The sequence below is a fragment of the Zophobas morio genome, unplaced genomic scaffold, assembly GCF_036711695.1.
Source record: "Zophobas morio isolate AGI-343-1 ecotype UQ-CSIRO unplaced genomic scaffold, CSIRO_AGI_Zmor_V1 ptg000277l, whole genome shotgun sequence".
Lineage (NCBI taxonomy): Eukaryota > Metazoa > Arthropoda > Insecta > Coleoptera > Tenebrionidae > Zophobas > Zophobas morio.
In genome coordinates this window covers 374,268-513,526 of record NW_026972381.1, presented here as the reverse complement: position 1 = coordinate 513,526, position 139,259 = coordinate 374,268, and the positions used below count along the sequence as shown (strand labels likewise).

General features: G+C 34.7%; 13 protein-coding genes and 3 long non-coding RNA genes across 28 annotated transcripts; 8 read left to right on the top strand and 8 right to left on the bottom strand.

Moving 5' to 3' along the window:
- The first annotated feature begins 2,637 nt into the window (after window positions 1-2,637).
- LOC135119639 (polyubiquitin-B) lies at window positions 2,638-4,317 on the top strand. The gene is made up of 2 exons (XM_064044030.1): window positions 2,638-2,662; window positions 2,963-4,317. Exon 2 carries the CDS (start codon window positions 2,981-2,983, stop codon window positions 4,262-4,264), a length of 1,284 nt encoding a protein of 427 aa, XP_063900100.1. The 5' UTR covers window positions 2,638-2,662; window positions 2,963-2,980; the 3' UTR covers window positions 4,265-4,317.
- Window positions 4,318-7,667: 3,350 nt separating this feature from the next.
- LOC135119659 (cyclin-dependent kinase 9-like) lies at window positions 7,668-11,183 on the bottom strand. The gene is made up of 10 exons (XM_064044068.1): window positions 10,241-11,183; window positions 10,035-10,115; window positions 9,721-9,802; window positions 9,337-9,427; window positions 9,164-9,212; window positions 8,678-8,795; window positions 8,158-8,404; window positions 7,937-8,088; window positions 7,807-7,883; window positions 7,668-7,740 (listed from the first exon to the last, which is right to left on the bottom strand). Exons 5-8 carry the CDS (start codon window positions 9,197-9,199, stop codon window positions 7,938-7,940), a joined length of 552 nt encoding a protein of 183 aa, XP_063900138.1. The 5' UTR covers window positions 9,200-9,212; window positions 9,337-9,427; window positions 9,721-9,802; window positions 10,035-10,115; window positions 10,241-11,183; the 3' UTR covers window positions 7,668-7,740; window positions 7,807-7,883; window position 7,937.
- An 8,952-nt stretch (window positions 11,184-20,135) lies between these two features.
- Window positions 20,136-26,341, top strand: LOC135119670 (uncharacterized). Its single transcript, XM_064044073.1, has 21 exons — window positions 20,136-20,324; window positions 20,420-20,506; window positions 20,567-20,718; window positions 20,782-20,869; window positions 21,233-21,377; window positions 22,555-22,686; window positions 22,763-22,849; window positions 22,909-23,005; window positions 23,104-23,182; window positions 23,244-23,321; window positions 23,385-23,541; window positions 23,610-23,679; window positions 24,260-24,500; window positions 24,562-24,637; window positions 24,689-24,732; window positions 24,781-24,845; window positions 24,905-24,980; window positions 25,031-25,072; window positions 25,392-25,643; window positions 25,712-25,866; window positions 25,924-26,341. The coding sequence occupies exons 1-21, from the start codon at window positions 20,172-20,174 to the stop codon at window positions 26,225-26,227; spliced, it is 2,580 nt and encodes an 859-aa protein (XP_063900143.1). The 5' UTR covers window positions 20,136-20,171; the 3' UTR covers window positions 26,228-26,341.
- On the bottom strand, window positions 26,289-27,940 carry LOC135119671 (glyoxal reductase-like). The gene is made up of 10 exons (XM_064044075.1): window positions 27,855-27,940; window positions 27,710-27,787; window positions 27,549-27,656; window positions 27,397-27,498; window positions 27,251-27,337; window positions 27,099-27,190; window positions 26,755-26,853; window positions 26,608-26,701; window positions 26,457-26,549; window positions 26,289-26,404 (listed from the first exon to the last, which is right to left on the bottom strand). Exons 1-10 carry the CDS (start codon window positions 27,901-27,903, stop codon window positions 26,352-26,354), a joined length of 855 nt encoding a protein of 284 aa, XP_063900145.1. The 5' UTR covers window positions 27,904-27,940; the 3' UTR covers window positions 26,289-26,351.
- An 8,717-nt stretch (window positions 27,941-36,657) lies between these two features.
- LOC135119672 (uncharacterized) lies at window positions 36,658-42,397 on the top strand. Its single transcript, XM_064044076.1, has 10 exons — window positions 36,658-36,704; window positions 36,759-36,807; window positions 36,870-36,964; window positions 37,026-37,083; window positions 37,144-37,250; window positions 37,302-37,387; window positions 37,820-37,928; window positions 38,033-38,100; window positions 41,553-41,635; window positions 42,103-42,397. Exons 3-10 carry the CDS (start codon window positions 36,898-36,900, stop codon window positions 42,227-42,229), a joined length of 705 nt encoding a protein of 234 aa, XP_063900146.1. The 5' UTR covers window positions 36,658-36,704; window positions 36,759-36,807; window positions 36,870-36,897; the 3' UTR covers window positions 42,230-42,397.
- A 19,221-nt stretch (window positions 42,398-61,618) lies between these two features.
- LOC135119667 (uncharacterized) lies at window positions 61,619-63,224 on the bottom strand. Its single transcript, XR_010278320.1, has 3 exons — window positions 63,134-63,224; window positions 62,902-63,018; window positions 61,619-62,852 (listed from the first exon to the last, which is right to left on the bottom strand). It is a non-coding gene; the product is annotated as an uncharacterized LOC135119667 (long non-coding RNA).
- A 3,948-nt stretch (window positions 63,225-67,172) lies between these two features.
- LOC135119635 (cytosolic Fe-S cluster assembly factor NUBP1 homolog) lies at window positions 67,173-70,716 on the bottom strand. 2 transcript variants are annotated; one of them, XM_064044028.1, is made up of 12 exons: window positions 70,627-70,716; window positions 70,469-70,573; window positions 70,337-70,403; window positions 70,169-70,235; window positions 69,705-69,773; window positions 69,464-69,587; window positions 69,102-69,253; window positions 68,993-69,040; window positions 68,875-68,937; window positions 68,184-68,373; window positions 68,043-68,132; window positions 67,173-67,636 (listed from the first exon to the last, which is right to left on the bottom strand). In XM_064044028.1, the coding sequence occupies exons 1-11, from the start codon at window positions 70,661-70,663 to the stop codon at window positions 68,074-68,076; spliced, it is 981 nt and encodes a 326-aa protein (XP_063900098.1). In that variant the 5' UTR covers window positions 70,664-70,716; the 3' UTR covers window positions 67,173-67,636; window positions 68,043-68,073. The 2 variants fall into 2 exon arrangements, with proteins under 2 accessions (XP_063900098.1, XP_063900099.1); XM_064044029.1 differs by having other exon boundaries at window positions 68,184-68,370.
- Window positions 70,717-77,267: 6,551 nt separating this feature from the next.
- On the top strand, window positions 77,268-78,856 carry LOC135119643 (uncharacterized). Its single transcript, XM_064044034.1, has 8 exons — window positions 77,268-77,465; window positions 77,558-77,610; window positions 77,666-77,749; window positions 77,799-77,868; window positions 78,124-78,271; window positions 78,339-78,409; window positions 78,516-78,605; window positions 78,704-78,856. Exons 1-8 carry the CDS (start codon window positions 77,268-77,270, stop codon window positions 78,854-78,856), a joined length of 867 nt encoding a protein of 288 aa, XP_063900104.1.
- A 178-nt stretch (window positions 78,857-79,034) lies between these two features.
- Window positions 79,035-79,559, bottom strand: LOC135119660 (uncharacterized). The gene is made up of 3 exons (XR_010278314.1): window positions 79,504-79,559; window positions 79,366-79,441; window positions 79,035-79,088 (listed from the first exon to the last, which is right to left on the bottom strand). It is a non-coding gene; the product is annotated as an uncharacterized LOC135119660 (long non-coding RNA).
- Window positions 79,560-85,556: 5,997 nt separating this feature from the next.
- On the top strand, window positions 85,557-86,474 carry LOC135119676 (actobindin homolog). Its single transcript, XM_064044078.1, has 8 exons — window positions 85,557-85,636; window positions 85,686-85,724; window positions 85,787-85,810; window positions 85,860-85,927; window positions 85,997-86,042; window positions 86,104-86,171; window positions 86,267-86,343; window positions 86,404-86,474. The coding sequence occupies exons 1-8, from the start codon at window positions 85,619-85,621 to the stop codon at window positions 86,406-86,408; spliced, it is 345 nt and encodes a 114-aa protein (XP_063900148.1). The 5' UTR covers window positions 85,557-85,618; the 3' UTR covers window positions 86,409-86,474.
- A 679-nt stretch (window positions 86,475-87,153) lies between these two features.
- LOC135119656 (N-lysine methyltransferase KMT5A-B-like) lies at window positions 87,154-89,795 on the top strand. Of its 8 annotated transcripts, XM_064044057.1 has the most exons (11): window positions 87,154-87,242; window positions 87,376-87,408; window positions 87,481-87,593; window positions 87,690-88,144; window positions 88,204-88,336; window positions 88,383-88,442; window positions 88,497-88,578; window positions 88,950-89,058; window positions 89,300-89,358; window positions 89,536-89,596; window positions 89,649-89,795. In XM_064044057.1, exons 3-11 carry the CDS (start codon window positions 87,504-87,506, stop codon window positions 89,788-89,790), a joined length of 1,191 nt encoding a protein of 396 aa, XP_063900127.1. In that variant the 5' UTR covers window positions 87,154-87,242; window positions 87,376-87,408; window positions 87,481-87,503; the 3' UTR covers window positions 89,791-89,795. The 8 variants fall into 8 exon arrangements, with proteins under 8 accessions (XP_063900127.1, XP_063900126.1, XP_063900129.1 ...); XM_064044056.1 differs by lacking the exon at window positions 87,376-87,408; XM_064044059.1 differs by lacking the exon at window positions 87,154-87,242 and having other exon boundaries at window positions 87,330-87,593; window positions 89,519-89,596; window positions 89,649-89,769.
- Window positions 89,796-97,657: 7,862 nt separating this feature from the next.
- LOC135119653 (formin-1-like) lies at window positions 97,658-101,640 on the top strand. Of its 4 annotated transcripts, XM_064044051.1 has the most exons (22): window positions 97,658-97,745; window positions 97,812-97,867; window positions 97,925-98,125; window positions 98,186-98,289; window positions 98,366-98,508; window positions 98,587-98,630; window positions 98,685-98,784; window positions 98,843-98,923; window positions 98,984-99,154; window positions 99,316-99,376; window positions 99,478-99,592; window positions 99,659-99,746; window positions 99,803-99,864; window positions 99,921-100,015; window positions 100,067-100,196; window positions 100,305-100,442; window positions 100,494-100,602; window positions 100,659-100,898; window positions 100,959-101,053; window positions 101,107-101,210; window positions 101,378-101,456; window positions 101,512-101,640. In XM_064044051.1, the coding sequence occupies exons 5-22, from the start codon at window positions 98,427-98,429 to the stop codon at window positions 101,539-101,541; spliced, it is 1,824 nt and encodes a 607-aa protein (XP_063900121.1). In that variant the 5' UTR covers window positions 97,658-97,745; window positions 97,812-97,867; window positions 97,925-98,125; window positions 98,186-98,289; window positions 98,366-98,426; the 3' UTR covers window positions 101,542-101,640. The 4 variants fall into 4 exon arrangements, with proteins under 4 accessions (XP_063900121.1, XP_063900122.1, XP_063900119.1 ...); XM_064044052.1 differs by lacking the exon at window positions 101,512-101,640 and having other exon boundaries at window positions 100,659-100,757; window positions 100,809-100,898; window positions 101,107-101,449; XM_064044049.1 differs by lacking the exon at window positions 101,512-101,640 and having other exon boundaries at window positions 101,107-101,449.
- Window positions 100,304-100,844, bottom strand: LOC135119654 (uncharacterized). Its single transcript, XR_010278313.1, has 2 exons — window positions 100,795-100,844; window positions 100,304-100,738 (listed from the first exon to the last, which is right to left on the bottom strand). It is a non-coding gene; the product is annotated as an uncharacterized LOC135119654 (long non-coding RNA).
- Window positions 101,641-119,134: 17,494 nt separating the features above from the next.
- Window positions 119,135-122,851, top strand: LOC135119650 (uncharacterized). Its single transcript, XM_064044044.1, has 20 exons — window positions 119,135-119,214; window positions 119,267-119,377; window positions 119,427-119,561; window positions 119,701-119,769; window positions 119,880-119,937; window positions 119,996-120,070; window positions 120,132-120,226; window positions 120,282-120,349; window positions 120,412-120,525; window positions 120,587-120,666; window positions 120,819-121,043; window positions 121,100-121,224; window positions 121,279-121,323; window positions 121,378-121,590; window positions 121,644-121,731; window positions 121,787-121,922; window positions 121,983-122,113; window positions 122,162-122,271; window positions 122,325-122,675; window positions 122,745-122,851. Exons 1-19 carry the CDS (start codon window positions 119,154-119,156, stop codon window positions 122,456-122,458), a joined length of 2,073 nt encoding a protein of 690 aa, XP_063900114.1. The 5' UTR covers window positions 119,135-119,153; the 3' UTR covers window positions 122,459-122,675; window positions 122,745-122,851.
- On the bottom strand, window positions 122,810-123,928 carry LOC135119642 (G patch domain and ankyrin repeat-containing protein 1 homolog). The gene is made up of 6 exons (XM_064044033.1): window positions 123,818-123,928; window positions 123,425-123,764; window positions 123,247-123,373; window positions 123,096-123,189; window positions 122,973-123,041; window positions 122,810-122,922 (listed from the first exon to the last, which is right to left on the bottom strand). Exons 2-6 carry the CDS (start codon window positions 123,760-123,762, stop codon window positions 122,810-122,812), a joined length of 741 nt encoding a protein of 246 aa, XP_063900103.1. The 5' UTR covers window positions 123,763-123,764; window positions 123,818-123,928.
- An 8,853-nt stretch (window positions 123,929-132,781) lies between these two features.
- Window positions 132,782-135,279, bottom strand: LOC135119655 (endonuclease G, mitochondrial-like). 2 transcript variants are annotated; one of them, XM_064044054.1, is made up of 10 exons: window positions 134,592-135,265; window positions 134,174-134,329; window positions 134,039-134,118; window positions 133,842-133,958; window positions 133,682-133,785; window positions 133,495-133,593; window positions 133,376-133,442; window positions 133,194-133,313; window positions 132,975-133,040; window positions 132,782-132,926 (listed from the first exon to the last, which is right to left on the bottom strand). In XM_064044054.1, the coding sequence occupies exons 1-10, from the start codon at window positions 134,846-134,848 to the stop codon at window positions 132,862-132,864; spliced, it is 1,131 nt and encodes a 376-aa protein (XP_063900124.1). In that variant the 5' UTR covers window positions 134,849-135,265; the 3' UTR covers window positions 132,782-132,861. The 2 variants fall into 2 exon arrangements, with proteins under 2 accessions (XP_063900124.1, XP_063900125.1); XM_064044055.1 differs by lacking the exon at window positions 133,682-133,785 and having other exon boundaries at window positions 133,924-133,958; window positions 134,592-135,279.
- Window positions 135,280-139,259: the final 3,980 nt, after the last annotated feature.

Genomic DNA, 139,259 nt, shown 5'->3' with positions numbered 1-139,259 from the left:
GGAGAAGGGGGTTCCTTTAAAAATAGACTTTACACTTAGGGAAACAGCACTTTTATATGAAACATAGTGAAAAGTATACTAATCTCAAAGATCCAAAAGAGGGTTGTGAAATTTTAAACTTGCTATGGGTAAGTGGCCTTTTTGTTGTTAATTAATAGCGGAGGGAGGGATTTAATTTTTCGGGCATAAGTGCAGCCATGAGTCGTTACGAAATGCACATAGCTCTGATTAAACAGTTTTACATGCTACATACCTTTTTAAGGGCAAATTAGCAATATGCACAGTAAGTTAAGCAGAAGATTCGAGATGCACAAGGTTAATCCTTGTGCACAAACCATTGATCATAACATTTTTCAAGATTGCACTGCTTTAAAGAAATTTTATACACAGTTATTATCAGAAAAAAAAAAAAATTGATAATTTCGTTAAAACTGTTACCTCATTTTCTAAACTTAGCAGCATGGAATTAAGGTTAAAAAATTAGCAGATATATTGCCTATAAGTCGTTACTTCCAGTATTTAATTTTCAACAAGACAATTAACGCTGTGTTGATGTGAGACGTCTTTTGCTGGATCCCGGCTCTACTATTAAAAGATCTTAACTAACAGCGAGTTTTAAGCGTTGAACTCACATTTCAAGAATACAAAGTATAGTAAAATGACGGTTCTGGTTTAAAAATATTATAATAACAACTTTCCTTAACTTATATAAAGCCAGATTTCGGCAATGCTTGACCAAAAACTGAGTTAAAAACTAGGCTAAGCTTTTTTAATTTTGTTTCCTTATAATTACGGCTATTATATGAAAAGTAGTTAATTTTAGTTTGTTTAAGAGTTTGGACTTCCAAACCATAAATACTTAATTGGTTTTTTAAGGGAGCCTACGTTTTATGTGTAGTGGAAATATTAGATATTGAATTTAAATATTTACAACAAATACTATTTTAGTTTACTTGTTTCATCCAAAAATACTTTTACTTGTTTGTTTGGGCCATATTCTTTTAAATATATAACTTATAATGCTTGTATAAAAATTGGCCCACTTGGTGTGTCGTCACGTATCAAGACTTATCAATGTTGTTAGCTTTCCAAATTCTTTTAGCGAACCGATACTAATAAAACACTAACTCATCTATATATAACAGTAATTTCTGGGGATATTTATAATAGTAATACACATATAAATACCGAACGGAACAGGGTTGCTGGCATAAGAAGAAAAAATAAATAATAATATTTGAAAAAAAGGTAGAGACTTTGGAGCTCTCTTAGCTTTAATTTCTATAATACTCACTTATTAAAAGTTTCACTTTAACAGAAAAGTTGTTACAATAAAGTCTTATACCCAAGATATAAAGAATCCAAGTACTGTTATAATAGTTCTACTTTTCCGTAAGCACATAAATATATAAAATTAAATAGGTCCAAGAATGAAAACAATTCATAACTTTATCCTTATAGAAATCTTAAATTCTTAGGTGTTAATAAATAACATAAAACTAATAGCTCTTGAAGATTCGAAAACAATGAGAGTAAGATTTGATAAATCCATTCGAACTTAATGCAAATAAAATAAAAATTGATAATTGCCTTAATTATACAAAAAAAGTACTTACTATTAAATAACTTAGGTAATAAAAATAAATTAACGACAATACTAATCTTCGAAATGTTTATAGAGTTTAACTTAATTCACCCAAACTTTGACTTTTAAAAATAAACGCAAACTAATAGTAATTAGTAATAAATAAAATAATAAAATATTGTTATCATATGTAATCACCCTCAAAGCTTTGTTACACGTTAAATTTAGGCCCTTCAAGAATTTTTTAAAAAGGGGTATAAAATGAATAAAACCGACTCTAAAAATAATGTAATAGGAAAACACTTCCAAAACTGTATTAACTGAGGTTTGAAACTTTTTTTTTTCTAAAAAGTTCATCTAAAGTTAACCCCAAAACTTTTTTATTGACACCCAAATAACTATGTACGCCTTTTTTTATTTGCATAACTTAAATTTTAATAGCCTAACATATAAGTTTTTTTAAGCATTTATCTTTAACAGAAACTAAATTAGCATTCGTAAAATACTTGTATACTTATATAGGAACATGTATGCAGCATCCTACTAACAAATTCACTTTTAAACCTGTTACCAAGAAGAGAACACAGTATAAACGATAAATCTTTAAAAAAAAACAACAATAATATATTAAAACGCTAAATATTAAAATTAATTAACCAATTCATTTATACTTCAAAGTGGCATAATAAAAAGATAAAACATCGAAACTGACGTAAGAAAAGCATTATTATTTACTTGTCATACGTAACCTTTCGGTCTAACAAATAAAAACTATTATCCAAAATCACATTATAAAATCATAATTATATAATTTAAGGTTTAATATTTCTTTTAACAACCGTACTTAAAACAGGTAATATAAACTCTTTAACATAGCAATCCAGTGGTATGCCTTTTTTAACTAATTTAAAACTTCATTTGATAATAAAAAGTTTTGTAATCATATTGCACATTATTTAGCGTAGCCTACCAAATAAATATATTTTGGCTACCAAATAGAAAAAAATTTATTATAAAAGTTTTTTTTTTACTACTGGGCTCGCCCGTTTGAGGCGCTTACTTAGTTCTCTTCTTTTGGTAGGTTTCTCCGTTTTGCTGGTCCTTAGTGGTGTTGGTTTATTTGGTAGTTAATAAAAACTTGATATGTCTGCTTTGCAACTTATGTACTGTTCGTAACGTCTTGAGTAATACGCAAGTAATGAAAAGTTTGTTTATGCTTTGAAGTCGAACTTTTCATAAAATTTTTTAACATAATGTTATAAAGTACCGTTTATCTTTTAAAATTTTCTAGTCAAAAATAGAGTAGTGTAACTGTTCTCACTTTTTTTTAAATCTAGTAAATGTTATAAAGTATTATTCTGTTACTTTTTTTAATAGGAATTAAACTACTGAAAAATGCAAATATTTGTCAAGACACTTACAGGCAAGACTATCACTCTTGAAGTGGAGCCTTCAGATACAATAGACAATGTTAAGACTAAGATTCAAGATAAGGAGGGAATTCCTCCTGACCAGCAACGTTTAATCTTTGCTGGGAAGCAACTGGAAGATGGCCGCACGTTGTCTGACTATAACATACAAAAGGAATCTACTTTGCACTTAGTTCTTCGTTTACGTGGTGGAATGCAAATTTTTGTTAAAACACTTACCGGCAAGACCATTACTCTTGAGGTAGAACCTTCAGATACAATAGATAATGTTAAGACTAAGATTCAAGATAAGGAGGGGATCCCTCCTGACCAGCAACGTTTAATCTTTGCTGGGAAGCAACTGGAAGATGGCCGCACGTTGTCTGACTATAACATACAAAAGGAATCTACTTTGCACTTAGTTCTTCGTTTACGTGGTGGAATGCAAATTTTTGTTAAAACACTTACCGGCAAGACCATTACTCTTGAGGTAGAACCTTCAGATACAATAGACAATGTTAAGACTAAGATTCAAGATAAGGAGGGAATTCCTCCTGACCAGCAACGTTTAATCTTTGCTGGGAAGCAACTGGAAGATGGCCGCACGTTGTCTGACTATAACATACAAAAGGAATCTACTTTGCACTTAGTTCTTCGTTTACGTGGTGGAATGCAAATTTTTGTTAAAACACTTACCGGCAAGACCATTACTCTTGAGGTAGAACCTTCAGATACAATAGACAATGTTAAGACTAAGATTCAAGATAAAGAGGGAATTCCTCCTGACCAGCAGCGATTGATTTTTGCAGGCAAACAACTGGAAGATGGCCGCACGTTATCTGACTATAATATTCAGAAAGAATCTACGCTCCATTTGGTTCTTCGTTTACGTGGAGGATCGTATATTGGCAAGAATATTATTTTTGAAGTAGAACCTTCAGATACCGTTGAAAATCTTGAGACCAAAAGTCAAGACAAGCAGGGAATTACTCCGGACCTGCAACGTTTAATCTTTGCTGGAAGGCATTTGAAAAATGACTGCGAAGTGCCGGATCACCATCCTCAAAAGAAGTCTACTGGGCATTTAGATTTTCGATTAGGGGGTAATATTCATATTGAGGCTAATACCGGTAATTTTCTAATTCCGAAAGTGCAGTCGGCGGGTACTTTTGAGAGCTTAAGGGCTTATTTCCTTACGGTCGGCAAGCAACTAGTAGCTGGTTTGCGCTTATATAATCTTAGTCGTTGTATAGACGCCCACTTAGCTTAGTTGAGGAAGGTGCTTGTATTACCTCGATTTGTTATGACGATTATAAAATAATAAAACTTAAACTATTAAAAAAACTACCTAATTCATAATACTACTAGATGTTTTTTAAGTATACTCGACGCTTTTTTATTTTCCTGTATAGGTTTTTAAACATTTATCTTTATTCTGAGGAGTTAAAAGCCTGAATTTGCTTTTATTAGGGGAGCATACATTTTTCGTGCGCCTAATTGATATCTTCTGTTGGTGTATTTTTTTTACTTTTAGAACATATGGGGACCTAAAGTGTAAAAGCACTAAAAGAGGATTTTTTATATTTATAAAAAAGAATTAAAAAAAGTTATAGTACAACTATACGTCATTTTTTAAAAAACCTTAATAGCGCAACTACAAAAATTAAGTTTGAGAAAGCAAACACGCTTCTTTCCATTCCGCGGCGCAGCCCACATATTCTCTCTTAGTGGTTACTTGTACGTTTTACCCCCGTAAATAAAATTTGACTTAGACCAGCGGAATTACTTATTTATCTGTTATGCCTTCGCAAGCTTATTCAACATTTTGGTAGTGTGCAGTTAGAGAGGGTATTGGTATCAATTTATGCCAATATTATATAAAGTCGTTCAAATAAGATTATTTTGTAAATGTATATAAGCCCCTCTCAAGGGTCAGGACAGCCTTTTTGGTTTGGCCTCAGGGCGAGCGTGTGAGCCGCTGTTTCACCCTTAAGGCATCTTGTTTTATAACCTTTTATTGATCACTAAGGTTTAATTGATACCACGTGTGAGGTCAAACACAATAAAGCTTGGTTATAAACTTCTGGAGCAGTTTGTAAAAGGTAATATGTAAATCTGAAAACACGAACTGGACGTATATATAGAAATAATATATATAAAAATTAACAAGAAACTTACATCAACCTAAATTAAGGGTGTTAGTCTGTCTAACGTTTTAAACCCTCTAATTTTTTTAGGTGGTACTAAACTTTTAATGCTCATGTATATTCTTTCTATAAGATATTGATCAGTACTTGGTTGACGGATCATCGGTGTTTGCTTATTGAAAAGTCTTTGAGATGGAAAAATTTAAAAAAAACATTGGGAAGAGTGGTGTCTTTGCAAACAAAGTATGGCGATAGTTATTTCTCTCATTTCAGTGTGTCTTATGCCTTACAAGACTGCTTTGCTAATTTTATATATTTCGAGGGCTTGCATATTGTTGCCGACCACATATGTTTAATTAAATATAAATTTAGTTGGTTGTAGTGAGTAAAAGAATATAACAATAAAAACAAAAAATGGGAATGAGAGCTAATTGATTTAAATTAAAATTTTTTGTATTCATATTTCCCCTTTTATCCCGTAACATTCTTAATATACTGATGGGTTTAGAATGTTCGTACTTTATAACCTTTCAGGATGGTATGTGTCTCCTTTTCATTTGCAGGTTTTTAAGTTATAATAAAGCGCTATCTTTGCGTATTTTTTTGTTCTGTTTTTCCTCTCTATTCTGCGGCCTTCGCTCCTCTCCTTGTTGCAATCTTCTTCTTAACTCTATTTTTACGGTCTTAGCTTCCTTATTTCAGTTTTCTTCCCTGCGATCTACTTCTACTTTTGTTGCTAGGTTTAACGGTAGTTCCATTTGCCTCTAAATTTTTAACATTTTATAATTTTGATATAACCACAGATTTTTTTTATCTTTATACAACATTATTACCGGTTTAGTTAGCAGTTGTGAGTATATAAAATACCTAAGCAAGTGAGGAGTACGCCATTTGACATCGTATACATCCCACGCATAAGCGCACTTAGCACTCATTGAGCAGGTAACGCCCTTGAGTAACTTCTTAACCTTTGTCTAAAGTATACCCCAAGTATATTTACCCAAAATGCCTTGATTACTCTGCGTGGGGACAATGCAGTGTGTTTTTCTCTTGATAGTTAGGTTATACATATAAGATACAACAAATAGAGAATAAAAAATTACTGTCCCATTATCGGTGCCAGCTATCAAATTTTTATAAGTATTGCTGCAGAGACTGCTATATATACTCCCATCGTTTCATTGACGCGTAGACCGTTGTGGGGTTAACATAGTGCAATGTACGCAATGAGAGGATTACTAGACCAAGGGCGTAAACATATGCAACTTATGATGAGCGAGTTGCTAGGCGTTGGCAAAGTTTCTATATTATTTTATTACATTTTCTTGTTATATACTTGAGTTAAGGAGACCTCGGGAGAGTAACAGATTGCAAAACAAATTTTTAACTTCTTAGCCCTCCAACTTACTTATATCTATATGGTATAGATATTAAAATTTTCGGCCTACAGCATAATAAATATTAATTTTCTGTGGTCGTAGTTGAGAGTACTACTCATGCAGCTCAAGGGCTACGGTATTGTCTCCACTTTCATAACATAATTATTAATAATTTTAGAAATTATATTACGTTACCAATTAATTACAATATACTGATTTCTGAAACTTTAAATATACAAGATAAAAACAATCATAAAACTTTGACGAGTTAATTATTAGTTGTTTTGTACACTAATAATGGTCAATCAATTTTGGATAGTTAAGCGCTGTTTTAAGTCTTTTTTTTCATTTCATAAAAGATAATTAATAAAACAAAAATGAGATCTTTTATTAGCTGTAATACAATATAATCTAAAAAGATATTGAGCTAAAAATTATACTGAACACATGTAATTTACAAAATTATGGGTTGATGAGAAAAGGCCGTCTACTACTACTTATGGGGATGCTCGGATGGGCGATGCCTAGGCTGATGGTGAGCGTGCTGAGACTGCTGTCGGTGAACGTAGTAATTATGATAGAAATTCTTCTTTATATTATGTTGGCGAAAATGCTGTGAGGCTTGAGATGTATTTGGAACAAAAGGAGGCTGCGAATGATCAATTTGAAAAGAGCCTCTCTGCCGGTATGTTTTAGTAAGTTGGCCCTGCGCACCGGCATCGAAATGAGACAGCGGCTGCTTATGAAAAGGTTGGTGAGACGTTTGGGACGTTTTACTGTGGCCAGTCTTATAGTAAAACTGACGATGTCCCTGCTGCTGGCTGTTGCGGGTGTGAGTGTGTATATTGCTGTGGGGATGAGACTGGTGATGATGGCCTTGATAAGTACCAGCACGTGGAGCAAACTGCTGGTGTGGTTTGGGCGAATGACCAGCATGAGCTGTCTGCCCTGTCCGTGCCGCCATAAGTAAGGCTTTTTGATGATTGCGGTTACGAATAATCATTTCATGGCTAGAACTGTATTTGGGCATCCTTAATATACATAATTACTAGATATCAAACGAAAGTTACTATTAAAAAAAAGGAAATAACTGCGCAGGAAGAAGAGGCTCTGGATCAGTCCAGAAAAAGTCGTGATCTAGAGCATCAAAGGCACTTAAGCGTTTTGCAGGATCTAAGCAGAGCAGTTTATCAATGAGGTCCACCGCCTCCTCGCTCAGACTTTATAAAAGTACAAGGCGAGTTATACTCCTAGCAAGCCAAGAAAACATAAATACATTTTGTTACTCTTTAAATCTTTCACGCACAGTTCGTTGCTCGTCGGGAAATTTAAAAATATGAAACTGGGGGAGTTTCGACACCCCCTATACGATATATTAATTTATGTATACATATATAATTACTATTATTTATGTACTTTAATAAATCGTTAAAAACTCTTGACAGATACTCACCGGCCAATTTTCTTCACTGATGGTTCCACAAAGTTTACTAATTCTACGCAGTTGGTCCAACTCATCCGAACCTTTTAGTAGTTCTTCCTTCAAAAACAATTCTCCCAGAATGCAGCTTAAATAGCCCCATGATATGATTACCAGTTTAGCTGAACAAATAGAAGAATCACAAAAGAGTACAAACCCAGAGCCCCACATGTCAATCTTGGTATCATAATGCTTCTGGCCTAACAGAAGTTCCGGAGGCCGATACCATAAAGTTACTACTCGGTTAGTCAAGCCTTTGACCAAGCGGTAAAGTATATGAAAGTCGCAGAATAAGACGAATAATAGCGGAAAACCTTGCTCTTGTTGTTTAGAGTCAAACTTTCGAGCTAATCCAAAATCGGCAATTTTTAAAATACCGTTATTATTAATTAGTATATTCGAGGCTATTAATATTGGTAAAGTAAGTTAGACCGTGTTTTACGATATCACTATATTGACTTTTTTATGACCTAAAAAAACCAGAAGTGGAAGATATCAAAAGTTCTTTATTAGATTATTAATTATAGATTTGTAACTTATTAATTATATATTATATGTAACTATAATATATTTATATAAAAAAGAAGAAATAGGTTGCTATCAGACACTCATACATAAATATTACACGTAATATTTTTTTATATAAATTTTTAACCAAACACGTTAAGGATATTTACATTTTAAGTCTCTGTGTAGTATGTTATGCCTGTGAAGGTGGTGAAGTCCTTCTAATAACTGCTTAAAATAACCCTTTGTTTGCGCGACGGAAAACATGATATCATCTCTCTTCAGAAGCTGAAAAAAAATACTGGTAACAATTTATAAAAAAACTGTGCCAGAATTTTGTTAAATTTAAAAATAAATTACAGTAGTATTTGTTATATAAATTGCAAGTAAACTAAGATTCCCCGATATGTATTTAATAAACGCTTTTTTAAAGTAAAGAATTCTCTCAAAAATATAAAACTAGAGCTTCTCATTAGTAAAGCGAGAGTACACTAATCCATAAAATATTAAGATTAAATAATAAATAAATTTTGAGGAGGAAAACTCTTAAATAAAGAAAGTTTTTTATATAAAATATATAGCTCATTTAAATTTAAAGGTATTGTATAAAAACCCAACAACATAGCAATTAATGAAGACATAAAAAAAGTATTAACTCCCGCCAAATCGTGGTCCATCCACTCAAAAACCATATAAATAGATCCTCTGTTACGATTAAAATCAGACGCTCCAAAAAAAGCATAATTAGCACACAAATAAGTATAATTGTTAATATTATAATAATATTAATATTAATATTAATAACAGTAATAACACAAGTATCAAGTACCTTCACTTTGGCAAACACTTTCAAGATGGAGTATGTTTTCATGATTTATAAACCTCATTATTTTAATTTCACGCAGAGCCGTAATCGGGAACTTAAATATTTATATATTACTATTGACAAAAGATTGAAAACACTAAAAATATTGAACACAATACACTCGAATATAATATTTCTATAAAACTAACAAAAAAACATACTAATTTGTTAAAAAAAAAGTGTAGATAGTAAAACAGTGTAGGAGACAATAATTAAATAAATGTTAGCTTAAGCTCGATTTAAAAAGTTAAAAAAAAAAGCATAAAATATATATCACAAACAGATCGTCTTGCAAAAAAAAGCCTTTGAGCAAAATAAAACGGAACAGAGTCAAGTAATAAAAATTACTCCTTCCACTTCGTTTTCCATTAGAACTTTTTTTAAGGCGAATTCCCGTTTAGTTACAGGATCTCTCCCTTTGTAAACTTCTCTATTAGCATATAACAGAAACTTTGTAAGTTGTTTATATTAAAAAAAATTGTTTATATATTCTCTATTATAGAATATAACGGAAAAGTAAGTTTTGAGGATAACTAAGCAATAGTTAATCATATAGTCTACACTAATTATTAAAAACAATCAGTATAAAAAACTTTTTAATAGCTAATTATGTTTATATAAGCACGCATCATATAAAAACACATCATAAACTATGTAATTACCCAAAAGTCCCTTTTCCTACAGGTTTATCATCTCTTTGGTAATAATTTACCTGCTTACAAATGTGACCGCGTACTTCCGGCCTTTTGGTAGTTAAAATAAGTACTAAAATTACTAAAATATAGTGTGCAAAGTAACACAATTATTTAAAAAAATAAAGAAAAGGTAAAACAATAGTAGTGTACTTAATAGAAGAGACGCAAAAAACCTCAATACAGGTACAGTGGGGTTGCGAGGATGTCTTACAAGTTTTATTTCAGTATAATCAAGCTTAGGTTGAGTCTTTACTTGTGGCCGCATGCGTTGCTGTTCATGACTTTCAGAGCGTTGCAAAGGTTGTCTTCTGACTGAAAGTGGTCTAGTCTGACCAGATAACTTTTTAATTCCAGTAGGATCGGGAAAAATAGACTGCTTCGGTAAATGAGATTTGATCCTGTTTACATAGTGCCCACTTGAAAACGTTCTCTCGTAAACGTGATGTGGTAAAGTAGAAGTAGTTGACGGTAGTACAGAGAGATGAGCAAGTGAAGCAAGGTGCGTTCCAGTTTCTAGTTGAATAGTATCTTTCAACTGATCCACCCCTTTTAATTTATCCTTACAGGGTTCATATTTTCCAGTATTCTTCTCCTTACAAGCAGTTAATTCAACAGGTTTCGAATTAAGTGATAAAGGGAGAATTGAACAAGTTGTAGAAGAATCAAGAACTAAATCAACTTGCTCTACAGGACCTTCAAGAAACTCTTCCTGAATTTTTTCAGCTTTTTCAACTTTTACACACTCGTTATTTGTGGTGTAACTAGAGAAACAGTTAGTTTCACCAAAAGTACCTTTCAGCAATAATTCTGGTGGACTTGAGTTTATGGCGATCTCACCCCTTCCAAAGCTAGATTTTTCAGAATTTTTGGTGTTCTCAAATACACAAAACCCAGAATCAATTTTTTCAGTAATAGAAACTTTTTTATTTTCGTGGTGTATGTCCTCTTCATTAAGGTCTGAAAGTTTTCTTTTAAAGTTATCAACCTCACCAGATGTGTCTTCACTAATAATTTTATTATCATTCGTTTCATCGTCATTATTATTAACATCTGTCGCTAATTCTGAAATGGAACTAAGTTTATTTTTCGTTAAACAAGAATTTGTATCTATAGGATAACTTATCTCTTTCATATTCAAAAAAGACAAAATTAAAGTTTATGCTATTCTCCACGGCTCACAGAGGGTGGAGTTATAAAAACGCATCTCTTTAAAGGTCAAAAATTATTCAAAATAGCTATTAAAACGGTGGACGTCATAACGATATGGAAGAAAGAGACTTGAGTATAAGCCTTAACATAAGAGCATGCTGAAGTTTCTGAACCACCAGTTTAACACGTGAACTTGAGTAGCACACACTTATAATGGACTTAAAATCCACTATTACTGATTGACAACGTTAAAGTAACTTTAAAACATATAAAATTAACTATATCTGGACATTTTCAAGTGTTAATCTTTTGTCACTACTAAATTAATTCAGTATGCAAACCTCTCCAGGAATTTACATTGTTTAAAACTTCGGGTGAGCATTTTAGTTTTTTAACAACGAAGTTAATATAAGACACATTTAATATCTCATTAAAATTTTTAAAGCTCAGTAGGTTACTTACAAAATATTTTAGTTAGGTTCATTTTTAATCTTATTAATATTACTTCAATAACTTCTCATCATGCGCTCATGCTCAAGGAGAATATGGAATGAGTAGTAGGAATAAATAAATTTATATATGCCTTTAATTATTTAAAAGTTTATTTAGCAAATGTTATATATATGTTCTATACTTATGCTTTTAAAAATAATTGTAATTTTTTTTTAAGCTCATGCGTGTTGTACTTATATATAAACTTAAATTTTTTTTAATATATTATAACTTTGTTAAGCAGTAAACTTCAGAAGTAGTTCAATCAAACTTTTGTTCTCTCACAATGCTTCAAAAATTAATTTACCACTTTCTAGCAATTTTTTGACAATTTACGTTAACAACTTATAAATTATCGAAAAGCCACATTTTTTTTACTCTTTAAAAAGCATCCAGTTTAATGATAAAAAAATAAATTGTTCGCCTTATAAATGCTGAAAGAAAGTTTTTATTGCCAGTTACAGTATTAAAAGAAGGAAAAATACGATGGGCCTGGTTTTCTAGATAACTATCTTTAAACAACATAAATTATACCACCGTAACTTCCAAAGATTTTTTTTTTATTTTTAGGTTTAAACAACGAGCAAAGTTGGACAAATTTATTAAAGGGTAATGTAATGGATAACAAATAGCTTTTAAAGCAAAAAAGAAAAATGCATTTAGCTTTTATAAGTTTCTCCATGGAAGCTATCAAATCTCAATATTTTTTAAAAATATTATTAACTTAACGTATAAGATATGACTGATTAATAGACCGTAAAAAGAAGATTTGCTTTGTTACGGACTACTTGATCCTTCTAATTTTTCGGCGAAACCATTAATAAATCATAAAACGCCTTACTAACTATAATAAATATGAGTATTTTTGAAAAACTGATACTAGAGTTAATTTATGACTAATCTATGACCATACATTGTCATACTAATTTTATTTTTTCAAAGTTGAAGGAAGTGTTAGCAAATGTTTATCCTATAGCGTAGAGCTTACGATTAATCAATAGCGCTGTATGTGGGTTGTTAAAATTTTTTGGATACTTTAACTAAACGACTTAGAAATAAAAAAAGGTAAAACACGTGAGCATGAAGAAGAAGCAACGGAATAGATAGCATTTTTTTGAGCTTCACGAGAAAAATATATACTAATATTGCGCCTGACTCAGCACACCACTACTCATCACTATAAAAGTTATATGGTAGCAATTATTGTTTTGTCTCAAACTCTATCCTAAAGACCAAATATACCTTCGGATCGCACATACTGCGAGTGGTCAGATGGAAATCAGCTGGCGACAAAGCTTTCATCTCCCATGGTGCGAAAAAAAAAGGACGCGCACTTTAGATATTAAATTTTATATATTGGCTTTAGATAAACTTCTTAAATCGAATAATTATATATATGGTAACTTTAATGACTACTCGTGAAGGTCCATGGTCCTAAAATCCTTTGTAATTTATATGCTGTAACTCAATTATGGTTTTCACAAAATATTTGAGGTTTAGTTTTTCAAAAATAAAGTTAAAGTTAAAAGTTAAAATTAAAATTGTCTCTCTATTGGTAGAAATAGTTGCCCATCCTTTTAGCATTGGACTTGTGAGCATATCGTTAACAAATTTTTAAAGACTTCTAATTATAAACTGTCTTGTTCAGTTAGTTGTGTTTCAACCACTGTGGATGCTGCCTAGACGTAATACCAAAATACTAGTGAAAGGTAACGTTGCGTGCGATAGTTGGCGAGCCGGTCTGCTCATTACCGGCAGCAACTTTTTTGTCGCGCTTGCAGCGCAGCTACATCAAGGGGTAATTAAATACCCATACAGGAGTCTATTAATGGAAGGCACCTTGACGACGTGTAAACATTTGCACTTCTTTGTAAAAAGCAACATCCATGCGATGGCGCCCAGAGAAAACGGAACGTGTTGCAACCAGCGGGCGTAATAGAGAGTGCCCGGGGCGGACACAAACGGGAAACGTAGGATCACTCTGAAATGACTAGAAGACGTAAAAGGTGCGAGGGGCGCCCAACGTTTTACAGCTACTTAAGAGCGTAAGTGTCTCGGAAGCTTTTTTAGAAATTTCTAGGAAGACGTCATGAGCAGTTCTTTACTAATAAAAATGTGTTGTCCACTCGACAAGGCGCAGAGGACTGCTGTGTTTGTAAACCCAACTTGGAATTTTTCAGTACATCCCGCGCAGTAGTTTTCAAAGTAATTTGTTAGTTGTAAAGTTCTGTAATTAAAATATTGTGATAACAATAAAAGCCTTTTAATTTTTTTTTTTCTTAAAAGATGTGGTAGATTCTTGTGAAAAATTTTATATTAGTAAATGTTTTTCAAAACTCTAAAAAAAAAAGGGAGGCTAAATTTATAAGTTTATTCTTAATTATTATTTTACTTGAAATAAATTTATATAGAAGTCTATAGTCTTTCTTGTACTTAATTTTTATAGTTCTTTACTATTTTTACAAGGAATGACAAAAATAGACTATATTAAAAGACCTATTATTAAAATTCAGACCTTATTCTTAGCTATTATATAATTTCATGTATATTTTTTAAGGTAGCATTTTTATTTGTATATTAAGTATCTAAAACTTTTTTTAAATAATAGTATTTAAATGTAAACGCGGGGCATATACCAAAATATTGAATTGAGTGAAAAAATAAACATCTATTCGTCTGCGTGTGCCCATTAGCATTTTGAAAAGTTATTCGCTCAACACCTAACTAGTTGACGATAGCTATAAATGGTGTACATAACGTAAAACACAAAAAAGTAGAGAGATAAAACTTATCCTAAAGAAATCTTAAAAGTAATCGACCTGTAAACAGGAACAGTTAGTATTTGATATAAGGTCTATTCTAGTGTTTTATGATAAAACAACGCCCTTTTACATAATAGATTATATGTGCCGAATATACATCAAAAATTTAATAAAATAGTAAACTTTTAACTCTTTAATGAAGAATAATGGTCTACTATATTTCATAAAAAATGTAAAATACGGTAAAAGGAAGGCAAATGTGCCTGCTCAGTTTCTAGTTTAGTGCCCTCATTTATCATAATTATATACTTGTACGTTACTTTCGGCAACTTAAAATATTACCCAGATTGCTCTAGGTTTATATACTATTTTTGTTAGAGGCTTCCAACAACTCATACAATCAAGCTGTCAACAATTTTGCATCTCCGCCGCTTGCGAACTTTTGGAACATCAGTTAAAGGCGCACTAAGATCTGTGACCACGTGCATGTCTCTTCCAATTAATTTCCATATACATCGCGCTACCGTGTCTTTTTCATACCTTTTCCCTCCCCACCTCTCCATTCCTAAGAATATTATTTTTAACATGGAAAAACTGCTCCTCTCTGGTCTTGGTAGATACCTGTAAGCCTTTTCCTTAAGTAGACTTATTGTGGTTTATTACATTATACCTTATTTTCTAAACAGAGACTGTTACTAATGCCCACCTTTGGGCAATATTGAGAACTTTTAAAGTAATACAGTAAAAGTTAAAAACTGAGCTACCTTTCATTAAGGGACATGGAAGTCTAAAATTTTATCTTTCTAGAGTGTTAACATTAACGCTCCTTTCGGCTTTAGTCCCTGTAGATCAAAGCAGTTGATTTTCCAACTTTACAACCTTTGCAGCTTTATAGACTGGGGTCTTTAAAAACTATAAACAAACTACAAAGCAAAAAGCAAGACCGATAATTAATTATTAATAAACATAGATATATGGTATAAAAAAATATCGTCCTGGAATAATTTTGCTTTTCTTAATCTGATAGCATCTTAGATTATGTAGTGCGAAATAACAATAATATGACTTATGACTTAGCAAAACTTTTGGGGGAGCTTGAAATTTTAACAAGCTCTATTATCGGTCTGTTTTGTATACTGAAAAATATCGAAGTGGGGATGGTTATGCCCACGGGGCTATACTATACGAGTTTAAACAGTTATAGGCATTAACAACAGATAGTTAGTTCATTGTCATAAGAAGGTTTTTATCTAGCAAGTTTAAATAAGATGCCGTAATAGGTGATAATTTAAACAGCTACTAATCAGTCTAACCAAAAATGTCATGCAATTAGATGGATAGCCTGTTTCTCGTTTCCAAAAAAAATATAACTTTATTTTTTCAAGGATTTTTCATATAATATTCGACAACCTTTTCGCCTTTAGGGAGTATTAAATTATTGTACGCCTTGTTTAGTCTCATAATCTATATTATTAAAAACTTTGCAAAGTTCCTCACTAAATTTGCAAAATGAAACGGTTATTAAAATAGCTAATTTACAGCTAACCAGAAACCAACTTAAGTTCCGCAAATTTAGTTTCTAAACTTATCATATTTTCCATCACTTTGACCGTTAACTTTCCTAAATTTGTAACTACAAAAAGTTGCGTAGTTTCGTAAATTTTTGGAGTTCAAACTACCTGCATGTGGCTTTTCGACCCTTCTTTTCTTAGATGAAACACTTTGTATGATATTATTTTCTTCCTTACTTTCTTATGATAAAAATTTAAATAGGTACTAATTTCTTTCTTTAAAAAAAAAAAATTAGCGTTTTAATTTTTTACCTTCAATGCTGGTATTTTCATGTATTTCTATACTTTCTATTAATTTTTTTATGGGTAATTGTTGCGGTCCCCCTCCATTAATGTTGGAAAATTCTTCCGTACTCTTTAAACTCTCCACGCTACATGCGATGTTTTCCTGCTCTTCTAACTTCAAAGTACGTACAACTATATTATTTTCGGGAGTCCTGTAGTTTTTTGAGAGGTCGCGAGTGTTCTCGAAATAGTCAGTGGCCAACATAGCTAAGAATAGCACCTTGTTTATGTCGAAAGTGATTAAATTTTGAACTGGGTCAAGTCAAATATAGCCTTATTTCCCCAATTGTTGGCTAGATTCATAAAAAAAATTGTTTACGATATCTATATAATAAAAGTAACGCTTCAACGTATATTTGGTACCTTATAACATTTGCTTTTGCGCGATTTTTAAACTAGTTATCATGAAACCTATTAGCCCTTTATATCTATACATACGAGATTCTTTACAAACGAGATAACAATGACATAAATGACTAATTCAATATTTAAATCAGTATCAAGTTTATTAGTGAAATGTTTAGAAGTGTAAGAGACCCGCTTATCTATTTAATTTATATGTAAAATTTGTTACTTTATTGTGACTTTACACTATAGGCGACACATTAAAAAATGTATACATGCTTACATTAAATAAAATAACATTTCTGAAAAAACTGTGTTGAAGACCAAGTAATAGTAAAACTAATTTTTCTTACTATTTGACCTTAGTGCTTAATCAATACTATTGTGTAAAAATAAGGAAAATGCTCTGAAGGTGCGTATGTTGGTGTATTTAAAGGGTGGTTTCACATTTTTCTTATTATCAAGTTAACTTACTTTTTAATAAATTTCAAGGGTAAATATCAGTTTTTTCGAGCCAAAACGATGCTGCAAAGGAAGATGGTTTATCATGGTTATATGTGCATTGTGTCACTAAAATGGACATGTTAGGCTATATTAATATGCAGAGCAAATCAAACCAATGTCAATATTTTATCTTTAAATTTTTGTGGTGTTTTTGTGAATTTCTAAGTAAAACCTAATAGCAAGTTTGTATATTGAGATTAATGATTTTTATGACTCATACAGCATATTTGTGAACGGCAAAACAAACATCATCCTATTGCAGTCATTTGGGTTACCAAGTCCAGTTTGTTCGAACCGTCCAACGCATGCAACTCGCAGAAAAGGCCTTTATGCCAGACTCCAGTGAAATCTCTCTCAAGGTCTAAAAAAGCTGTTTAACGTTAACATTCAATCTTAAAAGTTTTGCCTTTAAGCTTTTTACCTTAAACTACCATCACAACAATTATGCCTTTTACTTGGTCGTTTATTGATTTTTTAAACACAATTTGACCTGAACCTTTAACTAAAATGCCGGTAATCCACTCTGCGTTCCTGTAGAGAGCGGGCTGATTGAGCGGTACTTGCATTGTAAGTCACTGCTTCTCGAATACAGCACAAGAGTGACTTTTTATATCTCATTGGTAATTTTACGAGGGTGAGCGGTTCCTTGTCAACTTCATCTACTGTGCTTGACTGATCGGTTTCTTAGTGTGGTCATAGGGTCGGCTTGCCTTGCCGACAGTTCCAGTAATAACTTTCTCATTACACATTGCTGGCAACATTGTGCAACAGCAGTACTTGCTTGCTTGGCGAAGCACCAAATTGAGGACCTTTCCTTGTTTTCCGCTTCAGACATGAATTGCACTTTCGCCTTCGAGCGACTGTTGATGCTCGATCTGTTCTTTTCGAGGAGTCTAAAAGATAGGTTCCTATTCAGATACCTTTGAAGCATTGCGTAGAGCAGACAAGTTTATTATCTGGTTGAAATTCGCTATCAAGATCTGTAACTGTCGCGGTAGAGCGGGCAGAAGTTAGCGCATCTTTAAAGGTTGCTGGCAACAGGCCACAGGAGGGGTAGATTAGGGCAACGCTTCGCTCCAAAATTTGCTTAAAATTTTAACCAGCTAGCCCAGATAGGTTATGTTTACCGTCCTTTTTCTCGAGTAATCTCATTATATTGTCCTTAACTGAGGTGTGTTAAGGAAAATATGAAGCTTATACAGAAATTGGCGACGTCGTCGAAGAGTCAAATATCGGTCGGCTTCGTGCCAACCGAGCTGAGGCTAATTCTTAGACTCTTGACAGGTGTAGTAGGTTTCCCTGTGTATATAAAGCAACGTTCCCCTTGCGCTTGCAAGGACGGTCAACGCGATCCGTAATGTAACTGTAGAGTAAGTGTCTTGGTCAATTTTAGTTTAACTACGCTTGACAGCGGGACGTTTCGATTCCAGCAGCTGTCTTTAATACAGTGCACGTAATTCTCATTTTACGGCAAAAAGTGCAGATAGCATGTGGGACAAAACAAGTAATGGGCACCAGGTCAATTATTGCATAGAAAAGTTGTCCCAAAATTTGTTTTAAAGGCGTACGCGTAACCATCTCAAGGCCAAAAAGTGTGAATTGCACACCCGCTTATTACGTTATACTTTTACTTTCGGGAGGCTCTCTTTATTAAAGTGAGAGCTTGCATGCATGCGTACTAATCAGTAGGCAGCTAAAACAATTTTTAGGATATAACGAATGTTTATATTAAGTTGAGTATGCATCACTAAAAACCTTCCTCGAATTATCCCTTACGGTTTTTAAGATAAATTAGATGGTATCAGAATTTTGTTTATAGGGAAGTTGTTTATGTACTTACCAGACCAGAAAAATGAGAGGTGGCACCAAATGGAATCGAACCCGCGGCCTTGAGCTTGCACAACAATGTTCTAAACACTGAGCTATGAGGACAACACACATCTTTAGATAAATTTCGTATACAACTTATGTTAGATACTATCTTATATTTAGTTAAGGAGAATCTAGAGACTTAACTGCTAATAAAACTCCTATTAATATCAAGTAATCCATAATTTTTTTTTTGTAGTAGCGGTACGGCTCAATTAACTGTTCAGCACACTATCTTACAAACTTCTGCATTTTAGACTGTAGCGAGTAGGTTTAATGGAAATTAGAAAGCTTCCTACAGTAATGATAGCTATAACTCTTTCGCTAGAGATTAGCTGTTTCCACCTTAAACTTTGTTCCTTGCCCTAATGTGCTTTATAATATACAGGAATTGGCCCCGACCTTGCGATTAAATGCAGTTAAGTATTTTACTTACATTACATACTCCATACAACTGCGATCCAGGTTTATAAAAGAAGGGTGCACTTACCGAGGGAGAGTGCTTCATTGCGCCGATAAGTGAAGTCACCTAGTCAGGAATGTGGTTGGTGCTGTGATGGTCGATCAAAGAAATCATATACTGTGCTTCCCTTGAAAGAATATTAAATTAAAGTGCGGTATTCTTAAAAGAGAACCCTAAGGAAATATAATTTTTAATAAATAGATATTAAAAAAATTTATTTATTCTTATGTATCTTTCCTTCCGTTACTTTTGAGCTTCTTGTGACTGTTTAGATATTCTCAACAATCTCAGTTTTTTTATAAGCTCTGTGCTTACATCCTTATATTCGTGGGTACCCTCTCGCTTTTATTATAAAAAGCGCTATTTACAACGCTTGCATCCAGTCACTTCAATTATATATAGGTAAATTTTAATATTGGGTTAAAAAAATACCATAAAGTAAACACAGAGATCATTGATAGCAAATTAGCTTTAAGATGTCCGCTATCATAAGAGAAAAATTTTCTCGCACAGGCCATCCTAATTAGGAAAGCGGAACTACGACGCAAGAAAAATCTGGTTGCTATTTACGTATAATTGTATTTGATTACTTTTGTAACCGCCTTTAGACTTGGAAGAAGTTGATTTCTGCTTTAGACAGACTTACTACTGAAAACATCAGTTCATGTGGCAGAAGGCAAAGGATTTGGTTTCCTCCTCTGTAAACTCTTTGCTGGCTAACCAGCCGGTTTCCCAGTTATACTATCAAAACTATATTGAAAGTTTTACACCTACAGAAGAGACAGTAACCTACATTGAAGCTAAATCGCATGACGGGGTACCCTACTTTATAATTTAATGTTAAAAAATAAGAAAAATTATTTTTTGGTAACTTTTAAATGAACTTACGTGCTTTACTTAACCGGTCGTAAGCCGTCCATTTCTTATTATTGCGCTCTCGAGAGCAAAAAAGAGAGAAGAGTTATATTGAAAAAAGACCATCATTGTAAAGTGTGTAAAGTAAACATATTATATTAACCATGTTTTTTATGTGAAAAAAAAAAGGATTTTTTTAAAAAGGTGTCCTTAACTAACTTGACACGTTTCTCTTGTGAAAATTGTGGTGAATCCCTTTGCAAAGAGCATATTGAAAAACAGCTAATTCCCAACTTTGAGGAAGAAGGTTTAAAAACTGTATGTCCTCGTTGTTATGCGAACTTGGAATTGACTAGGCATTTTAACTATTTTTATTTCACACTTTGAATTTTATAAAAAACGCTATTAACACCTTCCAGGTATATTCATCGCCTTACTTTGAGAGCAATAAGGGTCTCAGATTATTTTAACGATGAACTGGGAGAGTTTATACCTTTTGAAATTAAGGTTCTCTCGATTACTTTTTTGTTTTCTATTTTTTATTGGCAAGGACTTCGTCTTTGCTATTTAAGAACTAAACTAGTATTAAAATATAGAGCTTTTTAATTCAACTTTATATTTAGTTGTTATGCACGCCTAATTTTAATTGTTTAGTTCACGTGTTACCTAATATACGAAAAAAGTGTAAATCCGACTTACATATGCTTTGTTATCTACATTTTGAATAATTTTAGCTATCTATTATATTGTAATTCTAGCGATTGCCAAACTATTTTAATAGCCCCTTCAACAATATAAGTTATGTTTTTACAATTTTTAAAAGATTTCTTACTTTTTGAAATGTCTTCCATTTTTTTTTTGGAATTATAGGACACCTACATTGCTAAAGTCAAGCGAGGGCTTGATTATGGGTTAAGGGTAGGCTCCTACCTTCCCATAGGGACCTTCTGGAAGAACACCGTCAAGGCCGCCAACGTTATCTTTCGCCATCGCGAAAAACTATGTAATTGGCTAGGTAATCAAAACTGGCGTTGATTAGGTTTATATTTACTGAACCGTAAGCGTCTTTCGTTTAAGGAATTTATTACTTTTCTCACTGTCTTTTAATAGGATGTTCATTATTTTTGGTAGAAATTTCACTTAAAAAAATGATGAACGTATAAAGAATGTAACAGAAAACCAAAATATTCCAATCTAATGTCTTAAAAATTTATTCCAAAATTTCTTTAGTTTTTTTTCTCTACCAAAAAACAAAAAAGTAAAACGATTAAAAATAAGGATATTTGGTGTATCGTGTACGTGGTTTTTCATCACACTTGGCCGAATGGAGGAAGCCCCGATTGCGGGACGTATTTTAATGAGCACTTATTACTCAACCTTTTTCGAGGAAGGAAATTCAGATTTAAGCGGTTTAAGATCTTTTATAAGATCGGCTGTAGATTTCTAGTGCCGAAAAAAAAAAGATATATATTGGACTTCATCTTTAATGTTTCCATCCCCTTTTAATCAGGCACCCTTTTTTTTAAGGTGGCGGGAAACTATCAAACAGAAGATTACGCTCTTTGGAATAATCTGTTTTGTCTGTTAATAGAGCCAAATATATTAAAAAATGCCTTTTTCCCACTATATATAATTAGCTCTAGGCGGGTTGTACTTTTTTTTATAAAGTGCGTTAAAGTAGATTAGTCGAGTTGTAACTTTCCACATATTTTTCCACCAAAACGTGGCCGTTCGAATAGCAAAATACTAAACACAAGTTAGAGTATATATATTTAACAAAATGATTTTAAGTTAAGTAACTAAGAAATCTAGTTGCTAGATGTTGCAATGGAGGTGCTGCCTAAAAGATTTGGTTTTTTACATAAAAAAGGTTATTTTGATTATAAAGCATGTAACCTGCATGAAGTCTATCTTTTTTTAAAGGTTGCTGTATAGTTGAGATTGTTACTAGTAAATTTTTTTATCTGATCCCTCTTGAGTAAGAGTTGTGTGCATTAACTTCTTTCCTGAAGCTGAAACCAAAGAAAATTTTACGCTAATATAAGAAGAGGCTGCAAGCAGAAAGAAACTTTTACCTATTTACGTTATAAGTAGAATCTTTAGCATTTATAAATATATAGTAAAAGCTTAATATAATATACAAACTTATACCTATAAACTTGCGTATAATTCTCGAACAACTATATATGAAGGAATAAGTGAAGAATTATTGTTTACGGCAAAAGCATTATATAAGGCTCAGTTGTTTACCAAAAAGAGCTTTTCCACTCGTGAAATTGCAATAGCGCTCTTTTATTTAAGTGCCGAGAAGCGCTGGAAGAAGGGTATGTAATATGGTTTGATTGTAAAAGTTATTTCTTATTATAATCTCCGATATGACCACTTTATGTATATATACAGGATGTCTACCAGAGTGTGATTATTCTTCCATATTTACAAAGAACAGTAGTTCAGCATCTACCGAAGGACCGCCCCGACCCGCGGAGAGTTAATGATGAATAGTTGTATTCTACAAGTAAATCTTAAAAGAGAGTTAATTTCTCAAGATGCTTTAATAACTCCCAGCGATGAAGAAGTAGACCACCTTCTTTACTACCTGAGCAAAATCTTGTTGTTTGCAGAAGACGAGTTCCAGCTACAACGGTCGCTACTTTTTCTTTTTATTAAAAAATTGTTTACGTGAGGCAACGTGTAGTATAATAATTAGTTATAAAAGTAGCGGTAATAGTTATCTAAAGCAGATTACTTAAGCAAAAACGACTTTCATTACTCTACTCTGAATGCTCAAGCAAACTTTTTAAACCAGCGTTCTATCTTGCGGTCCCTTTCGCAATATAAGCGCCCTTTCTCTATTTATTGAAGTGTTATTTGTTGATAAAAGGTTAATAAAACACAAAAAAAGTTACTACTTGTTTTACGTGGAACAACGGATATTTCAGACTTCGTAACAAATTTAAATGTACTTTCATCATAAATATAAATCTACCGTCTTTTTTTTACGGCTGTTATTTTCTACGTATAGTTCCACCAGCAAACATTCAAGGCTGCCAGGGAACCAAACTTTTTCTGGGAGAACTGCTCTTTTTCCGATTCTGCTTCTATCGCTGTAAGCCTTAATAAGCTGGATCAAGCAGTCACACGATTCGCATTGGCTAATCCTTGGGAAACTGACATCTCAGGTAAGTATTTCTACCTGATACTCAAACTTCACTAAAGCGACTACTAAAATCTGCTCTTTACGTAAAAGGAGTATTAAATAAGTTCAATAAGAAATCTAACTGGATTACTAGAACAGCTCTTCAAGAACTTAGTAACAAGTGCACATTTATATGTTTACCTATTTCAATTTTGTGCTAGTTTAATAAGGATGTTAAATTAATTAAAGTAAGAATTAAAACATGGAACACACAAATATATTCGTTGGAAAAAAAAAAACGCTTTTAATAAGTATATTAAAATACTAAATATCCATACCTGTTTACTATAGTGAGAGTCAGGATGCATAAAGGTAGCAAAAAAAAATTAAAAAAAATACCACACAAATATGTTGGTTAAAGTAAAAAATTATCAAAAATGTTTTACTGCCAAAAAATAACAATTTTTTGGTTCAAAAATAATTAATTTGGGGTGCTTATTACATTTTACATTACGAAAGCTATATTGTATATGGCATCCGCTAACTAAAAACATGGCCTTCGTCTATTAGTAGCTACCAGTAAGAGATATTTCTTTTCTCTCTTTTTATTTTGTCTAGGACTTTTTCTGTGAGAAACAGTTTAATAAATAATGCATAAAAAAAAATTTTTTAGCGTGGGGTAATTTTTATCATACTTGCATCAGTCACTTATCATCTGGTATTAACACTGAGGCCTAACATAATTACAAAAAAAATTGTAGGTTTGCACAAAATGGCATTGACCACATAAATGACACGACAATTGAACTTTGCAGCGAACTGCTGTTCTCTACACTCGACCATATTTCCCGTCTTGCCGGAGTACAAGTCTCCGAGGGATCTCGGACGCCCGAGAGACAGGTGGTTCGTGGAAAGGCACACGCAGGTATGCTCATGGCCGCCTACTGGGTGTTCACGGAGGTTTATCTCTCACTGAAGACTTTTAGCGAGAGGGGTTATAAGGTCCTCTCCTCCCGTACTTTCATTATTTTTCTACTGCTCCATGAGAGTCTCCTTCTAATAGGTCATAACGACCGGTCACTCTCTAGGCGCAGGAGTGGCTACATTACTTACTCTGTTATGTAAGCCTTACATTGAAGGTTAAATTTCCGCTAACTCTTTGTGTACCTCATGATAACTTTTTGAGTAAGACATTGATTGCTATGCGTTTGGCTCGGCTCCAATAGTTGATAAGGTTGTGTTTAAAAAAATACATTTTTTTTTTAGATTTTTAATTTTCCAGGAGTTGCACCAATATACTAAAAACTGCGTAAAATCGGTAGTGAATGGGAATGATTTTATTCCGAGGTGGTTATTCTTTTGTGTGTCCTTTATGTGGTCGCACTTTTACTTTGTTCTATATGCAGACTATCGTATAGGTCTATGCTCGCTTTGCTCGAAGAATTAAGGGAGCACAAGGATTCTTTTGTTCCTATATTGAAGGTTGCCGGTTATCTTTGTAAACTTTGCTTTTTATCTTATTAAAACTCCAGGAAGACATTGCCGCTATTAGCAAGCATATATCAGAAGTTTGGGTTAAAAATTTTCAGTGATTATTTATAAACAAGTATTAAAGTAAGTAGTTTAATTTTTTAGTAACACAATATTTAGTGACCAGCGCTATTCAACTGTGCGGTGACACTTTATTAAATGAACAAGCACTTTTTTTCGTAGCAGAGCTATAGCACACAAGCGTGATACACTTTTTTGCGCGTTATTTTTTATTTGGTAGATAAAAATATTGAAGCCAAAAGTTTTTATTTAAAATATTATTGACATAAAAATTATCAAATAATAACAGTTTATATGATTAAGTTTTAATGGTATCTAAAGCATACTTTATCTTGACGGTAGGCCCCCCGACAGCGGTTACCCGGAAAAAAGTTAAGCGAAACGGTAGCAAGCGATGCAGATAGTGGAAAGACCGAAACAAATAATACACCTTCCGACAATAAGCTCTCCAAGATTTTCAACTCCTTTTCATTTTCCGGAAGCGGCCAACAAGTTGAGGAAGAGGATGCTAGTGGCGAGGACGAAGAAGGCGCCGAAGGAAATTACGAAGTGGATCTTTATTTGCCAGGAGAAAAAGTCTTATATATCTATAAAGTAAGTGTTTTTTTTTTTTGACTTTTCCCCCTTGGCCGTACGCTAATCGCCTCATTTCTAATAAAAAGGTTAAAGGTCGCGAGCAGTGCAGATACTTGGATCCTCTTGCGGCGCCTCACGTGAACGACATCACGCTTCTCTATCCGAGCATGTTTGTCCACCATAAAGCTAAGGTGTACTACCAGTCCCTTCTCAACTACGAGCGCGCTCTCCTAACACGCAGGCAAGGGGCCTTCACTCGGGCTTCGCTTCTTTTGCGTGCTAACCTTCCTACGCGCAGGTACCAGCAGGAGCACCCCCGCACAGAAAAACCGGGAAAAGAAGGTCGATCAATCGAGCTTCTCGAGCTTGACCACATGCCACTTTGGGAAAAGTTCAACGCACGCGATTTTTGTGCGCTGTGTGATTGTGATTTCACGTGGAACTCGACCAGTCATTCGCTTCGCCAGCAGTATTTGGACAGACACAACTGCCGCCGGTGCGGCTGCCTTGTCTGTGAGGGCTGCAGTAAGCACCGCCTGCCGCTGCCAGAGTTGGGCATCTTCGAGCCGACTCGGGTTTGCGACTCGTGCGTTTTCCGGTAAAGTGGCAAAGTTCTGCAATTGTTTACACTCATAAAAAATGAATATATGGAAATAAAAAAAACTTTTATTCTAAAAGTTTAATTAAAAAGGCCTATCTCGGCCATTTTCAATGAGAAGTGCTTTTCTACTTGACTTTTTCTGGATTCCAGCAGAAGTGGCGGTTTTGGTTCATTGAGTCTACCAAAAATTTATTTAAGTGCTGTGCGAATTGTCTTGGGCAAGAACTTACTCAACGTCTCCATATCCTCCTGTTCCAGCTGGAAATCAAAAATATTAATATTATCTCTGATCCGCTCAGGCGTCTTTGACTTTGGAACAGTCGCTGGAAATTAATATCAACTTTTTTAAATAAAATAGAATTAACTTAGTAACAATAATACGAAGGTTATGTTGGAATGCCCAGCGGATTAAAACTTGAGACGCTTTTTTTTTGTGTTTCTCGGCGATATTCAAAACTTTGGGATCGTTAAGGAGCTGAAAAAATTAATTCTCAGAAATATAGAAAACATTAATTAAGTAAAAAGAACTTTTCCTGTTCCCAGAGGAGAATAGGACTCAAAAACGATATCGTTATCTTTGCAAAACTTGATTAACTCGGAAGGATAGCAGAGGGGATGGCACTCTACCTTTTTTTAATAGCAGGTAAATTTATAGAAAAATAACCGGAAAAAACTCATTTAAGAAAACAACAAAAAAAGCTAATTGGTGAGTCGTTTTCATAAAAAAAAGTCAACAAGAAGCAAGCAAAAAACTTTCTAAGTTAATAAATAAGAATAAAGCGAGTCACTTTTAAATTAATTATGGGCTAGAATATAATAATAATGACTTAATTACAATAACAAAATACAATAACCGAGTATTATTAGCATACCTGGTTGACTGCCGGCTTTACTTTGCAGTCTTCAAGAAGCTCTTTAAGATGCTTTATTTCATAATTAGACACTCCGATAGCTTTTACTCTTCCTGATCAAAATATATACGCCAGTCATATTATAACTTCTGTTTAAATGTTTGAAACTTAACCAGATTGATAGAGTTCTTCTAAAGCTTTCCAGGACTCCTTTCGTAGGGACGCATTTTGCTCATCATTAGGAGAGAGCCGCTCTACGCCTTTTATTTTTAGATAAAAAAATTAATAAAGAAGTATGACAAATTATTTCAAGTGAAACCTGGCCAGTGTATTAGATAAAGATCCAAATAGCTTATCTGCAAATTGGATAAACTCTGGTTATAAGCGGAAAGAGCTTCCTTGTAACCGTGATCTTTACAGTCTTAAGAAAATAATAGAGACATTTATTGACAGTAATGGTAATAGAGATACCTAGCTTTGATGTAATAAAGAGTTCCTCTCTCTTTATGCTATTGGATTTGAAAAACTCCTGGAGGACTTCACCAATTTCTTTTTCGTTATTGTATACTGCGGCGGTATCTATTTAGTAATTATAAACGGTTTCGAAGTTTTCCTTAACGAAGAAAAGAAACCTATATGGTGGTAGCCGAGAGAAAGTGCCGCTTTCACGGCTTCCTTAACTTCTTTTCCAGGATTCAAGTAAGTTCCCACTAAGTGAAATAAGGGTAAACGCTTGAATGTGCTTGCATATACTTATTAAAAAAAAACTTAACTTACAGCCTATCATGGGCATTTTAGCTTTTGTATTCAAAGTAATAGTTTCCATCTTAATTAATGAACAACTTTCAAGACAGCTATGGATCGTCAAGAATTTATTAAGCACAATAGTTAAGCTATTATAATATTTTGAAAGCTAGTTTAAGAATATTAACCTTTTCAATCTAAATTAGGTAAGATAATAAGTTAAAAATTTTAGTAACTTGCCATTTATAGCACTAGGTTTTTTTTGATTTTAAAACGTAGTTTGTAGCCATTATATAGCAATAGCATGTATAATTAGTAATCCTTTCGCATAGAAAATGTGCTATTTAACTAGAAAAAGAAAACTTTAATCAATTTCCTCTAGACGTGTCTTTTTAGAAAATGATATATACCTGTCATTACAATGTATTTAAAGTTTAAATATCCTATACTTGGATGTAACTACTGGACTTTAACTTAGTTAAAATTGTTAAGTGCACTACTATAAACGCTAAAAGGCGAATTTATCTGTTTATCACAACTTGTGTGGACCCTGTTCCCTAATTAAATAAAAGTTTGAGATCTCTGTTTACTTGTTTTGGCAAGAGTTCTGGGTAGAGGGGCCAATGGTTTTGTAATAGTAAATCGCATTAACTGTATATGGATTTCTTCAGAATATATTAATTTAAATAGAACTCGGAGGGCTTACAAGAGCATTTATAGTTATATTTAAGCAACCCTGCTCTGCAATGAATTGTATTAAGTCGTTCCCAGCACCAAATTTATTCTAGCTCAGCTCTTTCTTAAATCTTGCTTAACCAGACAAGTTTTAAGAAATTCGACTAGGTTATGCTCCTAAGTTAATTTGTACTCTAGTATAATAGCGTACGCTAGTATTATTTACTGATGTATAGTTACAAGACGAACGCAAGTCTGGTCATGCTCTATAAGAGAGTATATATACTTGTATAATGCTTCTCCTACCTCACTTTTTATTATTCGGGTGTGGGTGTTAGACAATTCAATTAGTTCTTTTTCTTTGCTACGTCCACATCATTGGTGTAGGCACTATAGTTAATTTGTAATAAACTTTGCAGATGGAGGGTATATTTAACAAAGTAACGAAGAGAGCTCGAACTAAACGGGAAACTGCTGTGAAATTGCTAGCGTACGTTATTATACTTAATTTAAACTTTTTTTTCCATTATTTGAATTAGTTGCTATAAGAGTGAAGGATGCCTTGTAGAAGGTAGGTTAAAAGATTAATAACCTTTCAACAGTTTAGGTAAATTTAGGTTACTGGTAAAATCATATCGAGTCTTTGACCTGCCCGTAAGCAGACCCTTATTTTTGAACCAAAAGAAGTTCTTACGGCATTAAGATCTGGGGTAATTTTGGGGCTTGCTCCCTAAACTGCTTGCAAAAAAAGTTTCTTTTTGTAGATTTTAGGATTAATCTATTAGAATTTATGTGGGCGAGGTTAAAGCGCGAAGACCCAAAACAAGAGTCGCGTCGAAGGGACTCGAAACCACGCTTTAAGGCTGCGCGTCAATTTTCTTAACCGCTAAGCTACGGCGACAATTCTCTATTCCGGTGTGATGGTTTTACGTATTTAACCTCTTACAATCTTGTAGCGAATGAATTGTATGGTATGGGCTAAACCACTGGGATTCAGATTGTATATTTTTGAATAAATATAAAGCTTATTTGTTTTGTTAAGTATTAACCCCCTCCCCCCACCCTTTTTTTTTTAAACAAATTTTGCTGGGCTTTTTAGTACGCTTAAAAGAGTTGCTTGCTTTCTGGCTAGTGGACAATAGTATGTATAGTAGAGCAGAGAAAAAGCTTAAATTAATCATAAATCATTCTTTAAGGCACGCAGCAACCTATACCTTTTCCAATGATAAGCTGTTATCTACTACAGAAACTAAGTATTTATTTACTTTATCTGGTTTAAAATTGCATGTTCCATTGTGATAAATTACCTTACTGGTCTATGTGGAAATACTCCGGTTAATATTCTAAACACCTTGACATGTATGAAAAGTGTACCAGACTCATGCTTAAGTCTTTTTACTTCAGGAATGTAATGTATTTGTAATCAATTAAAATTGTGAAAACTTGAGCTGTAGAATTACAGCTTAATAATTCTTACTAGCTAAGGAAGTTCGTTAACTTATAAGCTCTTCTAGTGATTTTTTGTTATCTTGCTAAAATGCTTGGGGGGGGGGGAGGGAGAAATGTTAGCATAAAATGCCGGTTGGATACTTAGAGAAAATAAAGGTAATAAATGGGTGCAGTTGGTATAATAGTAGTTTTAATTTTTTTTTTTGCTTTATTATAGTAATTTTTTTCAAAAAAGTAGTATTATACCATCCAGCTATCTTTGTAGGCTCCACTAGCAGTTTTTTAACAGGGTTTAAGCTTAGGGCTATCTTGCACATAATAATAGCCTTGTTGAGACAGATAAAGGAACCTTAAGAACAATGCTTTACTCTGCTATCGTTTTAAAAATAGATAAATTTCTTTCATAAATTAAAATTTTTTTTTTTAGTTGGCAAAAACCTTGCGGTATCAAAGTAATGAACGTTTCTGTATGATAACCCTCGACTTATTCAACCCTTGAAGGGCAAAACTCCGGGGCTTAAATGAGATTTGTTCTTTTCTGCAAAATAGTATCCTATCTTGAAACTCTAATTTAAAGTCCAATATATGATTTCAAAATTTAATTCTATATATCCCAATTAATATTACAAAATAAAACAGTAAACAAATGTTTACTTACCTATCTAACCAAAAATAATCTTCTTACATCCAGTATGAACAATTTTTTTTTCCAATAAAAAGATCGCGGAACACATGCTCAACTTAACGTACACTGGTAACTAAATTTACCACTCTTTTATGTTTGTTGGTTGATGCCTAATTCCGTTAAAACATGGAATTTAAATTTATTAGAGCTTGTATCAGAGACCGAGTCTGCCGTTAAGATTTAATTCCATAGACCTACTTTTGCAAACTGAAGCTAGGCGACAAGTGGTAAACATAGTAACCAGTAAACAATAATGGGCTAATTTAAGTTGTCCTGCTGGTAAATTGCAGTTTACTAACAACATTACTAACAAGGTAATTACCAAAAGAATGTACTGATCGAAGTTTTTTTGATAAATAAGGGAAACAAGACTTTGTAGACAACCTTTTTAAAGTATGAATGGAATGGTTATTATAAGCCAAACAGATAAAGATATCAGTACCAACGTAGATAATGTTGACCAATATCCGCGCTTAAAAAGTCAATATAAAGTTTTTGTGTATAGTTTATGGTTAAAAAATTTTATGATTGCATTTAATAGCATTTCGAAAGCGTATGGACAAACCTGACAGGAATTTTGCTGGACAGTCTCCAGGTGGTCTTGTATCTGTGCTGGCCTATCCCTAGGGTGGTTTTGGTTTCCCTGCACTTTTCGCTTTCTTCATTCCTTCTGGACAGCGGACGTAGGTCTCAACCTCTCTCGAGAAGGTTAATTGAGATTTAAGTGGTTTAAGCTTTTTTGGAGGATTAGAGCCGAAAAAAAATAGGTTAGACTTTGAGTGAGCTTTGGGTAAAAATGTCGAAAGGAAGTGTTTAAAAAATTGTCAAAGAGGTTTCTTCAAATAAAACTATGAGACTTTTTCCTGGGAGCGGTTGAGGAGGAAAGGAGGAGGGGGTGAAATGAAATGAGATGAAGGGCTGTCGAAAAGGACATTGATATCATTTCCTCCTCTGTTAGGCACAAGCAGCTTTTAAACCACGTGCAAGTAGAATCTAGATGATCCCAAGTTTAGAAGTCCGTGTGTTTCTCTCTGTTGATCAAAGATTACCAGTAAAAGTTATCGGCTGAGGAAGTCACACAATAGAAAGAATAGCTTCAAATATTACCAATATGCCACAATCATACCAAGGCTAAGGGATGTCTAAGATTGCACTTTTTGTGGTGCCCTTTAAACATTCTTTGATACAACTTTTATAGGATAATCCTGTATTTAATAACCTGGGGCGGTATAAATCTTTTGTAATCATTGGCAGATACAAATTTGGGTAGTAGTATGAAAATTTTTCTGTTTAAAGTAAAGAATTGTTATAAACTTACAAAGACTTCAAATGTGATGAGAAAATGTATACCAGCAAGTATTTTTAAAAATTTGAAAGCTCACCTGTAGTATATATAATGATCAACACCCTTTAGTAGTCATCATTTACAATGATTAGCAAAAATGACCAATGAAACTCAAAAGGAGGGTTTGAGACATTTTTTAAGAAACCATATAATTTACCAAGCATTAAAATAAATAATATAACTTAACTGTTTAATGTTGATTAAATTAATATTAAAGCTTAACCTTATACTTTGAAAATTTTATATTTTTTTAAGCTATTTCCCTCTTTAATATTAAATAAACACTTTTTCGAAGTAAATGGGTGGTTCTTCAATTCGAAAGCATATTTGCTTCAAATAGAGTGTTTATTCTTTAAAACTCCACATTTAATGGACCTTTTCTTTTTCGTCTTCGTAATTGTGTACCACTATCTACACATACTCATGTAGTTGGCGTTTTAACCTTTTGTTCGTACACTCTCTTTTTATTAAAGATAGAATGATAATCTAGTCAGGTTAATTTTGCTTCCAATTTAACTTATTGTGTACAGAAGTTAGGTTTTTTTTCGAAAGATTTACAATAATATGACCTCTTTAGGCTAAATGGTTAACCTCATTTATAGCGCTTAAATATTGTAAGCACCTACAGAAGGATTAAGAACACTGCTATTCTGCTAAGCGAGGAATTTGTAGCAAAACCTTAATGACCTATCATTTAAGACCGTCGCTGGAGTGTGATAAACAAACAATGCTTCCACTTTAAGTCTCTTTTTTTCATCAACTTTACCCGTATTCTGTTAAAATTCATTATTTTTTTTTTATTGCAGTAAAAACGCTAATCGTAAATTAGCTTTATAAGCCATGAAGTACTTCTAATGGTTCAAACTGTCCGATTTAGCGCAATTTTTTTTTAAACGAAGATGCTCTAACAGCATCATTTCAATGCAAACATATAGTAAAGGGTAAAAGAAACTACTAACAGGGCGCACTTATTAACTAATTTGTTCACAGTTCTAATCCTACTAATATTGTAATATTTCAACCTTATTATTCAGGGATCTCTTTAGCATAATCTAAATTGGCGGACGGAAGCACCCAAAATGGTAGGGTAGATACTCATTAATTTTGTTCAGACTTTCTTATTGCTTATCTAAGGTAACTTTAGAAGTATACCAGGTGACAAGGATTTGCTGTGTCGCACCTTCGGACCCGAGAATTTTTTTATTAAAGCTTTAATCAAAATAGTTCGTCAAATCTTAGTAAAGAAAATTTAAAATAAGTATACATTAGTTACATGGTCATATAACCCTATTTATCTAAGTAATAATTAGTTTATATCCATTTTCGCCCCCTGGGAGGTAAAAGCTCATTAAACTGCATAAAGTCTGTCTGATTAATTGCAGTATTCTGCGATCGGGCGGTATTTAATAGCGAAGTTTTTGCCATAAAGGGAGAGCTGGACTTGCCAACTAATAACTCCAAAGCTACCATTACACCAGGACTGCGGTACGAAAAAAACTTTACTGTGGTAGTCAAATAGTTGAAAGATCCTTTAATAAGCTGGGAAAAAAGTACAAACAATTGCTACATGGTCTCGCATTCAAGGCTATTCACTCAGTAAAATATCTAAATATTCTTACAAGGTAATAAAAAACTGCTTTTACAAACTTTAAGGCCTATTTTTATATTTACATAAATAACAATGTGTAGTTTAACAAAAGTTTAGAGATTAATTTGTAGTAAAAATAAAACTTACTTGTTTAAGGTAGTAAGAATTCTTTTAAATTTCTTTTTTGATTCCTCTACTACACTACTGTTCAGGCTTGCAAGATTTTTAGCTTAGCGAACTAACTGATTAAATAACGCGTACTTGATATTTTTAAATAGAATAATTCTACATCGATAGAACCGTTCTACACTAAAACTAGTATAACCTATCGCCCAAATCTCTATCACTCAGTCGAAGTTTTTAAATTCAAGCCAATAAAATTTTACAGTAATTTTTTTTTTCATATATAAAGTTTTATCGGTAAAAGAGGTTATATGTTTCCTGTTTCAATTTATAATAAACGTTTAAAAAAAATTTGCATAAATGAAACGGAGGTTTAAAATATTTCATAATCTTTTAAAGCATAACTAAAGTCATGCCTCCTCGATGGAAGATGAAGTGTGATTCAATCAGCACCAAATTTGTAAATAATTACATTCCGCGAAATCGCTAGTCATTGGTTTTCATTGACCTCTCTATTTTTTAGTATTATCAATGTAATGAATGAATCATTTTCTTTGCAAGCGCGAGGCCTCTTCAAAAGCCCGGTGCAACAAACGCATGATAAAAGATAAAACTTTTACATGAGTGAGTAGTTGATGGACATCAAAGAAATCATGACTTATGCTTTATAATTAAAGGAGTTCAAGAAGTGAAAAAGCAAGAGTTGACGAATTAAAAATTCTTTTTTAATTCAAAAAATATAGTGAACAGCTCACATGAGAACCTCAAGGGAGAATAAAAAACAGTCGTTTAAACTACTAAAAATGTATTCACTTAAGAAAGCCAAAACTCAGGGGATATGCAACGCGACAAGGCATGAAAAGGAAAGCATACTGTTATAAAATGACAGGCATTTTCGCTGTTAGCTTTTTCAAAAGAAAACTGTCTTAAATTATAATTATTCATAAAAACGTTTAATTTTTTCTTAAAAGAGAAAAATTATTAAATGAAAAATATAGACTCAGCCTCTACCTCTTAATACCTAACCTTAACCATATTAACCATAACTCTAACTCTAACCTTAGTTAGAGTAGCTCTTAAAAAGGTATACCAACGCATCGTTATGGCTCTGCCAACCAAAGAAAGGGGAAAAAAGAACAGGAGTTATTTACTTACGACAATTAAGCCGTTTATATACCTATATAAAAGGTTAAAAGAATTTGGAATGGTGTATATTTGTTTAGGTTAAATTAGGATTTTTATATTAAACATGTTTAATTCAGTTTCGCTCCGTTTAGATTTGTCAGAGTTGATAATAATCATATTTGTTTACAATAAATACTAGATTTACATAGCCTCCGCAAAAATGTTTAAAATTATTTTTATTTTGAAAACATTGCTTTACCTGTAACTATAGTTTCTGTGTGGTTTACTTGTATTAGTGCATGCGTGGGTTGTTTGCCGAAATACACTGTAAAAGAAACTCAGACGTTTTTCTAATGTTATTTGAAGTACTTTTTATAATTTTCTTTGGACAAGAACTGGACATATTATGTAATCATAAAAAAAACTACCTCCTTTGAAGACATAAAAACGGACCCCTCATTGCTGCAAAGAACAAAGACGTCTGTCTAGCCCGTTCACTCCTTCGAACATCATACTCAACTTTAATAAACTTGTCTCCTTGATCCAAGGTGTTATTGTTGGGACTCTCTTCGAGAAAAAAATCGTCCTGCTATGTTGCATAACATATTAAAAGTTATAACGTCGCTACAAGAAATTAAAAATTCAAGGGGTTAGAAGCTATAACCAACTTTATTCTAAATACCTCTCAGAAAAGTCTCTTAAGTACGTTGAAGTATCAATAATTTCGTGTATCGCAACGGAACTTTATATACGGATTTTACGAAGGTATCTGATCGTCTTTGCACCTTCAAATTTCGTTCTTGATTAGCGAAAATATCCTTGGAGAATTCTTTCCCAGGAGTCAAACTTTAGAATTTCACCTCTGACAACTAGATATTAACGTCCACTCCCCTAACTGTCCCTATTAATTATTATCTTGACCTTCAAAACCAATAAAACTAAGATCAGAATACTACTGCATTATTCATGCTGCATTATGCAGGCAATAATTATCCCCCCTCCTCTTGGACTATGATGCGCCATGTACAGGTCAGTTGGGCCGCAGTGAAATTCGTACTTTTGGTTTTGAGTTTGCAAGTCAATGCATTAAAATCGCTAAGCTACGGCGACGGCTAAATGCAGGCGTTACTTGAATTACCTTTTAGACTCCTCTACCTCCTCGGAACATTACAAACTATGTATATGTTTTTTTATCTCGGCGAGAAGTGGAAGCTCGTCTTATTAAGGGGGCAGGATATATTTTAAGGTGTCGAATCTTAATAGCAAAGGTGTTACATATTTTAGATTGGGCCAAAAATTTCAAATCTCTAAGCAGTTATTTGAAGTTTATATTTTTATTATTGCGATAATTTTTAAACAGTTAGTAATTTTTTGGGTATCTTTAGAGTAAAATATAAAGGTTATATTAATAAGCACCATTTTTTTTTTCTAATCATTCAGTGCACGTATTATATAACAAATATATATAAATTAAACACCTTGACTTTTCATTTTTTTGTTAAAAATTCATTTATACTAGTGGTCATTTTACAAGCTTGGTGTTTTTCAAGAACTATATCTCATAGATAAACAAAGAGTATAACATAGGTTTATCGTAAATACAAAAACTCTGAATTGATTTATTCGATAGTCTGCACATCCAAAGTTAACTAAAAAAAAAATAGAATAAAGCAACTGTATACACTGTAAACCCCCCCCCTTTCTCGGGTCCTCAATTGTCAATCTATCTCTGGTCGTAGTGGCTTTAGTGATTATTTTCCTATTTAGATATGAGGAGCGTCATTTCTTTCCCCAGCAAGGCTTTAAATTTAGTTTTATTAAATAGGATTAGTTATTGTAGAATTTTTGCTTTGTTAACTGTTTTTATTATAGTAGCTACCCTTCTTCAACAAAGTAAGGCTTTATTTTTAGTCTAACTCTCTAACGATGAGCTTTGAAACTTATTAGGAAGAAGTAATTTTTGTGAAATTCATTTTTCAAAATCTGGAGATGCAAAGTAATGTAACATAATATACAAAATGGACAACTTTAAATTTCTTTTCTTCTTTTCCTTCTCAGACTTCTAGATGTTTGGCTCCAAAAAAAAATGCTTGAAATGGAGAAGACTTTAAGAATTTTTGCTTACGATTTAGAGGGTTACACTCTAAAGAATGGTTCGTTTTAACACAAGAAGGCGTTTGCTTTGTTAGCTTAATATATAAAAAAAACTGTAAGGCCATCCCTTGTATATAAAAAGTTCACAGTGCGGAGTGGACTCGGGTCATAATAAAGGGTCGACTTTTCGCTATATAAATACATATATCCTTTACCTTACTAAAGATTTTTTTTGTAGTTACGGTGTTGAAAAGTATTTTATCTCGCAAATTAATAAAAGTCTATTAAGAACGGTGGATCCTAATAAAAGTGTAATATTTTTTATTCCCGTTAAGTTGTGTGCAGGTATTAATCATTTTAATTACTTTTACTGCACTGTAATATTTATTTTACCAGCAAAATGGAATTTACCACCTCTTCCTCAACCTAAAAAGATAAAGAATATTTTAGGAAGGAAGCTGTCTGCCCAGTATTTTTATAAAGTGAATTTAATTGTATAAATTATACTAATTTAAGTGGGTGTTGAAAACTATTTAGCATATCTGGTTACTTCGATTATATTTGTACTTAAATTATTTAAAAAGAACTTTTTAACCTAGAAAGAATTTATATACTAGTAATCCATGTTCACATATAGGCTACTTTATAATCTTGTATGTTGAATTTGTGAGAATAAGCTTTATGTCATCTATTAGTACTTTCGTCAAGAGCTAATTTGTCACAGTCAGCACGCGCTCGTATTTATAAGCAATTTCTTTTCACGTACGTCAGTGTTTTGAAGTTTAAATATATAATTTCGCTGGCCAAGCAGTGCAGTGATAATGGAGTGAAATAGCAATTGAGTATAGCATTTGAGTTGTTTTCTTTCCGGTTCTCAACTTCAGTAAAGTTTTAATCTCGTTTTACTTTTGCAGAGTGTCGAGTTTGTAAGCAAACGTTATCCATATTTCAATGGCTCCCTTTCTCGCTTTAGTGGTGCTGATCATTTTTGGTTTTCTTCGCACGACGGGGGAGTCGCAAGAGGTACGCAAAGGGCAGGCCGGTGGGTTTTTTGTTATATTCTGTATGGAAAACTAGTGAGAATAGCGCAGTACTTTTCCTATATATTAAATTACTTTATAAAACAGCTTCCCTCATCAAAGGAAACTTTACTTCAAAAACTATAGCTTTGGTAAACACTGCAGATCCCAGCATGGTATGACTACGCAGAGAAAATTAACGTTTTTACCACGCAATTTATAAACATTGGCTCGGTAGTACCGTAAACTTCCTTCCTTCCTCCACAATACTATAACTTGTTGCTTGCTTATTTTTTTAGACCCTTCTATTTATAAAAATATCTTATAATACGCTTTTAATTTTAAAAAAATTAACATTTAAAGATCAATGGAAGTGCGGGGATAAATATAAACTTGTCCAAATTTTGAAACCCGAAAGGTTAAGGGAAGGAGGAAGGGAGGAAGTTTGTTTATACAACTGAGCTTGTTCGTTTTTTGACTGCCATGGGCAGTTAGTGTGATATTGTTATACCATGTTTTCGTTTAAACGAACAATTTTGATTATATTTTTATATTCATTAGTATGCATGCTTACATTTATGTCTACTTATTTAAAAATAATATTCAAAAACATATGTTATATAAGAATTAAGTAGTGTAGTGAATACTCGTTTAGTTAAAACAAATTATTTAGTAATATTTTTAATACGCGAAGTGGCTTATCCATCTCTCCTTTGTGACCTATAATGTTCGTGGCTACTAGTAAAATATATTTTAGGGGCAATTAAGGGACGAATATTTATTTTAATGATGAGTTCTTGCCTTATTCTACTTAGAAATGAGCAAATTTTCGCATAAAAAGATACATCTTAAGGCCATTACAGCAGTATATTGGTGTAATGTGATATGAGTTTTGATGCTGTTAGAATTATTTAACCTTTTTTTTTTAATGGAAAAGTTTTTATACGAATGAAAAAAAAATCGTCAGTTATATACAAAATATTACTTTTGGCACTTTACGGAAAGTAAAAAGCTTTCTTTTACGCCTTAAACTGCAGTCTTTTTGAAATAAGCTTCTGTTTATGTTAAATAAGTTTGTTGAAGATCATTAAGGAAATTATTAGAAATAGGCGTTTGGCCTTACTGTTATTAATATGTGGAGTCTCCTATTAAAAAGTCAATCAATGAACTTGTGTAAGTTCTCGCTATTAACATGTGGCTTCATAAAAACCTTTCTCCTTAAAAGCATCAAGTTGTTCAGAGCCATAAGTAATAAAAAAAAATAGTTGACTTAATAAGTTTTTATATAATTTAGAAGCATCGCGAAATGTATGCTGACTCGGAGCAAGCAACATTTTTTTAAAAAAGTATATTTTTGGCTTTAGTAAACTATAAAACTTTTATATATTTTAATCAAAGATTAGGTATCTTATTCATATCAATGTATACATTAAATATGAAAAAATATATAGTTAATAACTTAAATATCGATAAATAAGTAAATTGAGGACTTATACTATATGCAGCTAAAGCTTCCAAACTTTTTAACTAAAATTTACTATACCAAATAGCACCTTATTACATATACATTTGCCTCGCGATTTAATGATCTATACTATGCACTTCACTCCTACTGGGCAGCTTGGCTGATATAGGCCTTAATCAAGATGTATGTCAAGTTACTTTATGTTATTATTAATTTATCATAGTATTCTACGATATGAAAAACGCTTAGAAAAATAGTTATAGGCATAAAGTTTAAATTGAAATGAAATGAAGCAACTTTAGTCAAATAACAGTTTTTTATAGAGTAAAAATTTGACCTTAGAACAAAGTAACTAATTTCAAACACTAAGTTCGTAGGAGAAGGATCAGTTATAAAAAGATAAGAGATAACAGATTAACGATTAACAGTTAAATTGCGGAAATTATAAATGTGCGGGAGCAGCGTTCTATTATATAGAATTTTTTAAACCCCGTTTGGTTCAGAAAGTCTTGTCTTGTATGCCGTGTAGAAGGTATGGAAAAAATAATCTGTGCAAATTATCATAATCGGATAGTTAAAGAACAGAACTTAAAACTTAAAGCTAGGAGTTAAACTTGAGTCTGAAAATACTAGCTACAGTGAATTACAATGATAACGTAATTCCATTTTCTTGGAACAGACTTCTTTGTAAATATATGATTCTTAAAAATATGGTTAGTAATTTGAGAGGTAATCGTAGTAATCGAATAAGGATTTCGGCGTTTTAATGTAGTACCTCAGTCAAGTTACGAAGCTAAAAACCTAAATAATTTGCAAAAAAATTAACATGACAGACAAGTTTTGAAAGCTGATTCCTAACATCATGCCTTCCTCAAAGGGCTTCACCTCGAAGTCACATCCTTAATTTTTTTTTTTAATAATGATATACCTTTTAAAAGATTCTAAATGCCCAATGAGTAGTATTATATCTCTAACGCAATTTATCACCTCTTTTCACCATGTTCCTCAATCATGCAGTAGTTCAACGAGTGTTCCCAACAAAACTGGGTAAAGGAGGTCAGAATAATCCAGTTTGTTAGAAGAGTAATCTAGAGAGTATATCCCCCCATATAATTATCTTCTCCACTGCAATATTATTGATGGCGGTTTTAAAAGCCTTGTGCTTTCAATGGTTTTCAGGTGGATTGATGGGCGGTGCATATTTTAGTAAATGGTTTATGAAAAAACGTTCTAAACTTTCATGGAAGAAAGTAAATATAGTTTGATGCTCCTGGGTTAGACATGGGTGTATCTCGTAGGTCCCTTGTACGTGCAATCTAACTCCTTGGTTAAGCTTAAAATTCTTATGTTTTTGCAATTGACTAATATCGTGGAATTCTTTTTTAAGTTTGTGATCCTTATATCAAAATTAGCATTACGTCTGTAGCTATTAGACTCAACTTAGCCTCAGTTGAAGCTTTTCTTTACTCTTTTTAAACTTTGGGGTTATAAGAGCTACTTAAGGGTTATTAGCACGAGGTAGAAGACTCGGGTCAAAACTGTGTTAAACTACACATCTCTAAAGCCATAATTAAATTGTTCTCAGGGCCACTCGTTAAGCTCTGAGTGCTTCGTTAAAAAGTGGAAGTTGTGGACGTAATGATAATGCAGATGGTTCATACGTACTTGCCACGTGGCAAGTATAATTTCTTTGCCGTTGGCATGAAATCACATTTATTTGCGAAAGGAAATAGTAGGGGCCCCTGTTAAGGTCATCAAGGCAAGGTAGATAATACCACAACGAAGAGCACACCGTATATAAATAAACATAGGTCGAGTTTCGAGTTTCTCTTTCTCTATATACTCAGGTTTTTTTAACATATTTATAGGGAAGCTACCTACCCTTATGTTATCGGTCTTATTAAACTAAATCAGTTATCAAAAAAAACGTTACAATTTATTTTGACTCTGCTTCACGACTTTATGCCACTTCTCAGCAGCCGATACTGCATTATTAGCTTAAGGGAAAGACAACCTTTAGTGGAGGGCTCGTAGTAAAAAATAACAGTCTTGTGCCGTTCATTACCTTTAAAACCTTTAAGTCCTCTCAATATCGTATATATAAATGTATAACTTTTATAATTATTATTAAAACTGAGTTATCGTTACAATACTTATTTTTAGGGTTTTATTCCTTGCTGGCACATTTCCACTGTTCCTAATGTTGACTTTGGTAGACCCCCGTCGCACTCCGCTAAGAAAGAAATGTAAATTTACTTTTTTCCATTGTTATTGCGTTTATGGTTAAAAGGAAAATAAGGCGCGCTTTATCATACCTTATTAAGGGGGTTGTACACACATTAATAAGTTATAAAGCGACTGCTTCTACATTGGGTTTTAAACAACTTAATTTATTGTTTAAAATTGCGTTACTTGTTTCTTTCATATTTTAAAACTCTTATAAGAGTACAAAAGGCTATCACATAAGTTCTACATGTTTACAGATAAAATGCTTTACATTATACGACAATTTTTCCTAAAAATTTACTCCTAACTATTAAGTTTATTTTTGGCCAACTTAACTCGCTTTTCCTCTATCTTCATTTCTTATATCTTAAAAATAGGTTTTACTTTCATTTATATTTAATCCTTATCTTCATTTCTTATATCTTAAAAATAGGTTTTACTTTCATTTATATTTAATCCTTCTCTTTTCTTTTAACTTGAAAAAAAGCTTTTTCAAGTTGCATAGAAGAAACATTGTTTTCTTTGCTGGAAATCTGGCCTCTAATCCAGTAAGGTTGAGTACATATCACCATATCGAGTCAGGAGTTAACAACTTCTTATTTTGCGTAGCATAGTATTCTTACTGTTTCTTTATTGCTATTGCACTTAGTATTTACCAGGTAGTAGCTATTAACGAGTTAGTAGGTTTATGGGGTGCAACGTCATAGAGTGTTTTGTTTTATTAGTAAGTCCACTATTTAAAAGAGAATGCGCGCAGGCGTGAGGCCGTTCCATTTAAAAGTTTTAAGGCTCCTTTAGAATATTTGAATAGGAAGATGTAGATTAAAATGCTTTGATCACACCATTTTTGGTGTCCCCGGCGTATTTGCGATAAAAGAAAATTTTAAGGAGTATATTAGAGTAATTAAACAAAAGTTTCTATAATAAAAACCTCTTATCTCGTTGGCTAAGGTGAAAAAAAAATTCTACTCTTTAAATTCTACTCTTCATTTTTCCTTCGATAGGGCCTCAATATAAAGCCGTACGCGGCCATTACAATGGTGTAGCCAGTAACAATTGTATTTATCACGATGTTAAACTTACCAAAGGGGCACTTATAGCTTAGTGAATTTATACTCTGTAGCTGTTACAAGTACCAAGTTTATGATTAATGTTTGGAGTGCATATAATAATAAATTAATAAGCCCATGTAACTAAAAGCGCTGTAAAATTGCCGACATATTAAATGTTATTATCACATGCTTTCATGGTTTTCCAAGAAGTTCAAATTTTATATTTTCAAAAAATTGATAATTAAGATCTTTTTCAACCGTTTAAATTTTTAAACTCTCATTTCATAATTTTTTTTCAAGTTTTTATATATATTGCCACACTAGTTCTTTTGTTAGCTAGTGCATGAGAAAAGTAGTAGTTACCTTAATGGCTTCATCCGTTTGTTTTCAAATCCATATGGCCGCAAGAGTCCGCTACTGTTTTCAAATTATATAAAGTTTTTGACCAAGTATTAAAAATTTTATACAGTGCATTTAAGTAACAAAATAATATTAACCATCCACAGGTAAAGTTTACCTTTAATTATTAATTTACTACAAGTAATTGCCTTGTGGAAAAAAAGAAGAATGCGCTATTTTAAATTCGGTATTTAAGTTAGTAATTAGCAAACGAATATAACGAACCCCATTGTTCACTTTAAAAAACCTTTCTAAAGAAATAATATCACACTTATTAAAACTATCAAACCCCCTTCTCTATAAGTTTAGTTATAATTCCAAAAAAAGTTAGACAATAATAACAACTAGCTTAGGCTAACCATTATAAAATTACAAAACGAAATAAGTTTTTATAGTTTGTAAATTATGTTAGCAAAGATATATTCAGAAAATATGAGGCTTTTCGGCGTGGCAATACATTCCAAAATTTACATTTTTACGGGGTTGGTAACTACTTCTGGCTCTACATAAAAAATATTAGGCAACGCTCTTAAAAAAACTTTGTTTCACATATATACATTCGTTAAGTTTTAAAGTAAATTGCGCTACCCATCAATACTTGTCTTCCTTCTATAAACCTAGAAACAAAATGTGACCAAAAGTAATTGCTCCAAGCGACTTTACTTTTCACCTTAACTCTCTGCTTATGCTTAAAATCAAATTTATAAAAAAAATTAAGGACTAAAGTGAGACGGTAGCTAAAGTAAATATATTAAGTGACTCTTCATTAAGTTTTTGCGTAAACCTCTCCTGTTCTTCGCTGTGCAGACATATATACTTCTAGTTGTCTTCCCAATCACGGCGTGAATGGCGGACGAGTTCTCGTGAGGCTCCCCTCTTCATTTTCTTTTTTAATGGTTAAGTTCATTGTCGACAAAATAAGAACTTTATTCTTTATTTATCTCTAGCTTTAAATTGACAAAATAATGCTCTGGATACCTGGCAAATTCTTTCTCTTTTAAAAGTTTAGAAATAGTTTTATTTTAAGTTAAAATACTTAGAACGACCCTTAACAAAGGCGAGATAACTCTTGCAGGGTAACAATAGTTTAATCCACTCAGGAACAATCTGCTGTTATTTTCGTAAGATAGTTTCCCGTTTTTTGAACCGTAATTTATGTTTAAAACCCTCCCTTTTAATTTTAATTTGTTTCCCCATGAAAATTACAAAAGCTTCTCATGGCTATTTGCGTAAGCAATCAATTTTTGGACTTTTTCATTTGTTTTTACTTTTGCCCTTTTGTTTACCAAACGACGGAAAAGGTAGATAAAAACAGAAAATGGGGGAAAAGTCTTTGTACCAAACATGTTAACTGAGATCAATTACGGATCCGTACACATTGAGCGTCATCGAATTTAATCGGCTCCAAGTTTACCTAAAATTTAAATTTTTTCAATTTTTCTAAAGAAAAAATTTATTTATATATTAATAAACTCTGTTGTAAAGTCCTTGAAACACTATTTATAGTATACCGCCAATCAGTATTCAAGAGGAAGCTATAATAGGTACTAAAGTGCACGTTTGTGCTTTTGACAACCAACGTGGCATGCGCAATTTGCTTCTGTGGCTAAAATATTTTATAAAAAACGTAGACGGTAAATAAAAACAACAAAAAAAAAAAAAGTAAAAATCCTATATGTGATTAAGCTCTTTGTGTAATAAGGCTGTTCCTTTATTGTTTTAGTTTTCATATTTATTAATTACAGCTTATAATATATAGTAAAAAGTAAGTCGCTATAAAATCTCATTCTAAATTTATTGCGCCCATTATTGTAATTATTTACATGACAATAGAAAGGCAGTAGCGAAAAAATTTGGCAATGATGCATTTTTTAAAATTATAATGGGCCGCATTAAAGACAATCTTTATACAAACCATTTAAAAACTTCGGAATTTTGTTTGCACCTGCGAGGCTATCAGGTAACTTGTAAATATTAATTTGTTGAAGGTTCCAAATATATTGCAGAAAGCTAATTCCTTATTCGTTTTACTTTCCAATTAAAATCCTTTTTATATCACTTCTTTTTCTAAAAGTTCATAGCATTAACAAGATAAAAGGTTTTTCATTGATATAACGACATTAGTCAGAGTGATAGCGCTGCACATGTAGTAATTACGTAAAGTTCAATGAATTGTTTCTACATTTTATATTTTGAGTGGCGGATTTAGTAATTTTAGTTTTTTTTTATAAGTGAATACATCTCAATTACTAGGTGTGGAGCCCGAGACTTATAGAGTACATCTGGTTTGGCTGCATTCCCGTGATCTTGGCCGACAATTACTTCTTACCGCTTTCTAGCTTATTGGACTGGTCTAAGGTTTACTGTGTCTCCTCTCTTCGTTAACGCCAGTGAAGGCTAATAAATAGCGAGAACATCTAAGTGCGTGGATTTTAACTATGTTGCGCTCCAACGCGTTGTTTAAAGCTTGAACTTGTCTACTAGTTTTAAGTAATTTAATATAACTTGATAGACAGACACCTCCTCTCATTCAATAAGTCTACCTTGTGATAAACCAGAAAAAGATTATTGCACTTCTCTTCTTGTATTTTGCGCGGCATGTCATAAAGTTTAGAGATTTTTAAACGAAAACCAGATATGACTTTAAAGTATTGGTTACCCAGTGTGTTTCCGTTTTTTATTCACGTGCACTCACCAACAACTGTAACCACAAGAACATTTAAAGCTTTCTCTCTAATTTATAAAAAACTAATTAAAATATCAGCAGTAAGTGCCTTTTTTATTATTATAAATCTTTTAATTAAAAGCGTCAAATACTTTTCTACTCGAGTTAGCTTGAAACTTTAAAGTTTGTTTGTTGTTCATCTAGGCAAATCTATTATGAACTAAATGTTTTAAGTGAAATTTTTTTATTGTTAAATTTATTTTAGCTATAGTCTATTATGTGCGTTTCATTGCGCCGAAAAAGTTAATCAGAACTATCATAGTAATATATTAAAGTTTCAAGGTCCTATTCAATTGTTGCCGTTATAATAAAACTACAAACTAATAAAGTTATGTAACCCTCTCTATTTTAACTTTATTCCATAGTTTAGCATAATAATTCCTGAAGACCAAGTGGCACATCTCAAAGTAATTTTACTTCAAATTCCGTCAGAGAAAAAGGACAAAATTCGAAGGCGACTCTTCAAAGTTTCCAAACACTTCACCTACCATAAAACTCCGGTCTTCGGAGATGCTTTTTATATGACAATGGTTCAGATTTACTTGCGATATTTAAAGCTAACCGGTTTGTTTCCTTATTAACTTAATTTCCTTAATACTATGTTATATTAATATAAATTTGAAGGAACACTTGAAAAAGAAAAGGAAAGCTTTTTATGCGATAAAAATTATGATAAAAGTAATGCACCTTTAGAAATCTGATTTTTCTTGCTTTTAAGCTTAACATATAAACACTAATCTTCGTACTACCAAATCTGGTCAGTTACCAGCTTTTAATAAACTGCATTAACTGGTACATATTCATCTCCCTGTAACAAACATAGTAAGTTCATATGGTTTAGCGCATCCCATTAAAAAATTTTAGTTATAAATGCCTGACAATTTTATGATTACGCGACATATCCTTTTTCCGCATTCGACTAAAATATGTAAAGGAAACCAAGTACTTTCATACCCTTCGTACTGTTTTTAGCGAATAATTAAATACAGTTAACGATAGATAATTAGCCTCTTAGAACCGTGTTACTTTACTACAGAGAATCCATACTTAAAGCACTTGTCTTGGTAGTTTCAGCTAAATAAGCGCTTTAAGGAAACTATTAAAACAAAATAAAAAGGTTGTTTTCCTTTGACTTTGTGAAAATAAATTACTTATACTGATCTTAGACAAATATAAAACCTCAACTAGGTATGTTTGATTATATAATCCCTTAAAGCAGACTTCAGATAACATAACAATGCTAGTTGGAAAAAAAAAAAAGGTAAAGGGTTAATTGAAGGCATTAACAGTCTACTAAAATAGAAAGGCTAAGTGCCTATCTAACTTTTTTTTAAATAAAAACTTTACTGCGTGAAACGTTAAACAGACCGAAAGTTTTTATATATTTAAAGTACTATAAATTTTAACAACTGTAACACTGTAAAATCCCTAACCTCTTTTACAAATTTGCAAGTTAGTAAAGCCAAAGTTTCACGCATGTAAACAAAGGACGCAGCAACTTAAGTACGTACAGCCGATACTACAGTGACCAGCATCTTTTCTTGTGTAATCTTCAAAGGAAAAAATATGCGAAAGCTAGAAGTCCTCTTCCATGACCAAAAATATTGCTATAAAATTATATATTCTTTTCTTTTAATGAAAATTAAACCGAAACCTAATGAAAGAGGTCATGTCGTACAAAATAGAAATTTGCCAAAGGGAACAATCTTATAACAGGTTCTTATTTTGGTCCTACTGCGTTGCTTTCAGTCGCCTAGCAATACAGAGAATCGCATGCAAGTTGTCAAGTACATACACAAGTGCACTAACGAAGTAACTACTGTACCAACTAGCTGTGGGCTCGCCGCGGGCATTCTAATCTACATACTAACTAATAACACTATCTTGATACAGTGCTTCTACCTATATACTAGACTATATACTATAGTAACAAGTACTCTTCGATCGAGTCGGAACTCAACCGATTTCGTTGAACCTAGCATAATTTAATATAGGATACAAGCACTATATCTCAGCGGCTAGTCATATGAACTAAGTACTATTCTACTAACATAGCTCAAAATTTCACAGAGCTTGCCACCGGCTTTGGACAATAGCTAGTGCCATTCGATTACTCATTGCATACATCTTTCTAAACAATAGCCTTCGCACGCAGTTAGTGACTTACAAGCAGTAGCATGCATGCAACTTAGCTGCTAACAATAACTAGACTCCAATAGTAAATTAGTACAGTGTCACAGCTCGTCTCTGCTTTTCACACTGAGGATTGTCTCCAGACGGCAATTGCTAGTATATCCCACGGGAGAACGTAAGCTACTTTTGTTCCATAGGTCGTAGGGCCAGCTATATTATGCTAAACTCTTACCTTCGATGGTAGTACTTGAACGAGTCAAGTTAGAGATAATAGTAATAGTCCTCCCTATATAGGTAAGCTAGAACCTGCCTAGATGTACCTATCTGATACGTAGTTTTTACCATTTTTAAGAGCATACCTTTCGGTACATAACACTAAGCCTTCGTCTCTCCACGGCACCGAACTTACCTCGATTAGCATCGACCAAGCAGGAAAACCATATTCATAAAAGTAGTTTGGTGAGTATTCCAGTGAGGTTCAATTTCTATCTTTTCGTCTTAGCTCAAAGGGCCCTACGATCATTGAGTGATTATTGGACACCACAAGACCTTATCTAATGTACACAAGCGCGGCGATCCTTCCGTGCAACGCACCAAATTCACAGTAGGTGTATTGTTTATTTGTTTTTTATTAATGGCATATTTTGGTGCTCGATCGAGTTCACAACTTCGAACACACGAGCTCTTAGACAGGTTTTTAGTCGTGCACGAGTGCAAGTAAAATTATTATCTTAACATGTGCCCGTCACGTTCAATTTAGGCCCTTAACTTAGCTTTCAACCGTCATGCTGAGTGCGTCGCGTGAACGGAGGTATTGTGCACCGTCCCACAACTCGCGAGCGAGTTCTTCCGCTAGTAAACGATTAGCGAGTCCAGCTATCCGTCGATAGAGGGCGACGGCAACTCGATCCGTATGTGGTGAAGTGTATCATTGCGCACAAACCACGGCGCGTTTATTAAAAGGCGCAGCAGTGTGTTTTGTCCCACTTGAAGCGAGGGCGTTATTGCCGATAAGTCGCAGGTCCAGGCAAAAGATGCATATCTCATAATTGACTGAATGCACAAAACATAAAGCCTTTGCTTATTGCGCAACGAAAGTTTACTTTTGCTGCATATTAAAGAATTATAGCATAGGGCGCCGCCTTGATCTTCGCCGCTACCACGACAACTAAGGATCTATAATGATAAAACACCACGAAATCCCCATGCCGTTAAAAGTTAACGGAGTCGGCAGCGCATGGCGTTTCTTCGTTATAAGAAGCGCCTTACTCTTTGCTGCGTTAATGGAGAGGTCCCATTGACGACACCAGCTAGCAAGGGCTTCGAGATAAGATTGTAAGTGCTGACATACTAAAGGGTTACTTGGACGAAGAATAAATCATCGTACCAACGCGTGAGGGTGGACCGGAAGAGAAATATCGCTTGTATAGAGTGTGAATAGCAGCGGTGATAGAAAAGAGCACTGCGGGGCTCCCGCTGTAAGATAGCGAGGCGACGGCAGTGCAGCGCCTACTCGCACGTTGAAGATCCGGCCGCTTAGGTTCCACCACTGGTGTACAACCGATCCTGGCGATACATCGTGAAGTTGCAGATGTTAAATGGTACATTAGGGGAGGGCTGTGTTTCGCTGACAGCACAGATATCTAATCTCTCACGTCGCATTAACTGCAACTCGTGTTTTTCCTTTCGGACGCCCACCGCATTTCAAAACAGTAATCGGACTTGAGTAAGCGTTTGGATTATAAAAGTCTACAAAAAATTCAAAGCCTTTTAGGATCTCGAGCATGGTAGAGAGATTCTTCGTTAAAATAGCTAACAGCAGCCTTAGTGTCGTTTGCGATCACTATTTTGTTGTTAAGTAACTGTATCAGCATTATCAATTCGCAGGGGGTCTTGGTTCAGTCTCGCTCTCAGGCGGGGAGCGTAGGGTATAGTTGGGGTAATGGCAGCATCCGTAGTGGTATTCGAATTTCCGAAGATCGGTCGACAGTTAAAGGCCCCCGCGAGCAACATTTGCAGCCCCTGTAATTGGCGGTATGTGCCTCGCTGCAATTCGCACATCTAGCTGGCGAGTCTCATGTTCTGGCACATTCCATCTGTCAAATGACCCTCACCGCATTTGACTCACCGAGTGCCGCAGCGCAATGCAGCTTCGTCAAAAATCTGACAGTGGTGGCACTGACCAACGCGATTGCTTTTTCGAAGTTCTTCTATTTTGATTTGAGATGGGAAAAATAGTCTACATCACTAATAGCTTTTGTCGTTCTGTTCTGGGTATAGGCACCAGCTCTAATGGTAATATACGCTTCTTCCGCGCACTACTGACAGGGTCTTCCGTGGGCATTCTTGCCCCTTGGTGGGGTGTGTGCTTGCAAGAGCAGGTCCGCCTCGACGCTAGAAATGCCGAGTTCACAATAAATTCCACAAATAACAAATTTGTATGGCTTGTCTTCAGGTAATTGATAGGTAAAATAATGTAATTCTTGCTTGCCCAGTACCGCTGTGATCACGCGGTAATCTTCCGCTGTTGTGGTAAATATTTTAGTTCCAAGACGCGTATATCATGTCCTCGAGATCATGGCACCGTTGGATTGCAAAGTTGCACAAGAAGGAGCTACTTTTGTTTTTCACAAAGGGTGATAAAAGAGATTTTCTCTTTACGAGTTCGCAAGGGGTGCAGCAGTAAATGGTCGTTCATTAATAATAGGGGCAGTCTTAGACGCGACGGTGTCTGTAAAGCTCTTGGGGGCTTCTCTGAGCCTCTAATGAATCCAGGTTATTGTTACCCTCATTGGCGCTTCTATTTTTACTATAAAGATTAAACATACACTCATTTCTATTACTAATATATCTATTTTAATTGCCGTATATATTATTTTTGCTATTACTGTTGTTGCTAACAGTTATATTATTATTAATGACGCTATTATGGGAACTATTAATCATAAAATTATTGCTACTACTATTATCCTTAATATTTGCTATTTTACCGTGGCTAGGTTCATCTTTTGGAACTTTTAGAGTTTCGCTATCTTCTAGTACCACTTCGGAAGCATCTGATTGGTTTATAATTTGAAAGGCTGAGGTTATAATTGCTAGTTATATTTCAAAAGGCTCCTTGCGCCTTTTAGACTTCTTTTTGTTTTGAGTGATTTTTAGGTAACTTCAAGAATTTTTGTCTTTGTAGAATCTAAATCTTTTCTAAGTTGTTCATTATAGCCAATAAGTTAGCAATGAATTCCCGAAGCTCTTCTTTAGAAGAGGGACTCATATCTAATGTAAAGATAAATATATATATTTTTAAAAAGAAATAGATATCGAAGAAAAATAAGTATATATAAATATAACTAGTAATAGTAAAATAAAAAAATATAATATATATTAGGTCATAGTTATAATTTTCGTAGTTTAAATTTTCTAACATGCGTAAGTGTATTTTTAATAAATTGCTATGCAAATAAGTTAGATATTTATTGCAAATTCTAAGTAAGAAGTTGAAGTGTGGAGCCCTCATTCACAACCCTACGGTTCGACAGCAAAAAAGAAAGTCACGTTTTGGGAGCCTTGTTTATAATCGGTGGGGGGGAGGGGGGGGTGTTATATATTGTAGCTTTTTTTAATCTTTTACCCCCTCTCAACTTTCAAGGGTTTGTGGGGTATTAAGGGCTATTTTTTACTAAAATTGAATGCAAGAAGACAGGAATTGTTCTGACGTGTTCAACTTAATTCTATTATTGTTAGTTTTTCATCACGCTTAAAATGGACGCCTATCTTAATAGGATTAAAAAGTTATATTAAGGTGCCAGGTCATAACAATTATGCTCCCATATTTTGGTGAAAAGGGTTTGTATATTTGTTTGCAAAGTTGATATTTGAATGAACTTGTTTATAAAAAATATTATTAATTTTCTGTACTGGTGCTATATGTTAAATAGCTAACGTAACTGAAACTAAAACTCTTCGTAGGACTAATATTTTTCAAATTATCAAATATAATTTTAAGTTAGTAAGCACAAATTTAACCTTAAATATTCATTAAAAACAAGTCACAAAAGCAAGCGGAAAAAATACCGAAATTTATTCAATTGCACTTATAAATAGTGATGATTATTAAGGCCAAAGAAAGCTGCTCTTCACTGTTAACGTTTCTACCACTAATAATACTTTGAGGGAAAAAGAATTAATGATAGTTGGTAAGAATAATCAGATAATATTGGGGACTTTTAATAAGCTTTCATCGCTTTGTCTCAGTGAAGACTATGAAATTAGTTTTTTAGCTTATATTAAATTTTGTTTAAAGGATCCACGATTTAAAGACTTTTTTTATTTGCAAGAAGATCCAAAAGTAAAGATTAGCAATAACAACCTTCTAAAATTAAAAGATTATTCTATTGCAAGCACAGGTACTCGTGCTCGAAGTCATCGTTTGCGAGAAAACTATTTAGGTGCGCGGAGAGTGTACGGACAATATAACAGAAGTTTCGCTGGTAACGGCGGTGATAGCAGCGCTTTTACTAGCAGAAGAGTAAATTTGTGGGTTACTAAGATATTTCCTAATGCTATTTTTACAAGTGAAGCTAAAGGCGGCTACAATCAACTTTTGCAATTTTGTAATGAAAAAGATTTTAATTATTTTTTTTTAATTTTATTAAACAAATGGTCAAAAGAACCTAGCTTTAATTACTTAATTTCCTTAAAGGAGGCTGATCTACCCAAGTTCCAGGGGTTAGAGAATAGAGTCAACAATACTTTAAAAATAAAAGATTATAAAAATACTTTATTACAAAATGAAAACAGAGAAGTCAACTTAAAAACACTTGAAAAGGAAGAATTTTTAGAAGGGAAAGAAGAATATTATGCTACAGTAAGCAGAAGAAATTCGGGTAGCCGGATTTATAGTAATAATAAGGAAGATAACGGCAGCAGTTTAGTTCGCAAAAACGATAAAGCAAGCCAAGAAGTAAATACCAATAACTCCATTTTCAAAAAGTTGAGCTATCAACAATTACAAGTTTGCAAAAAGGAAGTTTTCGACGATTTCTTTATAGTTTTACTTAAGGACTGGTCTAAAAATCCCTGTTTTAAATATACTATTATTGTTACAGAAGCTGAATTTCAGGGAAAACAAGGACTGCAGCAAAGAATAAAACGTGCTTTAAGGAACTTTAAGAACTTAACGTCTAAAAAAAAAAGAAATTTTGATCAAGATGTTATACATAAACTAGAAACTGGAAAAGCATTTTACATAAAAAATTTGTATCTATCCAGAGTCCTAAATAGCTTTTTTTATAAAACTTATGTTTAATTAAAACTTTTGACAACGTCTAGTTAAATTCAAATTAAGTCATTCCTTAACATTTTTCTTCAATTTTATTATTTACAGCTGTAAACAGGTTTATGGTTAAAAATATTTTTATGTCTAACAAGAAACTGTTAGGGCCACACCTTACATAATGATTTTTTTTCCCTCAAGGTGGGCGTCCGTAGTAGGAAACACAACAAATACAACTTAAAGAAGAATTTAATGTCATAAAATGGTAAGTAAGGACAAGCTCTGAGTAGTAAATTAAAATAGAACTTCTTTAGCCTATATTCTTTTTAAAAACTCGTAAAGATGATTCAAATTTATTCGTAAAAATTTTGGTTATAGACACCTGCAATTCTTTAAACAATAAGGTGCTTAAAAGTAAAATTTAATAGTCAATGAAGAGGTCTCTTTCACGTGGGCATGCTTGACCACGAAAATGAGTGAAATGTGAGGTAGAATTTAGTTTCTTCATTGTTGGATTTTAAGTGAAGGAATTTCAGGTTAGTTAGTTAATTAATTGTTTCCCTTGTAGTACTGTTTTCCCTTTAAAAATTAAAAGGAGATTATACTGTTTCAAAATTGAGTGTTGTTTCGTCTTAACCGCTTTATAAGTGTAGTCTAGCTATTAAGTTGTGAGATTATTCGTAGGTCAGCTCAAAATGTTAAAAAATAGAGATTTTGCTAATTAGAAATATATATTTTTTATACAATATTTCAGGTTTTAAAAACTGACTTAAAACGCGGAGATTATTTTATTAATGACTTCTGTGGAAGCTCGGTATCCTCGAAAGCAGACCGCTTGAGCTGAATAATAAAACTTTTGTGTACGAGGCAGGTCATGTTAAAAAATTCAGCGTAGAACTATTATTAGTTTGCACTATTTTTTTTTAAAAAAAATTAACATGTTTAATGAGCATGGCGGGCCCCATTAATATATATGTTTTGTGTCCAAAGATGGTTTGAATCGTCCGCATGACCATAGGACAGCTTTGACTACGCTTCGAAAAAATTATTCAAATTAAGATAACCCCGTTGTGCAATAAGTACGGCGGCCCATTCAGGCGGTAGTTGATTTTTTCATGTGTACTTGCGGTGCTGTCACATGGGCAGTGCAACTAATGCTTAAGTAGGTGAAAGTGAGTAAAAAAAAAGATAAATTTGTTTCCTTGTTATTCTTAATCCTATTAAGATTAGAAATATCTATTTTTATAATACATGATAGTTAAGGGTTCTGTAAACCTAAGAGTATTATTGCTAGCCTCAATAGCTCACTATTATTTAAATTTTATAATTTGATATTAAATGTATTCTTTTTAGATCAAATGGTCTGGATTAGTGTTAGGATCAGTGCATAGATTATATAGCCTTCAATTACTAACTATATTTCGTATAAAATTGACTGATATTGCTTCGCTCTACGTTGAGAATAGCTTAGTAAAGTCCAGGACAAATGGTTTCCGACCGGCAGAGAACTCGATTCTTGTTATATCCTCTGAAGGGAACCGCGTCCTGCGTCCCTATATATGTTCTCAGTTTTGGTTTTAACCCTTTCATTTTCCTAAATTTGTTCTTCTCTAATTATTTAATTAATATAAAAATTCTTTTTTTACCAATCTGTTATGCTGTTTTTATTCTTTTCTTTTTTTCGATAAGTAACCTTGGCGCGCTTTGCTATTATAGATACCTTACCGCTTTAAAGTATTAATAATACCTGCTTCAAATCTAGTATACCATTTTAAAAGTAATCAGATCTTGTTCTCCAAACTAGACGATCATCTAGATTAATCTAAGCGCTTCCTCTATAACCTCCTTGACTATTTTTTGCTTGGTTTACAAAAGGATAACCTTCCCCAAAACATTCGTATCAAGAAGTAACGGCTATTATGAAATGATTGGAAAAGATGGTAAAGAATTTAAAAAAGACCATGCTATAGACAGCGTATACTGTGCATCTACCAATACCAGCTATATCTTTTTCGTATTCTGCTTTTTAAATTTTAGCACCCCCACTTTCTTAAGATAACGTTCATATAATTTTTTTAGGCAGCTCCTTTTTTTTAAATATATTAAAGTTATTCCCTGGTGCTTGATCGGGTCGTAAAAGAAAATACCGAATTTACTAGCTCTCAATGGGATGATAGAGTACACATTAGCTTTAAGCTAATATTAAAGCAATCTCATATATTATATATTTATTCATTGCGCATATCTAGATTTCGTAGTTAACCACATCTGTCAGTAACTGATTGGTGTGCTGACTGAGCCAAGCCGATCGTAGGTGGCGAGAGCATTGCGTCGAAAAACATTACCCAGAGGTTCAATCTGGAGGTGTTTATGTAAGGGATCGTTACGAACCAATCACGGCGCGCTCTTCATAAGGCGTAGAAGCTTGTTTTGTCTCACTTGAAGCGGAGAGATTATTGCCAACGAGTCATAGGCCCAGGCAATAGACGCGTAGTCATGATCTGTCGGATGCACAACAAAAATACAAGCGTCCTTTGTTGTGTAGCGAAAGTTTGCTTCGAGCACAAAGTAAGGGTAAAGAGCTCGAACCGTCGCCTTGACCTTCGCCGCGATAGAGATTACGTGCGGCACCCACGAGAGCTTATTGTCGATAATGACCCCTAGATACTTCGCCTAAGGGCCCCAGGAATAATCTTATTTCCAAAGGTCAGCAGCGTAGTGGTGTAGTGCGCTTCTTTGTAATAAAAGGCCGTATTAATAGTAATTTCCAACGACGATATCAGTTGGCAAGCTTCGCTAGGTAGTACTGCAGATGCTGGCACGATAGGGCAGGTAAATTTGACGGGTAAATCGGCGTGACAGCGGCATATAAGGCAACCCGTGTGTGGGGGTCGTCAGGCTGTGGCAAGTCGCGTAAATAAAGTGCAAAAAGTAAAGGTGATAAAGGAGATTCTTGTGGGGCTCCTACTGTTAATGGTCTAAGGGGTGAGTGCGCATCGCACACCCGTATATCAAAGGCGAAGTCCTCAAGGTAAGATTTGATCACGCTAAAAAGAATAGCAGGAAGGGCTATGGCGCATAAATTGTAAAGCAAGCCCTTGTGCCAAACTCGATCAAACGCATTTTCGACATCAAGAAAGAGGGCGTCCGTTGCCTTCTTTAAATTGAAGGCAAGGGTAGTCGACTCTGTCTAGCAGAGGAGTTTGAGTGTGAACTATTTCTATCGAAATCCAAATTGGAACTCAGGAAAGGCGTGCCTTGCCTCAACAAATGCTTTCAAGTGGCACCGTATGGCTGACTCAGCTACTTGCCAACTGCCGACAAGAGGCTGATAGTCCTGTATTTCCTTGGCGAGGATGCTGGTCGTGGTGCCTTCGGGAGCATCACAACGGTTACCTGCTTCCAGCACATTGGGAAGGGGCCGAGAGCCAATGTAGAGTGGATGAGGCAGCATAGTTGCTCTACAGCCACCCTTAGTAATTGCTTTAACATCACGTTGGTGATACCGTCGGGGCCAGGTGCCTTTCGTCTCAGCAAAGCGTCAATGATCTCCACGGTTCCGAGTATGGTGATAGGCTCCAGTTGTTCTTCAGCATCAGCAAGGAAATTTGATTCACAACGCGCTTCAACAGCATCTAAATAAGCAGGTGGCACGCACTGAGTAGCGAGTTGATCGACAAAAAGTATCGCTTTGAGAGCATCATTTTCTGCCACAAAATTGCCGTCTTGCGTAGTAGGTAATGGTAAAGGCGCTCAGTTTTTTGTATTTCCTTATAAACTTCCAAAAAGTGACGCGACCGTCACATTAGTTAACTTTGTCCCTCCCAGTCGGTTATGGTGCGCCGGTGTAGTCCATTAAGAGCTAATTTATCTTCAGGGCGTTGCGATACCACTCGAATAAGGCATCGCCGCTCGCGGATGAGGGTCTTTCAACCAGCAGGTAATCTGTCAGGACGGAACTAAACTTCACGTGTTGTCGGCGATGAGATACGCCATGGTCAAAGCGCCCTCAAATTAAGCAACAGCAATGTCAAGTAAAGCGAGCGTATTAAGCAAGGCGGAAAATGTTGAAAAGGTTATATCAAGAGCATCAGGTAATTGAGCCAGGGCCGCAAAAGTTCTGGTATAAGTCCTCAGTAACTCCTTTTCCTCGCCCAAATCAAGCAGGATTGGCAGCTGGTCCGAACGAGATTTCGTAAAGAACTTCAAATTGCCGTTGAAATATATATATTTTTCAAAACGGCATTATCTAATACGTCTGAGCCCCTGTCCTCAATGTGCGTTGGGTACTGTGGTCTTAAGACGCGCAGTCTGCGCTCGCCGGTGTAAGATTCGAGGATTCGGTCATTTAGGTTTTGCCACGACCGGGGGACACGTTAGAAAAGGCCATCAAGATCTGAGGTAAATAAGTGGTCTGTTGGGGGGCTTGTAAGCAGCAGTTATTGACAGGGGCTCCTGGCTGGTTGAGTGGAAGGAAACACTAATCGTGTCAATGCTTTGCAGGGCTGGGAAAGGTATCACACTTTGTTGAATGTTTCATCTGGCCAAATAGCTGCGCCTCTACCGCCTCTATCGAGGCGATCCTGGCCGTACGTCGAAAATTTGCAGAGTTTGAATGGAAGGTAGGGAAAAATATGTGTCACTAACACAGGTTAATTCTTTAGCGTAGCACCAATTCCTGTAATTCTTTTTCCCTGTGTAGAACGCCAATTGCGTCCCAGGACAGAAGACGAATATGACGAAGTGCTCGTGGTCTAAAAACCATTGAAAACGGATTTCAGACACTTTAACATCTTTTACATTGTTGATAGATTTGTCGTCAATATGGAAAGCAGTTGTCGGAGAGTTGGTTGTGGTTGTTAGGTTTGTCTGAGGAGTTGCCTTTGTGGACAAGCGAGCGACATAAGAGATTGTCGGGGTTACATTAACGGGGACCGGTTTTGAGGTGTTGGTGGAGCTGCTTGATGGGACGGTGTAGGTCTTCGCGGGTAATGTTTGCAGTCACGGTAATTGGCAGTGTGCGCTTCACCGCAATTAACACAACTGGCAGGGCTTTCTCGTGCTTTTGTGCACAGTGCAGTCAGATGGCCCTCGCCACATTTAATGCATCGGGGGACTGCAGAGCAGAAACTTGCGCTCTGTCCGAAGACCTGACAGAGGTGGCACTGTCCAATTCGATTACCCTTTTGGAGCTCTCCCACCCTAACCTAATGGTAGAAAAACCGTCTTTAATTCCAAGAGTTTTTGTCGATAACATCTCAGTATATGCGCTAACGCCATTGGTAGAGGTAGATTCGAGAGTTCCCTTCAACAGTGTCCTCAACGTGCAACCTTGCCTTGCGTGCATAAATCTCCCTAACGGTTTGAACGTCGAGATCACAAAAGATTCCGCGAAGAAAAAACTTTAAAAACTTGTCCTTTGGTAGTTGGTAAATGTAATGAGGTAGCTCTTCATCACTCGTAAGTTAGTGACGACTCGATATTCGAAGTGCTAAACTTATTTTAATTCATTGTCGGGTATCCCTAGATTTCGGTATGTTGTTGGCGCCGTTGGTGAGCAGAATTTTTATGAAGTGGTTCCACTTTTATCTTTCGCAAAGGAGCACAGGTAAGATTTCGCCTAAGAGGAGGTGCAGCCGCGGAAGGTGATTCGGAGTCGCTGGAGTATCTCGGGCGTTGGGAGTAGTACGCCCATCTCTTACTAAAGCTTTTCATTCTCTCTATGAAACATATCTGTGTCTTTGTTACTACTATTTAAAAAGAGTTTTTAGTGATATTACTAATAATTTTACTATTGAGATTAATACAGTCATCAAGGTTATTCGCAGTGTTACTACTAAATTTATTACTACTACTATTTACTTTGTTTCTGTATTATTGTTACTATTATTACTATAATTAATGTTTTTGTTATTATAGTGAATATAATTCTTTTTATTGCCTTTTATCATAAAAGCATTTCCTTCACTTTCCTCTAAGACTTCTTCTTTCCAAGGCTCGTTAAGTGTTTGGAGAGCAGAGTAGGGATTAGCAATATTATTTATAATAGAGGAATTTTCTCAAGGTTCTTTTCGTCATTTAGTCTCGTTTTTAAAAGATGTACACAGTCTTCAGTCCTTTACGAAGCTCCTCATTTGAGCTAATAGTGATCCTTCGAAATTCGGCTTCCAGAAGACAGGAGTTCTTTTTATTAAATAACAATCCTTTCTTATGCAAGAGCACCAACAGTAGTATACTCCCAGCTTATACCACTATTTTCTTTTATAATAAAACAATATATATTCTTATTCAGGCAGCTCCTGTAAAGCTCAAATGATATATATCTGAGGGAGATTATTTAAAAAACTGGATCGAACTGCTTATTTCCATATAAAAAGGAAATAACTTTTAGCACTACCGTCGAGACTAGTTTTATGTTCTACTCGCTTCAAAATCAAAAGTGAACGGAGACCCCCATGCCTCATGTCGGATAGCAAAGAAACTTAAAGAGACATAGGTTGCATTAGCCCTAAAAGTTTAAACTCCAACTGCAACACTAGTGTTTTGCTATTTATGACGTTCTGTGTTTGGAAAATTTGGTCGCCATTAAAGAGATCTGGTTAATTGACAGTTATAGGAGGCCTTCGCAGATCTTGCCAGCTTTTTCTACAATATTTCTCAATTGGAATGCCGAAATAAAGCTTCACAACAGTTCTATATACGAAAGGTAGCTTTTCGCTACGCTAAGCGTTGATATTCTTATTTAACAAAAAAAAAATCTATGTTGCAACTGACTTTAATATAAGGTAAAGGTTTCAATACTTAAGGTTTTTTCTAAAACATAGGCATTGGGTCACTGTATCTTTTAAATGTGATGTAGGAGCGCTTAGTAGAATTTTGCGATGTGTTCGGAGTTAAATTAACGCACGGAGGTTTAGTCGAGTTAGTGGTATTTTACACACGCATTAATTATCGGTCAACATTGGCTTGTGTTGAGGTTAACTAGTTTGTGAGTTAAATTTTTTTTGGAATATACATATAAAGATTAAGCCTTTTTATAGACAAGCGGTTCTAACTAAGGAAGGTCGACAACAAAGACAGTTGCTGCAAACTGAACTAAGGATAAGGCTTCCTGCTAAGATCAGCCTGTCTGTTTATAACGTAACCTCTAAAAATGATTTATATATAACATTGGCTGTAAAGTATTAAAATAATATAGAAGACAAGGCCATGGGTAAAGTAAAAACAATACGTGAAATAAATGACACGATATATTTTTACAGAGACAATTTTTGGAACCGGTTTACCGTCAGTATTTATACCCTTTACAAAAGGATAAAGTTCAGTTCATATCAGCTAGGAACAGACTAATTTATTAAAACGTTTTTGAACTCCATATCAGAATTTTCTCACGCCCTGACATTCGTGCAAGGTAGTGCCCACATGGTCATTAAGCTTTGCGATGTCAGCTGACTCACGCGACTTCACTTTACGAGCATAAATGACACCATTGTGTATTTCATAATTTATTTAGAGTAACTGCCTCACCCGGGCGTTCAAAGCGTTCAGCATCAATTGAACCCGTACGGCCCCCGTTTAGACCTAGCAACTCAACGACAAATCGTTTTTTATGGAGCAGATTCTATGACACTTTTCAAGCCAACGCTGAACTTGAACGGTTTTTTTTAATCAAAAAAGTGCATATTCAACTCACTAAATTTTTTTTCTCCATTATTTTGAAAATAACAAAGGTAATGTCACTTAGAAGTGATGTTATCAACGTTTCAACTGAGGGTTGGTACCAGATAAGAGTGGTACGAATGCTTTTTAATAGAGGAAAGCTGTGGGTTAGTTTGGGGAGTTTTTAGGCAGTGTTATTTGATCAGCCTTTTACAACTCAAAATTTAAAGAGCGACGCGCTCTTTTATTAAAATTCAGTACAGCCATATTTAAAAGTGCCGCCGCAGGTTTAGTCGCTACTCTCTTGAGCCCGTCGAAGAACTCCTTTCAACTATTCGCAATTATTTTAAAGTATAATAGCCATTATTAATTCAATAACGAGCCTCGTTTTTCGGTACTACTTATGCCTCTATAATTATATTAAAACATCCTAAAAAAAGACAAATTACTGCAATATTTTGGTGCTGAATATTGTAAATATTGTATACATGTTATTCACTGAAGCATATCTATAAGCACCTCTTTTATATTTTCTACGCTTCAAAGTATAGTTCCAGTAGTATAATTTTGAGGAAAACCTAACAAAAGTACTAAAAAAGGGATGAGCTTACTATATTCTTGACAATTGCTGGTAAAGTCAGGTTAAAGTATAGTTTGTTTTAAGCAGTCGCCAGGAAGAAGTAAAATAAACATTGCATTGAAATTTATTCCAACTCCCAAACTTTTATAATATTACTATCAGTAGACGCAACGGTGTCAAAAAACATAAATCATTTGTTTTTCTTTAAGGAAATCTCTCAAGTCCTATAATTCCGCATCTCCGCTTTTTCAAACCAGGAAAAGCAATCATAATATTTATGGCACACACGCAGAGCACAAACTTTAAAATAATTATTTGACGGTAGCGGGCACTCCTATTATATACTAGCTAATGACACTATTCTATTTCAGTGCTCCTATCTATATATCAATTTATATACTTTAGTAACAAGTACTCTTCGATCGAGCCGGAACTAAACCAATTTCCTTGCACCAAGTGCTAGCTAATATATGCTAATAGTACTCGGTGGGACTCTTACGAACTAGGTAATATGCTACAAACATAGCACAAACTTTCGATTAAGACCTGACCGGCTCCGAGATAAAAGCTAGTGCCAAATGGTTACTCAATGCATACATCTTTCTAGACATAAGTTTTCGCACGCAGTTGGTGAATTACAAGCAGTGGCATGCATGCAACTTAGTAGTTAACAATAGCTAGTCTCCAATAGTAAACTAGTCTAGTTTCATCAACTCGTCTATTGCTTTTCACTGAGGGGGGTTGTCTCCGGACGGCAACCACTAGTATACCTCACCAGAGAACATGATGTATTTTCATTCAAAGGTCAACCGACCAGCTTATATTATGCTAAACTCGTACCGTCGTTGGTAGAACCTAAATTAATAGCTCGAGATAATAGTAATAGTCCTTCGGTTACAGGTAAGAATATAACCTGCCTAGTGTACCTATTCGTTACGTCGTTTTTGCCAGTTTTAAGAGGATACCTTTCGGTACGTAGTAATAAGCCTTCGACTCTCCACAGTATTCTGTATACCTCAAGTCACCTAGGCTAAGCAGGATAACCATAATCACAACAAACGCTTGGCAAGTATCCTCGTCAGGTTCGGATACTATTGTCTTCGCTTTAGCTAACGAGGCTAGATCACCGTAGAGTTATTAGACACCACAAAACTTCAGCTAGTAGACACACACACGATAATCTTTCTGCGGATGGCAACCTAATTTCTTCATTCTCTGTTTCTCAGGTACCAGGAGACGCAAGGACCAACAAACGTAGCGATCGTGTAGGAATGGGACCAATCTTTTTTGGCCGCTTTACGATAACACAATACCTAAACTATGTTAAAGTGTGTATGTTGCTTCGCGAACTCCTCAAGTTATGACAAACGATCCAAGGAATTCTGGTATCCTAATGTATCCACATGAATACAATGACCTAACCAGTTTGTTATAGTTATCTATTGATTGAATAACATAAGACTTACCTGCTGGCATCACAGCGAAACAACAGATCTTCACAAGTTCGTGATAAAGTCGTGCACACGATTGTCACTCAATTACGAGTTAACTAGCTCGCTCTCTTATAACGCTTCAATCGAGTCCTTAAATATATATAGTAAAGGTACTTTTTAGACAAAAGTAAAAAATTGCACAAAATGCAAAAATCAATTTCACAGTGTCATTAGCTCACAGTTCTTGCAAAGTACACTAATTAACCTGAGTGAGTTTATTATTTGCTATTCTCACTTTAGGCTCGTTAAGATAACCTTTAATTTGATGAGAATAAATCCGTTTCTTGTAAGCTAAGGCGAAGAGGTAGCTAACAATGTATAAAGACCAAGAGAAAGCTAAGGATTCTCCACCTAAATTTATTTGAATCAAGCTACAGATAAAGGATTATCATGAATATGGCTGCACTGTCAGGAACTATAGACCGATCGTCAATGGTGTATAACCATGAGATTACTCCACAACACGAAAGAGAATATCAGAGCCTATATTTTAACTAAGGTCAAAGTGATAAACAAAGATTACTTCCTAGTAGTAAAGATGATAACTAGTTTAAGTATGTTAGCAAGGTTGTCATTTTATTCCTTGCCAGTAGTCCTTGAGGCTGAGTTAGACTTTCGTCAGTTGTCAATTTATTTAGGCTACTGCGCCATCGATGGACTTCAGGTTAGTATCTTTAGCCTTCGAGCTAGGTCTCATTTGACTTTCATACGGTTATGTAAGAAAATTAGGAGGCAGAACCTCAAGGTTAGACATACCTCCTTACTTACAAAATATTACCGACTAGACTCGAACTAGTTTATCCCAAGTCGATCTACTCCAGTAAGGAGTTCAACTTGGTAGAACAAAACTAACTAACACTCTAGAAATGAGAATTAGATCATTCTACCAAAGTAGAACGGAAAAAAAAAGTAAGCTAATGATTTCCTCTTTGTTTCGCTAGCTGACCTGGTGGAACGTAGTACCAGGCGAGGTGAAATGCTATGCAATCGTCGTCCCAGAGGCTAAAGCCTTTCCTAGGTCACTAGAAATAGAAAAGAGGAAATCTTTATCCTTCCTGGTTTTTTCGTTCTACTTTGGTAGAACCTTTAACTAGCTAACATGTCTAGACTGTTAGTTAGTTACATTAGTCTTGATAGATTCTAATTGATAAACCTTCTAATCTAGACTCTGTTACATAAGTAATAATCTAGTGCTAATTTTGTAGCATGAAGGATTGAATAAATTTGATTAAACTTTAATAATATGATAAATACAATTTACTTAGCTTATTAGCTAAAATAAATAAGAATCAACTGTAACCTTGATCAACCTTTGAGGAGTTGGCCCTCTTTTACGGTAAGATCTTAATATAATAATTTTTAAAATAATAATAAATTTTAACAGTAATATAATTTTAATAAAGTTACTAGTGTAATATCCTTAGAATCTTATTGGCCTTGATGATAGTGGTTATCTACGTATTTTTGTTCAAGTTAAATAACCATTGTAGCAATCCGTAACTCACTCAAGGATCACAAAATTTACAAACACGTGGAGAGATAAATGTTATGCTAACCTCCTTTATAGCCTTGACTATTCAGAGCTTGACTTGGAAAATCCTTTAGTGTGATACGTACATGTACTAAGCGTCTTGCAAACTAGTTAAAAATTGTTAAACGTTATATCTAAGTATGCAGGAGCGCTTTCATGTGTCGCATGTGGTCGATAACTAAATTTTACTACGACAGTGTAAATGAAAATCAATAAAAACTTTAGTAAAGCGAGAACAATTATAAAAGCTCGTAATCATTATTTAATTAAGCAAATAAATTAATAAACCATCTCTACTTAAATTTAACTTAATAAACACTTAAAAGGTTTAAAAAAATAACTAATTAAACTAACTTTTTATTAATTTGATAAACTATTCAGACAGGTTATCAATTTGGTTAAATTTTGATGTTAACTAATGTATGATATTGATTTAAACCTTGACTTGACTTACATTAAACTAGTAAAATATTTTTATATCATAAACAAGTAAATCATTATCGTGTAGACTTGGGTTTTTCTAATTTAAACTAAAGTTAACTAATATTAACTTAAACTTACTAAAGTTAACTAAAATTATTAAACCCTTAAATTTGCGATAAGTTAGCTACTATAGACAAAAAGCTGACTAAATTAAAAAATTGTTTAATTGTTATTTACAACATTGACCCAAAAGTTATAGTGCTTGACATTATACTATAATATTATCATTTGTCTGTAATTTAACTATCATTTACTAGTGCCTATTTATAGTTACCTAATAGCTTACAACTAACAATCTTATTGACTAAAATTATAATATATAAAATAGATAAATAACACACAAAAACAAACAAAAAAATAAATTAAATAATTTAATGTACTAGCTTTGGAGGCATAATGTTGTCAAATTATTGACTTAGTGGGGGAGCTAAGTAGAGACCCTAAATATAATAACTAAAAATACTTTTGAATCAACTACTCAACGCTAAGCTCAACCCAAGCCAACCAATATGCTTTTCATCATTAGCTATAAAATCAATCAAGCTAAATAAACAAAAGTTGGATAAACTACATAGCTAACTGAGCTAATAAACCGGGGGTACTAAATTTAAGTAACCCGTTAAGCCTGCTTCTATCAAGGCAAATAAGATTAATTCACATCCTATTAGCTTTCATTGTTTGACAATATAATTAGCTTTGACTAACTCGTAGCGTGATGATGGCTTATAGTAAAATCTAACAAAACACAAATAGAATCGACTATTTACTTGTTGGATCGCTTCACGTTGAGTATCAGCATTGCCTGCTGACTCGTTACATCCTTATGCGGCACGTAGGCAGATCAGTCGTAGTCAATCTCTTCACTTAAATTGTTGACGAAAGCTGCTAAGTTACATAGGACACTAATATGGTTGAAGGATGCATGTTTAGTTGTACCTTTTACCTAAAATATAGCAAAATCCTTCGCACGCGGTTATTTGTACTACAATAACTAAAATTAAAATAAAAGAAATAAATTAAAATAAACTTAAAATGTAATAAAATCATATAATAAAAATCTTATCCAGTTTACATTTTTACAATTAGAAATATAAATATAATTAATACAATAGAATAAATTAAACAAAATGTAAACACTCGTAGCTTCTATGCTAGTACCTAAATGTTTAGAGATACAGTTAATAACGAAAATGTATAAAATAAAATTAGCAAAAAATTAACTTTCTCAAAATAGTGCTTATATCTATACTAGTCTTATATAGTTTATTTACTAGTAATAAGCCCTATTATAATTAAGAGACGTAAAATAGGTCATTTTTAACACTCTCAAGAGGTTGAAACACCGTAATAAGAGAGCGAGCTGATTAAATTGCTTCACTTCTCACCTCCTCTTGTGCACTTTATCGGTGCACGAGCTTGCGTCGAAGCCTAAATTTTGATTGTAGGAAGTAAGACCTTGGTTGTTGGATTAGTAGACGCTGAGGCAACTACATAGGCTGGTGCTAGTAACGGTAGCATTACGGGCTTGTTCTGTCACGGACCTCGGGCTGTTTGGTCGAAATTATGATCATTTGTTGAGTTTAGTACGTTCTTTGTCGGAGCGAGGTTTGCTTTTTTGAACCTAGGCTGACATTCGTAAAGTGACCAAAAAAGATTGGTCCATCTAATACGTGGTTGCTGCGTACGTTATTCCCGGTGTCTCATGGTACCTTAGGAACAGAAAATTAATACTAAGGGGCGCCATCCTAAAGTGGACTAGCATGTAGGTGTAAACTAATCGAAGCTTTGTGGTGTTTAATAATTACTCTATGATCGTAGGGTCCTGCAAGCTAAGGCGAAGACAATAGTACCCGAACCTTGTAGGAGTGCTCACCAAACTACTTTTATGAATAAGGTTATTCTGCTTAGCCTAGGTGACTTGAGGTCTACAGGTTATTTAGGAGAAACGAAGGCTTATTATTACGTGTCGAAAGATACGCCCTTAAAATTGGTAAAAACTACGCAGCAAATAAGTACATCTAAGCAGGTGCTATCTTCCCTGTATTAGAAGGCCTGTTACTACTATCTTTAACTTGTATATACTTTACTAGCTATCTGGTTGGTTAACTCGATCAAGTACTACCATCGACGGTATAAGTTTAGCACAACTAAGCTGGTCTAATGACTTAAGTAACAAAAGAACCTTATGTTCACCCGCGACGTATACTAGGGTTGACTTCCGGCGACAATCCTCTGTGAAAAATAACGGAAGTGATGTGGTAAACCGATATGTTCACTTTTAGCATATTGACAGAAACAGTTAAGCTGTATAGATACTACTGCTTGCAATTCACTAACTGCGTGCGAAGGCTTTTGAGTGTGAACAGGTCTATACAGTGAGCAACACAAAAGCACTAGCCCTCGTCCAAGGTCCTGTGGTCTAGTCAAATGATTAATTTGATTGAGTTTCGGCTCGAGATAATTGTTTTATTAAAGACTGATTTAGAGTGCTGGTACTATATTTACTTGATTTGCTTGTATAGTACTGGTATTCTTTTCAGTTCTTGGCTACCTTCGGGCTAGGAGTACTGTTTGCTTCGGTTACTCTTCGGTTCCGTGTTAGCACGGCCCGCTCCGCTTCTTAATAGCGCTAGTGTTACTATATGATATTCGGTATTTTATAGTACTAGCACTGTTATTGAATAGTGCTATTTCCTAGTGTATATATTAGATATGAGGCGTATAATATTTCGGTTCTGCTTTTTAGAACAGTGATATATAAAGCTCTGGCCAAAGAAAAAAATTGTAAGTTTCTAAGAATGGCTTTTATATATACTCAAATTGTAGCAGATCCTAGAAAAATAGTTATCTTGAAAGTCAGCTATCCAGTATAAGTTAAATTAATTTCATAATTATTTAGAATTAAAAAAACGTAGTAGACAGAAATGGTTACGAAAGACCCATAAAAAAAGTATTAAATTAATATATAATAAAGTTATAATGATAAGTAATTACAATGATATATTGCAACGTTATAAGATTAGTACAAATTAAGCCAAAAAATAGTAAAAAAAGGAAATAATTATAATAAACGAATATATTTTGGAGAACAAAGAAGAACCAAATGTAAAGAAACGGAGAAGAAATGAAAATTATATCAAATTTTCTTGCTGTCCACAAGTTTTTTTTCCCAAGCAGTAATCAGAAACTTCTAAAGGAGGCAAATTTAGTCATTAACAAAAAAATTAAAAAAAAGATATGCTTTTTGCGAGGGAAAGAAACTGGACAGCCACCGGCTGGTCTTCGTATGCATCCACATATGAAAGTCCGCTGTCGGTGCAGCGCCCCACTCGGGGGTCCACAGAGATGCGACCCAGAAAAGGGCAGCCCATTGCTGATGCCATCCGCTCAGCGCCCCCTTCGCTCGACGTAAAAAGCTCGCTTGACTTCTGCTTTAAAATCAGCATAAAAAAAGGAGAATAATCATAAGGATCTTCAAAATGACGACAGAGTTAAAGTGGTACCGCGTACCCTACATCTCTCGATAATACTATTAACAGAAAGAAAAGTAGAGGTCATATAGAAGACTGCTCATATACAATCGCCTATCAAATAACTGAATCCTCAGCAGAAACACGAGACAGAGCCCTCGCGAGAAAAGCATAACAATTCAACGCTCTATAAAACCAGCGAAAACTGAATCGTGACAATCCGCTGGGTTAAGTACAAAAGTCAGCCCGCTATTCTTTATAACTTCATATCAAAAAGGAATGCTTTTTTCTTTTTTCTATAAAGTTGAGGTCACAACAAACTTTTACAACTTCTGGTATAAAAAAAAGATTTAATCACTTTTCTACATATTAGCCCACAAATTCTTAAAATAGCAAAGTTAAGCTGAAATAGCTAAACGCGGATGGATGGACGCAACTACTATTAATAGAAAAAAAACCGACTTTGCAGTGCTGGCAAACAAAGCCGCTCATATTCTCCACAACACCAATGAGGGGAAGTCCAACCTGATCGCGAGCTATTAACACAAAAAAAGTATGTTTTATGGAAATAATGGTTAACTTTTTTGCAAAAATTAATTTCTTTCCGTACGTCTAAAAGTGAAATGCTCTGAAATTAAAAAACCTCCCAATACGTCGCACGGAGTGGAGAAAAAAAGAGTAGTGCTAACCTGCGGAGTGGCTACTACGACGGCTCCGGTGAGATCCTCTTTGAGCAGTTGGACAATAGAGAGATGCTCGTCGGACGTGCCTGGCGGTGCATCAATGAGAAGATACTCCAGCGAGCCCCATTCGACTTCCCGCAGGAACTGTCGGATCAGCCCTCGAAATATAAAAAATAAAAGGGACAATTCAGTTAGTAAATTAATTATAATCAATAAAAAGTACCGCTGATTATGAGTTCTTAAATATAACTTAAGAAGTAATAAGTCATAATAAATAATAGACTTGTCGACGGAAGCAACATATATATAATTTTCTTAACCAAAATTTAAGCACTAAAAAAAAATGTAATTCCTAAATTCTATAAAACCGTTTTTTTTGGGGCCTCTCCAAATAACCGGTTCGTCCGCGCGGGGAAGAAGAAACCCGATGGACATAGCACACAGATTCTCGCTCACAAACACGGGCTGCCAACCGCTCCCGCTGCAGTGAACCTTAGAATTTATATGTTTCATTAGCAAAAGTCCCGGTATATATCCGGTAATATAAAAATAAGGATACTATGCTAAAAATTTACATAAATCCTTTATAAAATCGGTAATTTTAGAAACCTGCTCGCCCTGCAGACCCAGAGTCAACGGGATGGACGGCCCGCATATGTCAATATCCAAAAGGCCAACCTCAACGCAGTAAAAAATTATAAATAGAATGAATTAAAACAAGTGGACTTAAAAAAAAATTAAATTGTAAGCTATTAAAACTACAGAATTCAAGTAGTTATGAGCAAAAAAAGATTCCTCGATAAAAAGTGTATAAACTGTAACTAATAACAAATAAGAAACTTAAAATAAAAAATAAAAAAAGTTTCTTATTAATTTTAGAAATAAATTAAATACAAATTAATAAAATATAAAACAACATACTAATGAATATAAACCAAAAATACTGAAAAGCTACTGTATAATAACAAAAGCCATAAAAAATAAATACAAACTTTCAAGCAGAATAAGGACAATATAAAACTTGCTCAAACGCAACTTATAAATGGTATACAAGTAATTTAATAAATTATTACTTCAATGTTTTTATCACGAGATAAAGTAAAGGCCAACTGCGTAGAAACTGTTGACTTGCCAACGCCGCTAGTTTTATTATAATAAACATAAAGTATCCAATACGTTTTTTTTAGTTATTGTTAACAGAAAAATTATTATCTTATTAACAAGTATAAAAATAAGCAAACCCTTTTCCAGATAAAATTATAATTTTATTTTTTATAGTGGACATCCTCTCTCTTATGGCCTCCATATCTTATTGATCAAGTAAAAGTTTTAAATATAAACAGAATAAAAAATTTTAAAAAAACGTGTGGAACCAGAATCGGGGGCCACCGGGATTCCTGTGGAACAAATCCCTTGATTAGGACAGCCTTGACAAGCTTCACTTTTGCCCGCATCCTCACTATTAGTTCCCGGGCAATCTAAAAATTTTCGCCTTGTAAGTTTAAGATACATAGAAAAAACTATAAACTACTTTTAGGCGGTTCCGAAGTTAATAACTTTTTTTTCATAATTGCTTATAAGTAAAACAAGGCTAACTTAAGTAAAAAAGAGAAGTCGGGCTAACATAATGTAGCTATTTAACACATGCCCTCCATAAAAAGCATTCAGTGTACGCACTTCTACTGTTAAATAGAAGAAAATTTTCTTTCCTAAGATATCATTTGGCATTATGTAAAAACGAGCGTCATCTTACGCAAATCAAGGTTCATCGTAGATACCATTGGGCGACAAATAAACTTTTTTTTGCGCTTTGCTAAGTGGGCGACTGGAAACTTTTAATTTAGTAAAATCTACGGGCATTGCATTTCATGACCTAAAACACCTTTCAAGTGAAAATTGGCGCTAGGCCGTTACCATATCGTCATCTGACAGCTGGAGTCCCGTAAGGCTCTTTTCTCTCATTCCTACTTTTCGCGCTATACATGAAAAACATTTCACTCCCTAAGAATCCACACGCCCGCATCGCATTCTACGCCGACGACACTGCAAGTTACGCACCCTCAAAAGGTCCCTCATTATTACAACAACACCTAAACGCTACTTGGACACTCATGCCAACGGGTCTTGGCAGAAAAGCAACCATTGATATGCAGAGAAAATTAGGACAATTCTCATTTCTATATTATACACTGCACTACTTTTCAACTAACCCTCAAAGTGTTAAGAACCTATTGGGCTATCAAGCTAAATACTTGGGCGTAGTCAACGATAAGCGTTGCGGTTGGAGTATCATTACATTAAGCAGTTTTTTTGTCGCACATGGCGCGAGAACGATATTCCTGCCAATCATTAGCCTAGACAGCATACGCTTGTATCATGATTAAGCGAATATACAATTCGTACAAGCGTCGCTAACTGCGCGACGAGGGTTTAGCACAAAGTTAGGGGTATATAATTTAAGTCTATACTTTGACTTTTGCTACTACTAAGTCCTCGTACTGCCGTTAAGACAAGCTTACTCACACCTTTAAAGCGAACAGGAGTAAAGGTTAGTTCTGTTCTTTATGATTTAAACTGTTTCGCACGTCGTCGTCGTCGCCTTAGTAATAATTCCCCACCGACGACACCAATTGGCAAGATATTACTGCAGACTCTGATGCAGTAAAGCGGGTGGCTGTGCGTCGCTTGTACGTGTGCTAAATAAACAGTTTTTTAGGTAAAACTGAGGTCCGTCAAAGAAAACAGGCAAGGGAGCTCTAGCGTGCAGTTTGTGGGGCCAGCCCTATAACTTACGTCAGTCAACCATTTAATCAACATCAAGGAACTCGGCACCTAGCTTCTTAAAACTAAATGCACGGGTTCTTTCTGCAGAGGGGAAGGCAGTAATGACGTTGGATGTATTAGAATTTAGAGGCGGGCTAGACACATGCAATTATCAACGATCGTAAAGAGAGTCGCGTCTTGGGAATCGAACCCACGACCGAGCATGCGCGTCAAATGCTTTTAATCACTTAGCTAGGACAACGGCTCTTGATCCCGGCATGTAATGACTTTACCTATTTAACCAAAAAATTTAGATTATTTTTTATTATCATGAAATAAGTGTTTTAAAGTCGCTTCAATACTCGGTTTTTTATGATAGATTAAATAAAATGTTAAGGTCGTTTACATTGTTAAAAAATGTGCGGAGAATAGTCTACAGCGATGGTTATAAATTGTTGGGGGTGTTCTTCATAATGTGTAAAACATTATATAGCCTGCCGTTTAAGGTAAAGCAAAAGTAGTTCAATTCACATTTATGATGTAAATGGGCATTTCGCACAAACCAAGTTGCTCCCGTAAACATGCTGAGATTGTATTGAAAAATATGAAGTTGGTTTAAAAAGTCGAACAAACAGGCCATGGTAAGATTTGAGATAGTAAAAATGATGGGGGGGGGGGGGGGTGGGGGAAGTTATAATATTTATTCAAATCTCGTCACAATTATAGCTAATAACGGCTGATATAAACCAAATGATGCAATGTAATGCCTTTAAGATTAGTGTATGAATGCTTATAACCGCGCTTTCTACCTTACTTTTGTTATACGGGCGTAGGCAGAAAGCAATTCAATAAACCTGTTTCAGTTTCTTTCCTACTTCCACCTAATTGCGTAGACGCAAGTTAATATATTGTTATACTACGCGTACCGAGGCAAGACTTAGCAGAAGAATCATATAATTATTTCCATGTTAGTAAAATTGATATAAAATTACTACATTAAGAATTAGTATTTTTGTTTCTTTATAATAAGAGGTTAAGTACTATTATGAGTTAGTCCAGCAAGGGCACACGCACATTACCCTGTTTAGTTAATTATATATGCATTATACGAACGAACAGCACGCCCAGTCTCTTTTGTCTTTATTTTCAACTGCAGTTGTAGTATAGTTTTAAATTTAGCGACTCCTCCCTTCTGGTGAGGAACTCATAGTCGGGCAGACCTGGCTGGCAGTGGTGCCGGTCGGTGTCCCCAGGTAGCCTCGGGTCTTATGCCGAAGGCCGCCCATCACGGTGGTGGTTTTCAGCGGTTTACAACTGCACTAGGAATGGGAGAAAGCCTGCTCCCTTTATTTCCCGCTTCTTCAGACCTTCGGGACAGTCATTATAGCTCTATAAGGAGCGTACACTGGTGCGCAGTTTACCTTCCCATGCTGGATAGGGGAAACAACTATAGCGGCTTAAGGTCTGAAGAAGAACAGCCGTAGTTTGCTAATGATACAAAAAAATAAAAAGAGCAAAAAACTTGTTACCTCATTTTATATCAATTTTATTGTTGTAAGCGCTACAGTCTACTCGAGTGACTACGCGAGTGGGGGTTGCAACCAACAGCTTGGCCAGTAATTTTACCTGTTCTTTTTTTTATTGGTAGTATTTTTATTTACTAATTGGTTTAGTAACGGATCAACTATCCTGTGAAAAAATTTCTTAAGGTTTATGTCTTGTTTTTTTTTTTTGGCAATATAATAAATCAGAGGTGGTTTAAACAATATCTGGACACATTGTCAATATCTCCTCTTTATTGTCTTCTGAATTTCGAGATAAGCATGTATCTGTAATGGTCGTTGCACCAATTTACATACTGCATTGTTGTTGTCATTAAAACAGGTTCTCGATTTTTGTCAGTATTGATAACTTTCAGCAGATTGTTGTTCCTAAATTCCTTTAGAAATTTCTTTGTATAGATTGCAAATTCCGCTTGAATAATATATAATCATTCGCTGTTCTATGCACCAAAGTAAAATCCATTGAAAATTTATATTTTAAATATTGACTTTATAAAGGTAGTTGCTTCACTGAAAAACAATAAGAATAACACAGAGATTGGCAACACTCCCTGCAGGAAGGCTGCAAAGGATGATATAAAAATTAGAAGACGTATATACGTAACTCCATGGTAAGAACTGGAAAATTATTAATGAAACTTGCATAATTTTGCTTAATCTTTTATTGTTGCTTTAAAAACGACTGGTGGGCATCATGACTGCAACTGCTTATAAAGAAAAATTAAAAATTATTCTAGAGTTCAGTGAATGGGGTATGACTTAGATAAGTAGAAAAACATAAACTATGTACCTTATTCTCAATATTTTAGCTGACTTGTCTTGAACACGAAAACTAAGTAAAAAAGGAATATGGGCGACCAGAATGAGAAAGCGTAGTGCTAAGTGAGCTAGGCTAGTAGGTTGAAAAGTGATAATTAAACATAACAAGAAACAACTAACAACAAAATATGCACATAATATTCAACTAGTCCACAAAACCACAATTACCATACATCAAAAAATAGACAATTAATAACATACATTTATATACTAAAAGGCGATTATGAAATGTAATAGACACAAAGAAACATAGGCGAAAGACAGTCATAAAAAACTAAATTACAAAAAGAAAAACAAAACACAATCCTTCATAAATTTTTTTCATAGGAAACTGATCCGTTTTAAAATGGGTAGTAGCCAATAAAGTATCAGTATAGAAAATACTTTTTTTTCAAACACGAAATGATCCCCACTTGATTCCTTTAATAATTTTGATACAAAATTGAGCCAAAAGAAAAAATTAAAAAAGTTAATCTGGTAAATTGGAAATAATTCTATTAGCCTTTTTAAAGGTATAGATACAGAAAACTGGGCAATAAAGCGTGTGACCGTGGTCTTCTCACAAGAAAAAGCCAAAAATACAGCCAACGATTTAATAGCTGTATACCTCAGAGGTACATATTACTGATTGAAAAATCTCCAAATTTAAGACAATTAATCCATTTTTTGTCTAGTCCTCAAAGTGGCATTAGAAGACGATTCGAGTAGCTTTCCTTTCTTACGGGGATCGAGTGCTTCAAGACTTTACCTCATAAAAAAGATTATTAATCCTAGGGTTTTCTTTACGTGGGTCTTCTTTTTAGTAAAATAGTTATTAAAGTTTTCCGATAATGCTTTAAATATTTACTATTTATGTTGACTATATTCTTCCAAAAGTGGAAACCTTTCCTTGTCTTCCTCTTGTATGCGGCTATCTCAAAGAGTCATTTTTTTTCAAAAGGCATCCATTTTACTGAATGTAGAAATACTGGTGCATGGCCATATAAGAGAAATATGTCCGCCATATACGCAAGTTTAGCTTCCCATACCTCCTTCCGCAAAGGCTCTTTCCGGCCAACTATCCGTTCTCGCAAAAATTGATTTACTTCTTTCTCTGTTTTAAACAAGGGTGCAAGAACCCTTCCCCTCGGGTGACCAATTTATTTCTGCATTAAGTGGGAGATGACGGGGCTTGAGGCGCAAGGTGGTTTAAAAAATCTTGAGTTCGTAGCTCGACTACGTAATGATCTTTGTTGAGAAAAAGGATCCCAGTTCATAATTTATATCGCAAATTGCCAATTTTAAACAATTCTTTTGATTGTTTTAAAGATTCGTTCTATCGCTTAATTATTAGTATACAAGGAGCAATCACTTAAAAAATTAACAAGCAGCCGCATTAATTTTTTTTGCGCTTTCGTCTTAGTCACGTTCGTAATCTGTACTTAAAATATATATATCTGTGTACAGTTAATTGCTAGAAGCTCAAGATTTAAATACCCTAATAATCTTTACCTCGTCATTTAACACATTCAGTTTAAGTGAGAGCTTCTTTGCAGCTAGATGCTTCTGGTGGATCAATCGGTGTGTGAACAAAACTTCTTGGGAAGCAACTACTTTAATTTTCCACCTCTCCTGAACGCCAACCTGTCATGCTGGCAGCGCCGTCTTTGCACACACACATTTTACCCCAGTCTAAACCCTGTGTTTAAAAATAGTTATCAAAAGTATTAAAGATCTCTAAACTAGCGTGCCGTTAAGATCTGCCCTTAGGTCTACATCTCCACTATTTTTCGAGAAGCAAAGATAGCATGGTTACTCATGTTAGTTGTTCATCGTGGACTCGCAAGGTATTTAAATTTCTTTTCCCTTCTAAAAACTTGCTTTTCAATATCGCTGGTTATGTCAACAATTCAACTCAATATAGTGCTGCCGGAAAACGGTTTACCGCTGATTTCTTATTCGGAACCCAACAAAATTATATGTGCGCAATTAATATGCAAGGCATTACCGATTCCCCCACAGAAGTAAACGATTCTTTATTTTTTAGCTATTTAAAGAGCAAATTAATAAGACGCTTAAAGCAGTGATTTGTCACTAGTCGTCAATTTTTCTTTTGACCTTTCTGAAGTTTTGATTTGCTCAAGTAATCTTTTAAAAAAGTCTAGTAACTTATCAGTGTAAGCTATATGCTTCAAAAAAAGACTTTGAAACATGTTACACCTTAGGAGCAAAGGCGATAGTTTGCTGCCAGGGGCTATAAGTAGAGCAAGGTTAATATCCCTTATCGTAATGCCTAATAAAGTTTTTTTTCTTTTTATATTTGTATTGTAGATACCGAAGTATCAAGCTATTTCATTTTATTTGTTTCTTCTAAACTTGAAGCACTAATCCTAACATATTTTCGGCATCAATAATTTTCTTTTATCGTTTCTATTAAAAAATTTAATAGGTTTTCTTTTTTGATCTATTTTTTATCCATCTTGTAGGGTTTGAAGTATTACGAAAATTATATTGTGTTTTTCCACATTCCGCAACATTATATTAATAAAGCAAACCTCATGGGCGCTATATGATAAGAATTCCTGCAACGTCCTTACATGCAAGCGGAGGCAATGATAGCTTAGGCTTTCGCGACCGCGCTTTTCTTTTATTCTCATCCCATGCAGCTGTTCAGCCCCCCGCTTGCACCGCAACAGTGGGAGTTTATCATATTATGTAGTGGTACAGTGGGGTAAAGGATGGTGAAAGCTTTCACGGACTTAGGTTAAAAACACAGTAGGTAGTAGTAAACTGTCTCCCCTCAGTAGTACTGTGCTTCTGGGATTTTAAACAGCACGACATGTACATACGGCTTCTTTGCATGTAAAATAAAATAAAAATTATTTCATGAGAATTTCACTAACAAAGAATTTTAGTTAAAGTATGACGAACGAAAACAAGTTTTTTGCTTATGAGGGTTACATTGCAACGTTTCAGAAGGCCTGCATGTATATAACTGCACACGACGCTAATGAGGATAAGGAGTATCTTTAGTAATACATTCTTCGATATGGCGTTTCTGGAAAGTTTAAAAGTACGTTCTTCTCTTTTTTTCTTTCGTGGTTACGCCATTGCTAGTTCGAAGAAAGGATTTGAAGATATCAAAGATAAAGTTAGTTTAAATAAAGAAACTCATCCTTTAGAAGAATACAAACTTGACCTCCAACAGTTTACTCGCGCTCTTTCTAAATTCAAAGTTTTACCTAACGTAAGTTATATTACGATTTATAAAGCTTATTAATTTTCTATACAAAACCTGGCTCTTTTCAGACGTGTCTGTTTTTGTTTTCCTCTATATAGGCTTTTATGAATGTGAGTGTCAAAAATATTTCCTTTAAAGAAAATAACAAGAGGTAAATATGCCGTTTCAATATAGCATAAGTTTTAGATATTCTATTTCTTTCTTAGATTATTCTTGACTTATAAGAATGAAATGAATCCCGTTTTCTATGTCCCTTGGGCTCCTGTAAGCCAAGCTGGTGTAACTCTTAGGTGTTATTACCAAAGTTTGTAGAGAATTTTGTCTTGAGATTTGTTATAGGAAAGTATACGATCCAACCAACGAGCCTCAGCGTTCTTATTACGAGATCTCTCTTCGGTTTGAAAAAAATGTAAATTTAACAAATTTTTTTTATATTTTATTCTCGTTTACAGTTCATTTGTACTGCATAACCAATTTTAATTTTTTTTTGAAGTAAGAACATTTTTTTAATTTTATTTTTTGTTTGCGGTTTGTAGTAGCTATTTTTTATACTGCCCCTCGTTTTACGTTAATAAGTTCATTTATTGGTAACCTTATATAGTGCTGGCTAAACTTGCAAAAACTATCGGTCTTCTTGCGTCATAATAACTTAATTTTTTTTTAGTTTGATAAACTGTGCCAGAAGTTATTACCAGGAAACACATTCACGAGTTCTTCCTCTGTAAGCCAGGAGGGCCGTTATGTAAACCCGTACGTTAAGTGGATCGAATTGCTCAGCCAGAAATACGCCAACTTTCTTCTAAGTAACAAAAGTAAGGCTATTTACTTAATACTTAACAACTTCCAACTGCACGATTTAACTTCACCGGAAACCTTTAGAACACTATCCGTTACTCCATAAGATACCCAGCAACAAGATTCAGTCCTCAGTAGTCACTTTATCAATTAAGGTAAAGACAAAGTTTTAACAAATAAATGATCCGTTTTTTTAAAGACTTTGACTTAATAAATTTACTTTATACAACTTTTTTAAAAATTATCTATTTCTTTATATAGCGCAATGAAGCCGAAGACGTAATTAATGTCAAGTTCAAAAGACCCGTAAGTCGCGCAGATCTACCACTTTCAAAAGTTTTTGACCACAAGGTTTATCAGACCATCTACAACTGACTTTTTAAAAATAACTTATTTTCTTTAACTTTGCAAGACATTTAACAAAACAATTGTTTCAACTGATTTTTTAGGGCCAACGGCTGTTCTTAAAGGAGCCAACGCGAACAGGAGAAATTATTTGCCTAAGCACCACGATTTATCCTTTTCTTTTCCAGCCAACAGAAAAGGACTCCCCCATCTTTGGATTAACGCAATTAATAAACGGAATCGTTAAGCTTTGTTAAATTAGGGATCTTCTATTATAATAAAGTGTTTTCTTATACAAACTTGAAAGAAGCAGAAAAATACTTTTAGATTTGAATTGTAGTTTAAAAATTGAAGTATGCAAGTAAATACTTTAATATTGTTTAAAGAGAATAACTAATTAAAAGAGAAGAAGAGCTTAAAAGAACTTCTTCTTAAAGCTTCTCTTTCTATTTCTTCTTCGTATAAGGCCACCCACCTCATAAGCTCTTCCTAAAAAAGTTTAACCAATCAATAAAAATAATAAACTTTCTAAATTAAAACATCTTTCTATCACCAGCCCTCTTAATATACTGTAAAAACCAGCTAAAAAATCTCATACAAGTTCATTACGAATAGGCGTACAATTATTTAACATATCGTCGTAACTTGTAAAAATAAAAACAAAGTTTAATTTGTGAAGTATGTATATTGATCTGCTAATTGAATGAATGGACAACGTTGAAAAAAATAGTAACACTGTTAATAACGCATATGTAAGTTTGTAGACCTTCCAAACTTAACCGGTTATTCCTTAATTCCTCGGGGCTCAGCTGACTAGGAGCTATAATTTTTGCGGCCAAACACTGTATTATTACCATGAAAGGTTTACATTAGTACATAAAAAAGTACAAACACAAGAAGGTACGTCTTTCTTTAATAAAAATTCCCTTCTAACTCTCGCAGCTTTCCGCCGAGACTTAGAGCGAACAGATTTAGCCATTACTTATAATACTGTCTCAATTAGGCCGCTGCTCCTTTCCACCTTCGGTTGGTAAAAGTGAACACGTGGATCCGAGCACAGACTGTTTAATCTGGTAAATGATAATAATTACATACTTGAAAGATCGTTATATTGTTTAGACCGCATGCAGCATGCCTTCAAGTCTATAACCCTTTTTATAAAAACAAATTCGCTCATGGAACGTAGCAAGGACGGCGGTAACGCGTCTTTCTAAGAGATTTATACAAGTTCCGGTAATTGGGGACGGTTCGGGAGTTTCTCGACACATCCGTAAACAATAGCGGTTGCGCTCTGAAAGAAGCCTTTAAGCAGCAGTGCGGCCACCGTCGACGGCGCAGTAAGAGTTCAAACATGGAAACGTAGGTCATCATGGGGACCGAACAAACCTCGCGTATAGAGGCAGCTTGAAACATGAAACATCTATTTTTCAGCACATCAGCAGTATCGAGCCTGTGTTGCTTCCTACCTTTTCTACAAAATCTGTGCCTTGTTGTCGCCACGACAGACCCTTGTCGAAAATTAAGGTGAGGCACATCGGCTAAGGCTTTATAGGATCTAGTTTTGAAAAGATGGGGAGAGGGCAGTCTAGTTCGCTTTTTTGATATAAGACGTGTCTCGCTTTTCGAGACATTCAGACCTTAACAAAAGTACCAGGCTATCCAGTGGTGGGTAACGGTGACTGCCACGCCCACCAAAGTGCGAAAGACATGAATACTCAGAACCGACTCGAGAACGCTGCAAACAGTGTCCGCTGGAAGTCTAACCTATGTCTGTTGTTTAAAAGCCTTCACGCAAACCGAATTCTTTTTTAAAAGGATGGCTTTCGTAGTTAATCGCAAGAGCTGCTGCATTATCAGAATGGCCTCGACTAAAGCTAAACTGAAATTTCGGCGGTCCATTTGGAGCTTTTACTAGATCTCCTTTACTTTGCGCGTCAAAATCGCCTTGACGCTATATCCCACCGTTAAAAACAGTTTAATAGTCTAAGCGCCATCAAATTGTTTTCAGGGCGCTTAAGTAGCTTAACGCCAACGGCAGCATCTGTTTTAGCATCTAAAAATACCATCAAGGCCGTTGTCTTCTTTCTCGGAAGCGCATACATTGTACCAAGTAACAATTAATAACAAAATATAATTCACTAAACCGAACATTTATAATTCTAATTATATAATTTAACAAATTAATTTTAACATTTACAACTGTCTTATGAAAAATAAACAAAAATATTATTCAATATCCTATACATTTACGGACATTTTTGTTAAGCGTAATAGACAAAATAAATTAAACGAAAGACAACCCAAGAACTCGAATGAGAGTTATAAAGGAAGCGACAGCGCCTAACTAAATTTTTTAGATTACTGATCCGTAATGAAACCAATCAGTAACCAGAAATTCAGTTAATGAAATTACATAAAAATATTTCTTATTTTTTTTACACAGCAACTAACGACCCCATTTATTATTTTAATAAAACTAAGCTAAGAAAAAATTTAAAAAAACTTATCTGGTAAAATATATTTGTCGCACAACTATGAAAATACTTTTGTACGTGTTTTGTTTTTGTTGAATTTATATTTCATTTGGCTTTGGTTCTGTAGGTTAAAGAAATTAATTTTCCAACTTTACGACTTTTGAAACTCTATTGATTGGGGCCTTTAAACCATAGATATAAGACAAAAATAAGAGCAGATCGAAAAAGCAAAGACGGTGATCGCTTTATTAGTGTTATTGTACTTAAGGCTGACCGCAAAAAGCTTTAATAACTATAGGAGTTGGCGTCGCATCGCGCTCTTTTTTTTTTAAAATGTGTTTGTTAGTGTTTGGTACGTGGCGAGTTTTGTACTACTCGGGCGGTTCAAGAGCTATTAAATAAATTATTACAAGTACTTTTAAGCTTTAAACTAAATCTATATATACTATATTACTTGGCTTAATTATTAATAATATATTAGTTATTAAATTTTTAAGCCTGTAAGAAAAATATTATTAAATATATATTATACATTTATAGTATAAAAATAATAATGCTTGAAATGATGAGCTGAATGAGTTATCAATAAAGGCTATTTAATATCAGGTTATTATTAACGCTTTGTATAGCAGGGAAGCAGGCGCTTCAGTTGCCGGCGTTAACGAATAAAAATCACGGATATTTCCTTTAGCGATTCATGAATATAAAGCTTGTCGTCTCAGAAGCAGGAGTAGCAATTAGTGTGCATTTAAAGGCCTTTATCGTGTACTCTAGTTGGGTAGGAGGAGTCGAAGGACACAGACTCGGGGACAGTGACGCTACAACCTTAGCTAGAATTTTCCCCGGTTGTGATTGACTGTATCTATAAGTTTGCTATTATCTTGTCTTCGCTCTATTAAGCAGGATAGGTGAAGAGTCTGATTAATGGGTCATCAACCTGATTTATCGAGAAAATCTGAAATGCTTGTTTTTAATTATGAGCATATTTCGTGGATGTGCCAGCGTGCGTCGGCCCGCGTACTTTGCGAGAAATTCTTTATTCGTGTACTCAAATAGACATTCCGGCAGTTTCGTCTTTCTAATAGACCAATTCGTTGGCATTCCATTGCAAAAGTCGCTGGTGGCATAAATTTTGTCTTACAACCCCTTTTTCTCTAGGTTGCTTCTGCATTTAAGGTTGTATCGAGTACAGCTGCAATCGGAGTTATAGGTTATTGCTGCTGAGCTAACGAAACGATGCTGGTCTCGGCGTTAAGGTCGGGCAAAAGGTTCTCGAGCGTAATTTATGGTATGGCTTTCCCAATCAGCGCACCTCGGGGACGCTTCATGGAATTTTAAAGAGTGCATGCGCTATTAGATGGTCATCGCTGAATTTGGTGCAGCGGGAAGCGAGGGACTCAGTTCCGTGCCCTGTGAATGGAGAGCTGACAGCGATTGCATTGCCCTAAGGGGTCAACCTTTAGCAGCGGTTCGCCATTTATAAGCAACTGACCTGATGATTGCATCGCAAATATTGCCAGTCCTTCATTTTTAGGAAAATGCACAAGTATTAGTGGCAAAGAGCGCCTGTTAAGTCCTCTTCAGTCTGGTAACGGTTAATAGAGAGTTACATCGCTCCATGCAATGATATAGGAATTTTGGGCGCGAAGAATCATTTTTATTTCTTCGATGAGTAAATTCAACGTAGAAATCTCGAAGGACGGCGGTAACAAGCTCGCTCACTCAGCTGCGCCACAATTATGTAATGTCTAGGTAGAGGCATCGCTGCACGCCAAGTGGTTGGCGCTACGCCTCTTCGCTTTATCGACAAAATAGGAGAAGAAAGCTTAACTTTTCTTGTATGTCCTGCTTTCTAGTACTATTTTAAATATTATGTTTGGTATGAAATCATTTAATGATGTGTCACTATGTTCATACCAAATTACGCATGACTCGTACATGTGGCTCGGTTTAACAACAGTGACTTGATTCATTGATTATTGAGTCAAGTAATCTTTAGATCCCTTTTCTTGAAATAACGTCGGTTTTTCTTGCAATGATTTTGAATCTGAATGAGTTAATTAATTAGTCTTTGCCTCAGTTTAAAGATTGTAAATAATATACGGGCGAAAATTAACCCACTAAATGCACAGCAAACCCTAATGTATTACAAATATTTTTAAAAGCCAGTGAGAAAATGATATTTTTTTTAAGTCGTTTTAAAGATTAAAAAACAGGAGCTAAGAAGCAATTAGAATCAATAAACTAGACAAAAAACGACAAAATTAAGATGAAACGTGTAGAAACAGAACTTAAAACTGTATATCAAATATTTAGTTAAACGCTTCTAAGCAGAACGTGAAAGGGTAAAACAAAGACACTTTTTATAAAGAAAAAATAGTATGGGCGCCCTATAATCGCTGTAGTTTCACTTACACGCCCCGGGGATTGGCTTTATGAAATTCTTAACCTGGAAAAAATCTTGAGAATAACTAAATAAAAAAATATTTTTTACTTAGTGATCCTCTAGATTTATACGCCTCCTAGAAGTTTTTTTTTATACTGTTATAATCCTATAAACTTAAACTTTCTTTAACAAGATTGCTGGCCCTCTAGACCAGTTAACTTACGATACAAAAATGCAAAGCCCTGACAAGCCCCTAGAAAGAAAGAAAAAAGCGATCTTTTAAAAAAAAATTGTAAGAATAACGTTTTTTATTATTATTTTAAAATTAATAGAAGCTATAAACCTTACAAGTTTTGTCTAATTTTTTATTAAATATATAGAAATCATATTTTTTAAAAGGAAATGTATATACTTTACATATTTAGTGCTATTTACTTTAAAGTTACCTAATTAACATTAAATAGTCGCAAAAACAGTTGTTACTGTGACTGTTAACTCATTAAACCTAGTTGCCATGTCTTTGTTTAGAAAAATAAATAAAGCTTTGCGACATGATAATACAAAGATTTGATTGGCTAAATTAAATTTAAAAGTTTTCTTAAAAGTACTCATAAACCTTTAGTTTTGAAATTAAAGGTTTTGTCATTACACTGCATTGAATACCCTTCAAGAGAGTTCTTATAGTCTGCTAAAAAATTATTTTTATATTGACTATTTTCTGGATTCTAACGGTAGCTTTATGTCATTTATACATTTACTAAAAAAAAATTGTTTTTTTCCTTTACTACCTTCTTGACGGAGCTTCGTATTAATAACAACTAGTATATCTTTAACTTGGCACTGGCATATTTATTTTTTTAGCTGTCATTTTAAAAAATTTTATTATATCTATCTTCTTAACGCCTAGGTTTTTCTCGCTCTTGACTTTCTTATAGTTCTAATTTGGTTATTGTTTATATGTTAAAACGAAAATGTGTGCCTAATTGGGAACATAATTTATAAAGTTGCGACTAACATTGATGCTATAGTTTTTTTCTCGTTACTCTATCATGCTCATTTTATCTCCTAAAAGTAACATATCTTCGCATACCTTCTTTTAGTTTGTTATCATTACTTTGAGCGTTACATAACCAAAAAAAAGAGTCGTTATAACAAATTAATTTAGTATATTAAATAATAACTACAATTTTTTATTAATATACTAAGGAAACCTCCATTTTTTTCCATTATATTTTTAGTGGCATATAGTATAAAACTGGTTAATGTAATTTGCCATCTAGTATAGAGGCTACGTTTATTAATATACTAAGGAAACCTCCATTTTTTTCCATTATATTTTTAGTGTCATATAGTATAAAACTGGATAATGTAATTTGCCATCTAGTATAGAGGCTACGGGTTCATTTATACATTTATAAAATAAAACGCCCAAGTTTAATAACCTTGTTTTCTGTTGTTTAAAATTGAATTTTTAATAACAATTTTTAATTAAATTAAGGTTACGAGACTTCAAAGTTAACTGAAAATGGTATTTAATGAATGTATTAGATATTTAACCGAAAATCTAAATTACCTACAGCGAAAGAAATTAAAATTTTTAAAATTATATTTTAATTGCTGTTTTTTCGTTAAAGATATTATTTTAACTTTGTCTCACTCAATTAATACACCATTTGGCTTTATCCTTTTTATAAATATTTATTAATCATTTAATTTAGCAACAATAATAGTTGCTTTTATTGGCACGCGATCATAGTGGATTATACTCGTAAGTTGACCCATTATTGATAGCATTAAGACTAAAATTGTTTTTTTATAATTAAAAGTATTAATAATGAAGCTTAAAGTCCCTGAGAAAAATTCATGGTCGGCACTTAAAAATGTAATAATAGTTCATGAAATTTTTTTGTTCTGTAATTGGGCATGCACGCTATGGGCGTTATAAAAATTAGATATTTAAAATAAATTAACCCCAGCATTCCATTTTTGGTAATTATTTTATTATCTTTTAGCGTGTTTCCTAAAAGATTGATTTTTAACCGATCTTGCGCATGGATATAAAAAGTGGATGTACTGCCTGCCAGCGAAGTACTACTCTTAATTACTAAGTCGAGCCCCTTCCTTCGTCCCTTAACCTGTAATTTTGTTTTTTTTTTCTAATGACTGGGCAGCGAAAGGTTTATTTACTTATTTTGCTTATTTTTCACCATTAATTTAACGAATTAGACACCATCACTTTCTGAGGTAAAGCAAAATTCAGATAAGGTTAATACCAAGTAAACATGTTTATCTCAGATTGTATTTAAATATATATATATCCGTCACAGGTTTTAGATGAAATTCCAAGAAAGGTTGCTCTTTAAATTTATTATATTACCTGCTTGTTAATTAAGTACACAGCCTTCTTTAAACCACGTGGACACCACTGACAAGTCGAAACCAGTGATCCCGGACGATCTCAAAATAGAGTACACCCCTTTATCTGCTTTCGATGTATATACTACCTAACAGTTTTTATGTGCAACTTATTAATTTAGAAAGAATAACCATGGCGAAGTCTTTAAAGAAATAGAAGAAGGGAAGGTATACCACTTATATTTAAAGCTTAGTGAGAAACAAATTGTAAGCGTCCGTTGTTTCATAGACAAACTTAAAAAATACTGAAACCAATGACAAATCTAAGCCTGTTATTCCTGACGACATTGAGATTAAGTAAGTTTTTATTACTAATACTTAACTTTTCAAAGAGCGGACACAACAAATCCTCTCTTTGCGCTTTCTATAAGCTAAATATCAATACTTTTTAGGGAAAGTCCACACGGAAAGTTACTAAAGGAAATAGAAAAACCACACGATATGAATAAGGTTAAGGCTGGAGGGAAAGGTTGACTTTAATCTGACTGCAAGAAAATACTACTAAAAGCTATATTCTATTGTACTACAGCCTAACCAATCTCAAAATCTGCTGTACTTTTTGGAGGAGTTAAGCCTATAATAAATCAGTTATTATAAGTTTTTTAATTCAAATTATATACAACTATTCGGTCATTGACTGGAGTGCGTAAATTTTATATTTTTTTCTTATATTACACGACTCAAGGAGGCCAAAGCAGATGAGCTTGCTTTAGAGTTTTCCTATGTAGTAGGATAGCTCTCGGTAGCTTTAGAATTTTAAGAAAGCAGTTGTCTAATTATATTTAGGAACTAGTTGTCGACAACTTAACTGGTTGTTATCATAAGGCTACTGCCCCAGTTCAACCGTCTCGTCTATATCAACAAGCAGAGTTACAAATATATTGTAAAATTAACTGTGATCCCTAAAACTGTTTATTTTCATCGTAAACCACTCAAAGGAAGGGGTGTAGAAATTAAAATTCGGCACCAATGGAAAGGTACATTACCACCATGCAAGTGATAGCCTCAAAGTATAAGATTTTTTTAAGACTAGGGACAATTTAAAAAATTAAAAAACCAATACAACACAAGTTTACCACTAGTAATAATAAGTTCTAGCGAACGCACAATGAGTAACGACCCAATCTGAAAATGACAAAAAGAAAGATTTACATCCACTCATGGTCTGTTTATCTTGCTGTCGAGCAGCCCTCACTCGCGCTGTCTTTTCCGCCTCCGTAGTTAAAGTCTCAAACTACTTCTCCGAGGGTGGTCCGTTCGTTCGGCTCCAGAAGGTTTTTCTTGGTAGCTGATGGTCGCTTCCCCAGAGCAAAAAAGTTGCTGTACACACAATTTCATCTCTTCGTGCATCAGCAAATGTTGAAATCTGTAAATATATCAAAATAGTGCAAAATCTATCTTCTCTCTTGACTTTAAATTTTTTTACGTTCTATTTTGTTTTTAACATTTATTGCCTTCATTATTCTTTAAACTCCGTTCTTAATAATAATATTGAATTAAGCTTATCTTACGGTGCATCAGTCCTCTGAGGCCTGTGCAGTATCCTTTAACCTATAAGCTTTCTGTTAGTATTTCGGACTTAACTTATATTTATTTATTTATATAGGCAATATTCTACCAACTAAAGCTATGTCCAAAACTGTCGACTTCTGTAATACAAAAAGTCTAAGAGAAAAAATTCAAGATAACACGAAAATAAAGCAGACAGCCATAGATCTGGTATTGCAATTTCAAACTTTTTATTTATTGAGAGGATCTTTTAACTTTTATAATATATTAGCTTCATATGTTTACTCGCATTTCTTTTTAATAAAGGCTATGATGGATAAAATGCAAGTACTTAAGCCCCTAAAGAACACTTTGTTTAATAATAAATATTTGGTACCACAAAAAACGTCTAGAGGATCTTTAAAAAGCAATGGCGAATCTAAAATTAGAGATAATAAGTCTTCAGATCCTCATAAAGTTAAAACCTTTTTACCTTCCCTTAACAATGATTTTTCAAAGTTAGACCTTTTTGATGTGACCAATAAAAAGAAGCAAAAGAAACAATCCAAGCCAGTTACACCGACCAACACTACCTCATCTTATAGGGCTCAGTCGCGGAGTCACAAAGTGACCAGCGGCAGCTCGTTAAAAGCTACGTTAAAATTTAAAAAACACACATCGCTCACTCCTCCTTCCACTCCAGACAAGCAGAAAGCGGAGAATCTCAAGAAAAGTCAACTTAACATCTATTTCACCCCCACAAAACTTTCTCAGAGAAAACAGTATTGCTTCAATATATAACCTGTCGGTGTGGCGAAATTGAAAATAATTTTTCTTGCAGAAGTAGAAAAGAGAGATTAAAGTATAAAGAAAAGAAAACTATCGAAAGAGGGAAAGGAAAATATAGCCAGAAGGAGCTTTCCTACTACTTCCCGGCTCGAAAGAGTAATAGGGTTTCTTCCAACCAAAGGAAGGTATATTTTCCATACCGGTCCTTTCTTCCTTACTAACACTCCTTAGAAAGAAAATGAGGAACAGTTACAGAAAATTATACTAGGCAGTGTTGAATATGATCTTGAAGTGTCTTTCTTATATGTACACTTCGAAAAATATATTTTTATAAAGTTTTTGTAGGTTAGCGATGAGGGTGATAAAGGTAAAGGTGTTAGGACATTAAGAGAGTTCTCGAAGGGCGATTTCATATGTGAATACTCAGGTGTGCACAGCACATATACTATATATTTTTAACGGATATATCTACATTTCAAGAAAATCCTAAGAGTTAGGAAAAACTAGTGACTTCAATAAGTTATCAACTTTGAATATTTTAGGCAACGAATCTATCTTTTTAATTCTTTTTTGGCTTAAAACTTTATTTATAGCACTTACAAAGAAATAATTTAAACGGAGGTATCCGTTGAAACGTGTTAATAGTCTTCGGTTTGCTTCAAAGATGTATATTCTATAAACTTAGTTTTTCCTCTTTGCCCCTTTTTTGGGCATGCTATTAAAAATCTTAGCAAATCAAAATAGTTGGGCTATAAGCCGTATATTTATTATCACATATTAAATAATAATATATTAAAGGGGAATTAATTGGCAAAAAGGAAGCAGATCTGCGGGAAGTAAAATACGGCAAAGATCCTGAGTGCGGATGTTACATGTACTACTTTAAGTTTAAAGAGAATGTCCACTGGTTACTTAACCTTACGTATTTGTATTTTTTGCAACTTATAGTTTTGGGTACATTTGTGTCCATGTTACGTGATTCTTGCATATACTTTACAGGCTTATAGGCTCCATTCCAAAATATTTCGTGGGAAGCAAAAAAGCTTTTCTATTTATTAGTCTTAGGATTTAAGCACTTCACTAATTGTGTAGATTAAGTTACTTAGAGATTTGTTCAAGTGTAATTTTAACTTTATTGTACAAATTAGCGTTGACGCCACTTTAACAGGACGAATCGGAAGATTTATTAATCACAGCGCAAAAGCAGGTTGGTTTTGCTGACTCTTGCGCTGTGTAGTTTAAACCTATGGAGTCTATCTAAAGTTAGGATGGCGATCCATTAAAGAACTGCGTGTAGTTAGTATTAGTCTGTTGCCTTCGTTTCTGCTTATGTACCCCTTTCAAAGCACTTTTTATTTTATCTGCAGCTAACCTTGTTACCAAGGCCATGGAGGTCAGCGGCGTGCCTCGTCTCTTTTTTTTTGCGAAAAGGCATATATTAAAAGGTATGTAACTTAAAGAAAATTATATTGATAGCGTATTATAACTGATCTGAAGGAGAAGAGCTTCTCTACGACTACGGAGACAGGAGCAAGTTGTCGTTAAAGAACCATCCTTGGCTGAGGCGATAATCATAATTTTTAAGAATAGCTACTTACATTCTCAAAAGCAACTGTTATTGTTTTCTTGCACGTCATAGCATTAGTGTGCTGATTGCTAATTATAAAATACGTAGTTTTTTTATGTTAATCTTATTCCTAGTCACTACTGTTAGCAGTCTATTTCCATTAGGGTGTTTTTACGTATACCTTGTTTATTACTAAAAAATCAAGGGATTTTACCCATTGAAATCTGAGTGGCGCCATGTATATAGTCATCGGTTAGACTCCCTTTGTACACCAATTTTAAAGTCACTACTTAAAAGAATTAGTTCAAAAGTTTAAAATATAGAAAACATAACTGGAGCTTATTAAAAAGAAAAATAGATTAGAGTAAGGGGGAAATCTGCATATAATAGCAGGGGTATAAGCGTGAAAAAAATCGTTTTCTTACTAATTGTACTCTTGTACCTTTAAACAAAGTAGATATGGGATTTAATTAAACTTTTGAACGCTCTACACCTTTGCTTATAGTATTACCAATTTATAAGATGCTTCGGATTTCTGTTCTGGCGCTATATTGCGGCAAGTTTAATTTTATGGAGATAGGTATTAAGTTAAAGCTTGCAACCGAGTTAGCTATTAATAAAAGAGGGAGAAAGTAAACCTAGTCCCACTTACTAATTCTTTTCTTTGTCTCTCCACTTTAGTTAAAAGAGACTTAAGCTCTCAGAAAGATTTAGTCACCTACAAGTAAGTATTATTTTAAAATGTCTATCAGAAATTAGAAAAAAATGTAAATTAAGAGTTAATTAACTGTATATCATGTGTATAATTAAAATAACGTAGATCAAATAAGTATACGGAACACAAGCCGCAAGGAAATTGAACGAAAGTACGGAAAGGTCATATATTAACGTTTTTTCGGTCTCTATTTATACCTTAAAAGGACAAAACTTCCATGTATATATAATTATTTTAATTGGTCCAGATTATTTTATAAACTTTACATTATTTAGTACGTATCCAATTTATAAAGTAGGTGATCTTTGTATGCGGTGAAAAAACTTATGGTTTCCTGTATTTTCGTTAACTGGTTTTAAGTATTATGGTTTTACTCTAGAATCAATTTCCTTAAAAACATTTAGGTGTCTGTGTTTTGTGTATTTATGTTTTTTATAGTTAGTGTGTATTATAGTAATGTATTACGACAGGCTATATACGTAAAACCATCGTACCGGCCTCGAGGGTTATTGTCCGTAGTTCAGCGGTTAAGGGTATTGACGCACATTCAAGGTCGTGGGTGGGATTCTCACCGACGCAACTCTCTTTTTCGGTCTTTGATGGTAGCGGTATCCAACCTCGCCCTCGTAAATTCTAATGTATTATACTATTTATTTTTGTGTTTTGAACTGTGTTGTTAATTTTTTTTGTATACTGTGATATTTAATATTTTTTTTTGATATTCTTCGCGTGTTATTTGAACCCCCTAACTCCAGCTTCCAATGATATCACTCCAAGAATCCGCCACGGGGACGGCGGTATTGTGTGCTAGCGTACCCACTATCGAAGATTGTGGTCAGCGGCTCAACCTGTAGTTCACATTGTAGCGCATCATTACGCACAAACTACAACGCCTTGTTAGAAGGCCCAGCACTTGGAGCAAAGACGCTAATGCCAGTAAGTCGTAGGCCCAGGCAACAGATGCGTGTGCCGTTATTGACCGAAATGTATAATAGATACTATAGCCTTCGATTATTGCGCAACGAAAGTTTGCACTACAGAGCTTTTAATTATGCCCTCTAGGTATGAGGCACCATAGATTTTTATGCCTTTGAACGACAAGATTGTAGGCAGCGCAATTTGTTCCTTTGTTATAAAAAAAGCATTGCTTTTTGCTACGTTAATAGAAAATTTCATGGCTATACTGGTTATCAAGCGCGTCAAATTAAAGCTGTAGATGTTAATTAGTAGCACGTGTGACTTTGACTGCTAATAAATCATCGTATGTATCATCAGCATAACGGGCGACCCGCGGAGGAGAGTCGACTAGCAGAAGGGTACCGTTCGTATAAAGTGGGAATAGCAGCGGAACCCCCACTCGAGATGGAACGTTGCGACGCAGTATACTACCCCTTCACGCTGAAGACCCGGCCAATTAGGCACGACTTGAATACTTCTCCAAAGTCGCAGGGTGTTGCCAGAGTGTGCAGTTAGCGCAACAGGCCTTCATGCCATACTCGGTTGAAAGCCTTCTCGTCGTCTAGAGGGAGTGCCAGTGGCTTTCAAGTAATTAAAGGTTCTAGTCGTCCAATCGGTCTGCTAAAGAGTGTATTGGGATGTTTAAAGCCTCTTTAAAATCCAACTTGAAACTTTGGTAGAACTTACGGGCGTCAACAACTGCTCTTAAACGATGTCTATTCATGCTTCAACTACCCTACCAACTGCCGATAAAAGGCTGATAGCTCGGTAATAGTAAGGCTCGGATGCCAATTGCGGTGTCTTTGGTAATCGCACGACAACTGCCATTTTCCCTCGCGCAGGAAAAACTCGGTTCAAGGGGCGCATTATTGACAGTTAAGGGGGTTGGCTATGGACATTGTGCAGTAAGGTGATCAGAAAAGAGGTTCACATTGCCTTCATCGCTTTCCGGATACAATATTGCCGTGGCGAAGGGTCGGCCAAGATGTATGATCTCGATTTTGACTCGTCTAATCTGTTTCGTGAGGGGTGCATCCCCGTTGTCATCACTTTTGACACTTCGCACAGTTTGTTGTCGTTGCAGTTAAAGTGTGTCATCAGCTTTTTGTTGATGTGCCGGTAGGTGGTTTAGCACCAATTTGTTCATAAGTTGTTGAAAGTCATAATCACTCGATTAAGGCGTCGTCGCTCGCCAATTATAGTCGTTAACTTCTCAGGAGGGCGGTTATGGCGGTACGCAAAGTCACGTTTCCTCTGTGCGTTAATGAGAGCATCCGTCACCGCACGCTCGAAGTCGCCATCGACATTGTTTAGTTAAGGGTGAGTTTTCGTTAGGGTAAAAAGGCACGAGCGCCCCCTTAAGCACTTTTGGTGGAGTTGCTCAAATTTTAAGATCGGGAAGATGTTTCTAAAGGATTTAATTAACCAAAATTACTCAAGTGTTCCGATGATAGTTCCTCCAGCCCTCAGTAGCTGTTAAAAATCATATACCCTTCGATGGCGAATATCTAGCACGTTCATTGTGCCTGACTTCCTCGCCTAGTATATTGACAGCTTTGGTCCCGGGGCCCTCGATTCGCATTCTTCGGGGTAGGCCTCAGAAATATAGCGGTTCCGATTTGAACCCCTCTGTTCTAAGCAGTGTGTCTAAAGTTACTACCTTTGCATAGCATGGTCGAAGAGTACTATACAAAAAGAGCTTCAAAATCAAACGACGAAGATGACTTGCTAGTGGGCTTAATAATTGCAAAGTTAATACGCAACCTCTCAAAGACCGGAAAAAAGAATCGCTGAGTTTGTCATTTATATTTATTACCCCAGTTCTATAATTTTATATTTGCCAGAGTGCACAACACTTGCTTTTTGTCTTTTTTACAAATTTAATTGGGTTCAACCTCTAATTGAGGGATTTGTCTTCGCAGCTACCTCTAGCCACCTGCTGAAAGACGGTTAAAATGACGGTTCAATAAGAACTTTGTATAACCTAATATGTGTGACGCATTCAAGTACGCGCTTCTATGTGTACATAATGTATAACTATATAAAAAACCTTTTTTTCGGGCTCCTCCCTTCTGGTGAGGAGTTCACAGTCGGGGAGGCTTGGCTGGCGGGTGTGTTGGCAGGTGTGCCCAGGTGGCCTTAGGTTTTGTACCTAAGGCCGCCTCCCACGGTGGTGGTTTTCAGCGGTTTTCCACTGCACTAGTATGAATGGGGGGGGAGTTCGTTCCCGATATTTTCCGCTTTTTTAGTCCTTTGGGACAATTATTATAGCCTTACAAAGAGTGTACACTGGTGCATTTTAGAATAACCCTGCTGAAGAGGGGAATACATATTACGCGGCTTAAGGTTTGAAGAAGACCAGCCGAAGTATGCCAGTGCTAAAAATAAAAAAAACCTTTCTTTTTGAACTTTTCGTACTAAATATTATTAAAAAAATTGACTTGTGAGGTGAGAGCCGTAGGAGGGGTTAGGTTTTCTATTTTTTTATTTAATTAAGTGTTTAGGGGAGGGAGCTAAAAACCAAGATCTTAAGTTTTATTCACTTATATTTTCTTCAATAGTTTGCTTCTTTTTTTCTATATTCCCATCTCTGTTTTACTTACGTCTTTTTTCGGTTTAAATATGACAACCAAATAGTAAACTTTTAAACTGGTTATTCTTATAAACATAAGTGTAATCAGTTTTTATTATTACTAGTTAAAGTTTTATTTGGATAGTCAATGATATTAGGGATAAGCTTTCTTAAGAAGAAGACAAAGATAAGTTTCAGTTTCGTCTACGGAACAACTGATGAAGGAAATACCACAAAGCGTGATTAAAAAAAAAACTGAATATAAAATGTTAGGGTTAAAATGTGAGGGTATTCCTTTGTTTCCTTTTGTGTTATGGTTTTTTAAACCCGTCCGTATTACTGCTGCTTCAAGCGATATAGTATGTTTTTTTTAAGCTATGGTTTTGTACATCATATTTTTTGTAAACCCTTGATCAGTCGTTTGTAAAATGGACAATATCATTAGGAAAAATGAGTTTGTTCTTTACTTACTTGAATATTTATTTAAACATAGATTTATTTTTATATTAAGCTAAAAATGTTAACAGCGGGTCTTGGGAATGTAGGTATACCAATAAAACCAACTATTCTAAAATTTAAAAAAAAAATAAGATTCATTACTCACGTATAAATACTTTTTGGAGTTTATTATTACACCGAGTCAACTGGTAACATAATTTACTATTAGCTATAAGTTTTTTTAAAATATTTTTTCTTTACAACTTATAAATAAAATACACGTCGTGATTGGGAGAAAAAAGTTTCGTAATGAGTTGCACAAAAGATTTAGTACAACGCTTCAGGAGAATATTCTAAGTGTAATGGAAACTGATATATGATGTCGCTATTCTTTGAAAATTCCATTGAATAAAATCATACAGTTTTTAACACATGAAAACGATATATTGTTTCTCCTTTTGTTTATTTTCTGTTCTAGGTTGTCAAAAGGTATATATTTTCTAGTATAAATGAATTTTAAAACTTTAACTATTTCGTACTGAATCTTACAGTAGGTGGTTATTAACGAATTAAACCCGGAAAAAACATTTACGACAAAGTTCGTGCTATATTATTGTACGAATGTATATAACTTAAAAAGCACTATTAAATGAAACTGGCAAGTTATCATAAAACATTAATACTATATTTTGTGTTTTCGCGACTTAAACTACTGTATAGTTACTAGGACACAGGCGCTTCTCGTATTAATACCGCCAAAACAGGTTTTTTCAAAACGCTTGGTAACCGCTCCTTCTACCTCAGTATTGTTGTACGGTTGTAGGTGTGATGCAATACAACAAACCTGTTTCTACTTTTTCCTACTTCTACATCGCCTTCAGAAGTAACTACTTTTTTATAACCGCTTTATGGCACGGGTTATGTGGTATACGTAGATCGTTGGTACGCTCAAATTTTATTATCTACACAATACATAGTGAAAAGGTTGCTGCTGTAGGTACGATGCGCTTAAATAGGGGGGGAGTACTAAATATTATGGTTTTTTAAAACAATCCACTTATTTGGAAGCACATAAATACTTTGGAGAGTACTAAGTAAAAGGAAAAAAGTGTGTATATATGCTGAGTACCATTTATAGGAAGAAGTAAACGCTGTCGTTGTGAATTAACGCACTTAACCGAATTAAGCCTTTAGTTGTCCACGGCTACTGCCAAAGATAGGCGCTTTCGATGAGACTAATCTGCGGATAAGCTTTACATTATCTGAAGGGTAGGCTATAAAGTAGTCTAAAAAGTTTTTTTTTCGGTGTAAGAATTTTGTTCATGCCATCTAAAACTGTTACAAGTAAGAATCGCAGCAATCTCAGTTTAGCCTAGAACGGTCCGGCAATTTTGGAACCCTTTATGTCTAAGTGGCAGACATTTTCCGAAGAAAGGCTTGCTAGAGTATGTACGAGAACTGCGCAAATTGTATATCTTTAAGTTTTCAATGAGGAGCCCACACTAAGGAAAGTTCCAGTTTATGTGCAGCGACTGTGATGTAGGTCTTTGTATAGACTTTTAACATCTACCATACTCAGCAAAGAATGAATTATATAGAAAATCCTTCTTAAGATAGTCTGTCATTTTTAATATGTACATACTAAATTTTTTCTATCGCGATTTTTAGGGTCTTCGACAATGTTCTACATGACGCCCTCTATACTGTACACCATGACACAAATATAGTCTATAAATCTTTTAATGGGAATTTAACTCCTCAAGCTTTATTAGCAAAATAATTGAATACTTCCGCTTTGATAGGTATGTTACAAAGTTATTTTTTAACTACTGTATGTCAGTCGTCCTTGCGAACGAATATATATGTTCATATTCGTTAAAAGGTCACTGGCCTGTTTACTATAAACAGTCTCATTCCTGTGAACTTGGCGGTGGGCGGATCACTTTTTCGACAATTAAAAGTTGAAAACAAGCTTTCCGTACGCGTTTAAAACGTCAAAAGTCTTCGGGATCATGAAAAAGACTTTTGCTTGAGCCTATCATACACCTCTCTAAGTGTATCCCAGCATTGTGATCTTTTTCTACTACAAAAGAGGGCAACCATCTTGACAGTTCATTTGCTGCATTGTTTAATCTTTCTCTAAAGGTTATTCATTTAACAAATGTCGATATGTTATTGCCACAGAATGGGAAAAGATTACTTCATTATGACCCAGTTACCCTTTTACTCTTTAATGCTTTAACCTAGACCCCAAATGTAAATTGTTTACAAAAAAAACTGTAAATTTTTACTTTTGCTTGATTATCATACTTTAGTATCTTAAGATTTTCTGTGATACCCCACGAGGCATATTTACAGCTCTCAACTAAGTAAAAGGTATGCTCTTAAATAAATAGGAGCTACTTACTAATTAAAAAGCTAAGAAAAACGTAACTAGTAGAAAGCACTTTCCAATAAGTGATTATTTCTTATGAAGTTTATAATGACGCTAGGAATAGTTAGCGGTCTTTAAATAATTAAAAAGAAAAACAAACTTAAAATTGTAAAACCTATTAGATAGGACTCAAAGGGTTCTGTAAAAACTGCTTATTTAATTAAATAAAATTTATATTTAATTAATAAGTATTGTACATTCAGGCAAGCAACAGATAATTTGTGAGGTCCATAATATGACAAGTTCATGATTTTTATAAATCGGTAACAAAAAGAGTGAATTTATACGGGTTAGTGGAAATTCATTTGCCATAGCTTCATACAGTCACTTTTTGTTTTTTTTTTAAAAAAAAATAACTTAGAACTCGTAAGGTTTTGTATATTTATATAACTTTAAGGAAATAAGCTAAAACTTTAAAGAGATGTCTTAAGAAAAAGTTGATATCAACTTTAAAGGTTTTTTAGAAATTTTACCATGGCCACTTCTTTTTTTTTGCTTCTTATATGACAAAATTACATATCTCTTTCTCCTTCTGTTTTAAACACAAGTTAGAAATTTGCATAAATGTAATAAACGTAATAACAGTGTTTTACTTTTTGGATATTAGAAGGTTTTCAAATACTATTTTATTGGACGATTCATCGAGTATTAACACGTAATATCGTAATAAAAACCGTAAGGGAAAAACTTAGGAGAAAGCGTTTTCTCATTTATAGAAGGACTAGTTCCTTTAATAGAAAGGAGGTTTACTAATTAATAACCTTGTTTTCCTGTGCCTGCCTTTTAAATTTTGTAGATTCTTCTACTGCAGGTGCACAGACTCGTTGGCCTTTGAAATTTTGGTTAATATAAAAATTCACTATGGAAACTTCAATTGTGGCACTGGAAAAGAAAAATAAGTTAGATACAAGGTGCTTACTAGTCACTTAAATATTAAAAACTTTATAATATTTATGGGTTGTTAATAACTTCTATAGCGCTAAGGATGACCTAACAGTTTTTAACTTAACAGAGAGTTTACGTATTCAAAAAGGTTAGTTTTATATAGTTTATTTAAACAACTGCTTTTTTTAATATTTGGATATGTTAGAAAACCTTAGAACTCCTGGTTTACTTCCACCACCTCTTATTTCACAGTTGGCGAGTATTAGTTTAAATAAAGAACTAAGTTACAAGGGACAAACAATTTCTTACGGTAAACTACCTTCTAAACCGTCTGAAAACAAAGATAGCTATAACGAAAGTCTTCTTTCTTCTTTAACTTCCTGTCGCGAGCAGGTTGTCTTTAGCGGTACTTTATGTCTTTTAATACCAAATTTAAATATTTAATTAAAGTTTCTGTCCTTGCAAGTTTCCTATAGATGGTGACAGACAAGTTGACGATTACCTTCACACTCTTAATAAAGGTCTTCAGGATGGAAACTTATATAAATCTGCTGCACTAAAGATAAAGAGGTTTAACTCTTTACCTTCACCTTATGTTTTTGTAAAAATAACTTGCTTATCTTTTATAATAATACTTTTATGTTAGTGGTCTTCTGAAGTCTTTTGACGCGAAGTTGGAAAAATCTCACTACCGTGCCATTAAAGATATGAGCGATTTTTATCAAAAAGAAATTGAGATATTAGAGGAGAAACTAGAGTTAGCAGAATCGCAACTTCAAGCATTTCGCTGTACGTCAATTTTTATGTGCCAAAGATAAAACTTATATATAGCCTTTTACCACGTCTGTTTCTCTCTACACAACGCAGCTTCTCAGTCCAGCGAGACGAGGCTTAGCGACAGTGCAGTTAAGGTGTACTTCCTTTTGAGCCCAACGGTGACGCCGACGAACTCATTCAAGCTTTAGTCTGTTTTCAACAGCGGCAAAGAGAGGCAAGAGAGGCAGGAGTTAAGAAAAGCGCGTCTTAAAAACTTTTTGGGTTTTCTTCCGGACGCAAACTATTCGGGTAGTCGCCTTTTGCGGTTGCGCTCAGAGTCTGCTTCCACTAATAAAAAAACGATAAGTTAAAGATAATACACCGCTTCTGTTCGAAAACATTCCAGGACTGCAAGAAATGGAGGACTCCTCGGTGTCAGATTCCAAAAGTTAGACTTTTCCATGTCTTTCAATATTTATTAATACTTTCGAATTATATTGGTGCTCAGGCGAATCTGTCTCCTCTTTTTCCGTGCCTTCGCTTTCAGAGCCCCTTGGTGCTCTGAGTAGGATGCAATCTCCTTGTGCACCTCATCCTTCTTTCTCGTCACCGCCTCCCCCCCCGCCTCCCCCGCCTCCGTCTTTGTTTTCCTCTAAGCGAGCTTATAAACATCGGCATCGTATGCTATTTTTATACTTTTTTCCGGATCTTTGCTGCCCGTTAACGTGCGAGTGTAAGACAGATGTTACGTAGTGATTAGGGTGTTCGTAAGAAACTCATACATGTAGCACACCATCTAGTTCCTTAATCGTAATAGTAAAGGATCTTTAACGTTGGCAGGAAAAAGAATGAAAAGCCTATTCTGGACCCGCCTTCGCTCAAATCCAAGTCTTGAAAAAAAGTAACTATGTTACGTTACTAAGCGTTACAATGTATATGGCAACGTAGATTTAGTCAAAATTAATATTATATGGTCATAATATATGCTATTAATGGTTTCAGCTGCCTTTGGAATGATATGAAGCAGTTTGACTTCGACTTTGGGGATATCGCAGAACGTTTTTCTATTACCAGCGCCATGTCTATGAAGGAAAGGAAGACGCACGGTCTTAAAAAGGTCGTTCTTGCACCATTGATGTCTTTATTTACCGAACTTAAAGGTGTCTCTTCCTTGATGAAACAGGTTGTTAGAGTACTCGATGAAAGAAAGAGTCGCTCGTTAGGTATCATCTACAAGAACTTCGAGAGGAGGAGCATTAATTTTAAGCAAGGTGCAGCTATCTTTTACTATCTAATGAAGCGGTGGACAACCACTGCTTCCTTCTAGCGCTGACGGACCTCAGTGACCATAGTGTTGAGGCCGAGGAGTTCCAGAAGCTACTGAGTCTTGTATTTATTCTTGAGTGAGTAAAAGAAACTTTACTTCCTTTCTCACGTTTGTCAAGTTCCCTACGGAAGAGGATTTGGCTTCCTTGCGCTCCGTCGTGGAAAAAAATCAGTCCGGCTTTACTAGCGGGGAAGTTCTCGAAGAGGGAGAAGCGTGAGTCTCCAATAGCAGCTCGCATGAAGGCTTGTTTACCAAAATATGTAGTTTCATATTAGAAACGGCGGGAGTTCCTTTTGCTAGAGAAAAATTGAAAGTGCGGATATTTCAGGCTTCTTTTAGCGACAAAATATATGAACTAAACGTGCTGTTCAGAAAAATAAGATCCTTTTGTTTGGTTTTTATATTTTAGTTCCTAAGCGTTTTAAGAAATAATTTATGTACTGCATCAAAGAGACTTATACATACACAGTTTAATCCTAAAAGTAGCATATACTCTGAACAGGGCTTGAGATGTAAAGGCATTAAAACTATCTTGGGCATCATACTTTGCATAGGAAACTTTATGAACGAGGGAAACTCCTCTATTGAGCGTGCGTGGGGCTTTACAATCGACGTTTTAACAAAACTTAAGCTTGTAAAGGTATCTTTATCCTCTCAAAAGTTCGAGAAAACGTTGGTAACTTTTCTTAAGACTGTTGATGGAAAATCGAATTTGCTGGAATTGGTCGTCGAAAAGTTTTTTTTTGTAGAAACGAATCTCGCGTTGCTCGTCAACTTAAAATTTTCCGGCGGAGAACTGCGTAGCTGCCATGTTTCTATCAGTTTATGTGCGCTAACGAAGTAAATTTCTCAACAGCCTTTCCCCTTCCTGATCCTGAACTCGCCTTGGACCTCAGCCGTTGTGAATTTAAAGACATCGACAGTAAAGTTGCTGATCTAAACTCGCAGCTTAAACGTTTGCGAAACGAATCTACCTTACAACAATGTCAAACCGATTTTCCTGTAGAAATGAAGGAGATTACTGCTCTCTTGAGTTCGGCCGAAGATGAGGCTTCGCTACACTTCTCTTCCGAAATAATTGTTTTTCTTGAAACTGGTGCTTTTTTTCTATTTTTTTGTTTGCTTTTTAGCTAAAACGGGATTTGCGAAATAAAAGCTGGGAGTCTGCTTGAGGAACTCGCAGTGGAATCCGACTTGAATCGAAGACTTCGGGAGGAAACAGCCTTCTACTTCGGGTACTGCCAAGAGGAGGTGCGACAGTGCGCCTCGAATTATATAGTCTGCACTGCTAGTAAACATGTTAGATGAACACACTTTCCTGGGAAGACTTCTTTCAAACTTGGGCCGAATTTTTAAAGGACGCTCACTCCTGCTGGAAAAAAGAGAACAGAAATATTGACAAGCAAATGTACTTTTCGCAAAAAAAAAAGAATCTAATTCGTGGCAGTTTTTGTTTTAGTAATTCTGCAGCTACAAACAATAATATAATTAGCCGTTTTTTAGTTTTAAAATTTGTTATAAGAAAAAACGTGCCACTTGAATAAGTTAACTTTAACTTTTATAACTGGCCGAAAGCTTTGAGCAGATTCAAATCAAAAGGCGGCATCAAAAAGCAAATGTAAGTACTCGAAAGCAGAGCAGCAAATCGAAGATGGTAACTTTATTATGATATGCCAGCATAACAAAGTTAATCTTAAAAATTTCGGCAGAAAAGCAAATTTTCCTTAACAAAGCGGTGAAGGAAAGCCACTAATAGCACCGAGTGGTCTTTTAAGTTCTTAGCAAAACATCGCAGAAGCCCGCCTCCTTATTAACAAAAGGAAAATTTCAACAATAAAGTGTGCTTTTAGTGAGCCTAAAGTGGCGAGGATCTCGTTATAGAGGGCTCGGAATATTGTTGTCGTGCTGATCGGCATAACTGAAAAGAGCTTCTCGCTTCGCTGCTTTTCTTTCTTTTTTCCTTCTATTTTTTACTCGTTTAGCTTCGATTATTTCGGCTTTGGATTTTTTGCACGACAGCGGATTTGGGTTTCCTAATTTCTTCCTTTAAAATTTCTATTTTAAGAGGAAATAGATTTTTTAAAAAAGTCGGACTTAGCGAGCGAACCATTGAAAGGGGTTTTTTTAACAGCCCTAAAGATTCCTTTTCTTTATCACTTACGAGGCCAAGTTTTCTGTGTCTCTGCAATCCAAAGGCAACAGAAGATTAAGTAGCTCAATGGGAAGTGGGCATTGAGTTTACCTCTTTTACAACATTAAACGAGGCGGTGGATGGTGTTTCCAGGCAACCAAGAGAACGGCTAAAAAAGAGTAGAGGGACGCCAGAAAATTCTCTCAGCTCCCTTCGTAACTCAGGATCTTGCGTTGCAAAGAAAAGTCGGTGCTTATTTTCCATATCTAATAATAGCGTAAAACTATGAAAAAAGGAAATTTGTAGTAGTAGTTTAAAACAAAAACAAAGGTTATTTATTAGATAAAACGAGCTTTTAAATAATAAACTAGTTGCAAGCTTCTACTTATAGTAAATACTGTTTTAGTCGAAAAGAAACAGCTGCGTGCTAAGAAAGACCTAGAAAACTTAGGACGCACTCACGAGCCGGAGCCACCTGAGCGTGCTTGCATTGTCGATATTCAAATTTACGTATCATAACATATGTGCCTTTTAGCATCATTAAAAAAGAAGTACTTAAATAGCTGTATAGTGGAGTTAAATTATAAACCAAAGAAATCGGGCCCAAGGAGTTTAACTTCTTGAACGATGCACTTGGTAGTGTACAATGTAACACTTGCCGTTAAGTTTTTTTCAAGGTGCTCTTTTATATGAATTTTCTGCTTTATTGCAGCGTGGCCAAAGGTCCCATCCACTTAAAATAATTAGTTATTATCAACTAAATAAAAATGATAAGATTTTCTTTTATAAAACTTAGTAACAAAAGGTAATATGTTAAGGTTATAATCTAATAAATTTAAAAGGCTACAGGAAACCTAGTATTTGAAAAGGTTCTCGAAAACCGAAATTATTTTTGTAAAAGGTAAGAATTCTCTTCGTTTGTCTACCCCTTTTAAGCTTCATGATAACTTTTGACGTCAAAAATAACTATAAAACCGTCGCCTTAATATCTAAGGCATGTGGCCTACAGAGTTCACGTACAAGTGTCAATGTATCGTAGTGATAGGAAGTGCTTATTAAATTTGTTAATTATTCTGACCAAAAAAATGTCCTTTCGTAAAGGTTTAAGGGGCTAAAATTTAATTACCACATTCAAAAACACCCCTTGAGTTAGAAAATGGAGACTACTATTTTTATATTAGTCCTTTAATGTAAGAAAAAGGTATTATGGCATCTTTATAAAGTTTTGATAAAATTGACGCTATAAAGGCAAAAAACTATTAATTTATAAAAGATGTGCGCAGAGAGTTTACCAATTAAAGTTATGTCGTCACGCCGTTGAACAATGGAGTTGTTGAAACATCTGCCCTTGTCAAAAATTCAAAAAGTGGTCCAGGGCAAGCAATTGCTAAAAAGAGGCTGGTGGTCCCATATTTGTTTGGTAGACATGTTTGTTGGTTGACTTTAACCTCTGCAACACGTCAACTTCACAGCCGAAAAGACGCCGAAGGGTATCTTTAATAACTAATAAGGTAGATGATCTTTCATCCAAAGATATCGAATATCACAAAAGCGATACCGTTAGAAGCTATACTCATACCTCTGTATTAACCAATGTAAGCTATTTGCCAGCAAATCAGGGAAAAGCTTAACTCAAAAAATGCATTATTAGTATAATATAGGGGTAGGTAGCAAGCATTAGGCAGCGAACTGATCGGCGAAAAGTGGTGTTGGATCAGTCCTTCCGAGCTGAGAACTCAAATCGCCGGCAGTTTAATTAGGCTTACCATAATGGGATGTCAAAATGAGAATTCTTAACGTTGTTGACTTAAGCAACTGCTGAAAAGTATTACATCCTCCTTTTGAATGGAAAAAATGATAGAAGGGGGGTACAGCAAAGCAAAGCCAAGTCTTTTAGGAGGCTTCAGCGGAGCTGTTTTTTTGTCACTATACCTTCACCTTAAGTGAAGTGGAGGGAATTCATGCCCAACATCTCGCGGAAATTCCTCAGGGGCCGTAAACGAAAGGGCGCTCGGCGGTCTACGGAATTATTGTACTTATTGTTATGGACAAAGAAATGACTGCGTCTAAGGGGAATACCCAATGGTACAATGTAGCATCTTGCAACGAACGTATTTAAGACACTTTTAAATGCATGACAGTACCCAATGAATCTTAGCAAATATCATCGATTAGCAGCCCAGAGAAAAGTAATAAGAAATTTTAATAAAATGAAACCGTAGTCGCCGAGAAGCCCTGAGTTTAGTTTTATATCCTTTACGCATATATTATTTTAAACTATCTATTTCCCCAAGGGAATTAATAATTATTTTTAGATAGTAAGCTCAAAGTTAATAGACCAGTCTCGTATTACAAGTATATCAAAATTGGTAATTTGAAAGAATTTAAAAACCTTGCCAAGATTAATTTTAACAAGATTAATTCCGAGTTGTTTATGTCAAATTATAAGATGTCTAAGTTAAGAATCCGAGAGGCATTATAACAGATAGGGAGGCCGTAACCAACAGCAGGGAGATATAGAACCTTTTGGGAGTGCGGTGCTAAAATCATTAAGCCAAAGAAATGATTGAAAGGGCTCGGGCTATAAAAAATTATATTTTATCACTTAATGTCTCAAAAAGTCCCTTAATCCTTTAAAAGTAAGCTCATACTATAAAATGTTCAATAAAAAGAAAATTACAAAGGAATTCTAAACAACAAAGAAGATCAAAAGGAGAGCGCCAAGTTCTTTAGTAACAGTGTTAGAAGCTATAGCGGATAAAGAGAGTGAGCGATTTTGAAAATCAGTGGCTGAAAATAAAAAGCGCTGAAATTATGGCATTAAAAGAAAGTACACAAAGGTGAAGATTGCAAGTATCCTATATATACGAGTAATTTTCATTGCACTTTAGTCGCTTAGTTATTGTAAGTCTTAACAATTAACAGGTATAGCAATTTTATCGAGTTCTATTAACCTGGTACACCCGGCAATATAGCAGATAATAACTCTTTGATGATTACGTGGATCTATGATGTCATTACTATTACCTAAAATTAATAATTACTATATTAGTATAATTATAAAGGAGCTTAATAATCATTCAAGGTGTTATTCCCGTACTAAGTTAACGATTCTCCACAAATCCGCAAATACAATAGCGCAGTTGCAGCTAAACAAAGTTTTAAAATCTAATAAAAATGTTTATTTAGTATATTTTTTGGCTTTGATTAAGAAGATTTTTTTTAACCCTACAAATTCTCAAAGAATTTAGGCTGATTAGTTCCGACTTCTAGTTTGAAAATGTATTATAATTTCATCTTCTTATAATATCACGAAAGTTAATGGATACACAGTACACAGTAAATTTTTTAAAAGCTTATTAGTTATAAACAGAGAAAAACCAAAATCTGTGCAATCCTAATAACGAATCCTGCATTAAAACTTTCAAAATGGGTTAATAATTTTAAAAAAAATTTTTAAGTGCCACAAAATTTTTTAATACGATCGATATACACTTATATTCAGCTCTACAAACTCAGGTTGAGCTGAACTTACATTAAGCCATAGTCCAGAAAGCTTTTAGTATGAAATATGTAAAGTAATGTTCAACTCCATTATTAGATCGTAGCAACCATAAAATTAAAAAGTTAAATTCTTTACTGAAATAATGAGTTATAAAATACGCTATTTTGTAGGTATTAACCCTTTCATATCCTTTTTTAGGCATAAAGATGAAAACAATCCAGCCAAGAGGTAATTACCTCCTCTTGCCACATGGGCAAGCGCAACCCATACCTCAACTTTTAACTTGTAGATAGACGGAGGTAGTGAACTCTAAATATCGATTATTAATAGGAGTAAAACAAGAGGGGGCAGATACCAACTTAAAAGTAAAGGTATCAATATAAATTAACGAGGTAATATTCAATACCGTCATTAATAACCTAGATTTGCTAAATATTGTGAACAGTTTTCTTATATAAAAGTATATTATTCATGAAAAAAAAACAAATGTAAAAAATTTGGGGTTCCAACGTGCTCGTCACATTTTAAAGGAAATTTTATAATTCATAGACTCAAAATGTAGGCAAAGTTAACCAAACTTTACAGTCTAATTTCTTTCAGTAAACTTTATTAAATACATTTGGTGAGTGCTATTAAAGTATGTCTTATAATTAGATTTGTTTACAGCTTCTTAACCGCCAAATTTATTTCTGTCATGGAGGTGGATAAGATCCACATGAGATCCACGAGGAACAAAGGGGTTAATAGCAGGATGAGAGCGATAGTAGTGATGCTAAAATGGTAAAACATAAGCACTCATTGGATATAATAAAGATAACGTACTTCTATATGCTCCATATTTACTGTCTCTGTAATGCCGGGTAGTTGTCCCGCATATAATCTGAAAAATTGTAGTCAATAACCCGCTTGACATTGCACTTAAAATGTCCGTGGTAAACCTGCAGCAAAATTTTATATATACAAATGCTGTAAAAGTCTTTTATGAACCAGACCTCTCGAAACTGATTAGTAACGAAAAGGCGAAGATCACCAGAGTAAGCTGGTTTCTAACAAGGTATACCTAGAAGGCCGTAAGGTGACGTGCTCTGATCTAAAGTGGGGGGTCTACACAACCAAGGGATAACGGCTAGAGAGTATTATAGCTACATAAATACGTTTAAAAAGTGTAAGTACTGTATATTTAAATGGCCTTTGTTTAGAAAGTAGCTGTTCCACTTAAGGTTTTCAAAAAGAAGTTCCTTAAAGAATTAAAATTATCTTGTCAATATAAAAGGCGTTTTGTCCTTAAAAACTATGTAGCCACAGCTTCATTGTACAGCTGTTGTGTTCTTGCAAACCTGCACTCGTAAAATCCATTATTAATTTGTAATGAAACAACTTAACTAAAACGACTACAAAAATTATTATTTATCTTTTAAGACCCTCTTAAATTAAAGCATTTATACAGTAAATGTCTTCTTTTAATTTAAAAAAAAAGGTCAAAGAACTAAATAAGAAACTTAATTAGTCATAGTCTAGTTGTAACCACTAAAATAGAGCTCTAATTTTGGATTTTGTTCAACATTTCTATAATTTCATGGATTCGTTACTATATTTAGAGAAGAAAAGTTGATAAAGACAGGCAAATCAGAAAAACTTACGTAACAATAGTATTTTTCTGTTTATCCATAATTCAGGAACTGTTTAGTAAAAAAAGTTTGATTATTGAAAAAGAGTACGTCTACTGAATACCAACCATTAAAAAACTTGTAGCTTCACAATTTGATTAAAGTTACCTACAAACCTTCCGGTTTAACACCCGGCTTTCTCGTAAATCCCTTATTGTTTTCGGGATGTTGACAGTGTCAGATAATTTCCTAGTAATTTTTAATATTACCTACCAATGCAGGAGTAAAAATGAACAGGTACTAAGGAGACCTCTGGACTTTCTTTCCGTTTTGAAAACCCCTCTGAAGTGGTTATCTCCTTCTTCCTCAGGCTTCGTTCTTTGTAAAAGAGGATGAACTACGCTTTTTATGATATTCGTGATACATTTAAAATTACAATATTGTTTTTTGGGGTTAGAGTACAACTAAAACAGATAAAATAATTGTTGTAATGATTCGCATGGAAATAGCTTAAAAGTTATATATAACATCGCAACGATGCTGCCTTACGCCAATAATAGTATTAATACTATACTAATTTGACCTAGGCCCTAGTCGTTGCATGAATTACGAGTCAATGTCATACCTTACTGCTAGAACATCTTTTAAACTTTCAGGTATAAAACGGCAAGTCATCGACAAGCCCAAGGGCAAGCAAGAGAAACTTAAAGATGATATCAATTTTTTTTGGACACAAAAGGAATTGCTTTATCTTTCTTTATCCAATTACGCAATTCTTAAAAGATGAACAACATTCAAGTATACACGATAGATAAACAGCTTACCGGTCTCTGAGCGTATAAGCTCGCCTTCCTTAGTTTCGGATATGGCCGAGTTAGCAAAGCTCATATTTTTTGAGCTAACATAGAATGACTTATTGAGCAAAAGAATGTTCTCTGAGACTATCTCAGAACTTTTATGAAATAGTAGCACACAAAGATTTAAAAAGTTGGTTTTCCTAATATGGTCATTTCACCATATAAAGAATTGGATGAATAGAGTTCTTAGCTATGAACGTAATGACTGATAGTATCGAATACTAAACTTTTTAAGTTAAAAGAAAAGAGAAGAAAAGTGACCTCGAGTAAGTGGATGTGTACGATATAACCAGTGTACATCTGGTAATGAGGGACTATTTCAAAGCCCATCAAGTTATTAGCCATTGAAGTTTTTAACATGCTTTCTTTAAGATGTTTTAACATACAAAGGCTTTTTTTAATTTAAAAAGGGATTCAAAATAATATAAAGAAATTTAGGTTCCACTTTAAGTAGCTTAATACGAAGTAGAAGATTTACTTAATTATGACACTTTAAATTCCTCTCCAAAATTCAAAAATTCTAACGGTTTATTCCTTAACCTTTGCTCTTATTCATAAAAAAAAAACTAACTTTCTCCAAAGATTATACTTAGTGGACTCCGCTAAAGAATTAAAGATCTTAAAATATTAGTAGTTTTTAGTGGAAAGTACTTTTTAAAGATTAATAAAAAGACTAGTACCGGTATTACTTCGCTAGCGTATTGCTTCCTTACAATATACCAAATTCGCCGTTAACTTCGCATAACCTTTGAACTTTCTCCTAGAGTGCTTTTACGATTCGCGAAATAAGCACCTATGTGGTATTTAAATTCAAATCCAAGCTTCATAAATACATCATTAGACACGTAAGAGCCTTGTTATACCATGTACAAGTTTATAGACTTGGTGTAGGATTATCTCGATGCACAACCAGTCCAGAAAATGACTCACGCTACGAAATATGCTGGTAGATCTCTGTTTTGGTCAAGATGACTGAAAACTAAAATGTTAAGACCATAGGAAAGAAATAAGCTACAACTGTCTAGTTAACACTATATTTGTTCAAAAAATGTGCCCGAGATAATGGTGCTACTTAGAAAGCTCTAGATTTATTCTCTCAAGACGCAAATATTCGAGCATCAACCACCATATCCTTTTTTGGAAGCACCGGTCAATTTTGACGCTTAGGATTTTAACAATTAACGGGACTGATATAGAACTTATATAAGATTGCAATGTCATCAGCATTCTGAGCAAGAGAAAGTGTCGACTGTTTACATTTTCTTTAATTTTATTTAGATATGTAAATTGCCAATCCAGTAGGGGGGCACAAACCCATCTTTCAGCATTTCAGTTAACTCTCTGAATAGTCAAGATACTACTATTGGCAAATATTTTCTCCAAAGGAGCAAAAGGTGAGGTAAGAACCCTTTTGTTGGTTAGAGAGGTTAAATGAAAACAAAAAGGTAAAAAGAAAACTATGTGCTTGTACACATATTAAAAGCACATGAAATCACGCATTGCCGAGGTGGATGTGACTTAGCCGGCCTTCTTCAATAATTACATAATAAATGAACAAAAAAGACCTCAGATAATTTATATATTTGTTCATATAAATAAAAACGTCAACCGGTGAATAAACGAATAGGCATTAAATTTTCATTTACAGGCAGTACATGCCAAACTAAACACAAGACAAACAGACTGTACATCAAATAACCTAAAAAGGCTAGTCGGTAGTCATGAAACATTCAGAACACACTTGGACTAGGGTAAAGGTTTAAAGTTAAAATTAAGAGGATACAAAAATATAATTAAAAACAATTAACTAATCAAAGTCAATTATTTAATTCCATTTTTAGATAATTTTTAATTCAAAAATCTTTTTCACCTCTTTTTGACTCAGCAAAATTTTACGTTAATGCGATATTTGCTGTTGCTTCCTTGTAAACAAATGTGATATACGCGGTTACAACATTGTTTCTAAGAAATGAAGGGATGCACCAACATCAATTCTATTTTTCTGTTTTGTTTTTTCTACTGTCATAGCTGGAAAAGTCATCTCACACAAGTAGAAAGTCGAAAAACAAGGGATGGATATTCTTAAATGAGTAATCTTTAAAATTAAAACAGTGATTTCATGGCCATCAAAAAATAGTTTTATTAGCTTTTTCTCGTGCCAAAAGTCAAGTGCGCTTGATTTAACATCACTAAAATAATTATTTATCCATTGATCCCCTTTAGGGAAATATTTATGTGTTCAATTGATGCTCTCAAATGTGGCTTATTATGTAGAAGATAATTTTGTGGTTGGTATCAGCATCATTAAAAATTCTTTTAAAATTTTATATTCGTGACAGAGAAAAGAGGGGAGGGCAGTCAATTTACAGTTCCGTAGAGGGAGGGAATTTAAATCTACAGGGAAGTATTCGAAACATGTGGGGCAGGAATAAACACCTTCAAATGAACACGTGATAAGCAGACGTGTAAAACCACAAATAATACGAGAACCTGATATAAAAAAGTTACCTTCAACACCCCTCCTAACTCTGATAAAGTATGCGTCCGCAAGTTTCTCGGGAGGTACAAATTTGGTTAGCTGGCCTGCCGTATTGTCTCAGAAGTAAAATAATTCAAGGACAGATTTTGCTCTTATCATCACGAATGCGAAAGTATCTGACATTGTGTTTCGATCCTCGTGATGATTTGAGTTGCGATATATTTTAATAACAGATTGACTGTCGACTCAAACGTATGCAATTTTAAAAAGGAAGCACTTCCTATGTGAAGTAGCATAATCATTAAACTTTCTTCATTGCGTTCGCTATTGACTATAAAGCCACTTCCTTAGCTGACAGGGCCCGTTGTCTTTTGTCTCTTATAGTATAGATTTCCGTACAGTAGGATTGTTATTCACCAGAAAGCTGGATCTTATCGTACTTCGTCGGGTTCTAAGACAACCGGATTAGTTATCTTGAATTCTGGTCTGACCCAGTAACATATTTCCCCGAGTTTAAAAAGATTCTATCTACAGTTTGTGGGTCATTCATCTCAAGATCCAAGTTGTCTTTCTCCAGTATTTTCATATCATGAGTCGACTGGATGAGAATAATGAAGGCGTCACTCAATTTCTCTCTAATGGGCGAACCAAGGTTTTCATCTTCGTATAAAAGGAGTAGAGAGTATGTGTCTTTTTCTTTGAGGTGGTATACCAGAAGTCGCTATGACACTGGATTCAGTCGTAGTAAAGGGGATTTTCTCATGTACAGTCGCGTATCCTCTCATACCAGATTGTTTTAGCCCAGATATTGGTTCGGAGAGACGCACACAGTTATATCCTCGTAGCAGTTTAGTACCATTAGACATATTCATGTAAAATTTTCCTTAGCTAGTAATAGTAGAATAAAGGCACCATCACTGACAGATTAAGTACATAGTTGATGTTGGCCAATGGGCTGAAAGTAATCTAGGTAGTCAACTCCTAATATATGCGTGTAACCTTTACCTTAAATACGACTCTTACATTGATGCCGTCAGTGTTACTTTTCACTGTGAAAACCCACTTGCACCCTATCTTTTAATGTCCAACGGATAGCGGAGCCTCCAAGTTCAGTTTTTCTTATGATAAACAAGTGAAATAGACTTTACTCTTTGGTTTTTTTCCGAACCATCCAGAGTTTCATGGTATGTACTAGGCTCTGGTACCTCCTTGGCATGCATAGTAAGGGCACAGGATAAGAGCGCAATATTAGAGGCCCATTGGTTTGTATCCCCAAGTTAGATCGTTAATTAAGTCTCTAATGTACACTAGCTCGGCGCGAGGCAATTCGTCTACTTCCGCATTTCGCACCTCAGCTGTATTTGGAGTTAAGCACATCAGATGTGGGTGCATTTCCCTCTGTTACAGGATCAGTATTAGCCGTAGTAGGGGTACTTCCTGGGTTTGTCGGAGGTAGGTACAGCATCCGGGTTCGCCGGTGGATTCGGTTTATTTCTCTATACGTCGGGACCATCCAAAGTTACATCTCTATTACTTAGTATTCTAGAAGTTTTGCGGTCCAAAATTTTTGATCATGTCTCCTCGGCCCAGACCGATGAAAAAACCTTTTCTGCTTCGATCCCCAAAATTTAAACGAGATTCATAGTTCACAGTACAAGGCACTCACTCTGGAAAGACGAAAACTCCTTAACCAGTAGAGTGGCCGTTACCACTCCCCATGGGTATTTTGGTAAATCAGAATTTATAACATAGCTTTGACCATGTTAAATGCTGTTTAATGGTTCCAGCAATTTCATAGCGCAGTGGAATATGGGGGTAATTTTAAGAACAGTGGATATCTCTAGTAGAGGTTAATCCGTCAACGAGTCCACGGGAATAAAATTTCTTTGCATTATCGCAATTAAAAGTAACCTTACCCTTTTAAATAGGACGCATTACACCGGCGATGTAATTAAGTATAATTTAGTGAGCATCACTTTATTGTTTTAGCTGGTAAGCAAGTAGTCTTTTTGTAAAAGCACAGACCAAAAACAAGGCTTTAATACACCTACCGTAAGCTGCAGGGGTAACTTATCCCCCAATATTATTTTATATACCCATTGTAGATTCAACAAGTTTTCGTTCGCTAAGTTTAGTCGACGTCTCTTTAATATGCGGCAACACTCACAAACAGTAGTTTCATGGGCGTTTGTGGTAATTAAATATTATCGGCGGTAGTGTTCCTAAAATTGCTCATCAGCTAACGCTTATAAACATGTCCAAGGTGCTGGCAGCAAAAAATTTTAACGAACGTCTTATGTACGAAATTGGTAAAATTTGTTCCCATAAGCGGTTTGTTTACAAAACTGATTACTAAACCATAGTCGTTTAAAGGTTCTATGCTAATTTTGCTAGTCTATTAATACCGTAAAAATGCTTGAGATAGAATCGACTTTAGGACAACTTCCTTCCATTACTGTAAAAGAAGTGATGATTTAAGTGGGTATCCGTGGTGAGTACGTAACTAATTGCCTGAGGACCAAGGAAGAGCGTAAGGAGGCCGACAGCAGGTGCGTAATGTTTTCTAAAACGTCGCTTTGTCAGCTGTATGGAGCTGGGTCCCTTAATCTTCGTCTATTCATTTACACTGGCCAGTTCTAGGCACCTTTCTCCAAGACTGGTAAATCTTGTTTATAGTCAAGTTTTTCCTAGTTTGCATTGCCAGAGATTCTGAAGTGCTTCCGTAGGAACCGTAGATGACCTCTAAAACTAGAAGAGCTTACGCCGGACTCTTGAAGGGAGGGTTTCCAAAGCATAAATGAATTATAAAAAGATAAGCGCAAATTTTTAGTTCAATATGTATAGCCCTGATATCGCGATTATCCACTTGCAAAAAAAACGCCAAGTTAAATTATAATTATATCGGCAAAATAATATTAAATGTTGCCGAATTAATAAATGAACATAAATTTTATTTTTATTTTATAAATATATATATTACTAATAAGAAATTATTCTTTAGGAGGCCTCGGCTCTAATACTTGAAGCCAGCTCTCCTCATTGTGTTTTCTGGGGATTTTTCACTGCCAAAAACAGAATGACGGGGGCCCGGGCACAATAATCTTCCGATACCCTCCCCCAAATATTTTTTGGACGGTCATGATACTCATTCGAAAGAGAGTGCACTGGAAAGGAAAACAGAGCAAGCGGTAGAAAGAAAGTAAAAATTATCGAGCTGGTGCCTGCTTAAGGGGAGACTGTGACCTTATTGTCTGTTAGCCTTCGGCTAAACTTTGCTTACTAAATATTAAACGTTATTAAATATACTCAGCTCAAAATAAATATCGGAGACGTTTTTTTCATATTTTATTTTTTACATTTTATTCATTTTTAAGCCATGACAACATACTACACCACCTACTCCATCCTCCTCCTAACCCTAGATGGTGACCGAGTTATTAGCTACCATCGATTAACTAACAACAATATTATTTTGCAACTAAGAGATGTTTAAAATAAAAAAAGTAAAAAATTCCTGTTTTAATGCTTTAAAAAAAAAAGCAGATGGGCGATTCTTTAGCCCTAGAACATCCAAATATAAACTGCAATGAAGCAGCAGTAAAAATTATTATCGCTGTTATCGCTACTAATAGTTATTTACTATATAGTAGCTTAGTAACAATTATGAAATCAGTAAAGGTAATATAAAGTATACCATTAATGGCAATACTGGTATGCGCTATAGAAGTAATGACAACTACGATTATACCCTCAGTATTAATGAGCAACGACAATAGTAATAACACTTCCGATAGTATTAAAACCACTATTAGTCTAACACTAATATCACATTCCTATTATTATATATAACACCTATAGTTATATGCTATTAGCATAAATGGCTGGATTAGTTTCTCTTTAAAAAACGGTATCCGTTGACAACTAAGCCTCAAGGGATTACTGACAATGGAATAAAAGTTTTTTTTTTTCAATTTTTAACGACTTTTCAAAAAGCCACAAAGTTTCCTACTATTTATAATTATGAATTTTACTTCTAGCAACTACTAGAGAAGTGAGTACTTAATAATTCCAAAATTTTTTATAATTAAGTAATATTTTAGTGCTATTACCTTAAATATGCACAAACTTTCTCTTCTTCTCTGACTCGGCATCATTTAAACTTTTCATTGAACGAACTTAATTCCAGTTAAAGTCTAAAATCAAGCTAATGTCCGTGGGTATGTGGACATCGTAAGCTCAATAAAGATAATAGCTTAGTTATGAAGGAAACATAGCTCAAGGATGATCTACGAAAAAAAGGATTTCACCCCTTAAAAGTCGTTTAACTAGGAAATATGAGACAAAAGAATGTTCTTCCTACTTGTTTATGTGAATCTACAAGATCTGAAGCATTTTGTAAAATAACTTCAGTTTATTACCTCTCTAAACCATTGTGAATAGCCTGAAGAACAGCACGAGAAGCATTCGATGTTTTGCTGCCAGCATCTTAGTGCATAATAACACCAGAATTCCTTAAAATGTGCTTAGTGTCGTAAGAAACCACACTGCAAACTATAGAGGATGTATTTGCTATCCGGAAAAACGCTTACACCCAAAAGATGCATCTACCTCCCTAGCGAAAGAAGAAGCTCTCCTCGAAGTTAAGTTTATGAAAAACCATTAAAATTTAAGGAAAAAAAAGACAATATTTTTTTGCTTAATGAACTTTTAAATCATTATGGTTATATAGAAGAACGCATAGAAAAACATTCGTAATCGATTCTGGAACATTCATGCTCTATGATGCAAAAGAGAGGAGTTACAGTAAATCCAAAAAAAAATTAATTTAGTCTTGTAAAAGAATAAATCTGAAGCCCGGAAATATCTTCAAAATGCCCGATTACAAAAAGTGTAGCAGTACTGCGTAAAAGATTACTTTGCCCATTCAGAGATTTTATTTAATCAATTGCCTTTAACGATCTAATTCCCGATATATTTAATTTTTACGGTCAACGTAGTATAGCCGTTGCCTCTGCATTTAACACCGTAATTTTTATGTAATGACCAAAAGTGTTAAAAATTGTTACGAAACAGCAGAATGGGGGAACCCTAATAACTAACAAAGATAAGTGATTAGCTATTTGGAACCAACCAGCTCCGCACTCATTCTTAAACGGGGGGTTTTGCTGGTGTATTAGACAATGACTTTATAAAATGTATTCGTCTCGACGTTAAGCAGATTAACAATCGAAACTGTCAGTAGAAGCTTTCCAGTTACTGAAAATTCAATAAATTGTCTCCTATTTTATTGCCATCTAATATATTCCTACATATAGGAAATTTATTTCATACAGGTCTCATTCTTGACAAGTAGGAAAATACCGTCATTCGAATATACAAACACTGAATAAAGTGCGCTTGGTTATTAACGCCATTCTCTGCTCTTTACTATTTTGGAATCAATGGAAAGTACCCCCTTCTAAAATTTAGAGAGAAACCCCCTCCTCAAAACGCGGCTATCGCTCAATAAATCTACTATTCTGCGAGTGGTAAAGGAGCAAAAACAAGTTATATTCTAACGATTACAGAAATTTGTGGAGCAGAACCATTTCATCCCTGAAAACTTATTTGGGTTTACAAAGAGATCACTTGACATTGAAACAGCTTTTGATGGAGTTTAGCAAGCGTTTCTTTATTTTACTAAAATCGTAGAGGGCTACTCAAGTTAATAGGGACTTTTAAGGCAGGCGTGACCCAAGGCTCCTTGCTTTTACCCATCCTCTTTTCAATGGAGGACATCATCTAGTACTTTTATATTTTTATCACAATGTGCTGATAGCACAGGAAAAAAAATCTTTGCCATTTCCTAGTCAATTTAGCTGTTAAAAATCTGTAAGCAACAAGGAAAGGATCAAGCTCTAGACCTTCCAGTGGCGCCTAACCAGTAATTCCGCAAAGAGCACAGACATAATCATTCCAAAGAGGTATAAAGGGCTAACTGCTTAATTAGTTGTTGTGTACGATACCCAATATCTTGGGCGCTAACATAAGCTACATTGGCAACGTCATGTTGTTTGCATGTTAAAAATTTTTTTAAAAAATTAATCTTTTCCAAATAAAATATCAAATGCAAACATAAAGCTATGCCAACTATCTATGTAAACACTTTTTTTTAATTCTTACCCTCTTTATCTATTTCCTTGTGTGTGTTGGCACGCCAGTTTTTTTTAGTAAATCATTTTAGGCTCCGAATTTGTTGGTTATTAAATTTGCTTTGAGTACAATAATGTTTCCGAAGCCCTTTTAAACAATAAGCAAATTTTTAAACTATGTAGGCCCGAGGCTAACTTGCAGTGCACATTACATATTTTGCTTAGAATTATTTTTAAAGTGTTTTCGGTTATTAACTAAAAGTAATTCTAACATTTTTACCCCTAGCGGAATATGAAGGTTATATTTCTGTCGTCAGAAAGTGTGAGCCTCCTTTAGAAAGGAGGTGTTTAAAAAAAAACTTGTACTATTTCTGTACACACATGTTAAGAGCTGATGTGTGAAATTAGATTATGAGTGATGTGACAGTTTTGAGTAAACGTCATACAAATTTCTACATGTCTAGCGGAACCTCGTCATTTTAAGATTTGAATATAGTACTGTAATAAAGTACCTTGTAAAAAGAGGTAACTGTGCGAAAGTAAAAAAAGAGGAATTATTGACCACTTATGCACAATGTGCTATGGTCATATGCAACGGTCAAAAAGTAAATTAGGCCGTTTAACGAAGGGCGAGAGCCACTAAAAAACGATGAGCACACAAGGCCATCTTTTACGGGCGTTACAGAAGAAAAATTATAAAAAAAGTGGAAAAGTTAGCCTTTGAAGACCGTCGAATTGGTTCTTCAGGTAGTAGAAGAACAAAATAGCAGGAAGTGTGTCGGACAAACTCTCATAGTCAGGTTAAACAGTGAGCAAGGTGAGCGCTCGTCGGGTACCCCAAAAGCTAACCCAGCTATATTGAGGGCGAAGAGTGGAAGGTTAGCGAACTGACCTTCATTAATGTGAAAATGATTTGGATTCAATTAGTCATCGCATTGTACCCTGTAATGAAACATGAATTTATCAGTACTATTTAGAACCCAAACAAGAGTTCTTGAAAAGGATAAAAAAGAGAAAAAATTACCGTGCAAGTTCAAGGTTCAAGAAGTGGCTATGAAGTATATAGCAATGATATATTGGTATAGCACGGTACTAGATTAGGGGGATCACCTCCTTAGGGGAAGAAAGACGAATGGTCAATGTTAAGTTAGCTTAACTAATTAATTGTGACAGGCCATTGATGAGAAAAGCAAGGACTAATTAGCAAAGGAATTCTCCTATTACAAGACAACGCGCCAGTTCACACAGCTCAAGTTGCAAAGCAAGTTATACAAGAAATGGGCTTCGAGAGAATTAACCATTTCCTTTACAGCCCAGATTTGGCTCCAAGCGACTCTTACTAGTTTAAAGATTAAAAAAGGCGCTATGTAGCAGAAAATTATACGATGTAAAAGAATTGAGGTCGGCTGTAGATGAGCAATCAGCGAACAAAATTTCGGAATATTTTTTATGGTGGGGTAGAAACAACTGCAAGGTCCAGGTGAGGGTGTATTGAAAAAGGAGGTTATATTAAAAAATAAAAAATATTATAGTTATAAAAATGAGTATTACTACCCTAAGTTTTTTATCGCCGGACAGCCCTCTTATTTTACTAATAAGGTTTGGTTAGGTTAAGAGTTAAAAGGTTAGTAGTAGCCTGAGGGTGACCTCCGACAGTACAGGTGGTGCGCACCGTGCCCTTAACCCCTACAGAAAAGGAGTGTCTAGCGGTCTCTCACGAGGAGTGGTCGTCGTATGCTGTTGTTAAAAAAAAATAGGAATGTGAAATTGGGCAGCGAAGAGGCCTGAAGTGTGCTTGCTTATAGTACTAGCAGAGAGTCGGTAGCGCCATATTGATGATTAAATGAAAAGTTGTAAAGTTTGCTTTTTAGCCTCCGATTTTGCTACTTACTTTTATATAAAAAAATTGCATATTACTCTTATTGGCACACTTTTGACTTTTCTTAGTTTTGGTTTATCAATTTATCGAATTTTTCCTTTTGATATATGGGTCTTTCTGCTAAGTTTGATACTGGTAGTAACTTATTTATATCTAGTTGTAATTTCTTATAATCCTTTATATATTTACACTTGCTATTATTGACAAATAGCATCAAAGTACATTTGCTTTTTTAATTTTTGTTGTTTAAGCGTGTACTAGTAATTGCTTTCGCAAATTCTTAACCTGATAAAAATAATGTCAACTTCTTTTTTTTAAAAAAAAAAGATATACTACCTTATTTATTTATTGATATTTTTTAATAGTTCTTTTTATATAAATTATTTAACTAACAACTTTTAAAACCAGGTCGAAAAAAGATTTAACGTCCAACAAATATGGATTCTTGCTTTAAACTTAGTTTTTATGCTTTCTAGCTTGCTTTATTCAACAATTTATATATTAACACTGATTCTGTTAAAGGTTTTAATATTGAACGCTTGTTACAATCTTTTCGGTTTCGAGATTGTTTCTTTTACTTTGCCTTTTTCAGGATACCGTCTCTTCAGCACTGGCGACCTTTTCTTCTATGACTTTAAGTTTTTCCCTTTATTTTTATTTAATGGTATCTTATGTCTTTTAGTCTTAAATCAACTGTTTTTCTAAACTGTTTATTACGATAAGATTAGATTTTCTAAGCTGGCTAAGCCTTGTCTGCTCTTCATGCTTCTATCTTTACCGTTGACTTTGTCCATTAATAGAATTGCGCTAAAAACTAAACATGGTTTTAGTGTTTTAACAATGTAGATTCTATATAAATTTTTGAATATTACTAGTGAAGGACGTTTATTCGCTGGTGAAGCGGCCTTTCCTATCCATGGGCTGGTCCATATTTACGGCTGTGGCAATCAACTTACTGCCTTGCGTCAGCTTGCAGTTTTATAGTTGTAATTACGTTATTAGTTATTTGTTCTTCTGTATTAATCGATGCTTCAGATGTGCATAAAACAGAGCAAAGGAAATTCGAGACCTTAATAGAGACTGCTGCGGCGCGAATCAGCACCGTCTTTTTAGAGGTTTCGACCCTCCTTCGCGAACATCACCTCTTATCTTATAACTTGACCTCGGCCGGTACTCTTTTTTAACATCTTTATAACATCAGTAACTCTAAACTTCTGTTTTCCGTTATTGAAAATATATGTTATCAAATTACTAATATACATTATTGTCTGCGTTATTTATTTAAAATTCTGTTTGACTCACTTTGCAGAGTCGGACGATGTTTTTCAGACGGAATGCTTTTCTACAGTGGCTGTTAAGACTAAAGAACTGAGTGAAAGTAGCTTAAAAATATATATTGTATAGATTTATCTTGCGCTGCCAAAACTTTGTCTGTTGTTAAGATATTTATTGCTAAGACTTTACATTTTCCTCTTCGATTTCTCCTAGATGCTTTTAAAGCTCTTGCTGTATTTAACGGGCTGGATCCATTAATCTTGCAGAGAAGGTCTATTAATTGAGAAAGGTTGTTTTAACACCCCCTCACGCCCGTTGGTATCTGCCAGGCTCAGTCTCTCAACCTCCTTAAGCCGAGCACAACACCTCGAGAACTTTCAAAGAAGTTTTTTCTTGATTCTGCGGTAAGAAGTCCCTTGCTCTTGTCCATCACTGCTGTTACGCCATTCTGTATATTACCAATAGCCTCTTACTTAATCTCGTCGAAGCGCTCTCCAACCCTCAAACATGGTTCTTTTTCGATGGCTGCGTCGGAGAGATCAGCGACCTTCTACTTCACTGTACTTTAGAGCTTTTGCTTTGTGGTCATCTTGTTAAAACCTTAACTTTTTACAGGCTCTCAGTCGGTGGAGCAGATTTCCTTCAGCAGGTCTCACGACGGGAACTCTTCGCTCGATGCAGAGGTCATTACATACCTTTAAGCGCAAGCAAACCTCCCTGCCCCCATTCATAGACAGTAGTTTAGATTGAGAACCTCTTGAGTAGCAAATGCAAGTTTGTTAATACCAAGACTGCCCTGAATTTGCTACTGAATGGCAATGTAGTAAAGGAAAACAATTTTTCCTCCACGTGGTTTGCGGTATTTTCCACAGCTTCTAGGGTCCTTAAATTGCCAATGCATTCGTTTGGTACTCTTACAGGTTCAGTTGACTGAGGTAGTCAAGGAGTGCAGTCGCTGTCCTTGTTTTTTTCAAGAGTTTCTTCACGGTGAAAAGCTGAGGTTGTTTTACCTGTCACTTCGCGTTTTTGGCCTTATATGGAAATCTCTACAGTTTTAGTATATTAGAGGCGTCTTTCTCAGGAGTATACTTTGGCCAATTGAAATTCAAAAACTTAACTTTTGCCCTTCTAATATGCCCTTTTTTTCTTCAGTTTAGCGAAGCAAGTTAAAATTCTGACTGCGGATTTACTATATTCCTATCCACAAAATTTTCATATAAGGAATTTTGTGAGTAGTCCTACAAGGACGAGCCTCCTTTTAAGCCAGCAAGACAGTTTTCTTGCGGTTACGGCAAATTTTTTCCGAAACACTTTTCTTTTTCTCAGCCGTCCGGAAGCGACGTTTGCTATTAAGTCCTCGCTGGCGGTGTCACTTTTGTAAGTGTACATTACAGCAGTGCAATATCTGCTCAGCTGAACCGTGCTCTATCAAGCCACCTTCCTTGTTATCTGCGAACCGCCGGTGCGATCGCTCTGAATGAGTGGCGGTGGTATTGGGTCTCCGTCACCACTCTCGTTCTGCTGACGTCTCCCATCGTTGGCTCGGGCATTAGAAGAGGTACTTGGTTCACACCACTTCTCTTCTTTTCTGTGTTTCACTATTCACTTTCAGCGGGCCACCGTTTAGCCGGCACGCTTCTGGGGGGCCTCTCAGCGGGTAGTGTATCCTGTTTGCCTTGGTTTTTCCATAACTTCCCTCTAGAACTTTTAGCTGTTGTTTTAACCATAACCAACAACGCTATCGCTTTTGGTTTTGTTCTTTTCTTGACGCTTTTTCTGTGCATCCATATCAAACTGCACACGACGTTCAGTTACTGCGGTATCATTTGGGCCCTCACGTTCGCATTGGTGAGCTACAACCACTTTATGGAAATTTTGCCTGTATGGACGGCCTTTTACCGCCGCGTCACTCTAGTAATAGTAGGTGGAACAGCTTCTTTTTTGCAGTCTTTTTTGGTAATCTTTTCCGGCCCGCAGGGATTATTGGCTCTGTACTCGTTAACATTCTCTTCTGGCCATATGTCGCCAGAATAAAAGTAAGACTGCATTTAGGAGACTTGTTAAGGTATACTTTTATGACTCCAGGTCTGTCGATTGTAGTTTCTCCCTGTTATTCATAGGCAGATCTCCATGTCATATTTGAGAGCCATGGACGGCTTGCTAGTTAAAGCTACAAGTATTGACCCGCAAACTCTAGATAAGAGCTTGAACAAGGACTTTAAAAGTTTTCGGAGATCTCTGCTATATGAAAAAATGGTTGTGTAACCAAAATCCACTGCTTTATTTAAATCTTGTCAAGTGTTTATAACTTTATAGCTATTAAGTTTTGCGAAGAACGAGTTTTCCTTGCTTCACGGCACTTTTAATGAGAAAAAATATTCTAATATTATAAACTGCGTGGAAAAATTAGTTGACGAAATAGAGCTATTCAAGATGTTTTTAAAAAAGTAAGGGGGTTTAATTATAATAAAAATATATTAATTTCTCTGCGGCAGCATGGATTTCGGTCAGGACGAGGATGTGAAAAGTCTATTGAAAGTCAACTCTGACTTACGTGCAAATGTGGTTGCCAATTTCGTCTCTGTCATGCACGTCTTGGCTTCAGGTAACACGGTGACCGCAACGTCTCTAGATAAACATCTCATTTTCCTATGGCAGCCATCACGCGGACGATGCCTCTGCCAAATTTCATTGGTCAACCGCCGCTCGAATTGCGTCACCACCCAGTCTTGTCTGCTATAAAGGGACGCATGTGTATTGTTAACCCCTTTTGGCTCACCACGCCAACTTAAGTGTATCACTGTAGCAGATTGCGGCCAGCACCGCCAATGAAAGTCTATGTTGCGTATCACTTTATACGTGTTATTACGCACATTCCTTGAAAGTGTCCCAAGCCATCGCCAACTTAGCGGCCAGCGTTCGCTCGTTGGTAGGGACGTTTCCACCCACGGAAACGACCGCAAGCAATTGTTTAGCCTGAAATAAACCTCGACGCTTGCCCTTACTTGCGTAATTTTACTTTTATATAGCAAGCGGCGTAATTACTCAATGTCTAAGGCAAACTTCTTAATTTTTCAGTAAACTCTTGCAAACACAAATTTGACGTACATAACAAAGAAGTGGACGAGCACGTAAGGATATTTTTACAACTCATTAAGACATCTCCGAATCTCAATTTCTTTCTTTTTTTGCAGTTCCTCACATTTTTGAAGTTTTTTTTTGGTATAAACTAGCTCCTTTTTAAAAGGGTTTTTATCTATTTTGTGTGCGAGTTAACACAAATAAGTTTTAATATAAAAACTTCACCTTTGATAGCGCTAATATCTCCAGGTTTAAAATGAGTTATCCTTTTGACATGCGACTTTGTCTTGACTCCTAAATTGTTTCATAACTATAGTAAACCACAAAAAAAAAATTCACCAACTTCACCTAAACCAAGCTTATCGCGTTTAAGCATAGTCTTAATAGGGTAGAGGATTCCTTGTCCACTACTTCCAAGCCCGCCTACTTCACTCCAGCCCTCCTTCGAAGAAGTACAACTCGATACCAAAAAGGTGCCCAAGTACTGCAAAATAATTACCTTTTTAAGGAGCTTGTAACCAAGAGACGAAACAGGAAAGTTTAATGTTTCTTCAGAGGGATTATTCTTATTTAAATTAAATAAATGGATGGCGGTGTAGCGATGTTTCTGAAGATAAAAATCCAGACTATAAAAAAGGAGGTTAATTCAAACTGCTTATTACAATAAATGGACTCGCCTCATGTGCTCGTTGCATATTTTGCATTTTGCTCTCAGGTTATTTAGGGCAATTTTGCGGCGAAGACTCAGTTGATTAACCAAGACATTTGAGGTGCTTCCCTTATCCTCAACCGCAAGGTTTCTGGGTCCACATACAAATTCTTCTAAAGCTTGACAAACAGTATGCTGTTTAGTTTGAAGAGCTAGTTGATAACAGTTACGCCCTTGGTTGTCTTGGTGATGTACATCCACTCCTTTCTTCAATAAATAGTTCACAATGTCTATATTACCTGCCACACTTGCAACCATTAATAAGGTCCAGTCGTAATCATCTTTTATCTTATTAAAAAAAATCATCTCTACAAGTTTAAATTAACAAAGCATAACTTTTCAAATAAAAGTTCAAATTAACCTTGGTGTACAGTCAACTTAAATCTTTTTATTAAGCTCTCTAACTCGGAAAGAGTGCCATTCTGAGCAATGTGAAAAAGCCTGTTTTTGTCTAATGCGGATACACACCAATCTGTTAATTTAAGCCTTAACTTCTTTTCATGGTTAAGTTTATAATCAGCAAAAGTTTGAAGCCAAGTATTTGAGGTTAGAAACATTTTTCTTACTTCTCTTTTGCAACTTTTTTTTATTTATATTCTCGTTTTTTTAAAAAGAAAAAGAAAATTCGCTAAAAAAATTAACTAGTGCGAGTAATTATGAATCAGCTTCACACCTACTTTTAACAGTTTTATAAACAACGACACCACAAAAGTTAAACTAGAATGAAGAGGTGCAAGCCTGTAAAGGAAAGCCAAATTTTAGCCAATAATCTCTCCTCCTTAACCGCCACGTGTAAAATCTTCTAAAAAGAAGTTAAACTATCTAAAAAAATTTTATTCATTAAGATTAATTGACCAAAATGGCTAACTAACTAATGACGTGCACTAATTTGAGTGCAGAGAGGGAGAGGCCCTAGGGGGGCGGGGTCGGGGGTCGTCCTGCACTGAGTATACAAATTATCTTAAATAGTATAAATGAAGATATAAGAATGGTATTTCTAAACTCGATGTGGTGAAACCGAAAGAAGATATCCAAGGTGTAGAAAAAAAAGCATTTATAAAAAATCTTTGGTCATTTCATGAATAATCTAAGACGAACGGTTTTATTAAAAAAAGAAGTAAGCACTCAAACTTTTAAAAAAAAACCAGGCAATGCTAATAACCAAATGGTCAACAATGTATCATCAAAAAACGGAAGGGCCCAATGGGACATTTTGCTGGAGTCATTAAAACTATCACACTCATATTTTACTCTGATGATGGTTAATAAAAACGACAAAATATTACGGGAACAACATTACAGCAACAAACCAGTGGAAGCAGATTACAAATAAGATTATCGCTTCCCTAGAGGAAGATAAACCATTTGACAGGCTAAAGTTATTTTTACAAATACTAAATAATTAAATAAAAAATAATAATAACGTGCCTACTATGGAATTAGGAAGATTATTCTAACCGGTGACCACACATCCACGAACAATTCACGTCTTAAAGGGATTTGATGGTACAAAGAGTGTTCGCTTAAAGAAAAATACACGACAAAATTGGAAATTTTACAAAACTAGCGCATAACCTATTTTGAGAATAACGATGGTCGTGATGAGCTTGTGCTTGATACGGCTGCTTACCCCTACTACATTATAAACAAAAAATTTTTTAAAAAAAATGATAGAGGACATACATTATCCGGACAATAAACAAAAATTTGACTCTTATTTTACCGAAAAATTAAATTTTTTGGAGGAAAGCTATATATAATAATAATTTAAACCCAACTTATTATTGGTAGGTATGTCGGATGAAAAATAATACATAACTAGACTCGGGAATACCTTTTAAAAAGACGTACTTAATCATACACAGATTCTGTTGGAAGAACACTACAGAAAAAAAAAAAGTGTCTATTATAAATTAGTTGCTTTATATGGCCTATAATTTTGCCGGACTTTTATAGTAAGATTTTGCCCAAGGGTTAAATAAAAATGGATATAAACAAAATCTAATCGATGACTGCAACTTTTATCCAAATGATATGAAATCAAAGATAGGAATATGTGTAGACGTTTATATAGTACTTGCTAATTCATTTTTATACATTATGAAAAGAACTTTAACTTAAAAACTGTTTATTTAACCGACAGAACTCTTGGCATTGATTGGAACAACAAGATGGGTATATACATATGCACCAACAGAAAAATTGAGCAATTAGCTAATGGTCCGATATCAATAAATAATAGCCTACTATACATTTCTCGTTAACTAGTAACATTAAACTATGGCCACCCAGCTATGACAGAAGAAGTAAATGAAGAATACCACACTCTCATTGGTTCACTTAGAAGTATAGCAGATTACTCTAGACCTAATATTGCATACGCTGCAACTTCCTTCAAAAGAATTTTACACAGTAGTGATGAATTTCATATAAATGCTGTCAAAGGAGTTTTGAGTTTTTTATATAGCAAAAAAGGACAAATCTTTAAAGATTAATAACGAATGGATAACGAATGAAGAAATACATATTGCTTACTATGCCATGCGTCATGGCTAATACTTCGCTTATTTTAAACTATGAGCTATATACTCCTCATAAATGGCAGTTCCACTCATTAAAAATCTAACAAAAATTGTTTTGCAAGACTGAATACACAGCAATGAGAAATGCTTTCATTAAAACGATAGCAAATGAAACCTAATTAAAAAAATATTACCTGATATAATAACCAAGATAAAACATTTTGCAGCGGCAATGAAGCAGTCAAAAACATTAAGTGTGATGCATCTAACAATGAAAGGAGACACGTAGACATAGAATACCATTACGTCAAAAGTGAAATTCAGCGCGACAACTATACCAAACTCAAATACCCGAAAACCTTAAGTAAGGCTGGCATTTTAAGAATACCTTTATTAAAACAAAACATGAAAGATTACTAACATATATTTTAAATTGAGCTTTACTTTCAATTAAAAATCTAATTATATGGAGAGGTTATAACAAGAAAATAAAAACAAAATTAACTTTGAAAACTAACTTAATTAACGATAAAGGATTTTATTTGGTGGCGGCACCAATATAGTTTGGTTCTCCGAATCTGTTTTTTTTATATATACCACGAAGTTTTAATAATAAATTAGACCCTTAAGCTTTATTCTATTATTTGTTTTATTTTTTTTTATAAATTCTATTACATGGGGGTCGTCCTTAGGATACCTAACATAGTTTGCAACTAATATAAAAACCCTTTTTAGAATTCTTGCAAGAGTTACTCGGTTTAAAAAATTTTTTAAAACATCGCAAACACGAACTCAAAAAATTTCTATAAATATAGTAAGTGCGTAATACCAAGAATAGCTGAAAATCACTGTAATAGGAATAATTGTCATTTACTTAAATCATAAAACCTTTCACTGTTATTTATATAGGCGACCACCACACCTTACTAAATTAAATTATAACTTTAAATGAAAATTTTTAATAATAAAAGAGTATTACTTATACTAACAATAGTGCCATCAGTTAAAAGGGTTTGTGGTTTACAACCCTCTTTGACTCCTTACCTTTTTTTTGGTCATCATAAAAGTATTCCAGATTGTTTAACCCTTCGTTAGTGTTAGTGGGGGTGGTATGAGATACCCTAGTCTTATTTCCTTTTAGATAATGACTACCATTGAACATTAACTGCTACCATATAACTTACATAGCGATGATTAATCTTGTTCCTTCGTTCGCTACTATATGAAGCAGTCCCTAATGGTCCGCACATGCTCAGTACAAAAGCTGGGTCAGATGCAATGACGCATTTATCCGATGCCTCTTTCTGTCAGTTGTGTGTTACGTATTGATAAGCACAAACTAAAACACGAAAATCAATTAAAAATTGCCAAATATAGAATTTCAACAGCAATCCAGATTATTGGATGAGAAAAATTAATTTTTGGAAAACCCAAAACATTTAAATTAAATTAAAACAAAACAAGGAAGCTCGTTGTACGAGATCTCGAAGTTCATTGGTCAGTAGAATCCGAAATTTTATATATAGAGAGGAGTAACCAACTAATAAACTGACCTTTTTTAATAATTCTCTATTCAGTTTTATCAAAGTTAGTTAGGGTAACAAGGGTGGCCCGCCCATGTCACGCGAAGATATTTGATGTGGCACGCGGTTCCCTCTATTCCCCGCCCCCCTCTCACTGCAGTGACATACACACCAGTGGACCGAAAAAAAATTTAAGAAGTTAGAACTTTAACCTGCTATTCAATTCAGAAAAAATAGTGGGCAGAGGTACATATGCATCATATATTAGAAGAATAAAAAAGAAATGAAAAATTGGCACATCAAATATTTTTAGTCAAATAAAGTGGCACTCTTGAAGTAAAAGTTTGGTCGCCGTTGGGGTTTATGGCCCCCAGTACACTAAACCCGATAGGATTTTATAAAATTGATTTTGAAGGTACTACTTGACTAATATTACTTTTCACATTTGCAATTACAAACATAGCTATACACCTTTTGAAAGATGCCTCACGCACAGGACCAGCCACGGGTTTCAGACTTTATGGGACGAGTTTGAAGCGCTATTTGATAATGAATTGGAGGCTGACAATGAATCAGTCGGCGAAGGGGAAATACCGTTGTTCGATATAAGAAACAAGAAAGCTCAAGTACAAGGAGAAGAAGAAAAATAAGATGCAATTTTTAGAACCCAAAGGTATTGAAGATTTTTATGTTGACGTGAAAAAGGTCAGATACTCTAGAGACTTACCCAAAAAATTGTGAGAACACAGAAAATATTACCCTTTTACCCGGAATGAAAGTATTTGCAATAAACGGGCAAGATTCTGAAGCCTTGATCTTTATTTCTCACTGATGAGATGCTGAACATTATCGCGCAAAACACAAATGTGAATTTACTGACAGTATCACAAGCAAACGATGCTGCAGCAGAGTTGAAAGCACTAGTAGTCTTACTTTATTTAGGTTGTATAAAAACAACAAACAGAATCTGGGTGATTTTGGTGTGCGGTTGGCAGTGGAGTAGAGTTATTAAAAACCACCTAGTCAAAACAAATATACGCTCCATGCGTTTTAATAATATTAAAATAAAGCTCAAAGAGCGAAATTAACAAATAACGGCAATTAAAGCCCTTTATGATCTATTTGATAAAAAATGTCAGAACTGTTATGGTTCTAGAGAATAGCTCAGTAAATAAAAAATTGGAAGCATTTCGGGTCGAGTTTTTCGTTTTTCGTCAGTGTATTCTTAATTAACCGTCGAAATATTTTTTAAAATTTTTTGCTCGTTTTAACGCAAAAACTTATGGTGTAGTAGAACGACTTGTTAATCCTGCCAAGGGTACCAAAGGAATATTACGTTTAACAATTGATTTACCAGCTAAGCCACTGATTGAATTATAGATAATTACTTTCTTACATCTGTAGGCACTATAAAAAAGAAGAAAATGATTTCAATCCTCGAAATTTATTGTCAATAGGAGATAAGGCAATGTAGAGTTCTTTGTTGGCTATTTAACTTAACATTAAGGGTTTTAAAAAAAATAAAAAAGTAATTCTGTTTTCTACACTACTCCACACGGACGAGTAGATCTTGAAAAATTTTGTTAAGCAACTTACAGAATATTAGAATTCTACAACTTGACAAAGGGTGGGGTGAATACGTTTGATGAACTAGCTGCGAATTATGTCGCAAGAATTTGCAGCTGGTGGGCCTTGACACTAGTTAGCCTCTACTCAACACAACTGGTTTCAATGCGTAAATAATATACGAAAACAAATACTATAGGTTTTGGCAAAGAAAGTCATTTATTTATAGTAAAGTTAGGTACTTCGTTTCAGAGGACCATCGAAAAATAAAGCGGAGACCCTTGAATTCACCGCGATTTACGCCAAGAAAGGCTAGCTGAAGAACTTCAAGCTAAGAGACAGAAAACAAGTTTTAGATGTTCGGAATGAGCTTGCAAAAGCCACAAAAACCTTTTATATCTATGAAGGTGCCATATTCCCATGTTTAGATCATGCAAATTTGTAGTGAAAAATGTGCTGACTTTTAATAATTATAGGTTTTTTTATGGCGTCTCTATACTTTTCTCGGGTAAACTTACTGTTTTTATTAAATATAAGCGATTTGGCACGCGTTGACCAAATTTTTTTTTGGATTGTATTTTCAAGCTCTTAAAGATTATCAAAAAAAAAATACCAGTTTTCTATTAGTTCTTTGATTTTCCTATAATATATATTTATGTTATAATATACTAGTGCTCGAAACTATCAGCCTAACATTAAAATCTTTTATAATTTTTAATAATAATGGTTGTTCTTCCCACTAAAATAATCTGTTATTTGAAAAAATTTCTGTGTATAAGCCCCTATTTATTTCTGATACAAGTAGAATACTTCAAAATTGAGAATTTTTTTTTAAGCACTGGCATACTACGGTCAGTCTTCCTCAGATCTTAAGCCGCTTACTCTGGATTCCTTCTTCTGCAGGGGTTGGGTCACGAGTGCCCCACCAGTATACGCTCTTTAGAGAGCTATAATGACTGTCCCGAAAAACTGAAAAAGCGGAAAATATCGGGCCTGGGCTCCCACCCTTTGGCTAGTGTGGTGGAAAACCGCTAAAAAAAACCACCGCCGGGAGCGGCAGCCTTAGACACAAGGCTCAAGGCTACCTGGAGACACTGACCAACACTACTACCAGCTAGGCCTCCACGACATTGTGCCCTCAGCCAGAAGGGAAAAGCCCAGTTGAGAAAATTTATTTATTTATTTATAAAGGCAGTTCCTGGTGTTCGATCGAGTTAAAAACTTTGAATACCTGAGCTCTCAATTAAAATGATCGTAAATATTTACAAATATCACCTAGGGTATCATATTTTTCAGCATTAACAAAAAAAAGAAATTTAGCGCTTAAGCGCATCACTTGGGCTGAAGCAACGTGCCACATCCCCTAGCTCTAAGTTCGCTTACCAGCAGGAGATTAGTGTGCCTGGTGAACCTGTCGTAAAGGGCCAGGGCATGGCGTTGGAAAATAATGTTTAAAGGGTCCAGCTAAAGGCCCCGGCGAAGAGCCTCACTTCCCAAAGACCACGGCGCCTTTGTCAGAACACGCAGAAATTGTTCTGTCGCCCTTGAAGTGCCGACTCTATTGCAGTGGAGTTTCAGATCCAAGCGTCAGACGCTTATATCATTATTGGCTGTAAGACAAATACAATTGCAGTTTGTTTCGCAGAGAAATCTTACCCTTACCGCAAAGTAAAGGATAAGGTGCCTTGGTTGCTGCCTTAACCTTCCCCATTACATAGTCCATGAGGCCGCCAGGGAATTTTGTTGTCGACGATGAGCCCCAAGTATTTTACTTGAGACCACCTTGGGTTCTTCACGCCATTACAGGTTAAGAGCGTCAAGAAAGGGATGCGTTTCTTTGAAATTAATTGACTTTACTCTTCATCGCATTTATAGTAACCTTCCAACCACGGTGCCAGTCAGCAAGGGCGGCCTCACCCACTTTTCCAGCCGCTGACAGTAGGCTGATGGGTCGGTACTTGCTAAATGCTGACTCCGGTTTAAGTGTTCTTGGTAAGCATCACAACGATCGTCGTCTTCCATCGACTCGGAAAGACACTAAGGAGCATTGAAGATTTTGCAAGGAGTTAAAAATAAAGATACCGCATCCCTACTAATGGGATTTTCTTCAGCATCTCATTAGTGACGCCATTGTGTCAAGCTCTTCTCGTTTAGGTAGCGCTTCGTAGTTAACGAGAAGGGGTGAGGCTAAGCTGAGAGAACGCATCATCATTAGCAGTATAATGAGCAGAAGGCACTGCACTTATTGGACAGCAAGGAATTGGGGAAAAGCGAAGCTTTACCTCCATTATCCTCAGCCACTATATTACTTTCACGAAGGGGCGGTTGCTGCTGCCTGATTGTGATACCAGAAGATGCAGTTTGCTCTCCCAGTTATTTTGAAATGGGCCAATAGCTTTTTTTCAATGAACCTGTGAAGTCGACTAAGCACAAATTTGCTTTCGGCGCTCTGCGACGACATGGCTACTTGAATAAGACGTCGATGTTGGCAGATAAGTACCTTCAGTTCGTCAGACAGGCAGTCCGGCGGTAGTGTGAGCCATTTTTAGTGCGGTTTCGTAAAGGGCAACAGTATCATCCAGCAGGGCGAGCGGGAAGGTAATGACGGACACAGCGGCAGCGTGGTTCCAATACACTAGTATATTTGTCCCAGTCGATTAAAATATGGGTAACGGTCTTTAGTGTGTCCTTCTCACCCCCTAAATCGAGAATAACTGGGAGGTGATCAGAGGGCAGTTAGTGGAGCGCTACAAGTGCCGTAGAGAGATGTATATCTTTAAGTATGGCAATTGAGAAAATTATTTGAAAAATAAACTATATATATGGGGGGGGAGGGAGGTCTTCCATAACCCTCGGGCACTAATGGTGCCATTATCTTCCAGCACATTAGCGAAGGGTTAAAAACCTAACCCTTTTTAAGAGTTAGATACGGGCCCTCCGTGATAAAAGAGTTACTCTACCAATCGCTGTCTCAAATTTATTTTTTGGGAACTAATCTGAGCGGTTGTAAATTTTAATCCTCTTTCTAATAGAGCTGATCTAGCATTTTTTTTATTGTTATGAGCTTTCAATAGAGAAATACAACGATACTCGTGTGGAAATGCTTCTCTTTATAAAAGATATATCTTGTATTCAGCCAACATAAAAGAGGAATCAATTACAATGTAAATATTATTTTACTTTATGTTTAGTGTTAATTTCATCGGAATAGTGAAACATGCAGTTGTGTTTAAGAGCATTTCGATTACTTAATTCTTTACTATTGTGCATGTTCCTATAAACTTTCTTTTCTGTTTAAATGTTTTGACAGTTAGTGGGAGATGTGGAGACTCTTCCGCTGGTTATAAATAATTTTAAATTCGCTTTAATTTGCTCTTTAAAGGTATTACTATATATATATGCTATGCAATACTATTTATTTGCTGTTCTCTATATAAAGTTAAGGCGCGCTAACACAAAATTAATTTAGTCGTAAAGTTAAAAAAAAGGAGGATGGGTATTAGAAAAAACACTGCCATTTTGGTAACTGTTTCGTTCATATGCTTTCTTACTTAACAATACTAATAATATCTTTCTACCACAGAGGTATTGGAGTCAGAATTGTAGATAAGCTCGTCATATGATGATATTCCACGAGAGGATGCTCGTTAATAAGTATCACGGCTTATTTAACAGAGTTAATTATAAAAAGATTTATTACACTCAGAGGGGCGTTTCACTTTTTAAAAAGCTTATAAATTTTAAGAAAAGTTTAGACTCAGTAAGAAGCGTCAGAAGCACTTTTAAAAGCGCTACTATTCTTGAAGTTCCGAAAATTTCTTATCGTAACTGTTTTTAAAGTTTGCTTCTTTATGGCAATCTGCAAAAAAAATTAAGCAGGTTAAAGTTCGAAAGTACTTCTTAAAACCTTTTTGAGATGCCTCGATCATGACAGTTTGTAGTTGGTCTATATTGGACGCTGCCGTTACTTTGCCTTAATTAAAAAGTGTTAAGTACTGGCGTAGAAAGATAAGTAAACACAGTGCAGAGAAATTAGGACTTTAAATTGAAGAAATATAAAGCTCTTAAAAAAGTAATTATTGCAACTATATATGTTATAAGAAAAATCTAAAAACTAATGACAAACCGAGAAGACTTTTGCAATGAGACAGTGGACCCGTCCTGGGTATATTACAGTCGTTAAGCTGACACAAATTCTCCGCAAGGTTGTATGGCGCCAGCGGGACAAGAGGGTCTTCAGGTTTGGCTAGACAGCCAAGAGTGAGTCGCACCGCACGGCAGAGCCGAGAAGGGCGAAATAACTCGTACTCAACGTCTTTATGAGTTTTGGATAGAGCTGTAGCCCGGAAGCGTACTCTAGAAAGCTTACAGGGACCTACACCAAAAGTTATTAAAAGCGCTTAGAGCCACGTGGGCAGGTGGGATACCAGAAAGTCCGACAAAGTCTTATCCGAGTCTATTGGCTCGTTGGGCATGACAAAGGCGCCAATTTCTAATTTACTATCCAGAGTTTCCAGTAAAACAACCTTTATGGGACATAAGGCTGAAGTTATTATTAAGTTAAGTATAGATAAAATCTAGCAAAAACAAAGTTAAATTGGGGAGCGACATTACTTTATATAAGTGTGTAGGGATGGCGATATTTTTTTCGCTAACGACTTCATACTTAACGATGTTTTTTTTACTAGCCTCATCGTACTTTGGAAGGAACAAAGGTCCTTATTATATGACACAATTGGTCTAAGTAAAAAATATCTAAGAAGTTAATATAAACCGGTGGCAACGTAAACGTTTTTGAACTTGTCGCTAAGTACAAGTTGTCTAATAAAGGATTCGAGAGTGCTCCATAGCCTTACATTCATACTGGAGTCTTGCGGAAGAACGTTAGAACCTAGAAGGATGTCCACGTTAACCATAGTTAAGGAATTAAAACGGGAAAGAGAAGGGGATTTCCACTCGACAAGACACTACCCAAGTAAAAAGTTGACTTCATAGCTTCTTGGGAAATTTTACTATCAGCAGCTGGGGCCATGTGCCCTCGTGATAACTTTCTATCAAGCAACACAAACCTTAAAGTTAATAAAAAAAAAATTCTTAAAATAATGCCTCTGGGTGGTAGCGTTCTGGTTAAGTTGTCGGTAATCCGAGTTGGTTGGCCGATAAAGAGCTGGAAGAGTTTTATCTTCATAAAAGGAGTTTGGGCGTTTTGCAGATCCTTCAATGTCGGCTTTAGTTACATGTTCCAAAACAAAGGTCGGAATTCTAAAAAGTATGGTTATTTGTTTAACAGAGACAAAAAAGGGATATATTTATGGTAAGCTTACTTTAAAATTTTAATAATTTGTAAGGACTAAAGGCTAATTTAAACGTAGAGTTTACTAGTTACTAACACTTCCATTAACAACCCAAGTATTTAAACTTTTATAATTTTTTAAAAATAATAATAAAACCCTTAAAGTATATATTATATGGAGAACTTTATATAAGGTGATAAAAACAGAATTTTGTAAAAAGAGCAACCTACCTTAAACGGAAATCAAAGAAGGAGGTATACGTTGGATAACGCTGGAGCTGACCGAAAATAGGTAAACCAAATCTTTCAATACTAGGCGAACCTGAAAGCTTATCAAAAACTCCGAAATAGTTGCCAGTAAGAAGTTCATGTTTATGTTTTTCTGTCTTGAAGTAAAAAAGGTATAGCGCAGAGCCAAAACCTCCTAAAAATCCCAGAAGTAAACTCGGAGCGACAATGAAAAATTTTTCAGTTTTATTTTTACTCATAACAGCGAGAATCGACGTAAACTTAAGTTTTTCAGAACCTTATAAACAGAAAATCTAACAGTTTACCCCCATTAAGGCTAACTTTTTTTTTTAAGTACCACCAATATTACCTGGTTGTTATGGACTATTATGACAAGCACAGAATAAAAATTTCTTTTACTAGTCGGTTGGTTAAAAATATGGATTTAGAGCGCTCAAATCAGGTAAACCAAGATTAAAGTGGCAGCATTAATTAAACAAAAAACAAAACAAAACTATGCATAACGCTGTTTAGGTAAAAACAAGTTAGCGTTTATAAGCCCCGTGACGCCTAATCATAAATAACTATTAAACAAAAATTAGAGAAAAAATAGTGATTGGTTAGCCCCAATATATGTGGTTTTTTTCATTTATCCTTCTTTTTCATATGAAACTAAGGTTAATTTATTTTCTAGCTGGGTAAAAACTAGTGGTTTAAAACTGATAACTATCACTTTGCGTAATTATTTAATTTCTTATTGTTATGCCCGAAGAAAATGACAAAAACTAATACTTTATATTTATATTAGTATATGTAACTTTGCTTGCTGTATTGGCTATGTAGATGGAATTAATCTTATATCTTATTGTTTTTTCGTTCTACTTTGGCGGTACGAGCTAGTTAGCTATCATTTCTAGAGTGCTAGTTAGTTAGTTTTGTTCTACTAAAGTAGAACTTTAGAAAAGACTTTGCTTAAAGGTCTACAATGAAAAAGGGATAACCAAGTCCTCCAAGGTGGACCAATCGAATTGATAGAAACTAGTAATGTTATCTAAAACTAGGAAGTAATCTTGGTTTTTTACTTAAATTTGAACCAGAGTTAACGTCAAGGCTCCGCTACCTCTTTATGAATATCTTTCGAGTTATGTAGTAATCTCGTGCTTCTTTCCTAGCATTAAAAACTGGTCCCAAGACCTGGACAGCGAGGGGTTGCTAACTTCATTGACGTAATAACAAGTCACTAGCAGGTTTTTTTAACTTAAATCTTATTGAATTCAAGAGAATACGATAAAAATATAAAAATAAATTCAAATTAATAAAAGTGATGTACGGTAATACAATAAACTAAAATACGGTTAACTTGACTGACTAGGGTAAAAGTGGAAACTAATAGACTGATTCTAATACTAGCCTCATCCTAGTTATAGTACACTTTAGCATAGTTATGAGCAATAGTAGTAATAGATAGTAATAGGTACTATATAAATGTGCAACTGAAGTTACTAAGATAGCTTCAACCAACCCAAATCAATAAATCAACAATAAAATCTTATTATCAAAAACTGACCGACTGTTGCTAAACAATTTAAATATGACAACCATGTGTAGTTTAATTTAACAATTGAGTCATTAAGAGTACCAGGCTCTTACTTTCTTAGTCAATTTTAGCACGTTTTTTGTTCTATTAAGCAAGGCTTTACGGTAAATCAATGTATGTAGACACCCTTATAGTTAGATAATTATGAAATTTAGATAAATACATAATGCAATAGAATTAAAACAAAAAATAATTCAATAAAAACAATTAAATTAAAACTTACAAACAAGTATTTGTGCTTTAAACTTAATTCAACTTGGTACCAATAATCTCAATCTACTTTTAACTTTGTATGAAGGTACTACCATCAAGGTCTAATTGCCTCGGCCTGAATAATAGACGTACCTAGTGAGACCTCACTATTGAAGTAACACAATAACAATAAATAATTAAATTTTATAAAACTGTAATACAAACAGTAAAAGTAACAAAGTTTAATACAACCAAATCTAAGCATATATACTACAATATATAGATAATAGAATAAAATAAAATAAATAAAGTAAAATAAAATGAAATAAATAAATTAGTATTAATAATTAAACCTCAATAATTAAATAATAAATCAAATACAAAGTTTAAAATACAATTAAATATACTTGAATTTGTCAACTGTGCAGGCTGGTAATGGAAGCACTTCGTAAGTCAATTGGTTAAGCAACGAATCTAAAGTGCTTCCTTTTACAATTAATTGAGACGAATAGAGGACTATTTTTTTTATAAAAGACGCCTCACAAAGCCATGGTAAAACTAGTCTACAGTATATCAACCAATTTCATCATTTAGCATTGTAAAAAGTACTTTTCAATACTAACTTTAACAGCGAGCCGCAAACATACCGGCATTCTTTCTAAAATTAAATTTAAATAGCTTACTGGTCAAAGCTTTTACGAGCTGAAAACTCGAATAATGTAGTTCAAGTCTGCATTAAAACATAAAAGGAAAATTTTGAACTTCTTCAGGTCATTTATAAAAATATACATGATTTAATGCTGTTAACTCTAATAATTAAGCACTTGCATGGTCGATGCTTCCTTGCATGTCCAGTGCCTTTAACTTAAACATTTTTGACTTCCACTTTGACGGGACTAGCTAAGCATCCTTAACTTGACTGCGACTGCAGTAGGTAAGACCTTGGTTGGTTATAGTTGAACCACCTTGGCCACTGCATAGGCTGGGCTCTTTGCAGGAGCGCTATTTGATAATTTTCGAATTTGGCCGGAGCTATATCTCGAAGATTTCGTCAAGTTTTATATACACTGTATGTTCGTAAGGATTCCTGTCCCATCCTCAGGGACATGTTAGTAAAAGCGCACAAAGAAGATCGTGCCTATATATAATATTTGCGTTCAGCCTTTGTATTATTCCTTGAGGCCTCCCGCGGGTTACGGTCTAAGGAAGCTGACAGGTTGCCATCCGAAAGTGTAATGTCGTTCACAAGTAAACTAACCTTATACTGGTCGTATCACCCTCTTCTGTTAAGCAGGTTTACTAAAGAACTTGTGCAATATAGTGTTATTAGTTAGTACTATATAAACTAATGCGGGCGGGATCCGCAGCAGGTATATAAAGAGTACTAGCTAATAATATAATACAACTCGTATTCATTCGACAGAGAAGATCAAGGCGCATCGAATGTATATCTTATCGTCACTGTTGTAGCTCACATTAATCCAAGATGTTTCGTTGATGTTATGTTAACTTTAAGTTGATTGCAATAATGGTTCCGGAACAGAACTTTCGTGTTATTAGAATCTCATCACATAGTTCTCGATTCTAACGCTTTCGGCCGAACCTAATTGCTGCTTAAAGTAGTGTATTATGCCCGACTTAGCTGTTTTCACCAATTTGTTTTAATAGTTTTAATGTTGGTTACGACAGATATTTCATAGCGGCAGCTAAAAAAAACCAATCCGATAGGCGATGCTGTCCTCAACGCTAAGCTTTTCTAACAATAGTGAAGAGTAGTGAGCTCTTTTTGTGTTTACCGTTGGTTTCCAGCAACATAGCCAACAGTCGTGTTAAGCAAGTAGAGTAAATTAAAACGAAGGAGTTAGCCTTAGGAATTTGACTACTGATAAATGATTGTTTGCATGTTACAGGTAAGATAAAACCTGCCAAAGGACTAAGCCCACGCCGTCTTTTTACCAAGTTTAAGAGTGTATCTTCCGATAAGTTGCGTCACACAACCTACGACTTAAAGTACAACGAAACCCTTAAAACAGAGCTAAACCCAAGAAGGTACTATAGTCATGGTTGAAAGGATGATAATTACTTAGAACATTTTGAGCAGCATCAGCTCAAATTTTTAGGTAAACCTGTTCAACGGTAGAGGGTGACATGATCCGAGGTAGGTACTTACATATTCGCCTTGCATTCCACCTTCGGATGGAACTCTATTTCCTTTACCAGACCGCAACCATCGTACAACCGTCAGGAATAAAAGCGACGGGGGAAGCGAATTTTATATATAGGAACGATCTTTTTCGGCCTCTTTTGCACGGATCAGGAATCCTTACGAAAGTGCAGAGTGTTTAATGCTGAACGAAGAATCACAAGGTTAAAAATATTATGGTCAGAGCCGAAACAAATCGTTCGACAAAATGCCACTACTGCAGGCACTGACCTACGCAGTGGCCAATACGGTTTCACAAGAGAAAATATGTAGTTTAACTTAAACATGAACTTTAAAATGGTGCCTTTTAAAGTAAAATTATCTCCGTTAATAACTGGGAAATGATGAAATTTGTTGTTAGCTTAGTGTAGGGCGAGAAGAGTTCAAACTTACTAGTGCAGCAGTTTAAAAAATGCTATTATATAGCCCTGTGCTTGTGCGCAGGTGCACCCTTTCCCAGCATAGTTACTTCTCTACTCGCTAAAGATTATTCATGAGATCTACGCTAAAAGATATTAATTGAATGCAACTAAAGGGAAGGCGGTCTTTACACTGGGGAGCCGTAGAAAAAATATTATAGTAATTAGGAAAATCTTTCCGTTATACTTTCTTAATGGTAAGCAATCTGATGAACATTTAATGAAAATAGTGAGTACAAAGTATCGCAGGCCTTGGAGCA

Excerpts from the sequence above, each read along its gene's own strand:
- LOC135119655 (XM_064044054.1), bottom strand. The coding sequence starts at position 134,848 with ATGAGTAAAAATAAAACTGAAAAATTTTTCATTGTCGCTCCGAGTTTA. Across the intron at positions 133,314-133,375 it reads AAAACTCATAAAGACGTTGA|CCAAACCTGAAGACCCTCTT; the intron begins GTACGAGTTATT and ends TTGGCTGTCTAG. Across the intron at positions 133,041-133,193 it reads TCATTGCAAAAGTCTTCTCG|GCAAAGTAACGGCAGCGTCC; the intron begins GTTTGTCATTAG and ends TTTTTAATTAAG.
- LOC135119653 (XM_064044049.1), top strand. The coding sequence starts at position 98,427 with ATGAGCGATTTTTATCAAAAAGAAATTGAGATATTAGAGGAGAAACTA. Across the intron at positions 98,631-98,684 it reads TTAGCGACAGTGCAGTTAAG|TCTGTTTTCAACAGCGGCAA; the intron begins GTGTACTTCCTT and ends TTCAAGCTTTAG. Across the intron at positions 101,054-101,106 it reads TCGGGTACTGCCAAGAGGAG|ATGAACACACTTTCCTGGGA; the intron begins GTGCGACAGTGC and ends TAAACATGTTAG.
- LOC135119670 (XM_064044073.1), top strand. The coding sequence starts at position 20,172 with ATGTGGCAGAAGGCAAAGGATTTGGTTTCCTCCTCTGTAAACTCTTTG. Across the intron at positions 20,870-21,232 it reads TTATACCTTTTGAAATTAAG|GACACCTACATTGCTAAAGT; the intron begins GTTCTCTCGATT and ends TTGGAATTATAG. Across the intron at positions 22,850-22,908 it reads ACCGCCCCGACCCGCGGAGA|ATGCTTTAATAACTCCCAGC; the intron begins GTTAATGATGAA and ends TAATTTCTCAAG.
- LOC135119639 (XM_064044030.1), top strand. The coding sequence starts at position 2,981 with ATGCAAATATTTGTCAAGACACTTACAGGCAAGACTATCACTCTTGAA.
- LOC135119659 (XM_064044068.1), bottom strand. The coding sequence starts at position 9,199 with ATGGTTTTTGAGTGGATGGACCACGATTTGGCGGGA. Across the intron at positions 8,796-9,163 it reads TGGACCACGATTTGGCGGGA|CTTCTGAAGAGAGATGATAT; the intron begins GTTAATACTTTT and ends ATTTTTTTTCAG. Across the intron at positions 8,405-8,677 it reads ACTACACAGAGACTTAAAAT|CCTCGAATATACTAATTAAT; the intron begins GTAAATATCCTT and ends CAATATTAATAG.
- LOC135119650 (XM_064044044.1), top strand. The coding sequence starts at position 119,154 with ATGCTTCTATCTTTACCGTTGACTTTGTCCATTAATAGAATTGCGCTA. Across the intron at positions 119,215-119,266 it reads TGCGCTAAAAACTAAACATG|TGAAGGACGTTTATTCGCTG; the intron begins GTTTTAGTGTTT and ends GAATATTACTAG. Across the intron at positions 121,324-121,377 it reads TCTGGGGGGCCTCTCAGCGG|CTGTTGTTTTAACCATAACC; the intron begins GTAGTGTATCCT and ends TAGAACTTTTAG.
- LOC135119656 (XM_064044056.1), top strand. The coding sequence starts at position 87,504 with ATGTCCAAAACTGTCGACTTCTGTAATACAAAAAGTCTAAGAGAAAAA. Across the intron at positions 88,443-88,496 it reads GTGTTGAATATGATCTTGAA|GTTAGCGATGAGGGTGATAA; the intron begins GTGTCTTTCTTA and ends AAGTTTTTGTAG. Across the intron at positions 89,059-89,299 it reads TTTAAAGAGAATGTCCACTG|CGTTGACGCCACTTTAACAG; the intron begins GTTACTTAACCT and ends TGTACAAATTAG.
- LOC135119643 (XM_064044034.1), top strand. The coding sequence starts at position 77,268 with ATGGCGTTTCTGGAAAGTTTAAAAGTACGTTCTTCTCTTTTTTTCTTT. Across the intron at positions 77,750-77,798 it reads CAAGCTGGTGTAACTCTTAG|GAAAGTATACGATCCAACCA; the intron begins GTGTTATTACCA and ends GATTTGTTATAG. Across the intron at positions 77,869-78,123 it reads CTCTTCGGTTTGAAAAAAAT|TTTGATAAACTGTGCCAGAA; the intron begins GTAAATTTAACA and ends ATTTTTTTTTAG.
- LOC135119642 (XM_064044033.1), bottom strand. The coding sequence starts at position 123,762 with ATGATTTTTTTTAATAAGATAAAAGATGATTACGACTGGACCTTATTA. Across the intron at positions 123,190-123,246 it reads GTTACAAGCTCCTTAAAAAG|GAGGGCTGGAGTGAAGTAGG; the intron begins GTAATTATTTTG and ends ACTTCTTCGAAG. Across the intron at positions 122,923-122,972 it reads AGATATTAGCGCTATCAAAG|ATAAAAACCCTTTTAAAAAG; the intron begins GTGAAGTTTTTA and ends CACACAAAATAG.
- LOC135119635 (XM_064044028.1), bottom strand. The coding sequence starts at position 70,663 with ATGAAAAAAAAGTTATTAACTTCGGAACCGCCTAAAA. Across the intron at positions 69,774-70,168 it reads CTCGTGATAAAAACATTGAA|GTTGGCCTTTTGGATATTGA; the intron begins GTAATAATTTAT and ends TACTGCGTTGAG. Across the intron at positions 68,938-68,992 it reads AAATTAATTTTTGCAAAAAA|GTTGGACTTCCCCTCATTGG; the intron begins GTTAACCATTAT and ends GCTCGCGATCAG.
- LOC135119671 (XM_064044075.1), bottom strand. The coding sequence starts at position 27,903 with ATGGAAACTATTACTTTGAATACAAAAGCTAAAATGCCCATGATAGGC. Across the intron at positions 26,702-26,754 it reads CTCCTCTGGGAACAGGAAAA|CTCCTTAACGATCCCAAAGT; the intron begins GTTCTTTTTACT and ends TAATTTTTTCAG. Across the intron at positions 26,550-26,607 it reads GGCATTCCAACATAACCTTC|CGACTGTTCCAAAGTCAAAG; the intron begins GTATTATTGTTA and ends ATTAATTTCCAG.
- LOC135119676 (XM_064044078.1), top strand. Across the intron at positions 85,811-85,859 it reads TAGATGAAATTCCAAGAAAG|CCTTCTTTAAACCACGTGGA; the intron begins GTTGCTCTTTAA and ends TTAAGTACACAG. Across the intron at positions 86,172-86,266 it reads CCTGACGACATTGAGATTAA|GGAAAGTCCACACGGAAAGT; the intron begins GTAAGTTTTTAT and ends AATACTTTTTAG.
- LOC135119672 (XM_064044076.1), top strand. The coding sequence starts at position 36,898 with ATGCTTGAAATGGAGAAGACTTTAAGAATTTTTGCTTACGATTTAGAG. Across the intron at positions 37,084-37,143 it reads GACTCGGGTCATAATAAAGG|TTACGGTGTTGAAAAGTATT; the intron begins GTCGACTTTTCG and ends TTTTTTTTGTAG. Across the intron at positions 37,251-37,301 it reads TCCCGTTAAGTTGTGTGCAG|CAAAATGGAATTTACCACCT; the intron begins GTATTAATCATT and ends TTATTTTACCAG.